The sequence below is a fragment of the Mobula birostris genome, chromosome 10 (assembly GCF_030028105.1).
Source record: "Mobula birostris isolate sMobBir1 chromosome 10, sMobBir1.hap1, whole genome shotgun sequence".
NCBI classification, from domain to species: domain Eukaryota; kingdom Metazoa; phylum Chordata; class Chondrichthyes; order Myliobatiformes; family Myliobatidae; genus Mobula; species Mobula birostris.
Window position 1 is genome coordinate 110,533,988 of NC_092379.1, and position 144,179 is coordinate 110,678,166.

Here is a 144,179-nt window from a genome sequence, read left to right on the forward strand (position 1 = left end):
ACAGTGCCGCTTGTAAATGTGCTCACTAATGGGGAGGGCTTTACCTGTGATGGACTGGTCTGTATCCACTACTATTTGTTGGCCTTTCCCTTCAAGGGCATTGGTGTTTGCACACTAGGCAATGATGCAACCAGTCAGTATACTCTCCACTGCTCATCAATAGAAGTTTGTCAAAGTTTTAGATGACTTGCCAATCCTCACAAACTTCTAAAAAAGTAGAGACTAGGCGTGCCTTCTCTGTAATGGTAGTTCAGTGCTGAATCCAGGACTGATCCTTTGAAATGATAATACCAAGGAACTTAAAGTTACTGACCCTCTCCACCTCTGATCCTCTGATGAGGACTGAGACACGGACTTCCATTTTCCCCTCTCGAAGCCAATAATCAGCTCTTTAATTGCTGTGGTACCATTCAGCTAGAACACTTATCTCCCTCCTATAAGCTAATTTATCAGCATCATTGATTCAGCCAACAACAGTGATGTCATCAGGAAACTTAAGTATGTCATCGGAGCTGTACTTAAGGCTGATTTATACTTGTGCATCAAATGTACGCCGTAGGTACGGCATAGCCGCGTACCCTACACTGTACTCTACATGAGCCCTACACTGTAGCCTAACGTGCACCTTTCCCAAAATGTAACTATGTGTTGCGGCGACGCAGACCAAATAACTGTGATTGGTCCGCTTGGTAGCATCGCCTTTCCTCCTACGCTGCAATGGCTTCCCATTGGGCGACTGAAGGGCAAGGAAGGAACTCTGGCTGCAATGCTCTCCATAAAGCTTTACAGACCTCCGAAATTATGGAGGACCCTGTGCTTGATGCCAGTTTGTAGCTAGCTGCTACAGCCTGTTGACTTCCACCTGAAGCTAAAACTCAAATGGTGATTGCCAGTCTCTGAGTATACTGTGCGTACAGTGATGCAAAATAAGTGGTTAGAGACGATGAACCAAATCGTCAAATCTACCTGCCGACATCCAAAAATATTTGAAATGCATTTCCTTGTCCATGTCTCTCAATGGCCGGACAAACACAGAAAATTCACCCTCTTTCAGTTTCAGTTGCCATTGTTTGAAGTTTGAGTTTCTTCCTGTTGAGTTTCAACACGGTGGCATAGAAACCCCACCACCAACTAGCGTTTTGGCGGTGAATTGCAGAGAGATGCAGACACACCAACGCACAAGTATAAATGCTCACAACAGCGTAGCCCACTTGTGTAGGCTACGGCGCAGGCTAGTACACACAAGTATAAATCAGCCTTTAGACTCACAGCGGTAGGTGTAAAGTGAGTAGAGTAGTGGGCTAAGCACACAACCTTGTGGTGCAGCTATGCTGATGGTGATTGTGGAGGAGATTTTGATGCCAATCCAAACTAACCGAGGTATGCAAGTGAGGAAATCGAGGGTCCAGCTGCACAAGGAGGTATTGAGGCCTAGGTCTTGGAGTGTAGTAATTAGCTTTGAGAGAACAATAGTATTGATTGCAGAGCTATAATCAATGAAGAGCATCCTGATATATGCATTTTCACTATGCAGATATACCGGGGTTGAGTGAAGAGACAATGAAATGGCATCTACTGTTGCGCTATTATGACGATAGGCAGACTGGAGAGGATCCAAGTCATTCCTTAAGCAGGCAGCAGCAGAAGATCACTTACATATACTCAGTGGCTACTTGATTCTGAGGTACCTTATAAAGGTGCCATTAAATGTGTGTTCGTGGTCTTCTGTTGCTGTAGCCTATCTCCTTGAAGGTTCAATGTGTTGTGCTTTCAGAGATGCTCTTTTCACACCACTGTTGTAATGAGTGGTTATTTAAGTTACTGTCACCTTCCAGTCAGCTTGTTTGGCCATTCTCCTCTGATCTCTCTCATTCACAAGCTATTTTCGCCCACACAACTGCTGCTTCCTAGATTGTTTTTTTTTGTTTTTGGCACCATTCTCCGTAAACTCTAGAGACTGTTGTGTGTGAAAATCTCAAGAGATCAGCAATTTCTGAGATACTCAAACCACCAACAATCATTCAAAGGTCAAAGTCACTTTAATCACAATTCTTCCCTATTCTAATGTTTGGTCTGAACAACAACTCAACCTCTTGACCATGTCTGCATGCTTTTCTGCATTGAGTTGCTGCCGTATGACTGGCTGATTAGGTACTTACATTAATGAGCAGATGTACAGGCGTACGTAATAAAGTGGCCACTGAATGTATTTCTATGATGGAAGATAAGTGAGTCGCACACTCAAGCCAATATGCCACCAGTGACAAATCACATTTGAACACATATACTGTACAGGAAAGCCAACACCCTAGACAAGGAAGATTTTAATTGATAATTTGTGGGGGTTGTCCATCATGTCCAACGATGACAGGAAACCAGTCACAACCACGGATTTGGCAGCACAGTAGATATGGCAATTGCGCTTGTGAATTTGCACGTGTCAGGTAATTATTATTTGATCGTGATAGTATTTAGCTCCATACTTGTCGTCGTAGTGTTTGTCGAGACTTGGACAGAGCACCGCGATGCTTCGCTGCTGTTTTGTGTTTGGCCTTCCCTGAGATATTGGACTTTCAAGTCAACTGACTCTGAAGACTAGCAGTATTTGTTTAATGTTTAGATGTTCTTTTCAGCTGCAGCGTAGGCTTCGTTTTCCTTTTGAGAGTTTTAGTTAACGGCCCTATTTGGCCTAGCATTTATTGTTTTATTTTCCCTTTAACATTGTTCATCTTAATTTCTGTGAACCATTGACCTGCTTCAGTGTCTCTCACTCCGCACTTGGGCCAAATCCGAACCCGGTAACAGAAACCTATACAATAGCGTTTTTAAAGTGAAAAAGTCATTGCATTGGGGCAGTTCCACTCTTGAACTCAGAAGTCCAGATCTGGTGGCATGAACACGGTCACAAAATGGGGTCTTCCTTGGTTGCAGTGGGTGACCATGATGTCTTCTGTGCCTTGTCATGTCTTTCACTCTCCACGGAGCGTTGCAGTACCACCATCCTAGCCGTTGGATCTCACTGTAGATCTCATCCATCTAGTCCACCAGAGCTGACTTCACGAGCCAGGACAAGCATGTCCCTATCTCACCAGGGTATGAGGCCGTTGGCTATTCTTGCCTAGTTTAGCCAGCGTGTCGAAGCATTGTATTGGGGTGTGGTCACTGTTGCATGCAAACAGCTACTTGGAGCCACAGGAGAGAGCTGGATGTCTGGTGGGGACCAAAGGTGAGCGAGTTGCCCCAAAATGGACATGACAAGCCCTTTCATCAGAGATGCTATCCCTCCCTGGACACCCAATACACACCTGGTAATTAGTAATTGTTTTGTCACACATACTTCTTTATATGCTAGGTCATTTCATATGTTGGTACATCAAGGTAGCACAGAAGGAAAAACAATAACAGAATGCAGAATATAGCCTTACAGAGAAAATGCAGTTCTTGTAGGCAATCAAGTTGCAAGGGCCATGCTGAGGTAGACTGAGAGATCAAGAGGTCATCTTAATTGTACAAGAGATCCATTCAAGAGACAACAGTGGGATAGAAGATGACTTTGAGCCTGGTGTTATGTGTCCTCAAGTTTTTGTATCTTCTTTCTAATGGAAGGGGGAGAAGAGAGGATGACTGGGATGGAAGGGATTTTTTATTATTGGGCTTCTTTTCTGAGGCAACAGGAAGTGTGGGGAGGCTGCTTCTCATGATAAACCAGGATGTATTTACAACTCTGCGATTTATTGCTGTCTTTATATCAAGCTATTGATGGTATTTATGCATAGGAACTTGAAACTCTCAACACCTCCACCTCAACACCATTAATACAGAAAAGAGTGTGTATCCACTCTGCTTCTTGAAGTCAATGACCAACTCTTTTGTTTTGCTGAAATTGAGGTAAAGGTTTTTGCCTTGTCACTATCTCTTTCTTCTACTCCATCTTGTCACTCTTTGAAATCCAGCCCTCTATGGCGATGTTATCTGTTAACTTGCAGATGGAGTTAGAGCAGAATCTGGCCCCACAGTCATGAGCGTAGAGGAAGTAGATCAAGGAGCATACAGCACAGTCTTTTTGGGCATCAGTGTTGAGGATAATCATGGCAGGGTGTTGCTGCCGATCCTGTAAAGATTTCTGAAAATTGCAGTTTTAAAAATCTGCAGTTGCCTTTTAAAACATGGACTGTTTAAAAGCAAAGGGAAAAAAAACAAGAGAGAAGTGTTGCTGTCTTTGTAAATCTTGCAGTTTCGCATTGTTTAAGTTGTGGTAACTGATGAGATCTTCCTGGTCAACTATGGGCACAGGACTTGGCTACCTTTCTTCCCAAGCTATCAGGAAACCACCAGTGAATCAAGTCACACACATAACTGGCTTTGGGTAAAGCTCAGTTCTGCCTTCTACACTTCTGCAAAATCCAGCATCCTCCTCCACTCAGATTCCTCTAATATTTAATCATTACATTCAACAATGTCATACTCCAAAACCACAAAACCACAGGCTAATTCCTAAATGCAAACAATGTCCAAGAAGCTCACATACTACTAAAACATGAAACATCTGCTACTGTTAATGAAGTAGCAACTTGTTTTTCAAGTATAGCTGAACCCCTCTAATAGATATGTTATTAATAATATGTCACTGTGTATTCTCAATATCTTAAGCAAAATATGTAGGGAATTAAAGCTAAGTGTGCCAATTCACAAAACAACAAGAACATATTTAAAAAAATTAGATATTGAATAACTGCAAATCAGTGGCCAAGATGTCATCTATCACAAGGCACAAAATTCCTATTGTTAGAAATAAAAAATATCCTCTTTCACTGAGATTTACTAACGTATTAAAAATATTTTACTAATACATTAGAAATCAACTTGCACTTTGTATCCACCTATTAAATAAATTGCCTTGACTGCACTTCTATTTAAACTGCCTTACATAACCATGAGATGTTGTAAGTACACTTAACGCTGGCATCCAGTGAAGGAATGTAATCATAGCAGAAATGCCACCTCAATTAACATGCAAGCTTCCCTGCATATATGTGGCTCAAGGAACTTGTACCAGATGTAAACTTTAAGGTAAAATAATGGTTCTAGTTCGTTGATAGAGGGTGACATTTAGAAGTAAACACGGAAAAAGGCGATCTTATGCTGAGCATAGTTTCCTTGCCAGTTTTATCTACCTACTCGATGCATTACAGTAAACATTTGGTTTGTCATGTACAAAACTCGAACAAGAAAACACAGGAAATATTCAGTTTTTTTAGAAGGTATTTACCAAGAGAGAAAAAGCACCTCTGTACAAATGATGACATGCTAAATATTTCCAGTGTTTTCTCTTTTTAATTCATATCAGAAAATGTTTGCTTTTTCAATCCTTGTTCACTCACCCTGAATTGTTTTCAGTTGCCAAATTTTCAGCAGAAAGTAATTGAAGTTGTTCCCTCCCTCTAGTGTTAAGTTAAGGCAGGCTTTTCATACCTAGCTGCCAATTCTTTTCCGGTACCTCAGTCAAAGGAAATATACTTAACATTTGAGCCTGATGTCGATCAACTTTTCTATACATAACATTTCTACCTGGAAAGTTGTTTTACAGTTTTTCTCAGCATTATAGAATTGAAAATGCAGTGTTTTTCTGCAGGGAAATATGATGCAGAGCTTTTATCTGCATGCCATTTCAACACCAACACCAACCTGTGTGTCCCTGGTCATGTCCACTGCCAGGGTGAGGCATAACACAAACTAGAAGAACAGCACCTCATACTCCACCTGGATAGTCAGTAACGGATGGTACGAACTTTGAATTTTCCAGTTTCAGGGAACTTTTGCTTTTGTGTTGCTTCCTGTTTCCTTTTGATCCACCAAGGTTCTTTCCACTTCTTCCAAATCCAACACCCTGTCATCTAGATTTGTTCCCCTCCCCCACCTGCTTCCACTGCCTATTCCTCCTCCATCACATTCCTCCTCCCTCCTCCCTCCTCTCACAACATGCCGGTACCACTTCCAATGCCCTTCCTATAATAGGAGGATCTTGATTCCCATCCCTAACAAGACGACCCTCATTCCAATCTTTTCCTCATCTGCAGCCTCTCCTCTTGATCTGCTACTCCACCACCCTACCAAAGATGCTGTCCTCTCTGAACAGTATGGTGGTCTTTATCCTGAGCCCCCTTTCCGTCAACACTCTATACGTATGAACGCTGGCTGACTATATCATCCTAATTCATATAGGAAGGACCAAGAATTAAAACTTAAGTCATCCAATCAGCACAGCAGAGGTCCACACCAGTTGTCCTGTTTACCACAGCAGTAATCTCGAAAAACTCTCCCATTATCATTAATTCTTTCATTTATAAAATGGCTGGTTTAGCTATAAGTAAAAGATTTAATAGTAGATAAATTCCTACTTTTCCATAGCAGGAAAAGTATATTAAAGTATTGCTGAGCATGGATGGGAAGTGAGAGAATGGTGATGGTGTAATGGAGAATGGGAGCACATTATTAGATTGTGAAATTCCTTGGCGACCATTGCAAATGTTACCATAATCTGATGTATTATAGTTTAGCCCTTTGCAAAGCCTTTTTCCCCCACCAACTCTGGAATGAGCACAGAAGTCTAATGTGATGGATGGATATTCAAGGAGTGGTGCAAGACAAAAGATAATGCAAATTGTGATAGATATCAAATCAGGCAAGGATCTAGAGATAATATTAAGAGTGAAGCAGGAGGTGTGATGGGATGTGAACACCAAGGATTGTGCTTAAAGAGATTAATGGAAGCCTGTAACTGTAGGGTAGTGGAAGAAGAAACTTCGGCCCGTCCAGTTAAAATCTGCTTTTATGCATGCATTCAACATTCAAAGGTCTTGAATGTCCAAAAGAGTTTTGTTTAAACAAGATTAAAATATGAGTTGCATGCCTTTGACACAACTGCACATACCAGGCAGCACCCATGCACATCATATACTCCAAAGATCTGAATCAGCCTTCTGGACTGAAGAGTGTTAGCGATCAGGATGTGGATACAATTCATCACGCCATCCACAAAAATGTAGCACACACAGGTTATTTCTAGCCGTGTCTTCTACAACTTCAGGGTATTGCAAAATATTCTGCAGCCGTCAAAGTATTGTTTCTTAATGTATTCAGTCTTGGAATGTAATTTAAGTTGCAACCACTTGGCATGTAATAAGCATTCAAATACGAAAAGGTAATTTTTTTTTAGGGTGATGATTTAGGGACTAAACATCAGCCAGTGCACTGTGAAGAGTTCTCCTGCTCTTCTTCTGGTAATGTGGTAAAGCTTTATATTCACCCAAAAGTCCCAATGAGCCCGCAGTTTAAAACTGTATTTTAAATATGGAATCTTTGAAGCACTTTCTGAGTACTGTACTGGAGTGCCAGTATGGTTTATGTGCTCCTGTGTCTGGTACACATTTGGCTTTGCTAACTAAGAGCATGAGTGTTGTCAACATATCCAAGTGAAAGGAAATTAAAGGAACTATAGCCATAAGGAGCTGGGAAAGTTAAACATCATGTTAAGAAAATATGGAATCTTCTAGAACATAGCTACTTAAAAGTAATATTTTCATTATTTTGCTTCCTTTTTTTTCTTCAAATATTTTCAAACAACAGTTGGTAGACTTTTGCTGAAAAGATATTCTGGTGACAGCTGGTACAGATCCGACTTGTTTTGTGAAATCCCATTGCACAACAGCCATCAAGGTGTTGAGGTGTTAGCCATATGAAACTCTTCTCTCTCTTGTGCTGAATGAGTGCTTCATCAATACACCAGCTTCATCAATGTCAGTAACTCTTGAGAACAAGTACTCCATGAAGCTGAAACATCATGTGCAGATTTTCAGTTCGTGCTACAGTGGTTAATAATGAATGTAAATGGTTAGCAGCTACAGCATGTTTAGATAGGATTATAAAATTTTAACTCAATGCACCAAATAGAAAGCATATGAACTCACATACAAATCCCTTATAAAGTAATATTTTTATGTTTGTGTGTGAGTGTGAGAGAGAAGGTATTTATTATGGGAGAGGTCTTGTCACTAATTATGTATATTCAGCATGCTTTATAATGTCACAAGTTTCTCTTTATATAAGCAATATATATGATTCTCTTCATATAGGCAATAGAGAAGTGAAAATATTACTGCAAACATTAAGCAAGCTGTCATTGGAAAAGAGGAAGTTAAAGGTATTTAACTTAAATTCGAACTGTAACTTTACTGAAACAATATTCCAGAATGTCATTGATTGCACAATGGATTTCCCAGTTAAAATAAAACTGAGATACAGCACCAGAGACACCATCTAGTGACCAGAAGAGGAACAGACAATATGTGATAAGGCAAGATGAAGAATTCTTTTTTTCTTTATTTTCTTGATTGTATTGTTCCTTTTTAGGGAAGTTAGCATTACAGTCCTGACGTAATAAGGTTCTTCAGATACCATTGTAGATGGCATCACATGTCTAATTTACAAGTTGCTTGATGTTATCACATCTCATCTTGTTGAGCCTTTGGCAGGGCAAGCTAAACCTATGGAAAGGTAAACAAAGTTAATCTTACAGGTTGAAGACATTTTGTCAGAACTGTGTCTTCAACCTGAAGAAGGTTCTCTTTCCACAATCTTCCGAGTATTTCCAATATTTTCTGCAATGCACACAGAAGTGCTGGAAGATCTCAGCAAGTCAGGCAGTTTCTATGCAGAGGAATAAACAGTCAATGTATTGGGACAAGACCCTTCATGAGGACTGGAAAGGAAGGGGGCAGAGCCAGAACAAGAAAGTGGGCGGAGTGGATGGTGTACTGTACAAGGTGGCAGGTGACTGGTGAAACCAGGTGAGGAGGAATGTGGGTGGGAGGGGGGAGAATATGAAGTAAGCAGCTGGGAAGTGATAGGTGGAAGAGGTGAAGAGTTGAAGAAGAAGGAAACTGATATGAGAGCACAGTGGGTCATGGAAAAAAGGGAAGGAGAAGGGAAAGGTAAGGAGAAGAAAAGAGTGAAAGTGTAACCAGAATGGGGAATGGAGAAAGAGAGAAGAGAGTGGGTGGAGAAAATACTAGAAGTTAGATAAATCGATATTCATGCCATCTGGTTGGAACCTACCCGGACAGAATATGAGATATTGCTCCTCTGTCCCGAGTGTAGCCTCATCATGGTAGTAGAGGAGACGATGGACTAACATGTCCATCACTTCCCTCTGGTGCTCCTCCTCCTTCCCTTTCTTCCATGGTCTATTGTCCTCTCTTATAAAATTCTTTCTTCTTCAACCCTTTACCTCACCTCCCAGCTTCTTACTTCATTACCCCTCCCCTCACCTGGTTTCATCTATCACATGCCAGCCTGTACTCCATCCTCTCTCCTCCACGTTGGTTTATTCTGGCTCCTGTTCCTTACTTTCCAGTCCCGATGAAGGTTCATGGCCCGAACTGTCAACTGTTATTCCTCTGCACTGATGCTGCGTGACTTGCTGAGTTTCTCCAGCACTTCGTGTGTGTTGCTCAAGATTTCCAGCATCAACCGAATCCCTTGTGTTTCCGATATTTTCTGCTTTCCTTTCAGATTTCCAGCAGCTGCTGTTTTTCAATTTACATGTTGCTGGGCCAAGTGAGGCAATGCAATGTGCATCTAGAAATCCTGTTTAAATAATATGCTGTAGTTAATTAAATAAAGTTCCAAGCTGAAGTTTGTATTTTTTGGCATACCTTCACCTCCATCCTGTACATACCAGTTCTCCAGGTCTGGCTAGGTTTAACACTATTCTTAAAGGCAAGTTGCTACTGTTAGAAATGGTGGTGAAACATTTTTTTTTTGTCACCAAACATTTATTTCCCTTGTTCAACCTTTTCTTTCCAATGCATTTAATGAGATTTTTAAATTTCATTAACTAATATACAGGAGTCTGAGTTGAGATAATTAATAAAAATAGAAGAATTCGTGAAGCAGTAGCCACATAAGCAGAGAATTTCCATACTTGTTATACTTAAAGTACAAGAGATCCATGATACTAATTGTTTGGATTTTGCCCCCTACACAATAATTATTTCATGGAATTTGTGGTTGTCTTTTTTTCTCAGTATAATGCAGATTGCATGGAATAATGTATCCTTCACTGTCAAAGCAAAGGGGTTTAATACATGACCTCCTGAGCCACTGATGAATGTCAAACTTTTACTGAAATGCTAGTAATTCCAAATGTAAACTACTCTAAAGCCAGAGTCTGAAAGGCAAGAAGCTTCCTGACTGTTTTGGCAGATTCCCAGATCTCACAAAGGGTTTGCATCTGTCAAGAAGACAGAAATTTCATGCAACGTTATTGACACTTAAGAGTAAGGGTACACCTATAAATAAACCAAGGACTAGTATTTACTGTGTAATCATTCCAGTGGAAATTATTTTTGGTTTTAACTTGATCAAGCATAAAACTGGAAAATGTTCTTAGGAGAGTGCCTTCTCAACTTCCCGGGATTGAAATCGTACCTTCACAACTCATTTCAAACTTCTAAACATTTACCATCAAAACTTTCTTTTTCAATATTTTTATTAAGTTTCAAAATTAAACATAACAAATAATAGTAATGATACATAGGGATTGGGATTACAATAGTAACAATTAACATGAACAAGCACAGATTCCAAGTAACAAATATAGTTTAGCCTCCCAATCTCATAGTAACTGACCATGAAAAAGATATTTTATAAAGAGAGAGAGAAAAAAAATCCCTAAACTAAAAAAAAACAAACAAAGCTTGGGCTGTCATCAGCTAAAATTATTATTTGTCATTAACTCTGCTCCTCTATACATGAACAAAAAAAATTACTACAAAGGATTCAGAAAGGGTCAGCTTACATCATATGAAAATTTTGAATAAATGGCCTCCAAGTTTCTTCAAATTTAACTGAAGGATCCATAGTACCACCCCTAATTTTTTTCAAGTTTAGGCATGCTATCGTTTGGGAAAACCATTGAAATGTAGTGGGGGGGATTAGAATCTTTCCATTTAAATAAAATGGATCTTCTGGCTATTAATGTAACAAGTGCAATTAGACGACAAGCTGACGAGGATAAACGACTAGAGTCTATCACTGGTAGTCCAAAAATTGCAGTAATAGGATGAGGTTGTAAATCAATACACAGAACTACTGAAATAATATCAAAAATATCTTTCCAATATTTTTCCAGAAGAGGACAAGACCAGAACATATGTGTCAAGGAAGCTACCTCAGAATTACATCTATCACAAACAGGATTTATATGGCAGTAAAAACGAGCTAACTTATCCTTGGACATATGAGCCCTGTGAACCACCTTAAATTGTATCAAGGTGCGTCTGGCACACATTGAGGAAGTATTGGCTAATTGAAGAATTTTTTCCCATTTCTCTGTAGATAAAGATATTCGAAGTTCTCTTTCTCACTCATAATTAATTTTATCAGATGTACCTAGACGTATTTTCGTAATCAGATCATGAATAATTGCTATTAAACTCTTCTGATAAGGGTTTAAACCTAAAAAATTTTCTGTAACTTCAATTTGATGCGATATCGGAAAGGTAGATAAAGTAGTGTTCAAAAAGTTTCTAATCTGTAAATATCTGAAAAGATGTAATCTAGGCAAATTATATTTATTAGACAACTATTTAAAAGACATAAAACAATCAGTTCAGTTCAGTTTCCGTTTATTGTCATTTAGAAATGCATGCATTAAAAAATGGTACAACATTCCTCCAGAATGATATCACAAGAAAACACAGGACAAACCAAGACTAAAACTGACAAAACCACATAATTATATCATATAGTTACAACAATGCAAACCAATACCATAATTTGATAAAGAGCAGACCATGGGCACAGTAAAAAAAAAGTCTCAAAGTCCCAATAGACTCATCATCCCACGCAGGTGGCAGAAGGGAGAAACTCTCCCTGCCATGAACCTCCAAGCGCCGCTAACTCACCGATGCAGCACCATTGGAAGCACCCAACCGCAGCAGACTCTGAGTCCATCCGAAGACTTTGAGCCTCCGACCAGCCCCGCCGACGCAGCCTCTCCGAGCACCATCCTCTGCCGAGTGCTTCGACCTTCCCCGGCTGCCGAGCAACAAGCAAAGCCTTCTCCACGGGAAATTCTGGACCACACAGTAGCAGCAGCAGCAAAGCAGACATTTCAGAAGTTTCACCAGATGTTCCTCCGTACTCTCACGTCCGTCTCCATCAAATCAGGATTGTGCACGGCACCCTACTTGACAAATAACAGACATCACCACCGGAGTGGCCGCTGCGAGCTACGTCGCGCCACCATCCAGGATCGTCCATGAATAAATCATGAAAACATGTTATTCCCTTTGTTTTCCATAGAAGAAAAGCTTGATCAATTCTAGACGGTTGAAAGAAAAAATTAGATATAATAGAACTTGACAGGATAAATTTGTTCAATCCAAAGAATTTACAAAATTGAAACCATGTTCGTATTGTATGTTTAATTATTGGATTTATCATTTGTTTATTCAATTTAGTCAGTGCAAAGGGAAGCGCAGCTCCTAGAATAGAAGCCCGCGAAAAACCCTGTACAGACTCCCACTCAAGGCTCATCCATCACGGACATTGAGTTTCATCCAATTCTTTTGTCCAAAATGTTAAATATCAAAATGTTAATTGCTCAGTAGTAAAATCTAAGGGTATGTCCTCACTTTGCCAGATAATTTTGAAAACAAATTTTTTCTCTTCGTTTTGACCCTCCGTCCACACTGAACTGGCGTTTTCATCCCCCAAAAACGGAGATTTTTGAAAACACTCTCCAAAGTGTGTAAATTTGAAAACAATTGTTTCGTGTTGTAGTGTGTACGGAGTAAACGGAGAGATTTTAAAATGTTGTCATGGCAACACCACAACAGCAATGCTTTTTTCTGCTTCAGTTTGGTGCTATGTAAGCATTGCTGGACGGCTGTTCTTGGTTCCTGGTTCTTGGTTCTTGATCCTCCAAAATATTCTGCATGGAATTTAAACTGGAGGTGGCTTTCAAGCTGGTCTCCTCGGTACCCGCTCTTCTTCTGCCCGTACCCTCTGGTCTCCCAGTCTGCGGTGGTTGTACCCTCGATCTCCTGTACCCCGGGGTCTCCAAGCCGGCACTGTCACTGACTGACCACCGCTGTTCTAACGTGTGGTTGGTGTGAACGGCGTGAGAGTTAAATTGTAAAGTGAGCTTTTTTAACTAGATCCCCTAAATTGATTTGATTGAGCCTATCTTTCAAAATATTAATGTCAGAAATACTTTGCAGGTCTGGCGGCAGAAGATTCCACTCACTTGTTGATCTTGGGTAGAGGACGGCTTCATGCGTGTGTTGTTTACTTTATTGTCTGCGTTAATAGTTTGTCTGGAATTAAACATCCCTACTGCTTTGCTGACTTTGTAGTCGTTTGTAACTCGTAGAAACAGCTCGACTTCATTGTCTGTCTAAACGGAGAAGTCCGGTCTGATTTTTCCAGCAGAGGTTTTCTTTGTATTCCTCGAAGACATTGTTGAAAACTTCCTTTCGCTGTTGTTGGTACTCTAGTTTTATTCTATGGAAATAGCACAACGCCGCCGCGGAAATGTAAATATTATACTGTTTCCTCTTCGCTTGTTTTCTGTAGATTTGTCTGCGTATGCCCAGTAGGAGTAGATTCGCCCAAATATCCGTTCTGGTGTGGACAGAGATATTTTGAAAAACGCGTAGTGTGGACGCCTGTCATTTTTACTCGAAACCGGCGTTTTCAAAATTATCCGGCGTAGTGTGGACATAGCCTAAGATTCAGCAAAGCCAAACTGCCTTCTTTTTTTGATTTCTGTAAATATTTCTTACTTACTAGCCTGGGAGTCACTGGTTCAGCCAGCTTGTGTGATTCCGAGATACACCCTGCGGATGCACTGGGACACATCATCAGTGATGTAACCTGGGGTCGTCGGGTGTTTCGGGTCTTTCAACATCATACACCCTCAGCCAGGTGACCCAGCCGGGGCTGATCAGACCCCAGCTTGTGTCCCAGCAGCATTGACACACGGGTCACCCCTCCTGATCCACAGCCATCTGGAGGCTCTCTCAGCGGCCTCTGTGATGGTCCTGATAGCTTTCCTCTTGCCAGCCCCAGTGATGCCAAGTAGGGTGTAGACTCTGCAGAGTGAGTGACTGGCAAAACCCCTGCACCCGACCTCGATGGGCTCACAGCGAGTCCTCCAGCCTTGCCTCCAGCACTGCTCCACCAGCTCCTGGTACCTGGCCCACTTCCGCTCATTCGCCTCCTCAATGCGGTCCTCCCAGGGGACTGTCAACTCGATGAGGACAACCTACTTCGAGGACACTGAAGAAAGGACCACATCTGGCCTCAGTGAAGTTGTTGCTATTTGGTCGGGAACTTCAGCTGCCTCCCCAGGTCAACTTGAAGCAGCCAGTCTGCTGCGGTGCTAAGCAGGCCCGATGATGATGCTGGTCTGGGCTGACGTAGGGGCTGTGCTCTGGCTCTGACAAAGGAGATGTTCTTCCTCTGACCACTCTGTTTGCTGGTGGTCATGGCCATCGCAACGCTCTCTGCCACTGCCTTCAGCACCTGGTTATGACGCCACCAGTAGCGACCTTCCCCCAAGGCTTCAGTGCAGCTGCTAAGGACGTGTTCCAGTGATCCTCTTCCTGGACAGAGAGGACGTGCTGGTGTATCATTCTTGCCCCAGACATGGAGGTTAGCAGGGCTTGGCAAGACATCATAGACAGCCTGGATCATAAACTTAATGCACTGGGTTCTGCCTGCCAGATGTCAGACCAGGAGATTTTCCGCTCCAGCGCACCTTCCTGTTGTAATGTGAGCATTATTAAAAGTAAGTTAATACTAATTAGGATAATGGGGGGTTTTACTTCCGTTTCTTTTACTTCCGGTGTGCTTTGTATATAGTGTCCCTGCCATGCCGTAGGGGTTGTGAAAGCCTCTGTATATACACAACGGTTTTGAAGTTCGAGATAAAGTTGTTTCTTGGGCATGAAGTTGTCGAGTGTGCCTTTTTCAAGGTAGAAGTTACCACACTTCCCACCTTGTCCATGCTCCCTGCTGCCACATGCCCACCATCCTGCTGTTCCTCTCCTCTTCAACGCCAGCCCGCACTTCCTCCAGGACTAATTGGAGTCTGTCCTTGCCTTTGGCCCTGTCATAGCGAGGTTGTGAACTGGAGCCCAGCCCCGCTCGCCCAGTTGACACTGTTCCCACCAGAGCCCTGTGTCTCAGCCGGGACTCTGCTACCACCAGACCTTCCTATGCCTTCCACTTCCTGCCCGTCCGTATCTGGATGCCTGCTGCTGCCACTTTAGGGTCCTTGGAATCCCTGTACTGCAGCACCTCTCTTGTGTGGGAAACCCTGAACTCCTCGTCCAGGCTGCTGAAGAGAAGTCGCAGCTTATTGCACCTTCCGTACAATGATGCGCCGCTCAGACTACGAGGTAGGCCCAGCCACCTTCGAAGGTAGTTACTGACCTTTCTCTCCAGCAACTCCACAGTTGTCACAGGCACCTCGTATACCAGTAGCGGCCACAGGATTTGGGGTAGGATGCCATGCTGGTAAATCCAGGCTTTGAACCTTCCAGGTAGGCCTGACTTGTCCACCGTGGTGAGCCAACTCTGAAGCTCCTTGGAAGTTGATCGGATGGCAGCTGCATCTCTTGAGGCTGCAGTCGAAGACCTTCCCCAAGCTCTTGACTGGCTCCTCAGTGATAGATGGAATTGTAGTGCCATCCAAGGTAAAACGAAACTTGTCCACCACTTTGCCCTTCCTCAACACCATAGACTTGGATTTAGCTGGTTTGAAGCTCATCCTTGCCCATGAGATGAGCTTTTCCAGGCCCTGGAGGATCCAGCTGCTGCCAGAAACTGATACTGTCGTGACAATGAGGTCATCCATAAAGGCTCTGATCGGGGGCTGCCGAACACCAGACTTGGTCAGCAGGCCTCTACACTCTGCCTCAGCTGCCTTGACTATCATATTCATGGCAAGGGCAAAGAGAGTAACGGAGATTGTGCACACAGTTATAATCCGCTTCTCCAGCCTATGCCAGCCTGATGTAATAACTCTCAGTCTGAAGTTCCCGTAGTAGTTCATGATGAGGTCCTTGACCTTTCTGGGAACATGGTGTTGGTCCAGTGTAAACTCCACCAGCTTGTGGGGTATTGACCCATACGCATTGGCGAGATCTAGCCAAAGCACGCCCAGGCCTCCCTTCCTCATGTGCACCCCCCCTGATCAGCGGGGTGACTACTCCAGTGTGTTCCAGGCACCTAGGCACTCCGGGAATTCCACCCTACTGCACTGAAGTGCCGATGTAAGCATTCTGGAGGAGAAAGTCCGTCATCCGGCGGGACAAGACACTATACTTTATACTTTATTGTTGCCAAACAATTGGTACTAGAACGTACAATCATCACAGCAGTATTTGATTCTGCGCTTCCCACTCCCAGGATTGCAAATATTAAAGATTAAAAATAGTAAAAATGAGTAAATATTAAAAAATTAAATTATAAATCAGAAATAGAAAATAGAAAAATGAGAAGTGAGGTAGTGCAAACAAAAACCGAGAGGCAGGTCCGGATATTTGGAGGGTACGGCCCAGATCCGGGTCAGGATCTGTTCAGCAGTCTTATCACAGTTGGAAAGAAATTGTTCCCAAATCTGGTCATACGGGTTCAAGCTCCTGAGCCTTCTCCCGGAGGGAAGAGGGACAAAAAGTATGTTGGCTGGGTGGGTCGTGTCCTTGATTATCCTGGCAGCACTGCTCCGACAGTGTGCGGTGTAAAGTGAGTCCACGGATAGAAGATTGGTTTGTGTGATGCACTGCACCATGTTCACGATCTTCTGCAGCTTCTTTCGGTCTTGAACAGGACAACTTCTATAAAAATTAGTGAGGATTTTAGGGGACAGGGCAAATTTCTTTAGTTTTCTCAGGAAGTAAAGGCGCTGGTGGGCCTTCTTGGCAGTGAACTCTGCTTGGTTGGACCAAGTCAGGTCATTTGTGATATTGACCCCGAGGAACTTAAAGCTTTTGACCTGTTCCACTTGCGCACCACCAATGTAAATTGGGTCGTGCGGTCTGCTACTCCTTCTGAATTCAACAACCAATTCCTTTGTCTTGCTGACGTTGAGGGATAGGTTATTGTCTTTGCACCATGCCACCAGGTTCTTAATTTCCTCTCTGTACTCAAACTCATCATTACCCGAGATACGGCTTTCAATTGTTGTGTCGAAGATTTTCCTTTCCACACTAAGCAGTGAGATGGATCTGAACTGCTCCAGGTTTGAAGAATTTTCCTCCTTGGGGATCCAGACCCCCTCTGTGCACCTCCAGTGGTCTGCCACTGCCCCCCTGCACCAGATCACTCGCAGGATCTTCCAAAGAATCTTGAGAAGCTGTGGGCAGTGCTTGTACACCTTGTAGGGTACTCCGCTGGGTCCTGGCGCAGAACTGGCTGGCTGAAGACACAACCTCCTGGACTTCCTTCCAGGTGGGCTCCCTCACATCGAACTCCACTATGGGTGGTGGCTGGCTTGTAAGGGCTCTGTGGAGGCCCAGCTCTTGCTCCCTTGCAGAGTCGCTAGGATGTTATGAAGGGAATGGTCTACCTCTTCTTTAGAGCACATGAGGCAGCCGCTGCGCTTCTGCCCTAGGAGCTGTTTTGTGAAACCAAACAGCTATGAAGCTATGAAGGCAGTTCGCTTCCTGGCTCTTTCTCTCCCTCACTTCCTGTGCCATTCTGCTCTGTGCAGGGTCATTAGCTTCTCCCTGCAGATGTTCCGGAGCTGAACCGAGGGAGGTTTCTCCTCCTCCGTTGCTACCCTGAACTGCCATGCCAGGGACCGGAGCTCTTGGCGCAGTTGGGGGATCTGGGCTGCCCTGCAGTTCATAGTGTATTGGGATCTGGTGGTCTTTCCCTCCTCCATTTCAAACCTCTCTATGGCAAAGCTGACAATGATGATGGTCGTAAACACAAAATACTCTGCAGATGCTGGGGTCAAAGCAACACTCACAACACGCTGGAGGAACTCAGCAGGTGGGGCAGCATCCGTGGAAATGATCAGTCAACGTTTCAGGCCGGAACCCTTCGTTAGGACTGTGGGGGGGGGGGGGAGGTGGGAAGGAGAAGGCTGGTAGGTTCCAGGTGAAAAACCAGTAAGAGGAAAGATAAAGGGGTGAGGGAGGGGAAGCAGGGAGGTGATAGGCAGGAAAGGTGAAGAAGGAATAGGGGAAAACACAATGGGTAGTGGAAGGAGGCGGAACCATGAGGCAGCTGGGGGAGGGGGCAGAGTGAAATAGGGATAGGGGAAGGGAGAGGGAGGGAATTACCAGGAGTTGGAGAATTCTATGTTCATACCAAGGGGCTGGAGACTACCTAGACGGTATATGAGGTGTTGCTGCTCCAACCTGAGTTTAGCCTCATCATGGCAGTAGGGGAGGCCATGTATGGACATATCCGAATGGAAATTGGAAGCAGAATTGAAGTGGTTGGCAACCGGGAGATCCTGTCTGTTGTGGCGGATGGAGCGGAGGTGCTCGACGAAGCGGTCCCCCAATCTGCATCGGGTTTCACCGATGTAGAGGAGGCCGCACCGGGAGCACTGGATGCAATAGATGACCCCAATAGACTCACAAGTGAAATGTTGCCTCACCTGGAAGGACTGTTTGGGGCCCTGAATGGTGGCAAGAGAGGAGGTGTAGGGACAGGTGTAGTACTTATGCTTACAGGGATAAATGCCAGGTGGGAGATCCGTGGGGAGGGACGTGTGGATCAGTGAGTCACGGAGGTACGGATCCCTGTGGAAAGTGGAGAGGGGTGGAGAGGGAAAGATGTGCTTAGTGGTGGGGTCCTGTTGAAGGTGGCAGAAGTTGCGGAGGATAATGTGCTGGATCCGGAGGCTGGTGGGGCTGTAGGTGCCAAAGGGAACCCTGTCCCTGTTGTGGTGGCGGGAGGATGGGGTGAGGGCCGAAATGCGGGAAATGGAGGAGATGCGGGTGAGGGCATCATTGATGGCGGCAAAAGGGAAACCACGATCCTTAAAGAAAGGACATTTGAGATGTCCTGGAACGGAAAGCCTCACCCTGGGAGCAGATGCGGCGGAGACGGAGGAACTGGGAATAGGGAATGACATTTTTGCATGTGGCGGGGTGGGAAGAGGTATAGTTGAGGTAGTTATGAGAGTCAGTGGGCTTATAGAAGATGTCAGTGGATGGTGGTCTGAAGCTGTCTGTCAACATCTCCCTTGGCTGTCAACTCTATGATCCTTGCTACATCCCCATCGAACTGGAGCCTCTCTTTCTTGTTGCTGGCTGGGGGCCACTTGATCCAGCGCTGTTGAACTATGTTGCTTGGGACAGAAGTCTCTGGCGCTTGGAGGTTCTGGGCTCTTGTGGGGTGACTCCAGGCTGGGCTCCTCCTGCGTCTCACCAGGCGTAAATCCTGTGTGCTGTGCAGCATTCTCCTGCTCCAAGCACTTCATTCTGGCCTGATGGATCTTTAGGCCGTGCTTGTTCTTACAAATCTTGCCACAAATGCATCTCTCTCTCATCGCCGGCAATCCATTTGCCTTGGTCGTTGTTATTAGGTCCTTCCTATTGGGTGTTCATTCTCCCGCCCCTCGGGCTCCCCTGGGGGTGGCTTTCATTGGGTTTATCAGTAGCTTTCTTTGGTTCTTCTTCACAGAAGATGCAGGTTGGGCTGCTTCCCCTCCCTGCCCCACTTGCCATCTTTCCAAGCTGTCAACTGTCTCTCCAGTCTTCACCAATCTGTTCTTGGTGGTCACCCAGCCTGTTCCTGGGAGTCACTGGCTCAGCCAGCTTGTGTGATTCTGAGATACACCCTGCGGACGCACTGGAACACGTGATCAGTGATGTAACCTGGGGTCCTCAGGTGCTTCCGGTCTTTCAACATCATACACCCTCACCCAGGCGACCCAGCCGGGTTTGATCAGACCCCAGCTTGTGTCTCAGCAGTACTGGCCCATGGATCACCCCTCCTGAAATAACATCATATTCTATTGAACTCACATTGGAACCATTACCGTATTTTATAGCTAAGAGGCTAGTTTTATATTTTCTAACAAGAAAAATTTAATTATAGAATGTAATGTCAAAATTTTATTAAACATCCTAAAATATAACATGTGATAGAAGTATTTATCTTATTCAGTTACCATAAACCATGACACTTGTTCATAGGCATTTCTGTGGAACGTTTTTTTTCTGTTGTATGTTTTTAAATTTTATTTAAAAGCCATTACATTTTCTGAGCAGCACACACAAAATATTGGAGGAACTCAGCAAGTCAGGCAGCCTCTATGGAGGGAAATGAACAGAGCTTTGGTCCACTACCTTACATCAGAAATGGAAAGGATGGGGCAGAGTGCAGTATGTAAAGGTAGGTGAAGGGGAAGGAGCAGAAGTTGGCAGGAGAGCGGTGAGTCCAAGTGAGAAGGGGAAGGTAGGTAGGAGAGGGAGGAGCGATAAAAGAGAATGATGAGTGAAGCTAGGAGGTGATAGGTGGAACAGTCAAAGGTCTAAAGAAGAAGGAATCTGATAGGAAAGAACAGCAGATCATGGAATAAATGGGAAGAGGTAGGGAACCAGGAGGAGTTGATGGGAAGGTCATGAGGGCGGATGAGGGGAAGAAAAGGGGTGAGAGGACTACCAGACTGAGTGAAAACAAAGGAGGAAGGAGAGGAAAACAAAGGGGAGTGGTTACCAGAAATTAGAGAAATTGAACTTAATGCCATCAGGTTGGAAACTACCAAGATGAGGTGCTGCTCTTCCAACCTGCATCTGATCTCATCATGGCAGTAGAGGAGGCCATGAACAGACTTGTCGGTGTGGGAGTATGAAGTGGATTGAACAGGGTGGCCACTGTGAGATCTAGCCTGTTCTGGCAGAAGAAGTAAAGTGCTTGACAAAGTTGTCCCCCTATCTGCACCGGTCTTCACACCAAAAGCACTAGATGTGACAAATTTCACAGACACCTCACCTCACCGCCTCACCTAGAGGGACTGTTTAGGGCCCTGGATGGAAGCGAGGAAGGATGTGTAGGTGCAGATGTGTCACTTAGCATAGTTTCAGGGATAAGTCCCAGGAGGGAGATCGGTGCAGAGGGCCCAGTGGACAGTGGAGTCGCGGAGAGAAGAACTCTTGTGGAAAGTGGAGAGAGAGATGTGCCTGTTTTAGTTTAAACTCTTTTAATTCACCTGAACCAAAGAGGCCAACAAGCCCTTGGAGGAAGAAATGGGGGAACACATATACTATTATGGTAAAAAACTAGTGGATGAGGCAAGCAAGATAAACAATGATGCTGGAATGGAGACAGAAAGCTTAGCTGAAATTAATAGCATGAAAATATTAGAGATGAGGCAAAGTATGATATTAGTGAAGTACAAACAAAGATACTTTTATTGCAAAAGAGATCAAGCAGTTGAAATATCAATGTTCCAGAAAATCTGAGTTGAGATGCATGTAAATACAGAAAACATTAAAGGCAAAACTAAAAAGCTTGAAACATTAGAAAGCAAACAAAAAATTTAGTAGCTGTTGTTGCATGAATGAAGTCACCAAAGAGAAGTACTGGTAGATATGAGAAGCTTTTCGACAAAATAAGATACGGCAGGGATTGAGACTCCTTTCGATGGAAGAAGGTCTGCTTGACCCAGCACTACACAACATTTTATGTGCTAAAGATCAAAGAAAATTCAGGATAATTCCATGTTTACAATGCATTCTGTAAACTTTCACACATTCCTCCTTCACACCCATACTACAGACACCCATATACACATCATTTAAAGTATTTAAATTAGCGCTGTCTGGTCTTCCAACTAACTGTGGTGTCTTCCAATAAACTTGGTTCATGGTTCTTAGGAACCCATTGTTCAGAGTTGCATTTTAGATTTTATCTTAAATGCACATTCAGATCTGAAGGTTGGTTGCTGAAGTCAATATTCGCTTTACGTCCTAACCCCAAAAACACCCTAACAGTAGCTATAACATTTGGAGAAGATGGGAACTTAATAGTCTTGGCTATAACATTTTCAGAAAAGATAGAGGAGAAAGAATCTGCTTGTTGTGGTAAATGATCACATAACTGCAAGGATGCCTGGGGATTGGCATTGAGACAGAATCCACAGAGATAGAGTTAAGGCAAAACTTAACAACTCAAGTGTACGTTACAGTGTAGATATTTTGGGGAAATATGCAGGAAAAGCATGAACATTGTAGAATTTGATCAAATGCAAAATAATTTGGAATAATGTATTTGGCCCAATTGATGAATGATTACATAATTCATCCAGGTCTACTTACAAATCCATTTTTCTTCAAAACTGATATATTAAAAGTTTCATTTTTTCCATCTTTAAAAAGAACAAGGAGTTAATAGACAAGCAGTAGATTAACTGAGTAATGGTAACCATTGCCTCTTAGAACACTAAACACATTAAGGAAAGTTTGTTAAAACATAAAGTATCCAGTCCAAATTGAGTGGACAATAAAGGTGGTAAATAAAAGGCACATAATAAATATCATATATCTGAAAAATTGAAAGAAATGTGGTGATGTTTCATAATTAACCATTCAGTGAACTACAATGCACAAATGAAAACCTGATTAAAACTTAAAATGGAGGCAGAGAAATTAAAAACAAAGGAATTGGTTGAAAAAGAATGTAGAAACCATACAAAAGAGCAAAAGGTTTGATTAATGCATTAAAAGTCATGTAATTAAAGCAGGGAATGGGGAAATTCAGGTGAAGAAGTGAATCTGGAATCACCAAATATGGGAAGAATATTAAACAAATATATCATAATTAATATTAGTAATAAATATTAAATAATATCATAGAGACGATGAGTATATAAAAGGAAGATATGAAACATTTGTCATAGACTCATTAAGAAAGGAATTGATTTTGAAAATATTAGTAGTACTTAGGTTACTACAGTCACCATTTGCACATGAACCATACAACCTGGAAGTTGTCCTTCCTATAACATTGTCATGGTTGCAACATGACTCAAAGTCATGCAAATGGCAGATACACTGATTCTAATGTCTCAATCCTCATTTAATCTAAATTGTAGTGAGCAATGTAACACTTACTTTCAATAAGAAAATTAAAGATACAATGGAGAGTGACAGATGACAATTCATGCTATAAGATATAATTGTTTATTATAGACAATTAACATGGATTTATTATCTTTGTCGATGTTTAGTGGGAATTATTTTGTCAATGAGAGAGAACTAGTTACATTCAACCTTGGTGCTACGGGGTGGTGGGTGTTGCATGAAGAGTTACAGGAGCCTGAAGACACACACATAACGTTTCAGGAACAGCTTCTTCCCTTCTGCCATCATATTTTGGAATGAACAATGAAAACATAACATTACCCCACTAGTTTTTTACTTGGTTTTGCACTACTTATATAATTTAATGTTTATATATAAATATATATATGTGTGTGTGTGATTTCTTATGGTAATGTATAGTTTTATTATTATTATGCATTGCAATGTACTTCTGCTGCAAAACAACAAATCTCATGACATATGCCAATGATATTAAACCCAATTCTGATTCTATTGCATTATGATACAATTGTAAGTGGAGTACCATGAATTGAAAATTGATTGCTGGATAGATAAATTTGTGTTGTGCAAATTGGAGATTGTGAAAAGCAAACAGAGTATTCCAAGGGTCAGTGCTGGGTTTATTTTTGTTTCCAGAATACAAAGAAAATTTGGATTTATTGCTTTAATATGAAAAAAGTGTGCAACTATATTTCATACAGCCATGAACAAAAGATGGATTCAAACTTTAGATAATATTATGAGGACCACACTCTTTCGAGCAGATGTAGATATATGTATTTGGCAAAGGAATCACAAATCATGGAACTGCAGCCACAAACTACCAATGGAACACTGATAGCTTAAGATTCACAGAAAATTTCAGATGGAACTATAGACGGTTACAGAGATGGAAGTCAGAAGAGCCAGTAAGAATTTAAAGATGGCAGTGACAATGTTAAATCATGGCTTTAAGAGTTTAGAAGCCAATGACAATTAAAATAAACAGGAGTTTTCTGCAAACAGGACATTCTAAAAATTGCCAGAGTTGAAATACTGGAGATAAGCCAAGGAGTTAAAAAACACATGGTCTATTGAAGACACAAAAGCAGGTGGTCCTGAAACAGTGAAGAGAATTGTAAAAGCACTCAGGAAGATATTTTAAACTTCAAAAATAAACATTATTTAAAAAATATATATGGAAGAATTTGAAAACAGTGCATGGCTTTATTTACAATCTGTACATGCAGAGTATTATCAAGTCTATACATTTATTGCGTCATTTAGTTAATACAGACTATGTACAAAGCGTGCGTCCTTTGTTTCACGGAATCCTGGTTAACCCCTTCCATACCGGATGCAGCGATTCAGATCGACGGGTTTACTATACAGTGTCAGGATGGATCTATAGAGTCTCTCAAAAGCAGAGGTGGAGGAGTATGCCTCATGATCAACTTGGTGCACAAGTATATCAGTGCTGTCCAATTCTGCTCACCAGACCTGGAATATCTAGTAGTAAAGTGTCATCCTTTCTACCTACCACAGGAGTTCTCTGAGTCATTCTGGTAGCAGTTTACATTCCACTTCAGGCCAATGTCAAGCAGGCTTTAGATGATCTGAGCAATGGGATCAACATGCACAAAACCGCGTACCCTAATGCCTTCTCCATCGTTTTTGGAGATCTTAACCAGGCCAGTCTGAAAAAATCACTAAGCAATTACCATCAACAGGTCACTTGTAATACCAGGGGAAACAACACACTGGACCATTGCTACACCACCATCAAGAATGCCTGCCGTGCTATTCCACGCCCTCACTTCGGGAAGTCTGATCACCTAGCTGTACTTCTACTCCCTGAGTATAGGGAGAGACTGAAGACTGCAGCACTAACAGTGAGGACCAAGAAGGTTTGGACAAGGGAAGCACAGGAGTGTCTACAGGACTGCTTTGAATTGGTGGACTGGACTGTATTCAGGGATTTATCCTTGGATCTGGATGGGTATGCTGCAGTTGTTACCAACTTCATTAAAACCTGTGTGGGTGAGTGTGTGCCTACAAAGACTTACTGTACATTCCCAAACCAAAAGCCGTGGATGAACCAGGAGGTACGTCGCCTGCCGAAGGTTAGATCTGTAGCATTCAAGTCTGGCAACCCAGGCCTGTACCAGAAAACCAGGTATGATTTTGCGGAGGGCTATTTCAAGGACAGAGAGACAATTTTGAACGAGGTTGGAGGCGATATCAGATGCATAGCAACTCTGGCAGGGTCTGCAAGATATTGCTTCCTACAAAGCGAAACCCAATAGTGTGAATGGCGGCGAAACCCAGTAGTATGAATGGCCAGATGAACTCATGCCTTCTATGCACGCTTCGAAAGGGAGAACACAACTACAGCTGTGAAGATCCCTGCTGCACCCGATGACCCTGTGATCTCTGTCTCAGAGGCCAATGTCAGAATATCTTTAAAGAGAGTGAACCCTCGCAAGGCAGAAGGTCCTGATGGAGTACCAGGTATGGCTCTGAAAACCTATGCCAACCAACTAGCAGGAATATTCAAGGACATTTTCAACCTCTCTCTGCTACAGGCAGAAGCTCCCACTTGCTTAAAAAAGGCAACAATTAGACCAGTGCCCAAGTAGAATAATGTGGGCTGCCTTAGCGACTATTACCTGGTAGCACTCACATCGACAGTGATGAAATGCTTTGAGAGGTTGGTTATTATTAGACTGAACTCCTGCCTCAGCAAAGACCTGCACCCGTTGCAATTTGCCTATCGCCACAATAGGTCAATGGCAGATGCAATCTCAATGACTCTCCACACGGCTTTAGACCACCTGGACAACACAAACACCTATGTCAAGATGCTGTTCATCGACTATAGCTCAGCATTTAATACCATCATTCCCACAGTCCTGATTGAGAAGTTGCAGAATCTGGGCCTCTGTACCTCCCTCTGCAATTGGATCCTCGACTTCCTAACCGGAAGACCACAGTCTGTACGGATTGGTGATAAAATATCCTCCTCGCTGACGATCAACGCTGGTGCACCTCAGGGGTGTGTGCTTAGCCCACTGCTCTACTCTCTACATACACATGACTGTGTTGCTAGGCATAGCTCGAACACCATCTACAAATTTGCTGACGATACAACCATTGTTGGTAGAATCTCAGGTGGTGACGAGAGGGTGTACAGGAGTGAGATATACCAACTAGTGGAATGGTGCCGCAGCAACAACCTGGCACTCAACATCAGTCAGACGAAAGAGCTGATTGTGGACTTCAGGAAGGGTAAGACGAAGGAACACATACCAATTCTCATAGAGGGAGCAGAAGTGGAGAGAGTGAGCAGCTTCAAGTTCCTGGGTGTCAAGATCTCTGAGGATCTAACCTGGTCCCAACACATCGATGTAGTCATAAAGAAGGCAAGACAGTGGCTATACTTTACTAGGAGTTTGAAGAGATTTGACATGTCAACAAATACACTCAAAAACTTCTATAGTTGTACCGTGGAGAGCATTCTGACAGGCTGCATCACTGTCTGGTATGGAGGGGCTACTGCACAGGACCGAAAGAACCTGCAGAAGGTTGTAAACCTAGTCAGTTCCATCTTGGGAACTAGCCTACAAAGTACCCAGGACATCTTTAGGAAGCGGTGTCTCAGAAAGGCAGCGTCCATTATTAAGGACCTCTGGCACCCACGCATGCCCTTTTCTCACTGTTACCATCAGGTAGGAGGTGCAGAAGCCTGAAGGCACACACTCAGTGATTCAGGAACAGCTTCTTCCCCTCTGCCATCCAATTCCTAAATGGATGTTGAAGCTTTGGACACTACCTCACTTTTTTAATATACAATATTTCTGTTTTTGCATATTTAAAAAAATCTATTCAATATACATAATTGATTTACTTGTTTATTTATTATTATGTTTTATTTTTTTTTTCTCTCTCTGCTAGAATATGTATTGCATTGAACTGGTGCTGCTAACTAAGTTAACAAATTTCACGTCACATGCCGGTGATACTAAACCTGATTCTGATTCTGAAGCACAGTGCCATACATATGGACTCTTTGAGCAATATATCTGCATGTGTTCATGGGACTGTTGCAGAAGATCTAGAGCTTCAATCCACAGAGGTGGCAGGGCCTTCCTCAAAATCCTTTGCAATAGTTTCACCAAGCTTTAGTACTCCCCCTATCAAGTGTTCCTGCTACCTGGAATGTGCCAGGCATCAGCATTTACTTATCACCAAGATATGTTTTTCACAAAATGATAAGCTCCCGGAAGAACTTGAAGATTGTTTCAGTGTGCATCCTTGGGAAGAACCTGTAGACGAGAGTCCTCTGTCATGCAGCTGCTCTGGATGAATTTTAACAAGAAGCTAAGCATTATTTACCCGTCTTCCTTTGTGTAAATATCATCAACAATTTGTCCCTAATGATTCTAACCAATATAGAGAGGTACTATAGAATCTTGATATATCTTCATTTGGTTTAGCAAATGCTCTGCCAACACTGGAAAAAAAATTGCAGAGTTGTGACCAGTAGTGTTCTGCAGCGGTCAGTATAGGGACCACTTCTTTTCACATTACATGTCAATAATCTAGATGATGGAATTGATGACCTTATCGCCAAGTTTCTGATGATACAAAGGTAGGTGGAGGGGCAGGTAGTATTGAGAAATCTCAGAGTCTGTAGAAGAACTTGGATTGATTAAGAGAGTTGGTAAAGAAGTAGCAGATGGAAAACTGTGTAGGGAAGTGTATGTTCATGTACTTTGATAGGAGGAATAAGGTGTAGACTATTTTCCAAACTAGTAGTGAATTCAATGACAGAAAGTGTAAACACAAGGAAATCTGCAGATGCTGGAATTTCAAGCAACACACATAAAAGTTGCTGGTGAACGCAGCAGGCCAGGCAGCATCTCTAGGAAGAGGTACAGTCAACGTTTCGGGCTGAGATCCTTCGTTTGTCCTGACGAAGGGTCTCGGCCCGAAATGTCGACTGTACCTCTTCCTAGAGATGCTGCCTGGCCTGCTGCATTCACCAGCAACTTTTATGTGTGTTAACAGAAAGTGTAAATTGGTTTGGTGGTGCTCGTGCACGATTCCCTAAGGTTAGCTTGCAGATTGAGTCGGTGGTAAGGAAGGCAAATGCAATGTAAGCATTCATTTCCAGAGGAATAGAATAGAAAAGCAAGAGTGTAATCTGAGGCATTGGTCAGTCCACACTTGGGGTATTGGAGTATTGGGCCCCTTATCTAAAAAAGGCATTGAGAGGGTCCAGAGGAGGCTCACGAGAATAACTCCAGAAATGAAAGGGTTAATAATGTATGAGGAGTGGCTGATGGCCCTGGGCCTGTGTTTGGTGAAGTTTAAAAGAATGAGGGGGGAATCTCATTGAAACGCACTGAATATTGAAAGGCCTAGAGTGGACATGGTGAAGGTGTTTCCAATAGTGGGGAGTCTAGGATCCATGGACACAGCCTCAGAATACAAACCCTTAAAGCAGAGATGAGAAGGAATTTCTATAGCTAAACCGTGGGGAATTTGTGGAACTAATCACCACAGATGGCAATGGGGACCAAGTCATTGGGTATATTTTAAGCAGAGGTTGATAGTTTCTTGATTAGTAAAGGCATTATCGGGGGAATAGGGTTGAGATGGATAACACATCAGCCACGATTGGATGGTGGAGCTGACTCGATGGCCTAATTCTGCTCCAGTGTCTTATGGTCTTAAGAAGGCAATTACAAGGCTTTAATTTCCCTCTTGCCAAAAGTGTGTTGGGCATTCTTAATTTTTTACCATCAGGGGAGTACTATTCTGAGGTCAGGATGCATTGGGAGTTTGACTTCAACCATGCAGGAACGATCACTGCCAGCCAAGAAATGCCTTTTCCTTTCAATTTCAACAATAAACTTTAATGATAAAAATACATATACACACAAAAGGTACTCTCTCTACAGTTGTAGTGTCATTCAGTTTGTACCTGACACTGTTTTCCAATCTCAACATAGGCAGTGTTCACACATTGTGCACAGAGCACCATTGCCACTTACATGAACTGGGATAATACAAACTTCAAATTTATTCTTTATACAAAAAGACAAAAAAAAGATTTTAAATCTCAAACAAGAGAAAATTTGCAGATGCTGGAAATCCAAGCAAGACACACAAAATGTTGGAGGAACTCAGCAGGGCAGGCAGCAACTACAGTCCACACTTTGGGCCAAGACCCTTCAGCAGGACTGGAGAAAAAAAAGATGAGGAGTCAGAGTAGGAAGGTTGGGGGAGGGGAGGGAGAAACACAAGGTGATTGGTGAAACTGGGAGGAGGAGGGGTGAAGTAAAGAGCTGTGAAGTTGATTGGTGAAAGAGATACAGGTCTGGAGAAGGGGGAATCTAATAGGAAAGGACACAAAGCCATGGAAGAAAAAAGAGTGGGAGGAATACCAGAGGAGGCAATGGCCAGGAAAGGAGATAAGGTGAGAGAGGGAAATGGGGATGGGGAATGGAGAAGGGGGAGAAGACCATGACCAGAAGTTTGAGAAATCGCTGTTCATGCCATCAGGTTGGAGGCTACCCAGATGGAATATCAGTTGTTGCTCCTCCAACTTGAATGTGGCTTCATTACAACAGGAGAGAAATGAAGCACCTTCAATTACTCCAAAAGACTGAGGTTTGGTAAAATACTGAAAGGCTTTTATTCGCTGTACAATACGACCTCCACAGTGAGTGTCTGCCCCTGGACTGAGGGGGAGGGGCAAGGCGAACACCTTTATACAGGACTCTGTGGGAGGAGCCACAGGGGCAGTCAGAGTCAGCAGAGGTGTGTGTCCAGACAGGTAACCGAGTTACAACATATATACATGGTTTACCACAAGAAAGTCATGGATGGACTTGTCAGAATGGGAATGGGAAGTGGAATTAAAATGGGTGGCCACTGAAAGATCCCGCTTTTTCTGACTTACAGAGCATAAGTGCTCTGCAAAGCAGTCTCCTAATCTGTGTTGGGTCTCCCTGATACAGGAGGCCACACCGGGAACACTGGATGCAATAGATGACCTCCAATAGACTCACAGGTGAAGTGTCGCCTCACCTGGAAGAACTGTTTGGGGCCCTGAGTGGTAGTGAGGGACACACTGCTAGCAAGGATGTACCAGGAGGGAGGGATGAATGGATCAGGGAGTCGCGTAGGAAATGACCCCTATGCAACGCGGAAAAGTGTGGGGGGGGGGAGAGAAAGATGTGCTTAATGTTGGGATACAATTGTAAAACTCTACATTTCTCGTGTCATTTGGTCAATATGTTCAATGTATTAAAACATGGCAACATTGCCCCCCTCCACCCTCTCAATGTTTCAGAGATTTCTCTTGCACACTCGGCTCAGTAGCAGAAGGACGCCCCCACCTACAAACATGCCAAACTCGGGAACTTTCCCAACAATAACGGTAAGGAACAGCTCCTTCCGAGCTCTCAACCCCTGCCCCGTCCTCCCTCAAGTCTCGCGGGATCACAGTCCACCGGGGGCGGGGCGGGGCGGGGCGGAGAAAGCGGCAGCGATCACGTGGTGCTGCCGGAAATGGCGGGCCTTTACGGTGATGATGGGTACAGGGACCGAGTTTGAGAAAATGAAAACACGCAGTACGTCGCTCTTCCGGTCGGACGCCTGATTGCGGCTCCCACCAGCCGAGGGGACAGTACGCTGCTGACCATGGAGCACATCATAACACCAAAGGTAAGGCTGGCGGCAACGAAATCAAAGCCGCCCATTTCCTCGATCCCTCCCCCTCTGCCCCCCTCTCCCTGATCCCGTCCTATCCCCAATCCCCTCTCCGAGTCCCATCTCATTCCTGATCTCCAGGATCTCACGTCCTATTCCCTCCCCCGTCCTATTCATTCTCCCACCCCATTCCCGCTACCGATCTCACGTCCTATTCTCCATCCCCGTAGCAATCCGGCTGATCCCGTCCTATTCCTCCCCTTCCTTCTCTCCGATCTCCCGTCCCATTCCTTCTACCGATCTCCTGTCCCGTTCCCTGTACAGATCTCCCGCCCCGTTCCGATCTTCCGTCCCGTTCCCCGTACCGTTCTCCCGCCCCGTTCCCCGTACCGATCTTTCGTCCCGTTCCCTTACCGATCTCCCGCCCCGTACCCCGTACCGTTCTCCCGCCCCGTTCCCCGTACCGATCTCCCGCCCCGTTCCCCGTACCGATCTCCCGCCCCGTTCCCCGTACCGATCTCCCGCCCCGTTCCCCGTACCGTTCTCCCGCCCCGTTCCCCGTACCGTTCTCCCGCCCCGTTCCCCGTACCGTTCTCCCGCCCCGTTCCCCGTACCGATCTCCCGCCCCGTTCCCCGTGCCCCGATCTCCCGCCCCGTTCCCCGTGCCCCGATCTCCCGCCCCGTTCCCCGTGCCCCGATCTCCCGCCCCGTTCCCCGTGCTCCGATCTCCCGCCCCGTTCCCCGTGCTCCGATCTCCCGCCCCGTTCCCCGTGCCCCGTTTTCCCGCCCCGTTCCCCGTGCCCCGTTTTCCCGCCCCGTTCCCCGTGCCCCGTTCTCCCGCCCCGTTCCCCGTGCTCCGATCTCCCGCCCCGTTCCCCGTGCCCCGTTTTCCCGCCCCGTTCCCCGTGCCCCGTTCTCCCGCCCCGTGCCCCGTTCCCTCTACCGATCTACCACCCCATACTCACTCCCCGATCTTCCGCCCATTCCTCTCTCTGATCCCTCCCCATTTCATCTTTTGAGTCCGGTCCAAGAAGAGCTGGGTGAGCTGCCTCAACACCTATCGCGTAGTGGCACTCACATCGACTACAATGAAGTGCTTTGAGAGGTTGGTCATGGTTAGTATCAACTCCTGCTTAAGCAAGAACCTGGACTCGCTGCAATTTGCCCAAGGCCTCAGTGGGTCTCCAGCGAATGCAATCTCACTTGCTGTCCACTGGTATCACCTGGTCAATAGCAATACTGTACCTGCTGTTTATTGATTACAGCTCAACGTTCAGCACCATCATACCCTCAGTTCTAATCAACAGACACCAAATCCTGGGCCTCTGCAACTATTTCCTCACCAGGAGATCGCAGGCAATGCCAATGTGAAATAAGATCTCCTGGCTGAAAATCAACACTGGCACACCACAGTGGATGGTTGTTTTGCCCACTGCTGCACTCCTTCTACCCTTACGATTGTGTGGCTAGGCATAGTTCTAACTGCATCTATGCATCTGCCAACAACATGTTTTGTTGGATGGGGTCCAAAGGGGGAGGGTGATCAGCCAGAACTTAGTACATATTGGCCCCAATGATATAGGTAGGAAAAAGGAGGTGGTCCTGAAGAGAGAATTTAGAGATTTAGGTAGAAAGCTGAAGAGGACCTGGAGGGTAGTAATCTCTGGATTGCTGCTTGTGCCAAGTGCCAGTTAGAGTAAGAATAGGATGATTTAGTACATAAATGCATGGTTGAGGAACTGGTGCAGGGGGCATGGTTTCAGATTTCTGAATCATTGGGGTCTCTCTGGGGAAGGTATAATCTGTACAAAAGGGATGGGGTACACCTACACGAGAGAGAGTGCAGTTGCTGGAAATCCAGGCAACACGTACAGAATGCTGGAGGAACTCTGCAGGCCAGGCAGCATCTATGGAAAAGAGTAAACAGTCGATGTTTTGGGCCAAGATCCTTCATCAGGATGGAACACCTGAACTCGAGGGGAACCAATATCCTTGCGGGCAGGTTTGCTAGACTGGTTGGGGAGGGTTTAAAATGATTTAGTGGGGGAATGGGAACCCGAGTGATGGGGCTGACGATGGGGCAGTTGGTATACAACTGGAGGCAGTGTGCAGTGAGACTCAGGAAGGATAGGCAGATTATAGGGCAAAATTGCAGTCAGTGGCATGAATTACGGTGTAACATGGGGACAAGATCGAAAAAAGTGACAATACAAGACTTAAGATAGGTGATCTTGTCGTGCAGTTTAGAGATTGGTAGGTATAATGTGGACATTATTGAATCGTGGCTGAAAGAATATCATAGTTGGGATCTTAGCATCTAAGGATACACAGTGTATCAAAAGTATAGGCAGAGGGGATGAGATGGCTCTGTTGGTAAAAAGTGAAATCAAATCCTTAGAAAGAAGTGACATGAGATCGGAAGGTGTGGAATCCTTTTGGGTAAACAGTCCCTAATGGGAGTTATAGACAGGCATCTGATCAGTGGGTGAGATGTGGGCTACAAATTCCAATGGGAGATAGAAGGACAATGTTACAATAGTCGTGGTGGATTTCAATATTCAGATGGATTGGAAAAATCAGGTTGGTGCTGGATTCCAAAAGAGAGAATTTGTAGAATGACTACAAGATGTCTTTTTAGATCAGCTTGTGGTGGTTGAGCCCACTAGGGGAAAGGCAATTCTGGAATGGGTGTTGGGTAATAAAGTGGATTTGATTAGGAATGTAAGGAACCCTTAGGAGGCAGTGATCAAAATATGACAGACCCCACCCTGCAATTTGAGAGGGAGAAGCTAAAGTCAGATGTATCAGTATTGCAGTGGAGTATAGGGTATAGTGGTCAGGTGGCTGTGTGACCTTGGCTTCACAAGGAGAGAGATCAAGTCAACCAGCAGGGTTGCAGCTGAGGCAGCAGAGAAAGGATCAGCATGGGTGTGGACCAAGTACATCCAGAGGGGCAGATAGCCTGACAGCGTATACATATCTTGCAAAACCTTCAGTAGTTGCATAGGCACCTGAAGAACAGACTATCTGTTGGATGGAAGTGACCAACAACTCTGATAGAGGCAGATGCCAAGTTTTTAAGCTCACCAGTGGGAGATGGTGCTTTAGCACTGCTGGCCCACCACCTCGAGGGAGTCTTGATCATAAGCGGGCTGAAACTCCTGAAGACAGGTGGCAGATCAACTGATGATCCCACTGGTGATAGCACAGGACAGTTAACATCTTAGTCCATGTGTTTTTTTTTTAACTTTCAACTAGAGGCATGAAAGAGGAGCTGGTCAAAGTTGAGTGGAAGTGAACATCAGCAGGGGTGATGGCAGAACAGCAATGGCCAGAGTTTCTGTGAGAAATTCAGAAGGTGCAAGAAATATTCTCAAGGCAAGGGGATGCAACTGTGGTTGACAAGGGAAGTCAAAGACACCACAAGTGCAAGAGAGGGTATATAATAGAACAAAAATTAGTGGGAAGGCAGAGGATTGGGAAACTTTAAGAAATTAATGGAAGGGACCTAAAAAACCAAAATGAGAGAAAAGATGAAATATGAAGGTAAGCTAACCGATAATAGCAAAGAGGTTACCAAAAAAAGCCTTTTCAGATATATGAAGAGTAGATACCAGACCACTGAAAAATGATGCTGGAGAGGTAGTAATGAGAGACAAAGAAATGGCGGATGAATTAATTAAGTATTTTGTATCTGTCTTCACGTGGAATACATTAGCAGTATGCCAGAAGTTTGAGAGTGTTGTGGGGCAGAAGTGAGTGCAATTGTTATTACTGGGGAGGAGGTGCTTGGGAAACTGAAAGGTCAGATGACAGATAACTCACCTGGACCAAATGGACTGCAGCCCAGGGTTCTGAAGTCATTGTGGAGCATTGGTAATGATTTTTCAACCATTCTAGCATGGGTTTGGAGGACTGGAAAATTGCAAATGTCACTCCACTTGGTAATCAACGGATAGCGCTGAAGGGGATGCTTGATGTTGAAAGAACAAGTAGTAAGCATTTGGAAAGTTATGGGGTAAGATTTTCTCGAGCCCGATAGGAAACGTATAAAATCCTGAAGGGATTGGACGGGCTAGATGCAAGAAGATTGTTCCCAGTGTTGGGGAAGTCCAGAAGGAGGGGTCACAGTTTGAGGATAAAGGGGAAGCCTTTTAGGACCGAGATTAGGAAAAACTTCTTCACACAGAGAGTGGTGAATCTGTGGAATTCTCTGCCACAGGAAACAGTTGAGGCCAGTTCATTGGTTATATTTAAGAGGGAGTTAGATATGGCCCTTGTGACTAAAGGGATCAGGGGGTATGGAGAGAAGGCAGGTACAGTGTTCTGAGTTGGATGGTCAGCCATGATCATACTGAATGGCGGTGCAGGCTCGAAGGGCCGAATGGCCTACTCCTGCACCTATTTTCTATGTTTCTATGTAAAAAGAAGTAGCACTGCAGGAGAAGAGTCAGTTTTCTCTCCTTTTCTTGAATAGTGGGGATAGATTAGCTTTTTTTATGAACTACGGGATTTTGAAAGATGTCAACCACTGTTTCTATTGCTCTCACCTTTAAACCTGAAGATGCAGCTTTTCTCTTCCTGCGGATTTATTACTTCTCAGTCTCATTAATTTTTCTTATTTAATCCTAGACTAATGCTACTTTCTTTGAACTCTTCATTCATCCTTTGTACCTCACCACTATTTCCAGAAAGATTTTTATATCTTCTGTGATGGTGGATACAGAACTTTGTTTAAATTCTCTTCATTTCCTTATCTCTGGTATAATTTATCTTTTATCAATCTGTAAAGAACCACATTAACTTCAGCTAATCTTTTTCCTTTTCACAGTTCTGCAACAACTCTTACTGTATTTTTCAATGTTTCTCAGAGTCAGCTTCCTGTATTTAGTTCTCCCTTGTAAAGGTCTTTCTATGCTGAATCTGAGATTCTCTTTTTTTTGGCAAACTTTTAAGGGCTATTTTTTTTCCTGTAATCTTTTATTTCTCTTGACAGCCATAACTGAGCCACTTTTCCTGTTTTGATCTTAGCTTACTCTGATACTGCAAATTGCTGACTCTTTAAGGGACTAGTGACTGCAAACTGCACATCAGAAGAGGTGTTTTTCAGAAAGACCGTCATCAGTGAATTATTTAACTCATACCCCAGAAATGTGGAACATGAGAAGAAGATTGTGACTCTGCACAAAGTGCATTTAGTTATTTTAGAGCTAGGAACTAAAGTCCTGAAGTCATAGTTTACTTCTGAAAGCTCAAATTTCTGCTGGCAGCGGAGGAAACATGCTAACTTATATCATTAGCTGTGTGACTAGATTCAGGCAAATGATAGCTGCTGTGAATTGACTTGGGGTGATTTTCCATTGGTCACTAATTGCCCTGGAAATGATCACTGGTGAGATCTAACATGGGCTAATATGAGGTGGTATAAATTTAAGGTGTTTGGTGGAAAGCATAGAGGGGATGTTAGGTAGATTTTCTACTCAGAGCGTGGTAGGTGCATGCAATATTTTGCTAGTGGTTGTGGTAGAGGCAGATGCATTAGGGACATTTAAGAGACTTTTAGATAGACACATGGATGAAGGAAAAATGGCTCGGGCTGAAGGACCTGTTCTGTTCTATGTTCTAGATAGCTTTTAGTGGGTGAGATAAAAATGATGCAAGTGGCTTGATTTGAAGACACTTGATTTTAAAATGTTTCCTTTTAAAACATTTTTATAATATCTGTCTGTATAGCCTCTGATTAGGCTGCACTGAAAAGGCTGAGTTGGATAAACTATGCTGTAAGAAGAACAAGGAGGCAGTATTTAAATGGTTGGAGTCAGAACTGAAAGATTACAGCTGCAGGAACGATTGAAGGGGTAGGGGACTTGTTTTTTTATCAAGTAATAAAGGAACTAGAAGTGAACTGTGGTAGATTTTTAGAATTCAGGATCCATTGGTCAGGGTGGCAGAAGCAAGGATTGTACTGGGCCAGAAATTTTTGGTTTAGTCCACTTGTGTAAACATGGCACCCGAGACCTTCCCAATTCGTAACTAGCTGACCCATAAGCAGACGGCTGTTTTTACTGGCCCTTAACATACAGGACCTCAGAATCAGTGGGGCTTCCAGTAATCTCTGCTTCAAAGATTCTCTGAATGTTTTGACAGCTGGCAAAACCTGACTGTTAACTTGATCAGCTCTGTTGCCTGGAAAAATTGACGTTTTTTAAAAATCTATCAATCTCCCTTTTTCAGTAAGTTTCAAAAAATATTAAAGTTTTAAGTAAATAAAAAATACAAGGGATTTATTAAACTTTAGATTCACAGTATCTTACTTTTGGAACTGGAAATACATTGCTTTGTTTGGTAATTTAATATGCTAATAATGAAAAAAAAATGCAAATATCACTTTCTTTTTGGTTGTTAATGCTTGCAAGAGTCCCTTAAACAATAAAGTTAGAATCTCTAACATAGTTATCTTTTTTTTAAACCCCAATACATTTTACTTTATTGAAATAACCTTTGTTGCTACGCAACAATTTGTAACTTAAGTATAATACATTTACCGTGGTTAAGTACATACCATACACTTTCACTTTCATATATGTTGTTATAAATACACCAACAAGGGCACCATGGTAGCATAACAGTTAATGTGAGCTATTACAGTTTGGGACATTGGAGTTCATTTCCACTGTCACCTGAAAGGAGTCTGTGTTCTCCTTGTGGAACATTTTGGGTGTTCTCCGGTCTGGGTGCTCTGGTTTGCTCCCACGGTCCAAGGACGTACTGGTTGGTACGTAAATTGTTTCATGATTAGGCGAGGGTTAAATCGGAGGTTGCTGGGTGGCGTGGCTGGAAGGGTTTATTCCATGCTGCATCTCTCACAATCAACCAATAAATAAATAAATAAATAGTGTCCTACAAATGCATCTTCTTATTTCTCAGTGGTTGTTGATTAAGAACAATTGTTCAATGCAGTGAAGTTTGTTTTAAAGTGAGAGGCTATCCATACCTGTTGCACTTATTCAAATGTTTTAGAATTTAAAATGATTGTCTGCTTGTGCTTAGTTTCTTATTGATTCTATCAAATTTCTTTGTTCTACTGTGAATGCCTGCAAGGAAATGAATCTCAGGGTAGTATATGGTAAAAATTATAAATTTACTTTGAACTCTGAACCTTGAAAACGAGTGTATCCTGAAAGTTCTTATGTAGGTAGTGTGATTTTTAAAAGTGTCAATGAACTTAAAGCATTTTTCTAATCTGTTGTTATTGTGGCATGGTATCATTGGGAGTGGGATATTAACTTGTTTCGTATTCTGATGAATTAGGAGCATACCTAATCATTGGATGAAGAGCGATTAAAAGGAAGACAATTGCGTACATTATTTAGTTGAAAATAATTTGTTCTGATTACATGTTTGTGAAATGTTTCCTGTGACACATTTATAATATGTGACATGTTTAAAAATGTTTGTGCCTATCTACCACTATTAACACCACAATGCCTCCAGTAGTAAGTAATGTATTGCAGCATGAGAAATTTGCATCAGTTGTTTTGGATATAAATGTGAACATAGGAATTTTGAAAGCAGTGTCATGTTAAGGCCCAGTATGGCTGTTTCATTCTACGTAAGTAACATTGTGTTTTTTTCCCAGCCCGGTGGCTTTTATTTGCCCTGAGTTAATCACCGTTTGTATCTGCTGTGTCTTCATCTGGTTTTCTAATGTCCCAGTGAAAGGCAAATAATTCATCTACTGTGAATATAAATATTGAGGAACTTTAATCTTCACTTGCCTTTGTATTTCCTGCAGGTGGAATATGTGAAGTTGCTTGACCGGTTTACTTCCAAGAAACCAACACTGGGAACACTTTACTTGACTGCAACACATTTGATATTTGTAGAGTCTTCGTCAGAGGTCCGAAAAGAGACATGGGTGTGTAATTGCATATTATTGTACACTGCGAGAGTAAAAGATGCTTATTTTGATGTTTGGGTTTTATATACCTGTTGTAACGTGGATGAAATCACCGGAGGGATGGAGTCACTGGTAGATAAAAGCAGCTTCTTTATTCGACACAACAAGGTACAGCAGGCATCATACGGATGGAGACTCTTTCGATAGAAAGGTCTGCTAGCCCAATGTGGGCTCGATATTTATATGCTAAACACAAAGGGCAATCGCTATTTACAAAGTTATAGACAATGCTTCCTTTTGAAGCTACATACAAAATATCACACCTTCTGACCTCATCCTTTCCTCCCGACGCCAACATGTCTGGGTTGGTACTCACAGCCTTTAGGAGTGCAAGTCAAATCCACAATACATTTATTTGGTATTTTACGTGCTAACATAGAGGACAATTAATATAAAGTATAGATAAGGCTGTCTTCGAAACTACCTGTAAACTTCCCACTTCCATCCGTAGCATCTGGCTAGTATTCCGATATTCACAGCTTTTAGGAAATGCATTGTTGTGAACTTAGTCCACAGTACTTTGTCAAACAGAAGACTGGTGGCCAGAGTCACTTAAGTGTAAATGAATCGTCTACCCAAAAACTCACTCTAACAATACCTTTGACTTCAATGAATTGCTATATTTGAAGCAGTGTAAAACTGGCCTCTGATAGAAACAAAATTAGTGAAAAATTTTAAGCAAGTGATTAGAAAATGACAAGGTTAATACCTAAGATTTTAGTTTCTGTTTATGCCTAATTTTTCCTGGTTTTCTAGAATCTGCTGTAAGTTTGTGTGCCTGCTCGGTATCCTTAACCCAGTGAGTGATTTAAAGTGGAAGTTAGTTACTAGTGGGTATCAGCAATATGAATTGTCTTTTGTTTCTCATTTTCACAATCTATTTGGATTCCTAGTGGGTAACATTGGTATTTTGTTTCAGTTTTCATTTGATTAGTCATAGTCATAGTCATACTTTATTGATCCTGGGGGAAATTGGTTTTCGTTACAGTTGCACCATAAATAATTAAATAGTAATAAAACCATAAATAATTAAATAGTAATATGTAAATTATGCCAGGAAATAAGTCCAGGACCAGCCTATTGGCTCAGGGTGTCTGACCCTCCAAGGGAGCAGTTGTAAAGTTTGATGGCCACAGGCAAGAATGACTTCCTATGACGCTCTGTGTTGCATCTTGGTGGAATGAGTCCCTGGCTGAACGTACTCCTGTGCCCAACCAGTACATTATGTAATGGATGGGAGACATTGTCCAAGATGGCATGCAACTTGGACAGCATCCTCTTTTCAGACACCACCGCCAGAGAGTCCAGTTCTATCCCCACAACATCACTGGCCTTACGAATGAGTTTGTTGATTCTGTTGGTGTCTGCTACCCTCAGCCTGCTGCCCCAGCACACAACAGCAAACATGATCGCACTGGCCACCACAGACCACTACTTTATTTACAAGAGGTTTGAGAACACTGCAATTGAAACTTGTTGCCAAGTGAAAAAATACAGAGTTCATGGCCAGAAATTGAAACTAATTTATTTTATTTCTTCTTATAGATCTTGCACCATCATATTTCAACAATAGAGAAGCTTCCCCTTACTTCTGCAGGGTGTCCATTGTTAATCCATTGCAAGAACTTCAGAGTTGCACACTTTGTTATTTGCCGGGAGCGTGATTGCCATGATGTTTACAGTTCACTTCTCAGACTGTCACAACCAGGTACAATACACCCTTTGTAAACCGCCATGTGTATTTCTTAAGTTTATTGGCATTTTCTCTTGCCTTAATTCTGTTCAATAGTTGATGCATTGTTAAGGTATCTGATCACATATTTTCAAAGTTTGCATATTATTTGTTACTTCAAAGTGATTGTTGTGAATGCCGAGCTGCTTTATGCCCAGCATAATTACAAACAGGAAATCTATGATGATGAAGCAAAATTTTCCTACTAGTTAAGTTGATTAGAAGTCATTAGGGCTCTTTGATAAAACCTAAATTTAAATGGGGCAAAAGTGTTTTTGCTGGCTTTGATGATCCAGAGTGAGGTTCCTAATTGACTCGACTCCACTGTTCGTATTGTTTTTAATTCTACAATACAATGACAATTTCCCCCAGATCAAATGAATTTGCTAAAAACAGACCATTATGTTGTTGCTTTAGAGGTTGACAGACATTGTTGTCACACCATATTGTGTCAGTGTTGGATGATAAACAGGAAATATTAGAGAAAATCACAAATTAATAAATAACTTGCATTTATTTGTCCCTCAAGCATCATAATATTTCTGGCTGCTTCATAGATACATAGTCAGGGCAAAGTTATCGGTGAATCAAAGAAAAAGATATTAAGCGTGATTAAAATCTTGGCTACAAGGAATTTCGGAGCTTGAAACAAACAAAAACATTCTAAATGCTCAACAAGTAGACATCGGAGGATGTTTCTCCTGGCTGAGAGTCTAGAATGACGGTCACAATCTGAAAGTAAGGACTGCACCATTTAAGATCAAAATGAGGAGAAAAGTAGCGAATCTTCGAAATTCTCTGCCCCCAAAGACTGATGGCTCAGTCATGACTACATTCAACATCAAAATTGATTGATTTTTGCTATTAGGACAATTATCAGTATGGAGATGGGTTAGGAAAATCGTGTTGAGCTTGAGGTCAACACGATTTTCCTAACCCACCTCCATACTGATAATTGTTCAGTGAGTTTCTATTGATGCAGTTTCTTCTGACCAAAGTTAACAATGACATAGCTGCCAGTTTTGCAGTGAAAAGAATCAGGATGTGAAAGAGTTTGGAGTTCAAGGGACATAGTTTTTTTTTGGAGGTTGACAGTATAGGATGTGAAAAGTTATGGTAAAAGGATAGATGATGAACATTAAGGGATTTCAGTTTTAGAAAGGGAACTTAGAATTCAAGGTCTTGAGGACCTGGGAACAGAAGTATATAAGAAAGGAGAAGACTACATGTGATTGGAACAAAGTAGCAAAGTTCTGGATAAGTTAACGTTTATGATGATAGGAGGCTCGCCATAGAAGCATTAAAATGGACCTTGTAATTGCCAAGAATATGCACAAGTATTTCAACAATATTGGCAAGAACAGGGATAAATTACTGAACTGGAATGATGGATATTTTTTAGATTGTAGAGGATGTGGGATGAGAATGTCAAGAAATCTGTTGGGATTTTGATGCTAGAATGTTGGTTCTGGAAAAAAATGGACAAGAATCTGTTTTAATTATAAAGTGAAGCAACAGGTACTTGTAAACGAGTGTGTTCTTCTAGGGGCTGAATCACACACTCATTCTTTGCACGGATTTTCAAGTCTGTTTTTAGTGAATATCCAGTTGTACTTTAATGTGTCAAAAACTGAGGCAACAATTGTACTTTTATGTAGCAATTCTATGTTTGGAAATTATATACAGTGCAAGAAAAATAAGAGAACTCTATAAAGAATTGCTTTGATTCTCTCCTAATTTGCAGTGCCTTCTCACAAACTATCTTTGTTAGCTCATTTCATTATGGAGAACTTATGTCAGCATTTTAGTTACTTTTTTAATATTTTAGAGGTTTGAAACTGCAATATTTCCAAAGGGTGCTTACCTAAAAGGATAGCATTGTGTAGTACAGTAACATTTCGTTTGATGCAATAGAAACGATTTTGAGAAAAAACATTTGGTTAAACACACTGCAGGCCAATTCTAGATTATGAACGGGTTCCATTTTTATAGACATCCATAAATTGGTTTTGTCTGTAAGTCAGAAAATACACAAGAACACTCGATTAGTTAACCATTTCTCCACAGTATTTTAATGAATGATGTTGATTAGGGAAAATTAACATTTATTTGTTTAATACCTTCTCATGCCTTCTTTCAGTGGTACAAAATCAGTGTCCCACAAAATGGCTGGTTTCACTGGGCTTGAAGTATCAGTGGCTATTGAATTGTTTAATAAAGTATCATTGTGGAAGTACCAGTAGAAGCGATTGCTTCTCATTTGCCTTGGGGAAGTTGCAAGTAAGCAGGTATTTTTTCATGATTGGTCTTTTTGAATTTAAGAATATTTATGGGAGTTCTGATGAAGAGTCTCAGCTTGAAATGTCGACTGTATATTCCCCTCCGTAGATGCTGCCCGACCAGTATCTCCAGCATTTTGTATGTGTTGCTCAAAATTTCCAGCATCTGCAGAATCTCTTGTGTTTAATGTCATCGCTGGAATATCTTGAATGCAATATTATGGAATTACATATTTCAGGGAATCTGAGACATTGATTTCAAGGTGCTTAGTTTATGAGTCTTGTTAAACTCAGGGGTTCTGGTGCATGTGAACTGTAATCTGTATTTTCGTGGTAGTATTGAGAAGACTACTTTGATCTATTTTTTTTGGTAGTAAAGTTTGACTGCAGATTCAACTATGCTTAGAAGATTTGCCTTAAGAATTACTTTCATGGTATTGATGTCTTGGACACATCTAGATGGCATTTTATTCATCTCACAAATGAGTTAGGCAAAAAAGTGTTGCTACAAGGGACAGATCTATCTGCTAAATTGTGTGTAAAACTTAATTGTCCTGAACTTGGTCTGGATTCAAATGAGTATGTGTTCCTACACAATATACAGAATACTGTTAACCAGAGACTGTCTCCTTCTTTTCTGTTAGCTGCATGGATTTAGCAAGACTTCAGTGCATCTCTGCACACTTAGGCACTGCCCCATTTGGCCTGGATCTTACAATCTGCCCTAGGATGCTGTTTATTTTGTTTGTGGGATGTGTTCACTTAGAGGAACAGCATAATTTAAAAACCTCGTGGATAGTTAGGGATATCTCGCTTATAAACCTATCATGAATTTGATAATGTTCCATTCAGTAACAAACTCATTTAACAAACTCATTCGTAAGGCCAGTGATGTCGTGGGGATGGAACTGGACTTTCTCACTGTGGTGTCTGAAAAGAGGATGCTGTCTAAGTTGCATGCCATCTTGGTCGATGTCTCCCATCCACTACATAATGTACTGGGTGGGCACAGGAGTACATTCAGCCAGAGACTCATTCCTCCGAGATGTAGCACAGAGCGTCATAGGAAGTCATTCCTGCCTGTGGCCACCAAACTTTATAACTCCTCCCTTGGAGGGTCAGACACCCTGAGCCGATAGGCTGGTCCTGGACTTATTTCATAATTTACTGGCATAATTTACATATTACTATTTAACTATTTATGGTTCTATTACTATCTATTATTTATGGTACAACTGTAACGAAAACCAATTTCCCCTGGGATCAATAAAGTATGACTATGACTATAGTAACATATTGGCAGATCAGGACAAATATGAAACAGAATTCAGTATTTATTATTATGGTTTATATATAGATTTTTTATTGCTGATTGTTAAGGGTGTTCCTTTTATACATGAGCAGTTTTATATTTATTAACTTTGCAACATATTTGATTACATTTCAGTGGAGTATGAGGAACTCTATGCTTTCTCATACAACCCTAAACAGAAGGAAATGGAGAGAGACATTGGCTGGAAAATGATAGATTTAAGGGAAGAATTTCAGCGAATGGGAGTACCTAATGGACACTGGGAGCAGACTGATGTCAATGAAAATTACCAGGTGAGCAGTTCTTTTGTACTTTTTTATAAGCCAGGTATGCCCATTTTTTGGTGGGATCACAGTTCCCAGGTAGTTATCACAACAACTAATGGTCTTAGTTTAATTGAATATAGTTTGTGAATATGAACCAGCAGATCCTTGAATTTGTGCTTAGATAAGGGTCTCTGTTAATTTAGCTGATTTTGGCCATAGCAAAGGTTTGGTTGTTATGTATGAATCTTTAAAGGAGGAAAAGGGTAAACAGTGGTTACAGTTTCACTCTCTATTTCTTGTTTATTCATGCTGGAAAGTGTGCATATGGGAATCTGAAATTCTCTCTCCAGTCACTTTTTAACACTGTCCAGATTGATATCTGAAAAAACTCCATTTCATTCAAGGTTCCAAAGTCAGTCTACCTAAACCCATAACAGAACAAGAATTTGCATCTCTGGAGGGACAATTGGATCATACAGATCCAAATTTCACTTGAAATATTTTTCCAGCACAGGTACAAAATAAACCCAATTCTAAATGTTACAGTATTTTCATCTCATACTTTTTATGTTGTTTTTGCCAATGTTCTGTATTCCCAGAACCTTGAATTTGAACCTGCCTTCCTTATTTATAAGGGCTGAATCAATATCCTATTTAGTTTCTTTTTTTGGTGGATTTCCAGCATCACCAGCAAAGATCACTGCTGGAATTTCACTTTCCTGCAGGCAGCAACAAGTTCATTTTAAGAAAACTTACACTGAGTTTGACTACCTTGTTTAAATTTACCTTGTTATTTCTGCTAATATTGACATTGAATAGGTTTCAAAAGGATAGGAATTAATTTAAATTGTCTTATAAAGTGATGGAATCTGATCTGGAGTGGGAAAAATACAGAATTAATTGCTTAGATTTTTAACAGTTTTTGCATGGAAACACTGAGGTGAATGGTTGGTTTCTATGACTAATGGCTGGATTATGTTAAAATAGACCTATCGTAAAATCTGTTTGTTATGCTTGTCAGTATACTTTGCTGGTTCACTTTCCTGAACCAGCCAAACTACTCGTTGACTGTGGTGAAAAATGTCTTTGAATTTTCCAGTAGGTGACATCCCCGATGTGAGAATAAAACTTTCAGAGTTCATTAGGTTGATGTATTTAGTCTTAAATACGATTATTCATGATTTCATCAAAATCTGGCCTGCTTCTAAAGTCTGAACTTCAGTTTAGTTTTCCAGGGAATATCTAGACTAAAGTTCAAAACATATCTGCAGCTTGTTAAATTTTAAGGCTTTGTAAAACATTTCTTCTATTTCTAGCATTAGTGACCAATCTTTAAGTATTGCTTCATTCCTTTTGAAAAGATTTTGTAAATATGAAAAATTGCATTGCAGTGTAATCCAAAGATGAACAGAAAAATAGCTATTACTGTAGTTGGAATAATTAATTGATGTAATTATTCATGTCTGTGTAATTTTTTAGATGTCGGGAAAATAAATGTTCAAAACTTTGCCTAACAGTTCTAGTCATAGAGTGAGAACCTGGAAGCAATTCCTCTGGCCCAACGCATCTGTGCCGACCATCAGGCACTCGTTTTTACACAACATATGCTGTTGTATAAATCCCATTTAGTAAAAGATACATTTTTAGTTGATGAAAAAGATGTTAGAAATAAAATTAATGAACTGCTTTGTTAACTCAATATTATTAAAATTGATCCAGCAGCATTTTTCATGGATTTATTAAATCATTAGACCTTCCAGTGTTGTGAAGTGCATTGTTAAATATGAAACTCAAATGTCCATATTAGATGAAAGGCAATCATGCTTCTGACTTCATTGGAGTTCACTCCTACAATATTACATCAGTATGGCAGTGACAATGAAAACAGAAGGGAGCAAAGATTGTCACGTGGACAGAAATGGTTGCTGGATGTTCTGGATTTACACATTTCAAAAGTGATAGGGAGAGAGTGGCATTACTTATCAGAGATAGCATCACAGCTGCAGAAAAGATGTCTTCTGAATCAGTGTGGATGGAAGTCAAAAACAGGAAGGGAGCAATCACTTGAGAGTAATCTATGTAACCCCCTCCCCCCGAATAACAACAGAATAAGAAAGTGAGGGGGATTGGAAGGAGGACAAGGTAAAGTGTGATAGGTGAAGCCACATGAGTGGGGGAGGGGGGAATGGAGTAAGAAGCTGGGAGATGATAGGTGGAAAAGGCAAAAGACTGGAAAAGAATGAATCTGACAGGAGAAGAGAGTGGGACAATGGGAGAAAGGGAAGGAGGAGGGGAACCAGGTGATAGGCTGGTGAGGAGAAGAGGTAAGAGGCCAGAGTGGGGAATGGGGGAAGGGGGAGAAATTATCAGAAGTTGGAGAAATCAATGTTCATGCCATCGGGTTGGAGGCTATCAAGATGGAATATGAGATGTTGCTTCTCCAACCTGAGAGTGGCCTCATCATGGCAGAAGAGGATGTCATGCACCGACATGTTGGAATGGAAATGGAGATAGAAATTAAAATGGTTGGCCACTGGGAAATCCTGCTTTTTGTAGATGAACTGGAGGTGCTCGATAAAGTGGTCTCCTAACCTACGTAGTTCGTCTCTATCTACGTGGACCTGCTAACTTTTTGTGATTCATACATAAGAACCTAGATACAAATGAACTTAACACATTTACAGTCTGACCCTCCTCCATATCATTAATCTAAATAGTACACAGTTGAAGGCCAGCAGCTGATTGCTGGTTTCTCCACTAGTTACACACTTCCGAACTAAAAACTGTACTTAATAAAAATCTGCTTTCTTGTAATAAAATTTCAACTCTTGTTAATTTACTACTTTCTATATAATAATATTTGTATACCAGCCTTTTATGTGACATCTTATCAAATGCCTTTTGGAAATCTTAATACACCCAGTCGCCACTGTTTAGTACACTCTGTGCTTAATCAAGTAGCCACTGAATGTGTGTTTGTGGTTTTCTGCTGCTGTAGCCTATGTACTTCAAGATTTGATGAGCTGTGCATTGTATTCAGAGATGCTTTTCTTCACACCACTGTTGTAACACATGGTTATTTGAGTTACTGTCACTTTCTCCTGTCAGCTTGAAATACTCTGGCCATACTATAACCTCTGTCATCAACGAGATTTTTGTCCACAGAACTGCCACTCACTGCAGGTTTTTTTTGTTTTTCACACCATTCCCAGTAAACTCTAGAGACTGTTGTGCATGAAAATCCCAGGAGATCAGTCGTTTCTAAAGTACTTAAACCTTCCCATCTGGCACCATCATTCCATGGTCAAAGTCACTTAGATCACATTTCTTCCCCATTCTGTTGTTTGGTCTGGACAACAACTGAACCGTGACCATATCTGCATGTCACATGATCGGCTAATTAGCTATTTAGCTATTTGCATTAATGGACAGCTGTACCTACTAAAGTGGCCACTGAGTGTACCCAACAACAATGGTTCCCACCTACCGATTCTGCTTGTTAAATCCTCAGAGATTTAAATTATCAAACATAATTTACCTTTCATGAAACTGTGTTGATACAGTTTGTCCTAATTAAGCTTTCTTTAATGATGAGTTATTTCTCCTTTAATTATTGACCCTGGTATCTTGCCAACAATAAATATCAAGCTAACTGGCGATAATTTTCAGCCACTTGTCTCTCTCATGTTAAAGTAGTTCAATAACCTAGTCAAAATAGTGAGGTCATCAGCAGATTTGGAAATGGCATAGCTAATAAAGTTGGTACCTCACAGAGCCAGTGATCTGGGTTTAGTTTTGACCCTTGCTGCTATCTGTCTGCCTGGAGTGCACATTTTCCCTGTGAACTACATGGGTTTCCTTCTGGTATTCCATTTTTCTCCCACGCCTCAGTGCATGCGAGTTGGTGGAATAATTTGTCATTGTAAATTGCTGCCGATGTGTAAATGAGTGGTAGAAAACGGGGGTTTAAGTGAGATGATTAAAATGGAATTAGTGCAGAATTAGTTTAAGTAGGTGCTTGATTGTCATGTTGACTCATTGTGTCAATGGATCTGTTTCTTTCCTCTTTAACTTCAGGTTTCTATTCACTTTTAATATTGTACACCTCAAAAACTGACTTCAGTCCAGAAACATATGTGATTTCTAAATGATGCTATATCCAAAATTAACACACTTAAGTACTAATTCAAGTTTACCCAAGACTATTTCAGTAAGTTCTTTTTAATTCTAGTTTGAAATTTAAATTAGAACATAGAAAACCTACAGCACAATACAGCACTTCAGCCCTTAAAGCTGTGCCGAACATGTGCTGACCTGAGAAATTACCTAGGGTTACCCAGAGCCCTCTATTTTTCTGAGCTCCATATACCTGTCCAGGAGTCTCTTAAAAGACTCTATCGTATCCGCCTCCACCTCCGCCGCCAGCAGCCCATTCCACACACTCACCACTCTCTGCGTAAAAAACTTACCACTGACGTCTCCTCTGTACCTACTTCCAAGCACCTTATAACTATGCTCTCTTGTGCTAGCCATTTTAGCCCTGGGCAAAAGCCTCTGATTATCCACACGATCAATGCTTCTCATTATCTTGAACACCTCTATCAGGTCACCCCTCATCCTCCGTCTCTCCAAGGAGAAAAGGCCGAGTTCACTCGACCTATTCTCATAAGGAACGCTCCCCAATCCAGGCAACATCCTTGTAAATCTCCTCTACACTCTTTCTATGGTTTCCGCATCCTTCTTATAGTGAGGAGATCAGAACTGAGCACAGTACTCCAAGTGGGGTCTGGCCAAGGTCCTATATAGCTGCAACATTTCCTCTCGGCTCCTAAACTCAATCCCACGATTGATGAAGGCCAACGCACTATATGCTTTCTTAACCAGAGTCAATGTGCACAGCTGCTTTGAGTGTCCTATGGACTCGGACCCTCTGATCCATATACACTACATCTGCCGCTCTACCTTCATCAATGTGTTTAGTCACATCAAAAAATTCAATCAGGCTCGTAAGGCATGACATGCCTTCCACAAAGCCATGCTGACTATTCCTAATCATATTATGCCTCTCCAAATGTTCATAAATCCTGCTTCTCAGGATCTTCTCCATCAACTTACCAACCACTGAAGTAAGACTCACTGGTCTATAATTTCCTGGGCTATCCCTACTCCCTTTCTTGAATAATGGAACAACATCCGCAAGCCTCCAATCCTCCGGAACCTCTCCCGTCCCCATTGATGATGCAAAGATCATCACCAGAGACAAGGCAATCTCCTCCCTCGCCTCCCACAGTAGCCTGGGATACATCTCGTCTGGTCCCAGTGACTTATCCAACTTGATGCTTTCCAAAAGCTCCTGCACATCCTGTTTCTTAATATCTACATGTTCAAGCTTTTCAGTCCGCTGCAGATCATCCCTACAATTGCTGAGATCCTTTTCCGTAGTAAGTACTGAAGCAAGGTACTCACTAAGTACCTCTGACATCTCCTCCGGTTCCATACACACTTTCCCACTGTCACACTTGATTGGTCCTATTTTCTTAGGTCTTAGCCTCTTGCTCTTAACGTACTTGTAGAATGCCGTGGGGTTTTCCTTAATCCTATCCGCCAAGGCCTTCTCATGGCCCGTTCTGGCTCTCCTAATTTCTTGAGCTCCTTGCTGCTAGCCTTATAATCTTCTAGCTCTCTATCATTACCTAGCTTTTTGAACCTTTCGTAAGCTCTTCTTCCTGACTAGATTTACAACAGCTTTTGTACACCACGGTTCCTGTACCGTACTATTCTTTTCCTGTCTCATTGGAATGCGCCTATGCAGAACCCCATGCAAGTATCCCCTGAACATTTGCCACATTTCTGCAGTACATTTCCCTGAGAACATCTATTTATGCTTCCAGGTTCCTGCCTGATAGCCTCGTAGTTCCCCTTACCTCCCATTAAATGTTTTCCTAACTCGTCTGTTCCTATCCCTCGCCAATGCTATGGTAAAGGAAGTAGAGTTGTGATCACTATCTCCAAAATGCTCTCCCACTGAGAAATCTGACATCTGACCAGGTTCATTTCTGAATACCAGGTCAAGTACAGCCTCTCCTCTTGTAGGCTTATCTACATATTTTGTCAAGAAGCCTTCTTGAACACACCTAACAAACTCTACCCCATCCAAACCCCTTGCTCTAGGGACATGCCAATCGATATTTGGGAAAGTAAAATCTCTCACCATGACAACCCTGTTATTATTGCACCTTCCAGAATCTGTATCCCTATCTGCTCCTCGATGTCATTGTTACTATTGGGTGGTCTATAAAAAACACCCAGTAGAGTTATTGACCCCTTCCCATTCCTAACTTCCACCCACAGAGACTCCATAGACAATCCCTCCATGTCTTCCTCCTTTTCTGCAGCCGTCTCACTATCCCTGATCAACAGTGCCACGCTCCCACCTCTTTTGCCTCCATCCCTGTCCTTTCTGAAACATCTAAAGCCTGGCAGTCGAAGTGATCCATGCTCTAAACTCATCTGCTTTGTTCATGATACTTATTGCATTAAAATAGACACATCTCAAACCATCGGTCTGAGCGCGTCCCTTCTCGATCACCTGCCTATCCTCCCTCTTGCACTGTCTTCAAGCTTTCTCTATTTGTGAGACAATCGCCTGTTCTTCTGTCTCTTCAGTTCGGTTCCCACCCCCCAGCAATTCTAGTTTAAATTCTCCCCAATAGTCTTAGTAAACCTCCCCGCCGGGATATTGGTCCCCCTCGGATTCAAGTGCAACCCGTCCTTTTTGTACAGGTCACTTCTGCCCCAAAAGAGGTCCCAATGATCCTGAAATCTGAATCCTTGACCCCTGCTCCAATCTCTCAGCCATGCATTTATCCTCCAGCTCACTCTATTTCCGTATTCACTGTTGCGAGGCACAGGCAGTAATCCGGAGATGACTACCTTTGTGGTCCTGCTTCTCAACTTCCTTCCTGAATCCCTGTAGTCTGCTCTCAGGACCTCCTCCCTTTTCCTGCCTATATCGTTGGTACCAATATGTACCACGACCTCTGGCTGTTCACCTTCCCACTTCAGGATATCTTGGACATGATCAGAAACATCTCTGACCCTGGCACCTGGGAGGCAAACTACCATCCGTGCTTCTTTCCTGTGTCCACAGGATCACCTGTCTGACCCCCTAACTATAGAGTCCCCTGTCACTGCTGCCATCCCCTTCCTTTCCCTACCCTTCTCAGCCACAAGGCCAGACTCTGTGCCAGAGGCGCAGCCACTGTTGCTTCCCCAGGTAGTCCCCCTCCCCCCCCCAACAGTACTCAAGCAGGAGTACTTATTGTCAAGGGGTACAGCCTCAGGGGGGCTCTCTAGCCTCTGACTCCTGCCCTTCCCTCTCCTGACTGTTACCCACTTATCTGTCTCCCCAAGGCCCCGGTGTGACTACTTGCCTATAGTTCCTCTCTATCACCTCCTCACTCTCCCTGACCAGATGAAGGACATCGAGCTTTATCTCCAGTTCCCTAACACCGTCCCTCAGGAGCTGCAACTCGACGGATCTGGTGCAGAAGTGGCGATCTGGGAGGCTGGGAGTCTCTGGAGTCTCCTGGACCCCCCACATCTGACACCGAGCACAGAAGACCGGCCTCACACACATACTTCCTGTCTGTATTCTACTCAGGCAACCTACCTTGCCTCGATCCGTTAACACTGAAGCCCCGTTGAGCCAAAGCCTTCCTACTCTGTATCCCTGTCCTCTGTCGTCTGCTCCTCTGACCCCCGCTCTATAAGGTGTCTCCTTTTAAACTCTTCTCGTTGTTTTCACTGGCTGACATCCACGCGCTTGGGCAGTCATGCCCCAATCAAACCGCTGAAGAAATAACCGTCTCCCTTTAAACTCTTCTTGCTGTTCTCACTGGCTGACGTCCACGCGTTTGCGCAGTCGTGCCCCGATCAAACCGCTGAAGAAATAACCGTCTCCCTTTAAACTCTTCTCACTGTTCTCACTGGCTGACGTTCATGCACTTGCGCAGTCGTGCCCCGATCAAACTGCTGAAGAAAAGAAATTGTCCAAAAGATTGCAGATGCTGGAATCTGAATCAACAATCCTAAGTCCTGATGCAGTGTTTTGACTCAAATCATCAATAATTCCTTTCCCCACAGATGCTGTTCTTTCAGCAGATTGTTGCTTTAAATTGTCTAAGTGAAGTGTTGTTCAGTTTTCTTTAGTTTCATGTTTTGATAGTAAAGCACTCATTTTGTTGAATTGCTGATCAGTTTTATTAAACTAATTGGGTATAGCTCTATTTGTATTTGTCATATTTTATTATGGAATTTTGTTTTGATTTCTTCTAGACCTGTAATACTTATTCATCTATTCTCTATGTACCAAGAGAAGTCACCAAGCCAACAATAGTAGGCAGCTCAAAGTTCAGAAGTAGAGGACGATTTCCTGTTCTTTCTTACTTTTACAAGAAAAACAATGTAGGTATTTTTACCGATGAGTGTCCTTTGCTGACTTTTCTTCTTAATTCCGACCCTCTCCCTTGATAATTAAGTGTTTTATTTTTAAACAGGCTGCCATTTGCAGGTGTAGTCAGCCATTGTCAGGATTCAGTGCCAGGTGTGTGGAAGACGAACAAATGCTACAAGCCATCAGCAGGTCCAATCCTGGAAGTTCTTTTGTATATGTGGTAGATACTAGACCAAAGGTAATTTAGTTTCCCAAATGCTGAATCAAGATTACTTACAAGAGTCAGCGGGTTGAAATGCATTCTGATTTTCTGATTTTTACAATTATTTCTGAATTAAAGATCATCTAAAATATCATTTCAGAGAGTGAGGGCAGGATGAAATAGATTTCATTGTTATCATAAAAGAACATATTAATTGTATCATTTAACTGTGATGTATAGATTTATGCATCAGTTGTTTTTATTGATGAGTGGCCTGACCTATGCATCTCAGGACTGCTCATTACACCACATGAATGCTGAGTCAGTGAGAAAACTCCTTTTAAGTGATATAGAGGCAAATAAAACAAGTTTCTAGAAAATAGTTGACATGTAGAGCAGCATCTGTGGGAAATGAGTTAATGCTCCACCAGGGCTCCCAGTTAGTCACCAGTCTGAAGCATTTAACTATTTATACAATCTGCCCATTTTACTGAGTACTTCTGAGATTTTATCCATATATGAAAATTATTAAGCTGTATGTTCTTAATATTATTTTTTGATAGCTGAATGCCATGGCAAATAGAGCTGCTGGGAAGGGGTATGAAAATGAAGATAATTACTCCAATATTAGGTTCCAGTTTGTTGGTATTGAGAACATACATGTGATGAGGAACAGTTTGCAAAAACTTTTAGAAGGTAATATACCTTTACTAGTTCTGCCTGTGTTTATTAAAAACTAGTAACATTTGAAACTTGGTTTAAAAATTATTAAGAAAAATTAAAAATAAAATTATTGTTGGTTGATAGGCGTTGGTGTTTTAACTGCTGACATGCTATTGATGAAAGTTCTTGCCTCAGCATTTTCTGGTTTAGCTTAACTTTTGTGAACCCTGCCCATACCTTGGGCCTTTTTGTCTGATTTTGCAATTTACTGGATGATAACTCCAGGTTGTCTGGATGATGGCAAATTTTGTCACGTTCATTTGAAAAGAACTTTAATGTGGCTATGTAATTAATTTTGCTCTCTGTCTATTAGAGCAAAGTGAAAAATGATCTGATAGATCATTTTTCACAGTGTAGGTGAAATGAGCCTTTAAGGGAACAGCTTCTCCTACAATGTTATAAATTCTGTACGTTGGATAGAAATAGAATAACCTTGTCTTTTAACCAGCTGCATCATTCTTCCAAAGAAATTAAATGGAAGAGGGATGGGGAAATGGCAATTTTAGCTTAAAAAATCAATGTAATGATTTGGTGCATGGATTAGAGGAGCCAAATTAATAAATTAAGGTTATCAAACATTGTACTTTCAGAAAATGGTTGATATTTTATGATATTTTCTCCCCATTATTAAATGTATGCAAATTACCCTGATAACAGTAATGTTTAGTGAAAAATATTCTCATTATTTAACTTTTATGTACAAATATTATCCTTGGATATTAATTTTGAAGGATTGGATTAGTTTTCATTAGAAAAGACAGGGTAAAATTGGAGGAAATATTATAAAGGAGATGAAATAGTATAGCTCTGTCAATAACACTGATGACGTGCCTTTAAGTGTGATGTCTTCAAACTTGTGTTTTCACTTGTATCAGTAGGCAAGGGAAAATAAAACAATGTTGAAATATAAATAAAGAATATTATTTTACTTTTTAGTATGTGAGTTGAAAACGCCATCAATGAGTGATTTTCTTACGGGCTTGGAAAATTCTGGCTGGCTGCGACATATCAAAGCTGTCATGGATGCTGGTTTCTTCCTATCAAAGGTAGTGGCGTGAGCATTTTTGTTTGAGAGTATTCGTCATTTTTTTGAATCTCTATTTAATGATTCAGTAACTGAGCCACATAATTCTGATAAATCTTTTTATAAAGGCTTTCATTATTGTAAAATTTCATTGTTGTAAAATTTCGGACTTTACCTCTGATTTTACAGACTGTTCTAATCACTTCACATGCAAATAGAGTTTGGTGTCCAACCTCTTTTGAATCACTTCATCATTTTGTCTAAATAGTTACATTTTTCACTTAATTAATGCCTGGAGAAACTTCAACTGAATTCTAACAATTGTGAAATAACTCTCAAAGTAGTACTTCCCATACGTAGTCTCCCTCCCACCATAACTAGTATAACAAACTAATAACATTTATGATTAGTTTTCAAATTGGTCTAAAACAAAGCATTACTTTTGAAGTTATTGTTATGTAGGAAATTTTTCTATGAATGTTTATACAAAATACATATAAAGAACTTTCTGTTTAAAGTAATTTTATTGTTCACAACTGCCTCTAGGCTGTGGCTGAAGAAAATGCCAGTGTATTGGTCCACTGTTCTGATGGCTGGGATCGTACTGTTCAAGTTTGCTCATTAGCTGGCGTTCTCTTGGATTCCTACTATCGAACAATAAAGGGATTTATGGTAAGAGTTTATGTGGCACATTACAGTTTCGGGATTTTGATAACTTTGTTTACAGACTCAACCAGCTGAACTTAGTTTTTATATTCTGTTGAATAAAATATATTGTAATATTAATTAAAATTAGTTTGCAGGCTGAGCAGGTAAAGGCATTGGTTTAAATGGCAACACACTCAAAATGCTGAAGGAACTCAGCAGGTCATTCTTTGGAAATGAATAAACAGTCGATGTTTTGGGCCAGGACCCTTCAACAGGACTAAGGTGGCCTGTATATTTGAGTATGTGGCAGTACGTCGTGCAGGCTAAAACTGTATAGTCAGTTCAGTCAAATTATTAGTCCACATTGTGTGGCTAGTTGCTGCTGAGATGATAAAGAAGTAATGAGACAGCAGGAGCCTACAATAAAGCCATTCCTGAAGAAGTGAAGAAGAAACATGGACTATGTATGTGCTAATATTATTTTGCATGAATTCTTCTTATACCATTGAAATAATGAGTGTGATGATAAACAAGGCATAAATTTATTTTGGTTTTATTGCTATATACCTATAATTCAAAACCTGAGCATCACATGTTCTGAATGTTTCAGTGGCTGTGTCTCATTTTTATACTACCTGGAAGAGTAGGGCAAGTTGGTCAGCAACTTCTTAATTTCCACATCTAATTGTGCATACGTGGTTGCTAGAATTTGGTTTTCTAACTCTAGTAATGGCCACTGAATCTTGCCCCCACCCCCACCCCGGTAAAATCCTGGCTAACATTTTATACATTGAGAAGATTTCTAAAATACCTAAGTGTTTCAGGTGGTCTCTGTCAAAGAACCACGAAAAGCCTCCCAACTCAAGCATTGTTGATGAAATAGAATGATGAATAAAAACAGGAAATTTCTACCTGCTCTGTATTCTGACAACCACATCCTTTTTAAAATAAAGCTTCAAATAAAATGTCAATATGCCCTGAATCAAGCAACAATTGAAATATTGTAAGAATAGAAGGATGCAGTTGGAATTATTTGTGTGAGGTAGAATTCAGATTTTGGAATGAAGAGAAGGATCTCAGAGCAGAGGCAAAATCCAGCCTTGATGCTGTTATATAATTATAGACTTCAACAATGTCTCCAGAGCAGTTCTCTAGAGAGTGAAAGGATATTCCTGACAATTGAATTATTGTGAAAGTGACTTGACTTACAATTGAACAGATTTCACAATTCTGAATAAGATCAATGGGATGATAGAAGTTGGGACCTGTATAAATAGAACAAATTTTTTCCCGTAAAGAAAAGGAAAAGTGTTCAGTACTTCAGAAGAGTATTAGATCATGGAAATACAAAATAATGATAAAGGTTTTATTTAGATCCAAAAGGAATTGCACATGTTTCATTGCTGATGTATTAGAAATTTTTGTTTGCAAATGATGTCATGAAGTATTATTTCTAATAACTTATCCTCATGATCAAAATGTGCTGTTTTTTTAAGGTTCTTATAGAAAAAGAATGGATCTCTATGGGACACAAATTTTCCCAAAGGTAATTGTGTGCACTTCTAGGTAATTGGGGGATGCATCAAGTAAACTTTATCATTGTTGCTTTCATATCCTTTTTCCCCTCTTGAATACCGCAAATGAATATATGAGCAATGAGTCACTGGGTCCCTGAAATTTGCTCTGTCATTCAATAAGAGAATATCTGCTTAATCTCAAATCTGCATTCCCAGCTTCCTGTGGTAATTTTTCAGCTATTGCTTATTAAGTATCTGCTTTAAGATGCTCCAAAACCACAACATTTTGAGGAAGTAATTTCTGAAGGCTCAGTATGCATTGAGAGAATACATTTCATGACATAATTTTAAATAGGGACTACTTGTTCTGATTTCTTACCATTCCATCTTCTCAAGACGCCTCAAGATCTTATATATTTCAATCATATCTAAATTCCAAATAATATAATAGCCTGTCCCTTTCCCTGATAAAGCAATCTGCTCACTCTTATGTTTTTGTTTATAAAATCTCTGTTGAACAGTTTCCAACTCTTTAACATCATTTGGGAAAGAGTGGTACTCTAGATGTTGCAGTATCACCCTGTGTAACTGATTCATAACCTCCCTTCTTCTGTCTTCAGTTCCCCTATCGATAAAATATATACTTACATTCTGCTACCCTTTCTGAATTAATTGCTTTAGCTACTTGAAGCTATTTGTGAATCTTACGTGAGGACAGAAAACCAGAACAGAATGCTACAAATACTCAGTATGTCAGTTAGCCTCCTGTAAAGAACAAAAGTTAACTCTTCAAATCAGACTCGTCATCATAGCTGGAGAAATGAGAAAACAAATCAGCTTTACATTATTGAGAGAGTGAGGCGAAATAGATAAGATAAAAGGAATAATTCTGAAAGCGTGAGGACAAATTAGCTTTCATATTATACTTGATGAAGCTATTGGGTTGATAGAGCAGTTAGAGAGGAAACATACAAAGGAACCTGTAAAAGCTGTGGCATGCAGATGAATACCCTACATCAAAATTGGTCATTTCTGATACAACAGGAAAGTGAGTTACCCAGACTAGATCTGAGTACAGCAGGCTGCGATGTTACCAATTAATAGATAACTAAAAGTGACTTCCAAAAAGCAGTCAGTCAATCAAAATGTGGTTTTCTCATGGTGACTTGGGTTTCTTCCAATCTAATGTATTGCATTTTCTACTCACAAAACAGCCTTCCAAACTCTATATCAACTTCAGCAGTTTTGGGAATTTGCTGTCTCTCTCTATCAGTTTGGCCAGGTCTATGGCAACCATCTGTTCACATTTCACAACTCTTACAAGTTCCCTTGTTTGCTTTTACTCTTTTCGGGCAACAGAAAGTGACCGAATGCAAGCACTATGCATGATATTCATTTAATATACACTTATTTTCCCCAACATGATGTACACTTCTTCCATTCTAGTATACCACACCTGGAGGAAACTCAAATGGTCGTACAGGGAATATACACCAGCACCTTAGGACTGCATTGAACCCAGGTGTATGGTAGTGTAATGGGACCACTGGCAACAGCACCATTCTACCATTTATATCCTAGGGCAAGAGAAATAAAAGCAAAAACACTGCAGATACCGGCAATCTGAAATAAAAACAAAACATGCTGGGAATGATCAGTAGATAAAAAGTGAAAATAATTTAATATTGCTGATGAAAAACCCATTTTCCCATTTGGGAAATGTGTTTTTCGTGTGCAGATGGTGGTAGAATAGAGGAGGAATTGATGTCAGTGTGAGGAGAATAAACGTTAGGATTAATGTCGGATTTGTGTCAGTAAGTGTTTAACAAGGACACAGTGGGCAGAAAGGCCTGCTTACATACCGTTTGCCTCTATAGATATGGATCTCTGCATCTCAGATTAGTACAATCTTCTCATCATTTAAATAATATGCTTTTTAAATTTTCCTGCCAAAATGGACAGTTTCAGAATTCCCCACCTTCTGCCTAATAACTAAGAAGTCTCTGTTCTTTTATTCAGTTCAATGTATGCCTTTTCGTTATTTCTGCATTGATAGTTATATTTTCAGCGGCCAAGTCCTGTGATTGATTTCCTATGATTCATTCCTAAAAGCTCTTTCCCTTGCTTCAGAGCTCCTTGATGCTTAATCCTCTGAACAGATTTTTAATTACCTCTCCTTGTAACATCCTATCTGGATCTGTCCACCATAGGATGATTTATGTTAAAGTTATTATAAAAGTTGTTGGGAATAGCAAGGAAAGTAATGAAGCAGCTAGAGTCACTACTCCTGGATACATCAACATCTCTGTAAGGAAAAGTATATGGACAGTGACAAAACATAGCTGAGCAAAATATGCAGGCCTGCATGGAAAAAAGAGCATCTGGGGCAAAATGCCTACTGGTGCCTTCAGGTCAGAAATAAAGTAGATGAAGGAGATAATATTTTAAAGAAATATCATTTCAATTTAAAGTTTAATTTTTAAGAACATTTTTATTCGTTTTCTGCTTTAATTTTCACAGATGTGGCCATCTAGAAGGTGACCCCAAAGAAGTTTCACCTGTGTTTACTCAGTTTATTGAATGTATCTGGCATCTGATGGAACAGTTTCCATGTGCTTTTGAGTTTAATGAGAATTATCTGCTGGAGATCCACGACCACATATATTCTTGCCAATTTGGTAATTTCATTGGAAACTCCCAAAAAGAACGTCAAGAGTTGAAGTAAGTTTCATTTAAACATTAATGCCATGAAGGAAATAGACCAGGACCATTTGATGCTCTTTGGTTATTATGTTGTATTGAATCATCTTTGAATCCTGGCATTGTATCTTTAAATATCTTGCCAGTGAAGTGTAGCTTAAGCCAAATATAACAAATGTCCTGACTAATATTAATTGTTTTGCAGTGGAAGCATAGAGACAATAATAAAAAAGGCTTTTCTGTAAACGCTGTTGTATGGAGAAGTGCTGTTGAGTTATAGGAATCAGAACTCATAGTTTGTGTAACATTAACTGTCATCAGTCATAGCAACAAAGCAGCTGCAGATCTCCTCAGTATTGACAAAATGAAAACCATTCCTAAATTCTCTGAAGTTCATCACTTGTGGATTGGATCTGTGTACTACCAGGCGAGGTTGGAATTCATCATGTCTGATGCGCTCTGTAATTAAATTAGAGCATTTACTGAACGGCTAGTTGAATGAAATAAACAGGAAGTAATGAAAGTGCACATAACACATGTTCTTCATTGAAACTTGATCTCTTGAGAAGAGTAAAATTTGATGTAAAAGCAGTGACAATTACTAATTCCTCATTGTTACTGGGTGTGATTTAAAAACAATTTAACCATCCCCTTGAATATTATGATTGCTTATATAATTTGGAATACTTTTCTTAAAAATATAGAATACAAGAAAGGACTCATTCCTTGTGGCCGTTTCTATTGGGAAAGCAATATCTGTACCGGAATCCTCTGTACAAACCCAGTGCAATAAATACAGTGTTAAAGCCCAATACTGCCCCTTTTAATTTCAGGTAAGTGTGACTCTGGAACTTAAATTCATTTTTTTTGGTTTTGGCTTGGTTATAGCTCTTTTAAAAAAGTTCCGTAAAATATTTTTATGACAAGATTTCTTGACGTATGAAGTCATCAGAAATGACAGGCATCAACGCAGAGAGGGAACAGTTAATCCTCAAGATCTCTCAATAGGACTGGGAAAAGTAAAGTAAACAGGATTTTAGATGCAGGGAAGCGTGAGAGGGGAAGGGAGAACAAAGATGGAAATTAGGATAATTTACTGACTAAGGGACAGTGGTGAAAAAGGGTAGTATTGGGGTAAGCAAGTGAACAAGAGGTCTGTCTGGAGGAGGTGTAAATGGGGAAGGTGATTATTTGAAATGATCAAAACAAATTCTGATTCTGGAAATCTCAAAGTGCTGACTACTTTCCTATTTTGCTGTCTGGAAAGTTGTAATGGGCTGGTGGCGTACTTGCTATTGTGACAACAGGAAATGTTGGAAATGCCTAACAGATCAGCCAACATTGTAGAGAGAGCATCAGAATTAACACTTCATGTTGATGAGTGGAAGGTCTTCTCAGCAATCCAGCTTTGCTAGTATTTGTATTTCAACCATCTGTAATTTTATGCTTTTTGATTAATGGCCCATGAGCTTAAATTGGCCTTTGTTAATAAAATGTTAGAAGACAAAAGCTTGAAGGGGTGGGATAGAGGATTACTCTCCAGTATCTACAAGCTTGGATCATGCTTGTTGTCTGTGTAAAGGAGACTCTGACTCTGCATTTGGTCTTCTAAGTCAGGGGTCCCCAACATTTTTTGCACTGCAGACCGGTTTAATACTGACAATATTCTTGCGGACCGGTCAACCCGGGGGGGCAGGGGGGGTGAGGTTGCAATCGGACAAGAGTAGCAGTCGAATACGTTGTGGTTACCAGGAAAAGACTACAATGACCATGAAGCCTTGCGTGGGCACCAGTGCGCATGCGTGTACCTGCCGATTTTTTTTTCCTGCAAATCGTTTTTGGCGATTCTGTGCGGGGGGCGTGGGCAGGTGTTAATCACGACCGGAATATAGGTGATAAGTGGCTAATACACTCAATTTCGTTTCTAAAAAGGTTTATCTAACAAATTTAATATTAAACACACAGCGCATATTTTCCTCGTGTGAATATAGTGATAAGTCAATTATCAGGGGAGCTTGAAGTAAATGTTGAACGAACTTCCAGTGGAAATGGTAGAGGCAGGTTCGATATTTTCATTTAAAGAAAAATTGGATAGGTATATGGACAAGAAAGGAATGGAGGGTTATGGGCTGAGTGCAGGTCGGTGGGACTAGGTGAGAGTAGCATTTGGCACAGACTAGAAGGGCCGAGATGGCCTGTTTCCGTACTGTAATTGTTATATGGTTATATAAGTAAGTCAATAGCATCATAACATTTGAAGTAACATTTGGATAATAAACACACAGCACATATTTTCCCCGTATGAGCATATAAAATCATTGCAACACACCAATATTGCTGAATCAGTGGGAGCCCTGGGCTTGTTTCCCTGCAATGAGACGGTCCTATGGAGGGGTGATGGGAGACAGCGATACTCGAAGGGGGTTCCTTATGTCCAGTCTATTCCGCAATTTAGTTTTCGTTGCATTCATTGCAGAAAAGCCCGCTTCGCAGCGATATGATGTTGAAAATGGAAGCAACGTTTTCAGTGCTTTCGTGGCTATCTCAGGATATTTAGCCTTGACTTTGATCCAGAATGCCGGCAGAGATGTTATGTCAAACACTTTTCAGCCCGCCGTCATTTGCAAGCTCGAGGAGTTAATCTCCTTCCCGCACTGACATGGATGACGCACGGATAATGACCTCGCGTGCGTAATGACTCAACAGTGGGCGTGACAGGGAATGAGGAAAGGTGCCGCTGACCCCTATCGCCAAATCTTATCGTTTCCACGCGGACCGGTAGCACATGCTTTGCGGCCCGGCACCGGTCTGCGGCCCGATGGTTGGGGACCACTGTTCTAAGTGAACAGGAGCCCAGATTTTAGGTAGTTAATATCATATATTGAAAGAAGTATAAACAAATCTCAAATAATTAATCTGCGTTTGCATGACTGCATCTCTCGCAACTTCTGCCTCCGAATTCTACCCGCCACCTTCTCTGCTATGCAAAGATGTCTGTAAGCCCAGATTCAGTCTCTGCCACAGGTCCTGGCCTCACTCTCCTCTGTCTGCCATGGACCTCTCTGACATTTCATCCTCCACTGGATCCACACCTTCAACTGCTAGTTCTTCAGCTTCATTATGTCCAGGAAGGATCAGCAGATTGCCCATCTTCAGACGGCGGCCCCTGCCGATCCCCACTCGGATATTGACTTGATCGGATATCTCCAGACTGCAGATCCCGCTGTCTCCAACTCCAGTTCTGACAGCCCTGGACGCTTCCAGATTGCAGGCACCAGCATCGGCAATTCGAGCTCCAACAAATCTGGATGCCTTTAGCAACAAATTACACAGCCTGTAGCTTTGGCTGCAGCCCCGACCTCAGCCGCCTCCACCTCCAGTCTGAGAATTCCCTCACTCCTGTTGGGCCCCCTGGCTCCCCGTTCCCCCACCACCACTCTCCAACCCCTTCAGGCTCCTCTGTCACCACCCTGCCTTCCCTGAACACCCCAGCCCTCCCATCTCCTCTGATGTCACTGTCTCTCCTCTCCCCTCCTCTTCAATCCCTGTGTATCTCTGACCTTTTCTTGGAGGCAGAACGTTTTGTCCTCAGCAAGGGCCTTGTCTTTTCCCCCTCCATCAGCACCTCAGTGAATTCCTCACCCCTCCCCCCCCCACCATGACACCAAGCTCTTCTGTTGCCTCCGTCTCTGAGCCCACTTCTTTGGCAAGGATTCCCCACCCCACACCAATGATCCCTTCTGGCTTCAACCCTCCTCCTCTTCTTGAACACATTGCTCTGGTTCTCTGCCTGCTCTGGAACCGTTCATCTCCAATTGCCAATGGGACATCAATGGGCACAACTTCATTTCCACAGAAACGCCAACCTCACCATCAAACCTGCAGATAAAGAGGGTGCTGTTGTAGTGTGGCAGACTGACCTCTACCTTGCTGAGGCCAGATGGCAACTCTCAGGCACCTCCTCTTACTTAACCCTTGAGAAGGACCCCACTCCAGACCATCAGGCCACTGTCTGCTGCACCATCATTAACCTTATCAACTCTGGAAATCTCCAGTCCGCTGCCACCAACCCCATAGTTCCCTTACCCTGCACTGTTCATTTCTACTTCCTACTCAAGATCCACAAATCGAACTGTCCAGCTGGGTCCATTGTTCCTGCCTGCTCCTGCCCCACTGAACTCATGTCTGCATACCCCACTGAACTCATGTCTGCATACCCCATGTCCTTTCCATCCCCGTGGTTCAGTCCCCTCCCACCTATATTGGCAAAACTTCACATGCTCTTGATCTCTTTAACAAATTTACTGGTCCTGACCACGTCATTTTCACCATGGATGTCCAGTCCTATTACACTTATATTCCCTATCAAGAAAGCCTTAAATCTCTCCAATTCTTTCTCGACTAACCAGTGCTCTTCCACCACCCTCCTTTGTATGACAGATCTGATCCTCACCCTCAACAATTTCTCCTTTGGCTCCTCTCACTTTCCCAAAATTCAAGAGGTAGCCATGGGTACCTGCATGGCCTCAAGCGATGCCTGCTTTTTTGTAGGCTACGTGGAACAGTTCATGTTCCAAGCCTTCTCTGGTAATGTTCCCCAACTATTTCTGCGCTACATTGATAACTGAGTAGTGCTGTTTCATGCACCCATGCTGAGCTCATCAGTTTCATCAACTTTGCTTCCAACTTCCACCCTGCCCTAAATTCACTTCCAGTTCTGACACCTGTCTTTTCTCAATCTCTCTGTCACCATCTCTAGAGACAAGCTGTCAACCAAAAGGTTTTATAACGTACTATTTCCCATGCATCTTGACTATACATCTTTCCAGTCTGTCTCCTGTAAAATTGCTATTCCCGTTTTTTAAGTTCCTTCGTTTCTGCTGCATTTCTTCCCAGGATGAGGCTTTCCAGGACTTCAGAAATTTTGACTTCTTCCACTCTAAGAAGGGAGGGAAACAAAAGAGAGGAAATTATAGGCCAGTTAGCCTGACCTCAGTAGTTGGGAAAGCACTGGAGTCTGTTATTAAAGATGTGGTTTTGAGGTACTTGGAGACTAATGATAAAATAAATTAAAGTGAGCATGGTTTCTGTAACGGAAAATCCAGCCTAACAAACCTGTTAGAATTCTTCGAGGAAGTAACAAGCAGTATGGACAAAGGAGAGGCAATGGGTGTCAATTACTTAGATTTTCAGGAGACATTTGATAAGGTATCTCACAGGAGGCTTCTTAACAAGATAAAATCCTGTGGTGTTACAGGAAAGATACTGGCATGGATAGAGGAATGGCTGACAGGCAGGAGGTAGCGAGTGGGAATAAAGGGGCCCTTTTCTGGTTGGATGCCAGTAACTAGTGCTGTTCCTCAGAGGTCAATATTGGGACTGCTACTTTTCACATTGTTTGTCAATGATTTAGATAATGGAATTGATGGCTTTGTGGCAAAGTTTGTAGATACAAAGATGGGTGGAGGAGTAGGCAGTGTTGAGGAAGTGATTGAGCAGGACTTAAACAAGTTGGAAAAATAGACAAAAAAGTGGCAGACGGAATGCACAATAATACATTTTGGTAAAAGGAACAATAGTATGGACTATTATCTAAATGGGGAGAAGATTCAAACATCAGAGGTGCAGAGGAACCAAGTAGTCTTCGTGCAAGACTTCCAGAAGGTTAATTTACATGTTGAGTCTGTGGTAAAGAAGGCAAATGCACTGTTGGCATTTATTTCAAGGGAATAGAATATAAAAACAAGGAGATAATGCTGAAGCTTTATAAAACATTAGTCAGGCTGCACTTAGAGTATTGTCATCAGTTTTGGGTCCCATATCTCAGAAAGGATGTATTGTCATTGGAGAGAGTCCAAAGGAGATTCTCGAGGATTATTCTGGGAATGAAGGGGGTTAACATATGAGGAGCGTTTGGCAGCTTTGGGCCTGTACTCACTGGAATTTAGAAGAATGTGTGGGGATCACATTGAAACTTAACTGAATGTTGGAAGGACTAGATAAGCTGGATATGGAGAGGATGTTCCCTCTGGTGGGGGTATCCAGATCTAGAGGGCACAGCCTCAATACTGAGGGACGACCTTTTAGAACAGAAGTAAGGAGGAATTTTATTCAACAAAGAGTGGTGAATCTGTGGAATACTCTGCCACAGACTGCAGAGGAGGCGGAGTTCGTGAGTATATTCAAAGCGGAAGAACGTCCTGCAGAAGGTTCTTGGCCTGGAATGTCAACTGTACTTTTTTCCATAGATGCTGCCTGGCTTGCTGAGTTACTCCAGCATTCTGTGTGTGTTGCTTGGATTTCCAGCATCTGCAAGTTTTCTTTTGTTGATAGATTCAGGATTGGTTGGGGCATCAAGGGAGATGGTGAGAGGGCAGGTGTATGGGGTTGAATGGGATCCGGGAATAGCCATGATTAAATAGCAGAGCGGACTTGATGAGCTGAATGGCATAATCCTGCTCCTGTGTCTTATGGTCTTGTATCCTCCTTCAAAGAACAGGTATTCCCCCTTCTCACCATTGACGCTGCCCTCACTCACATCTCCTCCATTTCCTGGTCATCCGTGCTCACCTCATCTCCCCACTGCCTTAATAGGGGTAGAGTTCCTCTTGTCCTTACCTACCACCCCATGATCCTCCACATCCAACGCATTGTTCTCTGCAATTTTCGCCATCTTCAACAGAATTCCACCACCAAACACATCTTTACTTCTCCCCCACAGTCTGCTTTCTGCAAGGATTGCTCCCTGCATGATTCCCTTGGCCAATCATCCCTCCCCATTTATCTCCCTTCTGGCACCTGCCCATTCACCTCCACTCAAGGCCCTAAACAGTCCTTCCAGGTGAGGCAACACTTCACCTGTGAATCTGTTGGCATTGTCTGCTGTATCCGGTGCCCACAATGCGGCCCCTTCTACACAGGGAACTGCTCTGTTGAGTACCTCCATTCCATCTGCAAAAATTTCCCGGTGGTCAATCATATCTCCCTTCCTGCTCCAACATGTTGGTCCATGGCCTCTTCTTCTGCCATGATAATGGCTACTCTCAGGTTACAGGAGCAACACCTCATATTCCGTTGTAGTAGCCTCCAACCTGATGACATGAACATCATAGAACATAGAACATAGAATAGTACAGCACAGTACAGGCCTTTCGGTCCACAATGTTGTGCCGACCCTCAAACCCTGCCTCCCATATAAGCCCCCACCTTAAATTCCTCCATATACCTGTCTAGTAGTCTCTTAAATTTCACTAGTGTATCTGCCTCCACCACTGACTCAGGCAGTGCATTCCACACACCAACCACTCTCTGAGTAAAAAACCTTCTTCTAATATCTCCCTTGAACTTCCCACCCCTTACCTTAAAGCCATGTCCTCTTGTATTGAGCAGTGGTGCCCTGGTGAAGAGGCGCTGGCTATCCACTCTATCTATTCCTCTTATTATCTTGTACACCTCTATCATGTCTCCTCTCACCCTCCTTCTCTCCAAAGAGTAAGGCCCTAGCTCCCTTAATCTCTGATCATAATGCATACTTTCTAAACCAGACAGCATCCTGGTAAATCTCCTCTGTACCCTTTTCAATGCTTCCACATCCTTCCTGTAGTGAGGTGACCAGAACTGGACACAATACTCCAAGTGTGGCCTAACCAGAGTTTTATAGAGCTGCATCATTAAATCGTGACTTTTAAACTCTATCCCTTGACTTATGAAAGCTAACACCCCATAAGCTTTCTTAACTACCCTATCCACCTGTGAGGCAACTTTCAGGGATCTGTGGACGTGTACCCCGAGATCCCTCTGCTCCTCCACACTACCAAGTATCCTGCCATTTACTTTGTACTTTGCCTTGGAGTTTGTCCTTCCAAAGTGTACCACCTCACACTTCTCCGGGTTAAACTCCATCTGCCACTTCTCAGCCCACTCCTGCATCCTATCAATGTCCCTCTGCAATCTTTGACAATCCTCTATACTATCTACAACACCACCAACCTTTGTGTGGGCTGCAAACTTGCCAACCCACCCTTCTACCCCAACATCCAGATCGTTAATAAAAATCACGAAAAGTAGAGGTCCCAGAACAGATCCTGTGGGACACCACTAGTCACAATCCTCCAATCTGAATGTACTCCCTCCACCACCATCCTCTGCCTTCTGCAGGCAAGCCAATTCTGAATCCACCTGGCCAAACTTCCCTGGATCCCATGCCTTCTAACTTTCTGAATAAGCCTACCGTGTGGAACCTTGTCCAATGCTTTACTAAACTCCATATAGATCACATCCACTGCACTACCCTCATCTATATGCCTGGTCACCTCCTCAAAGAACTCTATCAGGCTTGTTAGACATGATCTGCCCTTCACAAAGCCATGCTGACTGTCCCTGATCAGACCATGATTCTCTAAGAATCTTTTCCAGCAGCTTTCCCACCACAGACGTAAGGCTCCCTGGTCTATAATTACCCGGACTATCCCTACTACCTTTTTCGAACAAAGGGATAACATTCGCCTCCCTCCAATCCTCTGGTACCATTCCCGTGGACAACGAGGACATAAAGATCCTAGCCAGAGGCTCAATAATCTCTTCTCTTGCCTCATGGAGCAGCCTGGGGAATATTTCGTCAGGCCCCGGGGACTTATCTGTCCTAATGTATTTTAACAACTCCAACACCTCCTCTCCCTTAATATCAACATGCTCCAGAACATCAACCTCACTCATATTGTCCTCACCATCATCAAGTTCCCTGTCATTGGTGAATACTGAAGAGAAGTATTCATTGAGGACCTCGCTGACTTCCATAGCCTCCAGGCACATCTTCCCACCTTCATCCCTAATCGGTCCTACCTTCACTCCTGCATTGTTTTTTTCTTCATATAGTTGAAGAATGCCTTGGGGTTTTCCTTTACCCTACTCGCCAAGGCCTTCCCATGCCCCCTTCTTGCTCTTCTCAGCCCCTTCTTAAGCTCCTTTCTTGCTTCCCTATATTCCTCAATAGACCCATCTGATCCTTGCTTCCTAAACCTCATGTACGCTGCCTTCTTTCACCTGACTAGATTTTCCACCTCACTTGTCACCCATGGTTCCTTCACCCTACCATTCTTTATCTTCCTCACCGGGACAAATTTATCCCTAACATCCCGCAAGAGATCTCTAAACATCGACCACCTGTCCATAGTACATTTCCCTGCAAAAGCATCATCCCAATTCATACCTGCAAGTTCTAGCCTCATAATTTGCCTTTCCCCAATTAAAAATTTTCCTGTCCTCTCTGATTCTATCCTTTTCCATGATAATGCTAAAGGCCAGGGAGCAGTGGTCACTGTCCCCCAGATGCTCACCCACTGAGAGATCTGTGACCTGACCCGGTTCATTACCTAGTACTAGATCTAGTATGGCATTCCCCCTGGTTGGCCTGTCCACATACTGTGACAGGAATCCGTCCTGGACACACTTAAAGAACTCTGCCCCATCTAAACCCTTGGAACTAATCAGGTGCCAATCAATATTAGGGAAGTTAAAGTCACCCATGATAACATCCGTGTTATTTTTGCACCTTTCCAAAATCTGCCTCCCAATCTGCTCCTCTGTATCTCTGCTGCTACCAGGGGGCCTATAGAATACCCCCAATAGAGTAACTGCTCCCTTCCTGTTCCTGACTTCCACCCATATTGACTCAAAAGAGGATCCTGCTACATTACGCACCCTTTCTGTAGCTGTAATAGTATCCCTGACCAGTAATGCCACCCCTCCTCCCCTTTTTCTGCCCTCTCTATCCCCTTGAAATCCAGGAATATTGAGAATCCATTCCCGCCCCGGTGCCAGCCAAGTCTCTGTAATGGCCACTACATCATAATTCCATGTGTGTATCCAAGCTCTCAGTTCATCACCTTTGTTCCTGATGCTTCTTGCATTGAGGTACACACATTTCAGCCCTTTTACCTTACTGTCTTTACACTGGTTATTCTGCTTCTCTTTCCTCAAAGCCTCTCTGTTATGTTAGATCTGGCTTTACTCCATGCACTTCTTTCACTGCTCTATTGCTCTGGGTCCCATCCCCCTCGCAAATTAGTTTAAACCCTCCCGAACCATGCTACATGCAAGGATATTGCTCCCCCTCAAGTTCAGGTGCAACCCATCCAATCTGTACAGGTCCCACCTTCCCCAGAAGAGATTCCAATGATCTAAAAATCTAAAACCCTTCTCCCTACACCAACTCCTCAGCCACGCATTCAACTGCCATGTCCTCCAATTCTTACCATCACTGTCACGTAGCACTGGCAGCAATCCTGAGAACGCCACCCTTGAGGTCCTGTTCTTCAGCCTTCTGCCTAGCTCCCGAAACTTACACTTCAGGACCTCATCCCTCTTCCTGCCTATGTCGTTGGTCCAAACATGTATCACGACTTCTGGTTGCTTTCCCTCTCGTACCAGGATGTCGTGCACCCGGTCAGAGACATCCCGGACCCTGGCACCCGGGAGGCAACAAACCATCATTTTCTCCTTCCTATTTTGATACTTCTCCCTTCTTCTATTCCCCACTCTGGCCTCTTACTACTTCTATGGCTATCACCTCCCCCTGGTGCCCCTCCTCCTTCCCTTTCGCCCATGGTCTACACTCCTCTCCTGCCGGATACCTTCTTCAGCCTTTTTCCTTTTCCACTAATCATCTCCCAACTTTTTTATTCTGGCATCTTTCCCCTTCCTTTCCAGTCCCATTGAAGGGCATTGGCCCGAAACATCGGCTGTTTATTCATTTCCTCAGATGTCGCCTGGCCTGCTGAGTTCCTCCAGCACCTGCAGAATCTCTTGTGTTTATAAATAAATCTCTGTTTCCTCTGGGAAGTGTGTTTGGTCACAGATGGTCGGAAGGAGAACAGATGTTGTATTAACTGCATGCAAAGGCTCTGTGAAAAGTGGAATGAATATGATGGGGTTATAAGAGTGAACCAGAGTGTCTCTTGCCTCTGAAGCAACCTCTGATAGGATAGTAGAGAAGAAGATGTGTTAGTGGCAAAATGTAGATGAAGATGATGCCTTGTGTAAAGATAGAAATTTGGGCTGCGCTTTTTTGTTGAGTTTGTTGATTATGACCTGGTCTGTACGAGGAGCGTTAAAAGTAATCTTGTGTAGAAGTAATTGGTGTACAGTTAGCATGGGGACACCAACCAGCCAGTCTTGTGGCTCCCAGAGTTCCCACTGCAAGTAATTCAGGGACCTTTACCTGCAAATGGTTGTAAGAAAACAAAACATTTTAAAACTTAAACTTTTCTCCAAGCCCTTTAGTTCTTGTGAGATTTGTGGGATGAGTGATAGGCCCACACTCAGATACAGGTAGGGCTCAGAGGACTTGGGTGTGGATGTGATCATGTCCTTAAGAGGTGGGCAATGGAGGAGATGTTGATTGGTTGTGGGAGGTAAGAAGGATAAGTAGTGCGTGTGATCATAACCAGCTCTTGGGAAGCAATTTCTTAATATTTAAGAATGCCATTTAAAGGAATATTTCCACCTTGCTTTAGATTAAAAGAATTGATAAATATCTCCCTTTCTTTGTAATGCTTTTAAGCAAACACTGTGAGAATATTCCTCACTAGTTATGTGTTTTTAAATTTTCTCCTCTATGGGATAACTAAGACTGGTTGTGGTAAAAAAAAAGTCTTGCATTTTTTCATTTTCTGAATCAGAGCATCAATAAAGTGACTTAACAGCAATTGTCAGTTCCATGTAAAATAATTAGTATTCTTGCTGTCATGCATTTGGAGGGGAAAAGTAATAATTTTGAGATTCCTTTTGTAAGTTTCTGTTTGTTCCATTCTCAGACACTTTGAATTCACGTGGCATAGTTCTTTTCATTTTTAAAGATGTACATGCAAATTTTTAAAAAATAAACATTCCTCCTGTTCTCCTGTCTAGGTTCTGGTGTGGAATGTATAATCGTTTTGATCGAGGAATGCAACCAAAACAATCAGTTCTAGATTCTCTGCAAACTGCAGCAAAACAAAAAGCCAAGCTAGAAGAAACTGTAGAAGATCTGAATGAGGTAAAAATATTTAAAGTTGCCATGCAGGAGTTCCATAATAAAAAAAAGTACCATGTAGTCTGTGAGACCATAAATTTCATATTGCAATCTACTACCTTCAAGAGAAGAAATTAATGGTTGATGTTTGCACTCGTGATGCAGACAATTACCTCTGTTGCTTGTGCACAGGTTTCCTTCGTGAATCTCATCTATAGTACTTCTTTCTGCATACAGCAGGATTATAACATCTCCAAGCTCACTCACTGTTGGCAGACTATACAATTGTCTTTATATGGTATATTCCATTGTATTTTTAGTAGGGCATTGTGGCATACCAATCCAACTAATCTTTCTGAGGCGTGGAAACCCTAGGATTAAAGTAATATTCTTACCATTGTGTATGGGGCAGTGTTCACTGAATAGAGTTCATGGAATATTAATAGTAGCAGTCACAATAACCTTTTCATTTTACATTTCAATCTCATTGAGAATCATTGGGTCATGTCTATGAACAACTTCCAAATATCAAGAAAGCTAGTTTCTCTTGAATTTTGTTTTGGTCTCGTGTAGGACTGTTGTCATTGAGAATGCTTATTAATGAATGAGCATTTAAATTTTTGTCAGTCCGTAACTCAGGTCTCCATGATTACACCAGAAGTACAATAGAGTAGCTGGATCCATTTATGTAGCCAATTAAGTTGCTGAGTGTCAAACTCCATGATCTTAGATCTATTATTGCAGCTCTATCCCCTTTGTCCAACGGTTTGAATATAAAATTGACAAACTGGCATTAGTGCTACACACAGAGAACTGGAGGAACTCAGCTGGACAGGCAGCATATATGGAGGGAAATAGATATTCAGCATTTCAGGTCAAGACCTTTCATCTGGAGTCCAACATCCGCTGTTTTTACCTCCAAATATGCTCGCGGTGCTTTGGAGAAATGTGAAAATATATTTTATTATATAAATTATTTAATGTCCTTTTATAATTGATTTAATGTATAGCTGGAGCTGATGTATATACCTTTGTTTTTTAATTTATTTTCACACAGGAACTTCTTCATGTAAATGAATCACACTCTGGTGCTTCTTTTACCTTATCAATGAAGCTTTCAACTGAGGAACACGCTCCCCAGATTCAAGTATTTAATGCTTCTCAGGACGATACAGTAGAAAGTAAAGTTCCACTAGCAAATGGCATGGAGGATTTAGTAGAAACTATTTCTGATGGGAGTGAAGAAAGGGAAAATGTACTGGATTCTTCATTTACGCACGAGTCCACTTCAAATTACACGGACTCCCTTTCATTAGTCAAAATGAGCATACAAGGAGATGAAGAACATCACGAAATCTTTCAAGATAAGGTTGAAAAATAGTTACTCATTTTGAAACAAATTGTTTTTGTGTTTGTTCCCAAGCATATTTTGTCTTAATATTTTCATATTATTCTGCAAAAGTGTCAAAAAAGGAAAATGCCAAGAGATAGCTGTGCAATAGAAATATATTCCAGGTTTAGAAAAGGAATCTCGCTGCTTAAATCACGATTTACTTCAGAGAGACAATTTTATCAAAAGCACACTCTTGGTGTTAATACTTATCCATTAGGAGGCTCTGGTGGATATTTGGTGAATGTCCATAATGGATGGGAAATCGTCGTTACTTTGGCCCTGAATTCTTCTGACAAGGCTTCTGAGTTCCTGATATGCCCCTAGTGATGAGGCTCAGATGTTATAATCTGTCCAGTTATTGCAGATGTATTTTATTGTATTTGTCAACTTTTAAAGTTCCAATCTTCGTAAGTAGCTTCATTGTAGTATTTCTGAGTTTTACTACTGAAGAAACCAGCTTTGGATATGGTAAAGCATTTTAGAAACCCAAACTGGCTGCTTTGTATATATTGAGTTTAACCAATATGTTTTCTAAAATGGAAATTATTAAGTTTTAGATGTAATACTTAATAAACTGATGATGATTGTTTTCCTCTTTAATTATCTTCAGTTTTTCCCCTCAGCTATCTTTCTATTCCAGGTCTTTTGATATGGCTTTTCTGCTGTCACCAGCTTTGTGATATATTAGCTAACTAGCTGTTTTTATGTAAACTTGTAAGACAAATTATTCTCCAGTTATATTCAAATCTAATTGTGTTCTTAACATGTCTACAACTTGCATTTCCCATCTAAAGTATAAGAAATAAGAACTTGAGCAGCTGAAGTGTTATCATTAACTAACTGTGAATATCTAGCTTTAGAGATAGTCCCTTGGCTCAGGCCAGCTACAATCCTATCAATGATCAAGTAACTCAGAACAAGAAAGGGAATTTATTCAGGCTTTGGTGCGGAAAGACCCTTATGGGGTGTGTCCTCGGGAGTAGCTGCAATTCAATTATTTTCACTGAATGCCTTGTGAACAGGTTATACTATCATTCTGCTTATTATGAAAGTTTTCACAATTCTTTCAATGTGATTTGAGATGTTGTCACCTGATACTGCCTGTTGAAAAGTAATTCTGTTGCTATATTTGTTGCACTATTAGTGCTGATGTCTTATTTCATTTGAGCTTTAGAAATATGAAATCTTTTTCATGAGATTTAACAAAAAATTTATTTTCTAATCATTAAAGAGTTATCATTTGTATTTTTAATGTTGGCTTATTGTTTTCCAGTTTATTCAAATTCTGAACTTTTGTTATTATTTGCTGTGTCTCCAGATTCAGTTATCTAATCTAGTCTAGACTACCCAGTACCACTTCCTAATACCAAACCCAATGCAGTGCCCCAGAAGGTCATTCGGAGTCTATTTTCTTCAATTCTTTTGGGGATTTGTGATCTGCAGAATACTTTGCCAAATTTGCAGTGTTCTTGTCCACTGGTTTTGCTTGCTGTTAGTAGCAGATTTTCTCTTAGGATCCCATCAGAAGCAAATGAGTAAATATTAACTGCAAGTGTCATTAAACTTCAACTTCTCTAAAGCCTTTACTTCATTACCATTTGTCACCCACTTTATTTTTGCAGCAATTTGGTTACTTTCAATATGGATCACACAGTATGTATTTGTGTAAGACGAGATATTTGTTTCACGCTAATAGAAACTAGGACACACAAATGAATAATTACTGTGGTTCATATTTAGGAATGCATTTATTTGTTAAACCAGGTTCTGCTCTCCTTGCCTTCTCTGTCAGCTCCCTTGCACCCGATCACATTTCTGAAAGTGAGATAAAGTTTGCGCTATTGTAACTTTTGTTACAGTGGAGAAGATTTTTTTTAAGTGAGTTTTGATTTGTTCTTTTTGGATCCATACCACAACCATAGGTGGAAAATGGTAGCATTATAGTTAAGTCAATAGAAGATTGGTAAATTGAGCACTTCAGATGAGCTTGAAGCCCACAATGGCAGTGTGAATTGAAATTAAGTTATTAAATAAGATCTATTATTAAAAGTTATTATCAAATTTTCACATGAAGTCCCTTTATGTCCTTAAGAAAATCTTGACAACTGTCCTCAGCGTTGGCTAAATGTGGTTGAAAACACATTGTAATATGGTTAACTGTCCTTTGAAGTGATTTATTAAACTACTCTGTCCAGGGCAATTAGTGCTGGTTGTGAATGCTGGCCTAACCAGTGACACCAATAAATAAAATAAGGAGAAAGGAATTTATTTATTTTGCTAGATTATTTCAATACTTTGGAAACAGTTATAATGTAAGTTAAGAATATAGTAAATATGCAAAAGTAGTCTGAATACAAGAATGTATGGGATGTGTGATTTAGATATGGTTTTACATACCACTTTTACAGACAAACATTGTGTCAGTTGCACCTTAAAAATCGAAGGAAAACCTGTGAAATACCTGAAAATCTTGTTATAAAATAGCTCCGATTTTCTTTGCTCATTTATTCATGAAATACCTGAAAATCTTGTTATAAAATAGCTCCGATTTTCTTTGCTCATTTATTCAAACTACAAACCAGTATTCTGTTTCATATGAATGCAAATATCTGCTTTGGCAATACCTTCAACCAGGGTTTAGGATTCCAGATGAAGTTCATGATCTGTTCGACTGCTGGTGGGGATGAGCCAGATTCTGTACTCATCTGACATACAGACACATTCACTTCCTCAGAGTGCCAAAGGATTTTACAGCATATTACAACCAATCTAGATTAAATAATACAATACAGAAAAGACTTGGAATTAGCCCAAGATCTTGTGCTATTAATGGTTCATTTAGCTATCTATCTTGTCATAGGTACTTCTTTCTTAAGCATTTAATGACTGTGCCACACTTGAATTTTAGTTAGTTTTGAACAGTATTTTTAAAATAAATTAAGGTACCTTGTAAGCAAAATGAAAGTAACCAGAAGAGATTTTATAGAAAATGATTCTTGAAAATTTTTTCTTATTTGTGAATACAATGTGGATGTAGGACCGTCAGCTCACCCAGTTCATGCCTATCATGGTGCCTACCCAGCCAGTCCCAATTTCTTGCATTCAGTCCCTCCACATGCTTCCTATCCAAGTGCTTCTTGAATTATACCATTGTACCTGCCTCAACAACTACTTCTGGCAGCTAGTTGCATATTCTCACCACCCTCTGTGTGGAAAAGTTGACCCTCAGGTTCCTTTTAAAGCATTTGCCTCTCACCCTAAATCTATGCCCCATGGTTAGGGCCACACTTACCCTTGGGGAAAGATTGTTACCATCCACCTTAACTATCCTTCTCATAATCTTAAACATTTCGATTTGGTCATGTCTCATTCTGCATTCCAAGGAATAAAGACTTAGACCAACTGCTGCCTATAACTTGGGCCCTCTAATCCTGGCGACATCCTTGAAAACCTTTTAGAGATCATCTTTAGATCAAAATTGATCAGTAAGCTCGTCTATTTCTGCCTAGGAATCAATTTAAAACTATTAGCTTTCATTTGTAATTAAATTGCAGACCACCATTTCATTTGTGCTGCCTTCGTTGTATGTCATGTGCCATTGGAGAATTGATGAAGGCTATGACTTGAACTAAAACATTGATGTACAGCGTTTTATCTCAGATCTTCAAGATTGATGTTTCTTCCTCTGTTTTATTGTAGAGGTTGATGTTGGATATTATTTAAAAAATGAAACCTTGCTGGTTGCTGTTCAAATGTACCCATTTATTAAGTAAGTAAACAAGTGCCCTCTAGGTTTGTACAGCACTTTTCAGATTGTCACATTGAATAATTTAATAACTGGTTCAGAAATGTATGTTTCTATTAGTGCAGTTGGATAATTGTGTTATTTATCTCTAACACAACACTGAAATACCTATCTCACCTGGCACGAATGCTTTGGAATTCATTATTCTGCTATTTTACATTCTTTGTCTGTACCTTCTTAACTTGAACCTTCTACAAAAGGAGTACGTAATTCTTTTAATTATTAAACTTAATATTTAATTTTGAATACTTTTCAAAAATATTGCCAAATAACATTCAGAAAATAAAATACAAATATTAGGTTGAATTTTGCTATATAGAAATCAAGGTTAGTCGTTTCCTAAGTATCCTAATATCTCTCCAATTTTACCCCATCCTTTCCTTTCCTGTTGATTTCTTGACAGCTTAGATCCGGGAGCACCGGATATCTTCTGCTATCATGAATAAGAATTTGATTTGATATCGGCACAACATCGTGGGTCGAAGGGCCTGTATCATGCTGTAATCTATGATCATATTTGAACAATGTATTCTTAGTAGTTGTTGTGATCAGCTATATTTCAGAACTTATTCTTGTGTTTTTTTCCAGTAGGAACTAAGATATTGATCATAGAAGAAACTGATTTTTGCCATTTGAAATTAGACTGTACAAGGTATAATGTCATTTATACAAATCAATAACGACAACTTAAATGAAAAAGGGCTGAGATTTGTTTTTGAATTGCATGGGGATTTACAACAAAATGGAGTTGAGGCCAAAATCCGATTATCTATCATCTAATTGAAAGACAAAGTGGGCTTGAGAGGCTATATGGACTCTTTATTCTGTTTCTTGTGTTCTGTACACATTTTATGGGTATTAAACACTAAGTTCAAGCAAGAATTTTTTTCCCATTATAAATACCACTATGGAGGAAAGTCTGTTTGCTTTAAACGGTTCTCTTTTTCATTTTCCTTTGACAACTCCTCCTCCCCTAACCTGATAATAGACTTTTTGGGGTATTTTTTCCAGATTCCTTCTGGTGCTCTTTATTTGCCTTGTGTTATCAATGTGTTTTAAGCTAGCTGAATTTCTGATATGCCTTCATGCCCAATTCTTTGGCCGCAACCTTTGTTTTCCCCTGGAGGCGAACCTTTCCCCTTCAGATCTTCATACTTTTTGTTCAAATTGAATTCTTTCTTCAGGTGTTTTTTTTTACCCTCTCTGGATAGTGTCTTTAAGAGCTAATGGGGTAGCAATGGGGGTATCAATTTTTCTGCTTCCTATTCTGATTTAATATCTTCCTGACCTTGCAGCAATCTGTTCTTTCCTTTGTATTGTTAATAAACATGCTAATTGGGGCTATATTATTTCTGCTTACCCAGCATTTGTCATTACCCACCTCCTATTAACTCACACGAGATCATTGCCTTACCAGCAAACACCAAACATTACTCTCCATTCCATCTAGCAATCTCCATCCACCCCTTCCACACCCAAAAAAGACTCTCCTATGGTCTTCCTGACTACTACCAACTACACAATCTCACGTGATTCATATGCAGGATGTCCTAGCAGACCCTTATTACAATCATTTCTTCATATGACTGTAAAAGCTTTTATAGATATGTAAAAAGGAAAAGACTGGTAAAGACAAATGTAGGTCCCCTGCAGACAGAAACAGGTGAATTGATTATGGGGAGCAGGGACATGGCAGACCAATTGAATAATTACTTTGGTTCTGTCGTCACTAAGGAGGACATAAATAATCTTCCAGAAATAGTAGGGGACAGAGGGTCCAGTGAGATGGAGGAACTGAGCGAAATACATGTTAGTAGGGAAGTGGTGTTAGGTAAATTGAAGGGATTAAAGGCAGATAAATCCCCAGGGCCAGATGGTCTGCATCCCAGGGTGCTTAAGGAAGTAGCCCAAGAAATAGTGGATGCATTAGTGATAATTTTTCAAAACTCGTTAGATTCTGGACTAGTTCCTGAGGATTGGAGGGTGGCTAATGTAACTCCACTTTTTAAAAAAGGAGGGAGAGAGAAACCGGGGAATTATAGACCGGTTAGCCTAACGTCGGTGGTGGGGAAACTGCTGGAGTCAGTTATCAAGGATGTGATAACAGCACATTTGGAAAGCGGTGAAATGATCGGACAAAGTCAGCATGGATTTGTGAAAGGAAAATCATGTCTGACGAATCTCATAGAATTTTTTGAGGATGTAACTAGTAGAGTGGATAGGGGAGAACCAGTGGATGTGGTATATTTGGATTTTCAGAAGGCTTTTGACAAGGTCCCATACAGGAGATTAGTGTGCAAACTTAAAGCACACGGTATTGGGGGTAAGGTATTGGTGTGGGTGGAGAGTTGGTTAGCAGACAGGAAGCAAAGAGTGGGAATAAACGGGACCTTTTCAGAATGGCAGGCGGTGACTAGTAGGGTACCGCAAGGCTCAGTGCTGGGACCCCAGTTGTTTACAATATATATTAATGACTTGGATGAGGGAATTAAATGCAGCATCTCCAAGTTTGCGGATGACACGAAGCTGGGTGGCAGTGTTAGCTGTGAAGAGGATGCAGGGTGACTTGGATAGGTTGGGTGAGTGGGCAAATTCATGGCAGATGCAATTTAATGTGGATAAATGTGAAGTTATCCACTTTGGTGGCAAAAATAGGAAAACAGATTATTATCTGAATGGTGGCGGATTAGGAAAAGGGGAGGTGCAACGAGACCTGGGTGTCATTATACACCAGTCATTGAAAGTGGGCATGCAGGTACAGCAGGCGGTGAAAAAGGCGAATGGTATGCTGGCATTTATAGCAAGAGGATTTGAGTACAGGAGCAGGGAGGTACTACTGCAGTTGTACAAGGCCTTGGTGAGACCACACCCGGAGTATTGTGTGCAGTTTTGGTCCCCTAATCTGAGGAAAGACATCCTTGCCATAAAGGGAGTACAGAGGAGGTTCACCAGATTGATTCCTGGGATGGCAGGACTTTCATATGAAGAAAGACTGGATGAACTGGGCTTGTACTCGTTGGAATTTAGAAGATTGAGGGGGGATCTGATTGAAACGTATAAGATCCTAAAGGGATTGGACAGGCTAGATGCAGGAAGATTGTTCCCGATGTTGGGGAAGTCCAGAACGAGGGGTCACAGTTTGAGGATAGAGGGGAAGCCTTTTAGGACCGAGATTAGGAAAAACTTCTTCACACAGAGAGTGGTGAATCTGTGAAATTCTCTGCCACAGGAAACAGTTGAGGCCAGTTCATTGGCTATATTTAAGAGGGAGTTAGATATGGCCCTTGTGGCTACGGGGGTCAGGGGGTATGGAGGGAAGGCTGGGGCGGTGTTCTGAGTTGGATGATCAGCCATGATCATAATAAATGGCGGTGCAGGCTCGAAGGGCCGAATGGCCTACTCCTGCACCTATTTTCTATGTTTCTATGATCTATATATACCAATCAAGTGACACCCATTACTATTAAAAAACTTGTTCCTGTACTTAACACTCATTTATTTCACTACAGATAATCCATACCATACCTCAACAGCTTCATCTGCCACAGCATGACATTATATTCTATCCGTTGTCATTGCCAGGCTGAAATTATTTTAAAATTGGGCATCTTGTCTCTACTTGCCTTTTCCAAATAAATGTAATCATGGGTCTTTGGTATGCTTGCCTTTTTGTGGGATTAGTGGAACATTCTATCTGGAACCTTCCCTTGAATCATAATGATATCATCTTGTGTTACATTGTGTATTTTGAACTGGAAAATTTCTTCAATAGTTTTAAATTTCTGTCTGGGCCTTGGGATTAAGATCAATCTCTTAATTCTTTTCCCTACTTGTTGCATTCCATTTCCAGGGGATGGATACTCAGCCAATGAATACAATAATCCTGTCAATAGCTTGATTAAAATTAGCCCACCTTACTTACTTTAAGGATTCCTCCCTTTTATTTTACTTCTCCTGCATCATATCAGTTCCAATAGCTCCTACACCAGTACTTCTGATGCCATTCAGGTCTTTCTAAGTCTGTTTCATCATGCAGCTGGATTCTGGCAGATATGCATCTTAACTTTGCCTACCCATGTTAGTCTCAAACCCAGAAGGCACTTGTCTTACAACAAACCAGCATTGTCAGTCAACTTAGATACCATTGCTTTTCAGGAAATAGTATATCACCTTGTCACGGATCTTCAAGGAAGTAGTTCTTATGTAACCCCTGAATATCTTTCTGGATTCTTCCATTATGAGTCACACACACAAGTTTATGAAACTGTGGGAACTCAATTTTAGACCCTAGATTTGACTATGCAATAACCTTAATTTTATGGATGTGGACTTAACCCCTTACTTACGCTTACCCCTTATCTGTTGTAAATATACAGTGAACCGTTGGTCCACCAACTTCCTTAACTGTGGTGTTTAACTAGAAGTAATATTTTTAGCGAGGAGGGAAGGCAAGGCAATCCTATTTGATTTTGTATTGGAAACTAATTTCAGAATAAGATTTATAACAAAAATTTTCACAAAGACTAAAGTATTCTATCATAGATATTGTTGGCAGTCCAAGTTTCCTTATGCAGAAATATAGGAGAAAGAGGACTGCAAACTAGTTAATCATTTCTGACCACTCCCTCCCACCACCAACCATGTGCATGCACAGGTGCTCACACACATTTGAGAATTTGGGAAAGCAATACTGCCTGTTAAAGTTTTTATTTCTTCTTAGGGTTTTGGTATCACATATAATCTGCTGAGATCATCTTATTCAGTGCAAAACAGAATTAGATCCCAGCATCTGATAGTTCAATTACATTCTGCCGTTACCAACTAACCCTGAGAGAAGATCTGTACAATGTTGAGAAATTTACTATAATGTCATTTCAAGCCAATATTTTTTTCATACCTGTGCCTTGAAAAGGAATGTTATAAAGTTGCTCAATATATTTCAGGAATGTTTTGTAAATCAAGTCAGTGAATATATTGTATAAGACTTAATTTATCTCTGACTCATCTTTGTAAGCAGTGAAATATTCTTTTTGTAATTGTATTTAAAAGTATATAGTGTGTATCAAACCTGTGTGTCATTTTCTTGTGCTTTGGTCAGACATCCTTAATCATAACTTATTTTGGGTCTGTATTAGTTAGCAGTTCCTCAAACATTTTTAAAAAGGATTCTAGTGTTCTGAAGCTACATACATATCCATCGTGTTGGTTTGAATAATATTTATTTTATTTAACAGTAGTGAACATAAATGTTCTTTGTTTTTAACCATTATTGAAAGTGTCAGGGTGTAAATGAAACAGCTTTTAAAATTTCACAGATCTTCAGCTTTGATAATGAGAAGTAAAAGTTAAAAGGAGGGATGCAATATTAAATATTTTTAATATTAAAAGATGTCACAATTTAGGAAGAACATTAAGGGCCTTGAGAAGTTGCAGTAGGAATATGCAGGAATGGTACCAGCAATATAAGGTTTAGTTTATTCTGAAGGTCTGGAGCAGCTGGGAGTCTGAGAGCAAAAAGAAATAAAATGAGATGGAAATAGTCTTCAAAATCATTAAGTTTAGAGAAAATCGTAAGAAACAGTATTCTGTTTTTGGAGGATTGGTAACCAAAGGGCAACAACTTCTAGACAGTTGACTAAAGAACCAGAAGTGACTTAAAATAATCTTCAGTAAGTTACTGTGATGTGGACCGCATTTCATGAAATAGCACCTGAACGGGATTGTTGAAATGGCATTTGGAAAATAATCATATACATTTTAAAGATATAAAATATAAGGCTGAGGAATGATCAGAGTTTTGGAACTAACTGGGTAGTTCCTACAAAGTGCTGGCAATGGGTTGATAATATTCCTTGACCCTGTACGTCACAATTATGAATGATGACAGGAACCTGTAACTAAGTGCAAATTAAAGTCTGAAATAGTTGCAACAATGCTCAGTTAGAAGGGCTTCACTTTATCCCCACTATCACGGAAGCCAATTTTCAACCAATTTAAATAATCCACGTGATAAGGCTGAGAACAGTGGGCACGGCAAAGACTGAGACATCCCATCTATAACTGAAGATCAGAGGTCAAAACTAGGTAACTTATTTCATACATTTAGCCAACCAGTGGAAAACTCCCCAGATGTTACTGGTCCAAAAAACGCAGGGTAAATCCAGCCTGTTACCTCCCACTTATCCTATTCCCGATCAGTAAGGTTAATGTAGAATATGCTAGCTAGCAGCATGAATAATGTCTAGTTTGGATTTTGCTGAGATTGCTGGGTTCTTCACAGCATGGTCCATACCAAAGAGCTGTCTGGAGATAAGATGACAATGATAGTCCTTGATCTCAAAAAGTCCTTGTTAAGCTGAAATATATGGACGTCAAGAGGAAAACAACTCCAAACAGTTAGTATCATACCTTGTAAAAAAATAGTTATAGTTGATGGACGCCCATCATTATAAGCCCAGGGCAATGATACAGGAATGCCCTAGGCTCAACCATCTTCAGCTCTTCATAAATAATCTTGTTTCCATGGTAAATCCAAAAGTGGTAACTGCTGATGATTTCACAATGTCAGTTCCATTATCAATTCCTCAAGAAATAAAGCAGTTCATCTATTCATGCAATAAAATCTAGGCAACATTCAGACATGACTGATTAGTGCTAAGTAAGTCATGCTACAGAAATCCCATCGATGATCATCTTAAACCAAAGAGTACGGGCAGTCCCTGCGATATGGGAAACTCACAGAATTTTGTGACAAAAGTAAATAAACACGAAATTGAGCAGACACTGAAATACAAAATGCTGGAAGAACTCAGGTCAGGCAGCTTCCAAAGAAAGGGATAAGCAGTAAATGTTTCAGCCTAAGACCCTTCATCAGGACAACAAAGGAAGGGGGAAGAAGCCAGAATAAGAAGGTGGGGAGGGGAAGGAGTACAAACTAGAAGGAGGTAGATGAAGGTAGGTGGGTGAAATGAGAAGCTGGGCAGTAGTACATGTGAAAGGTAAAGGGCTGAAGAAGGAACCTGATAGGAGAGGAGAGTAGACACAGGTGGAGGGGAGATGTAATAGGCAGGCGAGAAGAGAGAAGAGGGGAGCTAGAGTGGGGAATGGAAGAAGAGGGAGATAAAATTACCAGAAGGTGAAATTGATGTTCATGCCATCAAGTTGGAGGCTACCCAGACAGAATATGAGGTGTTGCTCCTCCACCCTGAAGGTGGCCTCATCATGGACATGTCAGGGTGGGAATGGGGATTGAAATAAAAATAACTGGCCCCTGGGAAATCTGATTTGTTCCAGGTGGAGCGAAAATGCTGGACAAAGTGGTCCCCCAATCTATGTCATGTCTCACTGATATAGAGGAGGCTGCATCAGGAGCACCAGATACAGCAGACTTGTAGGTGAAGTTTTGCCTCACCTGCAAAAACTGGGGTTCTGAATGGAGATGAGGGAAGAGATGTAGCATTTCTGTCACTTGATAAGTGCCAGGAGGGAGATTACTGGGGAGTGATGAATCAACAAGAGCATTGGGGTAAAGATGTACTTGGTGATACGACCCTGTAGAAGATGGCGGAAGTTGCAGAGAATGAGGTGGTAGGTAAGGACAAGAGGAATGATTTCTCCGTTAAAGTAGCAGCAAGGTGGGTGAGAGCAGAGGTGGAGGGAATGGAGAAGATTAATGGCGAAGGAAGGGAAAGCCAATTCTTTGAAAAGTGAGGACATCACAGATGTTCTGGAAAGGGAAGCCTCACCCAGGGAACAGATGCGGAGGAGACAAAATAACTTATAAAAGGGAATAACATTTTGACAGCTGACAGGTTGGGAAGAAGTATAGTCAAGAAAGCTGTGAGAATCAGTAGATTTACAAAAGATATTGTTAGACAGTTTGTCTCCAGAGATGGAGACAGAAAGATTGACACATCAGTCCCTGCAAAAAATGCAAGTTGCAAACACATCAGTGATTAACTCAAGTGCAGATGACACAGCCTTATGTTACAGGAAATCATGGTACAGGCCATTTTCTAGCAACGTAACTACACTCCCTTAGTGTTAGTAATGTCGTGCTGCATTGGTATATCCTCTGCCATCATCCTAGGTATCACCATTGGCCAGATATATACAGCTACATAAATACTGTAGTTACAATAACAAATCAGAGGTTGAGTATTCTACAACAAATAGCTCTTCCCCTGACACCCCAAAGTCTCTTTACCATCCAAGAATGCAGCTTGAAGAATACACAAGAAACTCCGCACAATCCCAATACCAAGACACTTGTTGGTCATCATTGCACTGTTAGGGCACCATGGCAATTCCTACATCATCACTGAGTCTAAAGCCTGTAATTTTCTACCCAACAACACCATGGTAGTATCTTCACCAGGATTTCATGAAGGTGGCTTAACCGTCAGCTTCACAAGAGCAATTAGGCATGGATTATTGTAGCTATCCTTTCCAGTACTACCCATTCCTGAAAATAATGGCATATATTAAAAAATGTTGCAACAGAATAACTTGTCAGTTCAAAGCAAAGTTTGAATCTTAACATCTGACTGGGAAGTTTTCATCCAAACGAAAAGATCTTGACAGAAGGCTTGAACTAGAAATGCTTAAGTCCTACTGTTGGTGAAGGGAAAAGCTTTTAAAGCAGTATTGTTATTAGGTTATACTCACAACAGAAAAAGAATATCCATAAGAAGACCTTAATTGTAGACAGCTGTAAATGGCTTTAATGCATCAGTTTTAACAAAATACTTACATAAATTAATCTGGACTTGATTAACATGAATATTATCAGTATAAAAAGTAGACCAGGACCTCCATATAAACATCTGAGATTACTTTTTCCTTTCCCAGAATATATTACTGTCCTTACTCACCAAAAGAATCAGAAATTGCAGAAGTTGCTATTTTGTTTACTGTGTTTATGCCTTCATTTCACCTATAAAGGATCCAGTTAATGATACTATATAGTACTAAGGCCATAAGATGTCTGAGCAGAATTAGGCCATTCAGCCCATTGAGTCTGCTCCACCATTCCATCATGCTGATTTCTTATCCCTCTCAACCCCATTCTCTTGACTTCTCCCTATAACCTTTGATGTTCTTATTAATCGAGAACTTATCACGCTCCACTTTAAATATATCAAATAACTTGGCCTTAACAGTTGTCTGTGGCAACGAATTCCACAAATTCACCACCACTGGTTAAAGAAATTCCATTCCATTCTCATTTCACAGGTCATGATTCGAATCTTTACCCTTCCTCAGAAGTGTCTGACTAAAGGAATATTTGGCTGTTGAAACAAAGGAAAAAGATAACTGGCTTAATGCTGGAATTTTGTGAGAGTTCATAAGAACACATGCAGATTTCTGGAGGTAAGAAAATAAATCTCAGCTCAATTGGGACTTTGATCTCGGAACCTGTAATACACACTGCCATATTATCTCAAATATGTGTAAAATAGCAGTGGGCTAAGCCTGGAAAGATATAATTGACAAATGGCTCATTGGATTGGGGCTCTGAAACTAGTAACACTGGTCATTGTCTGAGCCTCAGCAACTTGTACAAACATACTCACGTCACTCATCTGGGCCATTGCTGGCAGTCTACAGCAGCTGTTTCGGCGAGCTTTCAGAGTTGAAATAAAATGACAGGCAGGATGTCTATGTCACATTACCTTTTTTTAGCGCAAAGTACCTGAATTCTCTTGCACTCACCATGTAAGATTTCATTGATTAATTAGGCACTGGCCCTGAAAAACAGGAAAATACTGTCTATGAACTGAACAAGCTGTATCAAAATTAAACTATGTAATAACAATATCTTGCATAATAATCTTGGTTAAAGGCTGATAATGGAGTCTAGGTTTATTGCTGCTAGAATGGCTGCTCCTAAGTAAGATGTGAGGGATAAGTTTTTCATGCAGAAGGTGGTCAATGTCTAAAATGAGCTGACAGAGGAGAGAGTAGAGGCAGGTACAATGTTTAATAGTTGTATGGACAGGTACATAGGAATGGCATCAAAGAATACACGTATAATATGGGTATCACGGACAAGGTGGGTCAAAAGGACATCTGTTTCTGTGCTCTATCATCTGTGAATTCTCCTTCACTGTTTTTTCCATGGCTGGAGTGTAGTTTTCACATGAAGCCATCAAACAAAACTGTCCTAAGGATTTCGGAATGCTGAACACAGTCCAAATCAGCCTTATCTGCAGTTTATCCCAAGTTCAGCTTTAGATCCTTAGTAAGCTATTGCTGGTGGTCAAAGTACAAAGTACATATATGTCACCATATACTAACTTGAGATTCATTTTCTTGTGAGCATTGACAGTAAGTACTAAGAAACAGAATAGAATCAAGGAAAAACTGCCCACAAAAATGGCCAAGCAAGCAATGAGCAAAAGACAACAAATTGTGCAAATACCAAAAAAAAACAAAATAATTCTAAATAAACAAGCAATAAATATTAAGACCACAAGTTGTAGAGTCCTTAGGAGTGAGTCCATAGTTGTGGAGTCAGTGATGGGGTGAGTAAAATTATCCATTCTGGTTCAGAAGCCTGATGGTTGAGGGGTAAAATATGTTCCTAAACCTGATGGTGTGGCACCTCTATCCCCTTCCTGATGGCAGCAGTGATTTGAGAACACAGCCAGGATGGTGGGGGTCCTTGATAATGGATGCAGCTTTTCTGCAACAGCACTCCTTGCAGATATGCTCGATGATGGGGAGGGCTTTACCTGTGATGGGCTGGGCTGTACACACTACTTTTTGTAGGCTAATCCATTCAAGGATGCTCTCGGGACAGGGCTGATAGATTCAAGACAGACCTGATGCTCTCAAGACAGGACAGGAAAATTTGAGAACATGGCAGAAAACTCAGAAACATAGTACATAACTTGGAAACATCGAATCAAACTTGGGAACAAGGAATCAACATCAGAACCTGGAATAGTCCTCAGAAACCTGGAATAATGTCATGTTGTGCGCTGACTGACGACTGAACCCAGGTGCAGAGAAACTACAGACTTCCATATTGAGAGAAAGCCAAGAGTTCATTCACAGGAATTCCAGCTGAACATCGGTGACTTGACTGGGCGACACCAGAAACTGAATCATTCCCGAAGCACACAAGGACCCTGCGAAAAGTACTAATTTGGAGTCTGCTTTAAATAATCACAGTATGTTGAAAACCTCTGCCAGTCAAAATAAACTTGATAAGATTAAATCGAAAGTATGAGGGCTTAACGACTCTAGATAAGAACAACTCATGACAGAGAGGTGTTGCACAGGTTCTTATGTGATTGGCCGAAGTGTTTACCTAAACAACATGCCGAAACCTCTGCTCTCTGTGACTGTGAACTGGTCTTAAAAAGTCAACACATTTTGACAGTCAGGGACTTTAAATGATCTAATTTTATTATACAGAATATGGATCAAAATTTTTAGCAGCATCAGCTTTTCAAGGCTTTATCTTGCTCTTAAAGTTTTACAATCAATTGAACAAAAGTAGTGTAGCAATCAATGCCTGAAGACACTACTCAGGTAGTTCACTAGCAAAGAATGCCCTCAAAGTGTTTTTTTTGTATTTTCTAACTTTGAATGGATAGATATGTACAGAATTTATTACAAGATTTTCTAAATAGTTCAAACCAGGAAGTGCAAATCCCATTGATTTATGTTTATGATGTATATTGTTATTTACATATAGTAATATTTTATGTATTGCACTGTACTGTTGCCACAAAACAACAAATTTTGTGAAATATGTCACCAATAATAAACCTGAATCTATTTCCTTACAGTAAAATGAAAAATGTCCCAATTATGGAGCTGGTCTCAAATCCATGAAATTAAATGACATAGATGTACCATCATGTTAGTAATACTTTGTCGGACATTTTTAATGTTTCATCTCAACATGATACATCTCAATAGCATAGAGCTTTGGCATCGACTGATCATTGTAAACATATGACTCAATGGGCTGAATGGCCTAGTTCTGCTGCTATGTCTTATGGCCTTTTGGTCTTATGTTCATTTTCTTCTATTTTGTTGCAATATATCAAATGGTCAACAGGGATTATCATGATTCAAAGTTCAAAGTAAATTTATTATCATAGTACATACTGTATATGTCACCATATACAACCCTGAAATTCATTTTCTTGTGGGCATACTCAATAAATCCACAGAAGAATAACCATAACAGAATCAATGAAAGACCACACCATAAAAGTTGCTGGTGAACGCAGCAGGCCAGGCAGCATCTCTAGGAAGAGGTACAGTCGACGTTTCGGGCCGAGACCCTTCGTCAGGACTAACTGAAAGAAGAGCTACTAAGAGATTATGTGCAGAAGGCAACAAACTGTGCAAACACAAAAAGAAGGAAATAATAATATTCAATAAATAACGAGAACCTGAGATGAAGAGTCTTTGATAGTGAGTCCGTAAATTGTGAGAACATTTCAATGATGGGGCAAGTAAAATTGAGTGAAGATATCTCCTTCATAGAAATGGGAAAAATGTGGGGAAATGAGAGTTGACAAGGAAATGTGGATTAACCTGCATGGCTATTCCGATGTTTTCTGTGTTCCTGTTCAGACTAATGAGGTAATACTTTGTACTTTCCTTGTGTGAATAGGTTATCTAGTCATAATCATGGTGTTTGTGGGAATTTTCTTTGAATAAATTGTCTGCTGCATTTTTTTTTGCATTACAATAATCATTATAGTTCTGTTGCCATGTCCTGAGAGAGATGTGAATGGTGCTTTTTAAATACAAGTTTTCTTGACTTCAGAGAGCTATACACCGAACCTAGGCTGACACGTCAGTATTCTACATCAGGGGTCGGCAACCTTTTTGCCTCTGTGGGCCGGATCGCGTATTAATGAGCAGGTGGTGGGTCAGATAAGTGCCATAAAAAAAACTTGAAATATGGGAATTATCCATTTAAATACATCTAGTTATGTTTTGCCTCAAATTAATGAAAAACGCATGCTAGAAAATTATTTGCGCTTAACCAAGAATGCCAATTAGTAATCAAAGAACTCAGTTTAGTTGCAACTTATTTCAATCAAGGCATCGGTTGAATCTATTAAAAGGACACAAAGAATCTTTAAACATAAAATGTATGAACATGATGCGTTGAATGGTGGTAAATTAAGTATAATAAAAAAGAAAATTTTAATGCAAACAGTCGATAAATCAATGTGAATTTTTTTCTTCGATTTTATTTCGGAACATGAGTTACTCAACAAGTATCATAGCACATGTAAATATCTGGATATTTAGCGTGGATTTCTTGTTAAAACACAGTGACACTGTTTCTGTTTACAAATTTGAATGATCCCATCTGAAAACCTGTGCGTGCACAGAGAGTATCTAATACACACTAATCCAGTGTTTGGTTTGGAACAAAATGGAACCTGGGGCCAGTGTAACAAGACACCATGCATGTCCATCAGCGTGGTCGCCTGAAACACTCAGAATAAGGAAAAATAGTCCGCGGGCCGTAGGTTGCCTACTCCTGTTCTACATGAACACAAGATATTCTGCAGATTCGGGGAATCCAGAGCAACACACAAATAAAGGCTGATTTATACTTCTGCATCAACTCAACACCATAAGTACTGAGTCGCCGCAAACCCTACGCAGAACTAACGCGGATCCCTACGCCGTAGCCTGACGCGCACCTCTCCCAAAATGTAACTACGCGTTGCGGCAATGCAGAACGCAACAACTGTAATTGGTCCACTTGGTAGCATCGCATTTCCTCCTACGCTGCAATAGCTTCCCATTGGGCGAATGAAGGGCAGGGAAGGAACTCTGGCTGCAGTGCTTTCCATAAAGATTTACAGACCTCCGAAATTATGGAGGACACATATCGCTTTTATGAAAAAAGATGCTCGCTTCTTGTTCACCCCGAGAAAAACTACCATGACCATGAAGCCTTGCACGGGCAGGTGTGTGCGCATGCGTGACGTGCGCGAATTGCAGAGCGACGCAGACACACCAACGCACAAGTATAAATGCTCACAACGCGCGTAGGCCACTTGCGTAGGCTACGGCGTCAAGTTGACGCAGAAGTATAAATCAGGCTTAATGCTGGAGGAGCGCAGCAGCGAGGACAGAATCTATGGAAGAAAGCAAGCAGCCGACGTTTCAGGCTGAGACCATCAGTGTTCTGCATATTCTTGAAGAGCAAATATAATTAAAAAGCTATCTTTTGATGGGATATTGAACCAAAGCACAGTTTGATCCCTTAGCTGATGTGAAATAGTTCTTATATCCTGATGAACTGCAGAGTTAATCCAATGCCTCAGTCAATATTTAACCTTCAGCAAACAACCAAGTAACACACGTTATGTAGTCATTAGCACATTGCTGCTTCTGAGTCCTTGCTGTGTCCAAATTAGCTGCCAAGTTTCACACAACCACTTAGAACGTACTCGATTGGCTGCAAGCATTTTGGAATGCTCTGTGGCCATGATAGGTGTTATGTGTTCACCAGTTCTACTTTCCCCCCACAATCTAAAAATAAAGAGATATAGACTTGGGAATATTGTGTCTATTGATGGCATCAATAGAGGGAAGTGAACTGTTGTGTTTCAGGCCGAGAATCTTCAACAGGTCCTGATATGAAGGACTCAAATGCCCTCCATAGTTGCTGCCCAATCTGCTGAGTTCCTCCAGCATTATTTTGTGGGTATTGCTCCAGATTTCCAGCATCTGCAGAATCTCTGTGGCTTCTCCTTTAAGTTGTACTGTACAAGGCTGGATGCAGTGCACACTTAAATAACTATCAATATCAGATGTAAAAATAATCAGGCATTGCAGTGGCAAGTTTACCTTTAACAACAGGAAAATAAGTTGAAAGAAGCAGACTTCTCAATCACCACTCAGTCTATTGAGTCCTTGATTTAGTTCCGGTTTTGAGTTAAAAATAACATTGTGTACTATCAATATTAATCTTGGCTGCAAAACTGAACTCAGGCATTTTTGGTGAACAATACTACCACTGCACAATTAGCTCATGGATTTAAGACAAGTTTTGAAATTCTGATATTTTACTATAATTGTCTGTTGTTAAGTGGGCAGTTGTCAAGTTTAAATTAAGACACTACTCTTGCACTTATTAGTTGAAACTTATGCTATAGTTGTAGTGTGGAATTCATCTGAAACAGGTCACTAAAATCCAACAGAGATTTCGATATATGTGATATGTCTAATTACTAGAATTACTTACTATTACAAATTATCCTGGAACCACAACTGAACTCATTTTAACGCAGCTTGCTACTGCACTAATGTAAGGTGCAATGTAATATTTTATCAAGCTGAAAGAGTGTAACAAGATATTTCCAAAGAATCTTTGTCCTTCTTTAAAGGGCACCACTGTAGCGTAGTGGTTAGCACATTGCTATTACAGTTCAGGGTGTCAGCATTCAATTTCAGCGCCGTCTGTGAGCAGCTTCTACACCCTCCCTGAGGCTGTGTGGGTTTCCTCCTGGTTTCGGTTTCCTGCCACAGTCCAAAGATGTACCGGTGAGCAGGTTGATTGGTCACTGTAAATTGTCCTGCGATTAGGCTAGTGTTAGATAGGTGGGATGCTGAGCAGCATGGCTTCTGGGCTGAAAGGGCCTGCTCCACGCGGTATCTCAAAATAATTAAATAAATCTTGCTTTGCGCAAGTTGGGCCCTAGCAATCAAATTACACCATTACATTTGCATCACTGTCTAAGAAGTGGACAATTTATTTTAAATCAGAAAGTAATGCCAACTTTCCGCTGGTATTTAACTGAACATATTTTAGTGGGATTATTGCATGTTCCATTTCTAGTTATCTTTGAATATTCCTTGTCATTTCAATTAACCCTCTCATACATTCTTCTCCTGCCTTCAATCAAGTAGACAGGCACAGACACATTGCCACCTATCTATATTTACTCACACTGGTAGGGCTGACCAAGTAAGGAAGGACAAGGAGGCTAAATTTAGCCTCCTCTGGAGATCTATGCTCTGAAGCATTTGTTGTAGTATTTGCGTAGGTTACTAGCCACAGCAAGCAGCTTGGATCAATTTAAAAACTTTGGTCGCAGAAGCACATTTTGGAATCCTTTCTTTTACATTACTTGATCACTTTAGAATTGATGGTGCACTGTGGTGTCAAACTCCATTTGGTTGCTCCTTTACATCAGCAGCTATCTTAATGCAGAGGAAAATTTAAGGGGTGACAGGAACGAACTATGACTGGATGTGTCTGAAACTGAGTAGAAGAGATTTTATTGACATGGAACTGGAGATTACGTGGCCTGTGAAAATGAGCCTGGTGGACATCACCAAGATATTTTCCATGCTCCAGCCAAAAGATGAAGAAATTGACAATGGGGAAATAACTCAGCTGAATCAAGCAGTTTCTAATGATGATGACAAACTGTTAGCTGAACTTTTATCCCAGGAGAGGTATGCAAGATTTATTAATAGCCGGAGTGGCTGGGGTGTCCCGGGAACCCCTCTTCGTCTAGCGGCCATGAGAGGACATCTAAAATGTCTGGAGATTCTGCTAGATCATGGTGCTGAGGTGGATAGTCTGGATGTGAAGGCGCAAACCCCTTTATTCACTGCTGTTAGTGGTAGGCATTTGGACTGTGTCCAGGCCTTGCTTAGGGCTGGAGCTAATCCCAACGGTAGTATATATAACAACAGCTCACCCATTCTGGTTGCAGCCAGAGAAGGGGAAGTGGAGATTTTGAAGGAACTGTTGGAACATGGAGCAGAAGTCAATGTCCGTTCCAAAGCACCAGAATGGGCCTCCAATCCTTGTGCATGTAGTGGTCCCCTCTACCTCTCTTTGGTGTATGGGCACTTTGACTGCTTTCGCCTTCTTCTTTTGTATGGAGCCAACCCAGATTTTAACTGCACTGAGGAGAGACTGCTGTCACGAATTAAGCCACGAAAGACTGCATTGGAGATGTGTTTCAGATATGGCTGTGGGATTGAATATGTCCAACTGCTGATAGACTTTGGAGCAAATGTTTATTTACCAGATTTCACTGCAAATAAAAATATAAACCAAAATGAAGTATTTGAACTTTTAAACCGAGCCAGAGGTAAGCATAAGATTTATTATTTCCATTATATCTAGTTGATTACTTAAAACTAAAGCTGGCCTTTAAACAGTTTTCAGTTGGGGATAGATTTTTGTTTGATTTATGGAGAAGATTTCTGTTCTTTTATTCTCCTAATTGAAATAACTTACAGAATTCAATTATTCATTGACTCAGTTATATTTGTTTGTCATAAAATACAAGAATTGACTTATAAAAAAGTAATTTTATGGTTGAAGTGAAGCCGCTAAACAGGTTTAACGCCTTTAGTAAAGCAGGACAATAAAATACTGGAAGTATATATTCATATCTCACAATTACATCCTGAAAATTTAATTTTGTTCATAATTTGAGAATTAAAAAAGCAATGCATCTCTTGATACGGATTATTGGAGAGGTCACTGTGAGGTCAGAAAAAAACAAAATAAAATTATTTTTGCTGATATAGGAGACATAATAATTATTAGAGATTGGAACAGTAAGTTGCAGGAGAACTTAAATTAGAAATGTGTGTGGCAAATTGAGGCAAATGAAGGTTAATGTGAGGAACTGTGAAGTTGTCCAATTTGGAAGTCAGAAGAAAAAAAAAACTATCCTAAATTGAAAATTTTTGGATGAGGTGAGGTCGTATAAGGTTATAAGGTTAGGGAGCAGTTATAAAGTTATGCTGTCAGGTTACAGTCATAAGGTTAGGGGGCAGTTACTTAATTTGTCAATGCAAAGGCACTTCTTCACAGAGACTGTGGTGCTCTAGAATACGCTCCCATGGAGGGCTATGGAAACTCGATCAGTTGGGGATAGATAAATATATGAAAAATGAAATCAAGCACTATGGTGAGCAAGCACTGAAGAAGAGGAGGTCTGGTTCAGACTAGCTTGAAGATATTGAAAGATGGGTGAGGCTTGAGAAGTCACAGCAAAGGGCTTGAAGGGCTTTTATTCTCTAGAACCATAGAACACTACAGCACAGAAAACAGGCCATTCGTCCCCTCTAGTCTGTGCCGAAACTTTATTCCGCTATTCTCATTGACCTGCACCCAGTCCATAACCCTCCAGACCTCTCCCAGCCATGTACATATCAAATCTATTCTTAAAACTTAAGAGTGAGCCTACATTTACCACATCAGATGGCAGCTCATTCCACACTCCCACCACTCTCTGAGTGAAGAAGTTCCCCCTAATGTTCCCCTTAAACCTTTCCCCTTTCACCCTAAAGCCATGTCCTCTCGTATTTATCTATCCTAATCTAAGTGGAAAGAGCCTATTCACATTTACTATGTCTATACCCCTCATAATTTTGTAAACCTCTATCAAATCCCCCCTCATTCTTCCATGCTCCAAGGAATAAAGTCCTAACCTGTTCAATCTTTCCCTGTAACTCAACTCCTGAAGACCCGGCAACATCCTAGTAAATCTTCTCTGCACTCTTTCATTCTTACTGATATCCTTCCTATAGTTAGGTGACCAGAACTGCACACAATGCTCCAAATTTGGCCTCATCAATGCTTATACAACCTCACTATAACATCCCAACTCCTATACTCAATATTTTGATTTATGAATGCCAGGATGCCAAAAGCCTTCTTTACAACCCTGTCTACCTGTGACGCCACTCTCAGGGAATTATGTATCTGAACTCCCAGATCCCTTTGTTCCTCCGCACTCCTCAGTGCCCTACCATTTACTATGTATGTCCTACCCTGATTTGTCCTTCCAAAATGCAATACCTCACACTTGTCTGCATTAAGTTCCATCTGCCATTTTCTGGCCCATTTTTCCAGTTGGTCCAGATCCCTCTGCAGGCTTTGAAAGCCTTTTTCGCTGTCCACAATGCCTCCAATCTTAGTGTCATCAGCAAACTTGCTGATCCAATTTACCACATTATCATCTAGTTCATTGATATAGACAACAAACAACAATGATCCCAGCACAGATCCCTGAGGCACACCACTAGCCACAGGCCTCCAGTCTGAGAAGCAATCATCCACTTCCACTCTCTGTCTTTCCCCACACAGCCAATTTCGAATCCAGTTTACAACCTCTCCATGGATGCCTAGTGTCTGAACCTTCTGAACTAACGTCCCATGTGGGACCTTGTCAAAGGCCTTACTAATGTCCATGTAGATAACATCCACAGCCTTTCCTTCATCTACTTTCTTGGTAACCTCCTCAAAAAACTCTACAAGTCTTGTTAAACATGATCTACCACGCACAAAGCCATGCTGACTATCCTTAATCAGCCCTTAGCTGTCCAAATACTTGTATATCCGATCTCTCAGAACACCTTCCAATAATTTACCTACTACTGAGGTCAGGCTCACCGGCCTATAATTACCTGGTTTACTTTTGGAGCCTTTTTTAAACAACGGAACAACATGACCTATCCTCCAGTCCTCCGGCACTGCACCCGTGGCTAAGGACATTTTAAATATTTTTGCCAGGGCCCCTGCAATTTCTACACTAGTCTCTGTCAAGGTCCGAGAAAATATCATGTCAGGCCTGGGGGACTTATCTACTTTTATTCTCTGTAAGGCAGCAAACACCTCCTCCTCTTTAATCTCTAAATGTTCCATGACACTACTGCTTGTTTCCCTTCCTTCCATATACACTATGCCAGTTTCCTGAGTATTCCTGTGCCTATTTGCTTATGTTCTAAATATGATATGAAAACAAATACAGTATATATTTTTGGGTTAATTTCTATTCCTCATAGAAAATAAAAGGAAGGGAAGGTTTCATCTCCTGTGTCCCTGTAGATACAGGTGGCATGCATAAGGGAGTGAGAAAGGGTTCCCTATCAATGTAGACGGGGGTTTTCTGGGATACCCTGAAGATGGGAAGAAATGCTTATGTCTATGATTGTGTATATTAACTCTAGGAGACCAGGCATCAAGGGAGGACAAAAATTGTAGTTAGAGCCTTCTAAAATATCCCTGTGAGTCTTCAAGGCAGCAAAGATACCACTGCTGTGGATTCGTATCCTAATTTTACGGCAAAACTCAACACTAATAATCTGATGTGCTCCAACTCGTATAAGAGTTGCAACAGGTACAGAAAAGAGTAAAATGTGAACCTTATGTTCAACAACTATGGTTTGAATTGTAAACAATTATAGTAAAATTGCAAATTTTATTTAGCTAAAACACTGACATAAGCTATTTTTAATTTTAGCTCAACCAAGATGTTTGATGTCACTAGCCAGGATAACCATCCGCAAATATCTGAAAGAGCAGAGCAGACTACATTCCATTGACCAGCTGGACATACCACCAGTCCTAAAAAACTATGTAAAACATCATGTCTGAGCTGACACTCAAGGCACTGCTGGTTTACGTGACATGTGTTCTGTAGCTTTGAGATATATTGGGCCAAAGGTTATCTTGATCATGCCCATTTTTATAACCTTAAAATAGTCAGATCTCATCTGTAAGAGAGTGAGACACTCTCAGTCTCAAATAGTTATGAAATAGTAATGGTTTTGTGTTATATTGTAAAGTTCATTTTCTGCCTCTCAGAAAGCAGAAGAAAGTTCAGGGTTTATTCATCTTTTAGCACCAACATGCATGTATGTAATGTACTAAATTATTGTATAAAACTATTTCTTGAACTGCTTAAAAGTAAGCCTTTATTAAACAGTGGACTTTTACAATGGAATGATTCATAAAACAATTTGTTATAAAAGAAATGACATAAATTTCAACAGGCTCCTACAAATTCAATCACGCATCACTGTTAATTTCAGCACAATGCAATTCAAATGCACTATCAGCAGAGAGAAATGTAGTAACAATAATTTCCAGGACATATCATGTTACATGGAAATTCATGCAGGCACTTCATAGTGTGATTAGCATATGCGCGTTTGATGTGCGCAGAGTTGTCAGGGAAATCATTTCATATTGATCCAGGACCAGCAAACCTTGGCTACTTTCAGAACAACTGTGTTTTCACTGTGCAGCTCCGAGTAGTCAGTAAGGTAAATACTACACCATCCATCAACCTTCTGCATGCTACTCCATGTTCCTCATCCCAAATAGTACTGCTGACCTCCCACAACACAAGAAAATCCGAGCAGGTGTAGGCCACCAGGCCCCTTAAACCTATCACACCATTCAATACGCTGGCCTCAACTCTTCTTCTGTGCAGTACCTGAAATTCTGCAATTCCTCAATCTTTCAAATATCGATCTATTTCCAATTTAACAACATCGAATGATCGGGCCTCCATTACCCTGGGGTGGGGGGGGGGCGTGCAGAAAAGAATTTCGGTCATTCATTACCTACTGAATTAAAAAAAATCCTACAGGTCATTATTTGTAGCTCTGTCCTCTTGTTCGTGATTCTCCCACTAAAGAAAACCTCACAATGTTTATCATGTCAAACCCCTTTAGAATTCTATATACTTGAATAAAGTGACCCTACATTCTTCTAAACTCCAAGATAGACAGAGTCAAAAGGACCAGCCCCCTTGATAGGATAACCCCCTCATCCCAAGAATTAGCTTGCCTTCAATACTACCATATCCCTTATTTAGGTGAAGGGGAGCAAAACTGTGCACAGTATTTCTGGTATGGTCTCATCCTGTACAAAGTTAACAACCTGTCTATCCTTAAAGTCCAATGTTTTTGCAATAAAAGCCAACTACTGTTTGCTTTCTTCACTGCCTGTTGGGTCCGTCTGCCAATATTTTATGCTTCATGCCCTAGAACACCTAGATCCCTCCGAACTTCAATTATTTGCAGTCTGTCACCACTTAGATGATAATTTGCCTTTTGTTTTCTCTTCCTGAAGCACACTTCCTTCCAACACTTTGATCCTGAATGCTGCTCCCTATTCTTAATTGGCCATGGACACAACTGTCTATTCCTCCAATTGGTAACAGACTTTGATTCACTGAACTTGCCCCGACATATCGCCCAAGCCTTTGAAACCCTGAGGCCTCAATGAAAATCTCGATCTCCATTTTTCCTGATTCAATTTCATGACTGGTGATCCAAATCAGCACCTCAAGACACTCTTGATTGAATTAATCTGACATTCCAGACTCCAGTTAGCACTCCATTTGTAGTATCCAAAGGATTAGCTGCATTGCTGCCTCTGTAGTATTCAACACTCTACAAATCCTAAACCACAGTATATTTAAGTAGTCAGCTAGTTCATGAATGATTTATTTGATAAAATTAAGTATATCAAGTAAACAAAAAGGTTCAAACTCCATTTTCTATGTCATATTCATTGATTTGTTACACATACGTGTGAACCGAGTTGTGATGGTTTGTCTAGGTTTCCATGTGAAGACCCTTGCTCAGAACTAAGATTTCTTTGGTGGCCCACAGATCAATTCACAATCCAAAGGCAGAAAACAAAAAAGGGCGTCCATTGAAATAAACACAGTCCCTTTTACATTAAAATATTTACAGTTTGTGCCATAGAATATGAAGAATTTAATAAAGTAATTAAAACAAGAATTTTGGAATTGAGGTGTTTTTAATTATGGTGAAAAATATTGTGCAGTACCAATGCATTGGGTGGTTTATTATTATTGTAACGTGTACCAAGACACAGTAAGATCTTGTTCTGCATGCTGCTCATACAGAGCAAATCATTACATAGTAAGTTGAGGTAGAAGAAGATAAAAATTATTGTCATCGTCACCATTATGACCCATGTCACATGACGTAGGCCAGCGGTCCCCAACCACCGGGCTGCAGATCATGTGCTACCGGGCCGCGAGGAAACCATGTGAGTCAGCTGCACCTTTCCTCATTCCCTGTCATGCACTGTTGAACTTGAACATAGGGTTGCCAACGGTCCCGTATCTGCTGGGACATCCCTTATATTGGGCTAAATTGGTTTGTCCCATACGGGACTGCCCTTGTCCCGTATTTCCCTGCTAAGGTAGAGCATTATGAAACCTTTTGTGTCGAAATGGCGTGAGGCGAAGGAGCAATTACCATTCATTTATATGGGCAAAAATTTTGAGCATTCCCAGACCCAAAAAATAACCTACCAAATCATACCAAATAACACATAAAACCGAAAATAACACTAACATATAGTAAAAGCAGGAATGATATGATAAATACACAGCCTATATAAAGTAGAAATAATGCATGTACAGTGTAGTCGGGAAGATGAAGGCAAAACCGATTTGTGGAAATAATCGGCACGTACGTGCATGCGCACGTCACATCTGTGCACGTCACGCATGTGCAAATAGGTGCCCGCGCAGGGCTTCATGGTCATGGTAGTCTTTCTGTGGTAAAGTGTCCCAGGATTTGACTGCTACTTTTGTCCCTTATTTGGGAGTGAGATAGTTGGCAACCCTAACTGTAAAAGACATGTTGAGGTGAGTTTAACCCTACTTGAACACCTACCCCCCCCCCCACCGGTCAGCCGGTCCGCAAGAATATTGCCAATATTAAACCGGTCCACGGTGCAAAAAAGGTTGCGGGCCCCTGACGTAGGCAATCGTGGTCTCTTGATCATGATTGTTCTTGGCAAAGTTTTCTACAGAAGTGGTTTGCCATTGCCTCCTTCTGGGCAGCATCTTTACAAGACGGGTGACACCAGCCATTATCAATACTCTTCAGAGACTGTCTGACCGGCACGTCATACCAATGGTCGCATATCCAGGACTTGTGATAGGCACCATTTGCTAGTATGACCATCATCACCTGCCTCCACGGCTTCACATGAACTTGATCGGGAGGCTAAGCAGGTGCTACAACTTGCCAAAAGGAGACCTGCAGGCTACAGAGGGAAGGGGCGCCTTACACCTCTTTTGGTGGTCAAACCACCCAGGTTGAACAATTACAATGCAAAATAAAATGTTATAGCTACAGAGAAAATGCAGTGCAGGTAAACAATATGTATTGCCCTGGTTCACATGATTCCTATTTTTTCTCTGTTATGCTTTTCTGTTCTCAGTGCAAGCTGCTTGTTTGGGTTACTGTTGAAAAGAAGAGATAGGAGAAATGTGTGCCATCCAATCGGGATGAATGGATTCAGGGGAGGTTTCTCTGGTGAGGGACACTAAGGTTGGGCTTGGGGCTTTTGAGAGGGGAGAGAGAGAAGACGCCGGAGAGAAGAGATCGGTGGAGTTGACCCAGAGCGGGGCTGTGGCTCAATAAAGCCCGGGGAGATCGAAGGAGGATCGGTGAAGGGGAAACCGTGAGCCTCTACTTGTGCACATTGGACTGTTTCATCTAAAATAGGCCGTTTTCTTTTTTTTTTGCTTTTTCTTTACTAATCCTTTAGTCAAACTAAGAATTATAAAGCTAAATCTTTTAATTGTATGCAGTGTCCTGTCTATTATTCCATGGTACTTATTTGTAACAGGGTAACAAATCACGCAGCATCTACACAAACAGGCAGATTTGGGGGGCTTGCACTTCAATCTCCCACATTTGGAGGGGCCGGAGGGTGCCTTCCCTCGACTTATGCAGCCAACGGAACCAGAGTGTTACAAATAAAGTGCAAGGTCATAACAAAGTAGATTGTGAGGGCAAAAGGCCATCTTATTGTACTCTACAAAATGGAGGATACACTACAGAGATTGAATAACTATGTGCTAAGGTAATAAACTAGTCAATGCTGTTGTTGTAGGTACTTTTGACATTCATTAGTCTGTGAAACCAACTCAATCTCAGTCTACTTTTAAATATCAAAGTTCAAAGTTTAAATTCAATTTGTTATCAAGCTATATATATGTTACCATATATTACCTTGAGATTTATTTTTTGCAGGTATTTACAGGGAAAAAGAAATACAATATAATTTATGGAATATACATAAACAAAGTCTGACAAACAATCAATGTGCAAAGGAAGGCAAATTGTAAAAAAATACTGAGAACATGAATTGTAAAGAACCCTTGAAAGTGAAAGTGAGTCCATCCATCTTACAATCAGTTCAGACTAGTGGTATTTGAAGTTATTCACATCAGTTCAGGAGCCTAATGGTTAAAGGGCAATAACTTTCCTGAATCCAGTGGTGTGGGACCTAAGGTTTCTGTACCTCCTGCCTGATGGTAGAGGCAAGAAGAGGGCAAGGCACGGATAGTGGAGGAAGGAGCTGGAAGTCCACGAGCCTGTCCTCATTAGGGAAATGAAAGTGGAGTGGGTCAATAGCTTTAAATTCCTTGTCGTTAACATATCAGAGGATCTGTTCTGGGACCAGCAAATAAATGTCATCTCAAAGAAGGCACGACAGCATCTCTACTTACTTAGAAGTTAGCATAGATCATAATGCTTTACAAGAACAAATTATACCATTCCACTATGCACTATGTTACATACTTCATGGAGGTCTTGTGACTGTCTTAGGAGGATGATGTAATACTCTTCCGGAGGCCACATGATGTAATTTTCCCACCAGTGAGGTCACATGATGACCTGTTCTCAACAGGTAAATAAAAGAGACCCCTGATGTGACGCAGTTGGGTTTTCAGTTTTGTGTTAGATACTCCATTTTTGCTGCGTATTCGGCTGATGACGCAGTTTCGTTTTAAAGTGGAGTTCTACTTTTTATTATAAGTAGTATTGGAGAGTGAAGACCTTACCAAAATTCAGGAATTCGCCAAGTCGAGTAAAGTTGGTGTCGTTCGGCAGTTTTGTAAAGGATTGACCTTGTTGATTCTTCGGTCAAGAGATAGTGACCTGCATCTGAGATAACTCCTGCCAAAAGAGCAAGGAAGTTTGTGCAAGGTTTGCTCGCCAGAAAAAAAGGTCAGTTCCGTTTAAGCCGTTTTATTTCCATCGCCGTGAATCCTGCGGACAAGGCAAGTTCCGGCTGGGATCAGCAGTAACAACACGTCTTCGAGGAATTCTTTACTTCAGGAAAGTCTCTCCTAATTGACTGCATACATCTCTTGGACTTTCAAATTTACCATTCTAAGAACTGTGTTTGAATTTACCACGTTAAGAACAGTTTTCGCATTTACCCTTTTAAGAACTGTTCCAGAGTTGCCATATAGCAGTTAACTTCTGGTTAAGTTAGTCGATTAAATACATTTCGCTATTTTTGAGCAAAGTTTAATAAATGTTTGTTTGTTTTTATAAAACCTGACTCAATTCTATATTCATTGTTGCCGGTCACGTGACAACTAGGAGCAAGTTACAGTGGCAAATCAACCTTCCAAGCAGCACATCTTTGGGAAACTGATGTGGCCAGAGTTAGTTGCAGCCACACGGTCACAGCAAAAAAGTGCAAACACCACAATCTAGTGATTCAAGAAAATGAATCTCAGGATTGTATCTGGTGACCTATATGGACTTCCACAATAAATTTACTTTGAGCTTTGACAGAAGCAAACCCAGGTCTCTAGCCTTGTGAGGCAGCTGTGCTACTAGCTGCGTTGTTGTGCTGCTCTGTGGTAGAAAAGGCAAGTCTAAGTTATAAACCAAGTTAATAGAACATATAAAACTTGGAACAATACTGACCCTTTGGCTCACAATATTGAGCCAACCTTTTAACCTACTCTAAGCTTAATCTAATCCTTCCCTCCATTTTTCTTTCATCCATGTACCTATTTAAGAGTCTCTTAAATGTCCCTAATGTATCTGCCCCTACAGCAGTGCATTCTATGTATTTACCACTCTTTGTGTGTAAAAAACTATCCCTGACATTGACATCTCCCCTATTTTTCCCTAGTCACCTTAAAATTATGTCCTCTTGTATTATTCAATAGTTACTGTCTCACTGGGAAAAGGACACTGGCTGTCCACTCTCCCAATGTCTCTTATAATCTTATACACATCTATCAAACCTCCTTTCATCCTCCTTCATCCCAAAGAGAAAAGCCCTAGCTTGCTCAATCTTTCCTCATAAGACCTGCTTTCTAATACAGGCAGTATCCTACTAAATCTTCTCTGCACTCTCTAAAGCTTCCATATCCTTCTTATAATGAGGCAACTGGAACTGAAAGCAGAGCTCAGTATATTCAAAGAACTAAGCATTTTGTGACTGAAAGAAAGGAAAAGCAAATGATGTAATAATTTCTTTACTTGTGAGTTTTCACTTTCATATACCCTAATTAATTTCTTTAACATGAAATGGAGTCAATTCACTCAGTTCCAGTATGTTGTTGAAAAGAGCCTTGATGTACCTGAGAATAAAACACCTCAGGTCCCCAGAGGAAAACTTTTCATCTTTGCTTACTCTAGATCTAGAAAATGAATTTCAGGGTTATAAGTGATGATATAGATGTACTTTGATAATAAATTTACTTTGAGCTTTATTTTTCCAGTTGAAGAATAATTCTGTCTCACTTTAAGCGGAAACTTTAATCTCTAGTATTTTTGCCAACTATTCATTATTTCCCAATTTAAAAGAGAAATGATGCTGGTAATAGCTTTCTCTTATAAAGTATTTTTTTAATAAATGAGCACTTTCAAGTACAAACCTCTTCCTGTTTCTCAAATTCTCTTCAAGCATCTTGCATCAAGCCTGCATGATAGTAATTCTCCTACGGCAACAAACAAGATGCTGCAGAAACTCAGCACGTCAGGGTAGAGTGAAAGGTAGAGTGAAATGGCCAGTTGATGTTTTGATTCAAGTCCCTTCATCTGAAAGATAGTGGGAAGATAATTGGTACCAAAAGATGAAGGGAAGGGGTGGAGCAAGACCTCGTCAACAGTAGGCCAATCCAGGAGAAATGGGATGATAGAGAGGAAATAACGACAAAAGCTGAGAGCTGATTGGTGGAGGCGACAAGGACTTCAGATGACGGAATCTGCCAGGAGAGGCAGTGGAGTAGGGAACCAAATAAGGGGGGAGGGGGCGGGGGTGGGCAGATGGGGGAAGGAGGAGGTCTGGTCAAAGGAGTGTCTGGGTGACAGGCAGATGGAGAGGATTGGGGGGGGGTAAGAATCAGAGTCAGAGTCACATTTATTTTCACAAACTTAGGTAAAGGCAAGATTTACTCAATGAAGTTAAAAGTGACAAGCTACCCTGTAGACAACGTTCTAGTAAAAGGGTACTATACTGTGACATTCAAGCCTAAAGATAGCACCTAAAGTCTCAGCTACTGGTTGTAGAAAAAAAAGTACAGCCAAGATTACGTCTGAGTGCATGTGAAAAGCTCAACCTGGTGGAAAGAGTTTTCATAGTGGCTTCACAGACCAAAGATGACCACACAACACTCATAGTCTTCTAGATGTGTATGTAGATGTTTTTGAGGGGCTCGGATGCTAACCTATTGTACACAAAATTCATATAGATGAGACAGTAGTTCCTGTAGTCCATGCATGCAGGAAAGTTCTGTTTCCACTTAGAGACAAACTAGAATGTATGGAACAGATGATTGTCATACAGAACACTGCAGAAGCAACATACTGGGTGAGCTTCACTGGTTATTGTGCAAAAGAAAAATGGAATATTGTGGATAAGTCTACACTCAAGAGATCTCAATAAAGCCATCAAGAGAGAGCATTTTAAATTGCCAATATGGGAGGCGATCATGTCCTGGTTTTCAGGCGCCAAGTGGTTTAGCAAGCTTGATGCCTCATCTGGATTTTGGCAGATGAAGCTTGATGAGGCATGTTTGAGACTGTGTACTTTTAACAAGCCTCAGGGAAGATATTGCTTTCTTTGGCTATCATTTGGGATTCTGTCTGCACCACAAGTCCGCCATAAAGCCATCTACATGATCTTTGAGGACATACCGGGTGTCGAGAATACGATGGATGACATCATCATCTGTGGGTGCACCGAGGATGAACATGATATACCACTTAGAAAAGTGCTTGACGTGACACGGGATGTTAATTTGAAATGAAATAAAGAGAAATGTGAGTTTGGTGTTAAGACACTGAACTTTGTAGGGGATGCCATATCTGAAGGGGGAGTGAAGCCTGACCTGAGAAAGGTGTCAGTGACTGAAAACATGGAGAGGACCCAAAACAAAGAGGAAGTGAGATGTTTCTTGGGGATGGCAATTTACCTGGCTAAGTTCATCCCTGGACTGTCTACTGTGTCAGCACCACTTAAGTCACTCCTTGAGCAGTACAATGAGTGGATTTGGTCTCACGAGCAAGAAGAGTGTTTCCAGACACTAAAAAGAGTCATAACTGAAGAGATGCGCTGAAGTTTTATGATTTGGAAAGGTGTATTGAGATCTTGGTAGATGCGTCCTGGTACGACTTCGGAGCAGTACTACTGCAGCAGCATGATGACACATGGCAACCTGTGGCCTATGCATCAAGGGGTTTGACAAGTGCAGAAGCCAACTATGCACAAATAGAGAAAGAGCTCCTTGCCAGCATATATGCACGCGAAAGGTTCCATCAGTACATCGATGGACAAGATTTTGAAGTGGAGACAAACAATAAACCATTGGTCTCTATTATGTCCAAGCCACTGAATATCTGTCCCATGAGGATACAGTGCAAGCTGACAAGGCTGTAGAAATATACTGTGAAGATGATAAAAACACTGTGATAATATATGTTTGGTGCAGGTGCACTGTCTCGAGCAGTTGACAAGGAAGAGAAGTGTAACCAAGGGGTTAATGCTGATATACAGGCCTCTGTTGACATGATTATCACCTCCCTCCCAGTATCTACAAAAAGAACAGAGCAGATTAGGAAAATAGCATGGCCAGTTAAAACAATGTCAAGAGACGTGAGGGTGGGCCTTACTCAGTTTAAGATCCTACACCGTTTTTGTTGGACTCCAGCAAGGTTACATAGATTAGGGTTGAAAAATACCCCTGAATGCTGGCACTGAGAGGCAGATAAAGGGGACTTAGTACATTCTCTCTGGTCCTGTCCCAGAACTCAAGAATTTTGGATTATGATACATAAGTATATTGGTGAAGTTTCAGGTATTCAACTCCCTTTCTGCCCCAGACTTTTTGTCTTGGGAGACACACTTGGGTTACTTGGGGATAGACACTCTCAAAATTGGATCCAGACAAGTGTAATGGTAGGAAATCAAATCATAATTAGAGGTTGGAGGAGCTTGGGGGGACCATCATTTCAGGAGTGGGTCACAGAAATGGCCAAAGTGGCAGCTTTTGAACGTGTGTCTTACAAACAATTTGATAGATTGGACATCTATACATAAAAATAGGGCAAATATTTAGGTTTCCTGGGGGGGTGGGAATAGTGGTGAATGTCGTGGTGAAGCATATTGCTGAATGGTAGTCTTTTCTGTTATTAGAGGTCTAATAGACACACTTGGTTATTACATGGATATTTATTTCTGCCATGTTTGTTTTTATTTTATGGATAATTTTATGTTTTGTAAGCTATGGTTTACATAATTTTAACACTGACTCAAGGGTTTGGGGAAAAAATTTTCTAGAAATAAAATTTTAAAAAAAAAGATGCTACACGAAAAGGATGGCCAGCAGCTAAGAAGGACTGTCCAAAGTGTGTCTGAGATCATTGGGCATGCAGAGCTGAACTGTCAGTAGTGAAACATATGGTCTTCAAAGGGAACAGGTCTGTGATTCCAGAGTCACTACACAAGGAAATGCTTCAAAGGGCATCTTGGTGAGGAAAAATGTAAACATAGAGCCTGTGAAGTGATGTACTGCCCAAGAATGAACCAAGACATCAGCCATACCATTACCTACGGACTAAAGCAGCAGACAAAGCTGCTTACTCCTCAGCGTGTACCAGACAGGCTCTACTTCAAAGCTGGAGTGGATATGTTTGATTGCAATGGGAAACGTCATATTGTTGTAACAGACTACTTTTTAAATTACCTAGAAGTTGCAACAATGCAATTAACATCCAGCAAAGAAGTCATTGCCTTCTTGAAAACTGTTTGTGAGGAATGGAGTTCCATGTGAAGTAGTATCAGACAATGGTCCACAATTTTCAGCTATGAATTTGAGTCCTTTACCAAAGTTTGGGGGTTTCCGCATATAACTTAAAGCCCACATCACTCAAAATCTAAAAGCCTAATGGAGAGTTCAGTTGAGGTAGTGAAGGGCCTCATGAAAAAGGCACAAGGTGGATGAGAGGATTTCCACAAAAGTCGAATGATTTACCGAAGTGCGCTACTGCTGAATGGCCTTTCACCAGCCCAAATGCTGAGGGGTCAATGCATATGCGCTAAGCTTCCAGTGAATGAAAATCTGTTGACACCTAAAGGATTGCACAAGGTCAAATTGGCTAAAGTGAAAGGGAAAGTAAAACAGAAACACTATCACGACAAGACTGCATAAAGCCTTCCAGTCCTGAAGCCTGGATTTCAAGTGTGAGTTCAAGATCGCAATTCCGGCACATGGACCATGCAAGGATACGTACAAGAGGAGGTAGCTCCACATTCCTACAAGATCTGGACGGAGCGAGGGGCACCCTGGGAAAGAATTGTGTGGATCTACGACCATAAGCTCCAACCCGCAGCTGTAACGCATCACTTGTCAGTACACAAAGGGGCCAGAAATGTAAAGAATAAATATTTTGATCAGAGTTCTCAGAAAGACATAAATATTAACACAGCAAATGAAAACAATACACCCATGAAACAAGTAGGAAACCAAAGACCATTAAACCACCTCAGAGACTGACTGAATGTTGCTGAATGGATAAGGGAATGTAGTTGCTCAATACAATTGAAGTTGAAATGTTAAACAGGTGAAAATGTGAGAAAAAAAAGACTGGCTACACAATGTAGATAACTTTGTTGGAAAGGATTATAGTTCCTTCCAGGTTTATGAGGATATAGTATTGTGTTTGCTTTCTTTCAAGGGAGAAGATGTGTTATTATGTGTGCAAAATAAAGAGTTTCAGTTCCCAATGGGCAATGCAAGGGGTTCACCTGAACTGGAAGCTACGGTGTTCACTGGGACAGTGGTGAGCAGCAGTTCAGTAATAAAATGTTCTAACATAAACCCATGCCAAGTGTGGCTTTATTAAAAATAAGCTTAACAGGTAGTAAGTTGTGGGCATGCAATGTTGGCACTGGAAGTACGGAGACACCTGTAGGGCGCCCCGGTACATCCTCAGGCTCTGTTTGTCAATTATGCAATGATGCATTTCACTGCATGTTTTGATCTACATGTGACAAATAAAGTTAATCTTGAAAAATTTTCATACATTCAAAGGTGCTAATGGAACTCAATGGTTCAGCGTCTATGGAGGAAAATAGACATTCAATGTTTCAGGTCATGACCTTCCGTATGGGCTAGATAGAATGAGTAGGTGTAGCTAGAATTAAAAAGCTGAGGGAAGGGGTCGATGCATATTACATACACAACCCATAAACCTTTCCAAAAGTACACAATATTCCTCATTCACCTTATCCTAGTTCAACTCTGAACTATTCCCATGTAGCTAATTTCACTTCATCCTCCCACAAATAGGTTAAATTTAAATCAAGGTATTACTCCTCTATTGGAACACACACAACGTGCTGGAGCAACTCAGCAGGTCAGGCAACTTCTATGGAAATGAACATACAGTCAACATTTCGGGCTGAGACCCTTCTTCAGGACTGGAAAGGAACGGGGAAGATGCCAGAATAAAAAGGTGGAGGAAGGGGAAGGAGGACAAGCTAGAAGGTGATTGGTGTAGTGATCCCCTTTCGTTCGAGACCCTGATAGTTGAGGGGTAGTAACTGTTCTTGAACCTGGTGGTGTGAGTCCTGAGGCTCTTGATCACAGCAGCGAGAAACTTTGATGATGGATGCTGCTTTTCTGCGGCATCATTTCATGTCAATGTGCTTTTGGAGGATTTTCCGCACAAAGGCATTGATGTTCCCATGCCAGGCCAGAATGCAGCCAGTCAGCCCACTTTCCACACATCTATAGGAGTTTGCCAAGGTTTTCGATGGCATGCCAAAGCTCTGTATATTCCTGAGGAAGCAGAGATGCTGTCATTCTTTCTTCTGAATAACATTTATAGGATGGGTCCAGGACAGGTCCTCTGCGGTTGTGATGCCCAGTAATTTAAAGTTACTGACCCTCTCTACCTCTGATCTTCTGATGAGGACTGGCTCATGGATCTCTGGTTTCCATCTCCTGAAGTCTACAATCAGTTCCTTGGACTTACTGACATTGAGTGAGAGGTTGTTGGTATTACACTACTCAGCTAAATTTTCAATCTCCCTCCTGTATGCTGATTCATCAGCCCCTTTGGTATAGCCCACAACAGTGGTGTCATCAGCAAACTTGTACAGTACATGGTGTTGGAACTACACAGTCATAGATGTAAAGCGAATAGATCAGGAGACGAAGTACACATCGCTTACTCCCATGCTGATGGAGATTGTGGAAGAGACGCGTTTGCCAATCCAAACTGACTGGGGCCTACAAGTGAGGAAATCCAGGATCCAACTGCACAAGGGGGTATTGAGGCCCAGGTCTTGAAGTTTACTGATTAGATTTGAGGGGAATATGGTGTTAAATGCTGAGGTGTAATTGATACGTAGCATCCTGATGCATGTATCTTTGCTGTCCGGATGTTTCAGGGGTGTGTGAAGAGCCAGTGAGATAGCGTCTGCTGTAGACCTGTTGCTTCAGTAGGCAAAGTGGAGTGGATCCAAGTCACCACTCAGACAGGTACTGACATACTTCAACACCAGCCTCTTACACGTCATCACTGTGGATCTAAGTGCCGCTGAGCGATAGTCATTTAGGCAGGTTACCACACTCTTCTTGGGCACTGGTAAGATTGAAGACTGCTCGAAGTAGGTGGGCACCGCACGCTGATATTCATGAACACACCAGCCAGTTGGTCGGCACAGGTCTTCAGTACTCGGCCAGGTACTCCATCTGGACCGGATGTTTTCCTTGGATTCACTCTCTTGAAGGCTCTTCAAAAAGTTTTAATTTTGATTCAACATTCCTTTTGATTATTTTTCTAAAAGGGAAAAGGCCATACATCCATCATACAAATTCGTGTTCTAAGAAGTCTGCATCTCAACAATTCTCTCAAGTAATTGTACGTAAACAAAGCAGAATCCTTCCTCAGGTTATATTAATCCCAAACGAACAAGCTAAACACAGTTGAGAGTCTTTTTATAAGGCAAGGCAAATATTTTCAATCTGATTTTTACCCTTTGGAGAGAGTCTGAATACCTTATTGAAAAGACAAAGACATCCGAGAAAGGCAAGAAGTGAATTGAAGGAACTTGAGAAGCAAAGAGTTTCACTGAGGGAGGAATATGAAAGAGCTATATTAAGAGACAGAAAAAGAGGGAGAGAGATTAAGGAAAGGATGAAGCAGAGAGACAAACTGATAATCAAATGGTGAGAGTGTGACAAAACAATGAAGCATACACTGGGCGATATACAGAAAATTACATTCTGGGTCACTCTGACATCAATCTACCTATGCTGACGCTGTCCACAATTTATGATACTTCTCCTTTGTCGATAACAATCTTTATTGTTTATCTTTCCCTTAAGACCTTCAATGAAAAATTCTTATTCTTTCATTTCGCTCTTAGACTTAGTAGTTCATCTAACAGTATCAGACCCCTCTGCGTAGACCCTTCTTCCACTCCACTTTCAGTGACAAGACCTCCAGTACTGTTAAGGTCTATCTGAAATCCCTTCCCTGAAACTCATCATTCCTTTGCCCTTTTAAAATATAACTCAAATTTACTCTCAGACCGTTTCTGATTTTTTTTCAAATTCTCTAACACAATGTGTTCTTCAGATCTATAATGTTATTTGTCTTTTTAAGACAATAATGCTGTAATGTGAGTGTAATTAATTGGTTTACCAAACACAATCATGCCTGGGTTTAGACAACCTACCCTAAGGCTGATAAACACAATGAACATGTACTGTCTTTTGAGGTGAACCTGTTAAAGTAAGGTTAATTTGAAATGTACTGTCTCAAGTATCTCTCCCAAACATTCAGGATAAGATTAGGAAATTACTGTCCTCCCTCTGGGGCCTGTGTTCCAAAACTCCCCAACCAGGGGAAGTATTGTTCTGGCATCTAGCCTGTGAGATTCATTAACTCCTCACATTCTTCTAAATTTTAGAGAATTCAATGCAGATCAACTTTAAATTTACTCACATGAGTAAAGATAACCGGTCTAGTGAATCCTCAGTGTTCTTCCTCCATGGCAAGTACATCTTTTCTTAGAGACTCAAAAGACTGGAGTTCTTTTCTTAGAAGCATGAGAGACTGCAGATGCTGGAGCCTGAAGCAACAAGTAATGTGCTGGAGGAACTCAGCAGGTCGAACAGCATCTGTGGGAAGAAAGAAATTATGAATGTTTTGGGTTGAACTTGTCTGTCAGGATTGAGAATGGAGAGGCAAGATGGCCAGCACAAAGAGGATAACGGATGGTGTGGCAATTGGTGGACTGAGTTGTGGTGTGAGATGATTAGCAAGCATTGTCAGATATGGGAGGCGAGCAATGGTGGAGTTGGAGGACTGTGGCAGATGATTGATAGATGAAGGCAGACGAAAAAGGAAAGGAAAATGTCATGGTCCAGTCCATGAAATCCACATTCCTGTTCATGGTCCAGTTCATCGATCCTTATTCCGGGTTTTCCTGTTTTCCCTTGTTCCATTGGGTGCCATAATTGAGGCACCTGATTCTTATTTTGGGCTGGCACATAAATACCTCCGCAAACCAAGGATTCCCTGCTGGACTGTTTCCTCCTACTCCCCATCTGAATTCCCAACAGTTACCTCGGCAAGTATCCTAGGCAGTCATTCCAGCACTGCGAAAGCATCCCGGCCCTGCGCTCCAGGGATGGTCCCGGCTCCGTACCCAAGAGCCTAATCAAGCCAAGTCCAAGATCTGGGCCAAACCTAGTCCAAGAGCCAAGTCCTGTGCTGGAGTTCTTTGTCCTTGCTGGAGTTCCCTTGTCCAGTCCAGGAGTTCCCTCGTCCAGTCCGAGAACCTCGTCTAGTCCAAGCCACGTCCAGGAACCTTGTCTAGTCCAAGTCAAGGCTTTATGTTCTCGTCCTGTCCATGTGCCTCTTCCTGTGCAGGGGTTTCATGTCTAGTCCTGTAGCCACGTCTTGTCCTTGTCTAGATCCGGGGTCAGGGCCCAAGTCAAGACCCAGGTTCCGGGTCCCTGTCCAGTCTCTGGCTCGGAATCCTGGCCCAAGCTCTTAGTTCCAAGTTCCTTGTCCTGGTCCCACTTTCCTAGCCTTAGTCTTAGTCCTAGCCCAGGCCTGGTGTCCTTGTCCAGCGTCGTTTCTTCCTGACTCACCTTGCTATCTCAATAAACCTAGTCCTGTTCCTAGTACTTCAGTGTCTGTGTCTTGCATTTGGATCTGCTCCCAACGCCCCCTTATGACAGAAAAAGATTTTTAAAAAGCAGATGGAGCATGATGGGAAGAGGGGAGTGTGAAAATGGGGTCAGCTGTTGGAAGGAAATGAACAGGAACACAAAGTGTTACATCTTTTCTCAGGTATGGTGACCAAAATGACTTTTCACTTCCTCTTTTCACCCTCAGGGCATTGAGATCGTTCCATTCCATACAGTCCATTACATTGGTACACATTGTAATTACATTTAGAATTAAGTCTCTGTGTAGGACATTTTCCTGCTTGGTTTCCTTATTTAATACCCTAGAAAGTGGGACTGATGAATGTTTGAGACATTGGAAGAAATGAACAAAAGTATGATTGAATGGATATATTTCATCAAGGTTCATGAGAAAAGTACAGGGAAAGATGGAATGAAGAGATGAGGAATAAAAGGCACACTAACCAGAAAATAGAAGAGGTAGATTGGAGAATGTCTATGAAGGGATTTGAAGGTGAAAATACATTTGGAAGATTTCTTTTTAATAAATTTCCCCCTGTATTCCATATATATTTTCAAACATCAGTTTAACAATAAATGTCATTTGAAAAATTGAATAATTACTAATACTTTTTTAAAATTATGTTTTAAGACTTCAGTATACCTTGACACTCTATAACAGGGTTTCCCAACCTGGGGTCCATGGACCCCTCAATTAATGGGAGGGGTCCATGCCACAAAAAAGATTGGGAACCCCTGCTCTATAATAAGCCTCCGGCAAGTTCGCAATTTGTGTATTCTTTGATGTTCTAATATTTTGGTTACTTTTTTCTTTCCTAAGGGATATTGAATTATCATTGAATCAGATTCAGGTTTAATATCACCGGCATGTGTCATGATGTTGCTTTCCAGAATATCCACACTCACAGTCTAAGCTTATAAATGAAGAATGGACAATTCACATGAACATTATAGTCTGGATTCTTCATTGGACCATTTCCAGAATCACTGTCGTCAGGAGAGGATGACAGCACAAATATTTACATTGTTTTCCAAGTAACACACATAAGATGCTGGAGGAACTCAGCAGGCCAGACAACACCCTATGGGGAAAAGTACAGCCAATGTTTTGGGCTGAGACCCTTCATCAGAACTGGAGAAAAAAGATGAGGAGCCAGGATAAGAAGGTGGGAGGGGGCGAGGAAGAAGCAAGGTGATAAGTGAAATGGGGGGGGGAGGGGAGGAGTGAAGTAAAGAGCTGGGAAGTTGACTGATGAAAGAGATAAAGGGCTGCAGAAGGGAGAAACTGATAGGAGAGGACAGAAGGCCATGGAAGAAAGAAAAGGGGGAGGAGCACCACAGGGAGGTGATGGGCAGGTAAGTTGAGAGAGGGAAATGGGAATGGGGAATGGTGAAGAGGGGCATTACTGGAAGTTTGAGAAATTGATGTTCATGCCATCAGGTTGGAGACTACCCTGTCGTAATATAAAGAGCTGCTCTCCAACCTGTGTGTGGCCTCATCGTGACAGTAGAGGAGGCCATGGACTGACATGTTGGAATGGGAATGGGAAGTGGAATTAAAATGGGTGACCACAGGGAGATCCCACTTTTTCTGGCAGACAGAGTGTAAGTGCTTGGCAAAGCGGTCTCCCAATCTACTTCAAGCCTCACTGATATACAGTAGGCCTCACCAGGAGCACCAGATACAGTAGATGACCCCAACAGAATCACAGGCAAAATGATGCCTCACCTGGAAAGACTGTTTGGGGCCCTGAATTTTAGTGAGGGAGAAGTTATAGCACTTATTCTGTTGCAAGGATAAGTGTCAGGAGGGAGATCAGTGGGGAGGGATGAATGAACAAGGAAATGGGATAGGGAGCAATGCCTGTAGAAAGCAGAAAGTGTGGGGGGGTGGTGGTGGAGGGAAAGATAGGTACATTTAATGTCAGAGAAGTGTGTATAATGTACATCCTGAAATTCTTCTTCATCCACAAAAACAGAGGAGTGCTCCAAAGAATGAATGACAGTTAAATGTTAGAACCCCAAAACCCCCCAGCTCCCCCCACCCACACATAAGCAACAGCAGAGCAACGACCCCTCTCCCCGACCAGCAAAAACGTATTGGCACCTCCCAATGAACACTGAAGCGTGCGGGAAGGCATCAATAAAAACACAGACTTGCAGTAATCAAATACTACTGATTCACCCGGTATTCGACATATCACAGGCTGTCACTCTGCCTAATGAGGAAGATATACTTGGTGGTGGAATCCCATTGGAGATGGCAGAAGTTACGGAGAATCATGACCTAGATACGGAGGCTAGTGGGGTAGTAGATGAGGACAAGAGGAACCCTATTGCTGGTGGGGTGGCAGGTAGATAGGGTAAGGGCAGATGTGTACAAAATGGAAGAGATGGAGTGTTCTCGCTGGAGTTTAGAAGAATGAGGGGGGGATCTCACTGAAAGTATTAAATATCGAAAGGCCTACATAGAGTGGATATTGAGATCTTCCCTATGGTGGGAGAGTCAAGGACCAGTGGGCACAGCCTCAGGATTGAGAGACGTGCATTTAGAACAGAGATGAGGAAAAATATCTTTAGCCAGAAGATGGTGCATCTGTGAAATTCATTGCCACAGATGGCTGTGCAGGCCAAGCCATTGGGTATATTTAAAGCTGAGGTTGATAGATTCTTGATTATTCAGGGTGTCAAAGGTTACAGGGAAAAGGTAGGAGAATGGGGCTGAGAGGGACAATAAATCAGCCATGGCCTAATTCTGCTCCTATGTCTTATGTTCTTATGGTTTAAGCTGACCATTCCTTTTTTCCAGTTGCATTTCATTGTATAAGCTCCCATAATCCACAAGACAAAAAGAGCTGTCTGATATGAGTGATTAGTTCCTGTTAGTGTGGGCATAGAATTCTTAGAATCAGTGGTGCAATTATACTTAAAACCTACAAATAGGGCTTAATGTAATCAGCACTTAGATGATAAATTTAAAAAGTCTGTGGTAGTTGTTCTTCATCTGCCAGACTATAATTGTGCAGAATTGTATCAGATTTCCAGAGTCTGCCTTGATCCTCAGTTTTTGTACAAGCTAATCACCTACAAGAAATATTATTGAAAATCAAAATGCTGAAAATCCAAAACAAAAACTGAAAATTCCAAAGGCACTCAGCAGATCAGACAGCATTCATAGAAAGGTAAAGCGTTCAAATTGCACTTTGAAGACCCTTCATCAAGGCAGGGAAAATGAACAACGCAGGTTACGTTGTAGAGAGGGTGATGGAGGGATGGATCGGGCAAAGTAATCATCTCCAAAAGGGTCAGACTGAGGTTGCCCAATATTTACAGAGCTATCTGATTAATTGATTAATGAGGGTGATTAGAAAGAAAGAAAACGAGCAATGAACACTGTTAAAGCAGTGACATATACATTAGAACTATGCCTGCAAGGAGAATGCAGGATGTGCTCAGCATATCTAGCCGTGCTTGTAGAAACAGTCAATATTACTGATGAATAACATTACAGAACAGCAAATGAAATTATCTAAATCCCATATTAAATTCCAAAGGCTGCAACATAATGAAAGATGAGCTAATCTTCTCTAAGCTCATATTTGGTTTCACTGGGATATTAAAGAAAATCACAGATAGCTCAGCGGGGAGTGGGATGGATGGAGAATTAAAGTAATGGCAACTGGAAGTTCAGCTTGTGGACTGAGTGAAGTTGTTTGGTAAAGACTTCACCCAATTGAAATTTGTTTTCTCTGATGTAGAGGATACATTTACTTTTTAACTTGTATCATACGCGCACCTTATTATTTGCTAAATTATTTATGGTAATATTACTTTATGTGTTATGCATGTGAATTAAATGTATTGTGTCCCGAGGAATGTTGTCTCATTTGGTGGTATATGTGTGCATGGCTGAACGACACTAAATTTGAACTGAACTTGAACAGGTGAGTACTAAATTTAATACTCCAGACTGAAGTGAGTACTGGTGAATTACTGCTTCACGTAGAAGGACTGTTGTGTCTCTGGATGATGGGATCAGTTAAGTTAAAATAGCAAGTGCTGAGTCTCCTGAAAAGGAACAGCAGTGGTTCTTGAAAATAGAAGAATGGATTAGAGAGTCTCTAGTAATGCTGAAGGGGGCAGGAAAGGGAGGATGTGTCTGGTTGTGGAATCTTGTTGTAGGTAGCAGAAATTGCAAAGAATGATCTTTTGAAAAAAGAGGTTGGTGGAATTCAGTGGGAGACCAGGAAACTCCTATCCTTTCTCTCACTAGGAGGAGAGAAAAGAGGTAGAGGAAATAGATGAGGTGTACAGGTAGTCAAGGACTCTATGAGCTACGATAGAGATGTTGGAGATGAAGCATTGGTTAAGACAAAAGGAAAAGATCTCAGAGGCGTAGAAACTCGTCATCAGAAAGCAATAACTGAGACAGAGGAAAGGATGACATATAAGGTAGGTTCATTCATTCATTTCATTTTACATTTGGTTTTGTTTTATAGCCTAGAAAGAATAACGCTGAATGCTCTCTTTTTACATTTTATTGTTTAAGTATAAAGGAAGTATAACTCAGTGAAAACTTTCTATCCCAAATCCTCTTGAAAGTAAAATTCCTAAATATCAATTTATTATTTGAACACACTAAAGGTAAGAAGCTGCTGAGGATCCTTGACACTCAGAACGTAAAACAAGCAGCTTTGAAAGGGTGAGCTACTTCAGGTTCTGGGCGTCACCATCTCTGAGGATCTATCCTAGGCCCAACACATTGATGCAATCATGAAGAAGGTACACCATTGCCTATATTACATTACGAGCTTGAGGAGATACGGTATCTCACCAAAGAACCTCAGATATTCAGTGGAGAGCATTCTAACTGGTTGCCTTTTACAATGCACAGGAATGAAAAAAAGCTTTACAGGGTTGTAGACTCAGGCAGCTCCATCTTTGTCATTAGCCTCCACATCAACATGAACACCTCCAAGACCCAGTGCCTCAAGAAAGCAGCATCCTTCATTAAGGACTCAAATCATCCAGCATATGCCCTGTTCTCATTACTACCATCATGAAGGAGATACAGGAGTCTAAAGATGTACATTCAATGTTTTAGAAACTGCTCCTTCACCCCCCTACCCAGCCCCGGCCATCAGATTTCTGAACAGTCCATGAGGCTATGAACACGACCTCAATATTTTGCTCTCCTTTTGCATTACTAATATTTCATATTGTAACTTACAGTAAATTTTTTAATGTCTGGTATTGTATGGCTGCCACAAAACAACACATTTCAGGGCATAACTCAGTGACAATAAATCTGATTCTGCTGGAGAGAATCAACAGTTCAGGCAGCATCTATAGAGGCAAAGGAATAGCTGATACTTTGGGTTAGGATCCTGCATCAGGATCCAGTGAGTTTTGCTGTTCTGATGCCCCAATAATCTGAGGTTCCCACCTACTGCAAAAGGGCAACATAGTCATACTCGTGCCCAAGTAGCGCTAGGGCAAACTGAGTTATCTCAATGACTATTGCCCAGTAGTACTCACAGCTACCACAATGAAGTGCTTCAAGAGATTGGTCATGTCTAGAATGAACTCCTGCCAAGGACTTAGACCCACTGCAGTTTGCACACTTCCACAACTGTTCTACAGTGGATGCAGTCTTGCCGAATCTCCAATCCGCTTTGGAGAACGTAGACATTGCAAAACATATGTCAGGCAGTTTTTATTGATTATATGTACCCAGTATTTAATACCATCAGTGCCTTAGTATTAATCACCAAGCTTCTAAGTTTGGGCCTCTGTACCTGCCTCTGCAAGTACATACTCAACTTCTTTATCAGGAGACCAGAGTCAGCATGGATTGGCAATTACATTTCCTCCTGGTTGACAATCAGCATCGGTGCAGCTCGAAGGTGCTCTACTCTCTCTACACTCATGACTGTGTGAATGCGCCTGCTATAAATTTGCAGATAATGCCACTGTTATTGATAAAATCTCTGATAGTGACATGGAGTGTACTGGAGTAGGGTAGATCTGTGGTTGACTGGTGAGGCAGCAATAATCTCGCACTTAATGTCAGCAAGACCAAGAAATTGTTTCTGGTCTTCAGGAGTGAGTAGCTTCGAGTTCCTGGGTATCAGTATACTGGAAGATCTATCCTGGTGACAACATGCTGACATAATCATGAAGAAGGCATGTCAGTGGCTCTACTTTGTTAGGAGCTTGGCGAATCTGTTATGACAACAATGACTCTTGTAGGTTTATATAGAGGTACAGTGGAGAGCATTCTGACTGGTGGCATCACTGGCCAATGTGGAGGCTCCAATGCACAGGATTGTAAAAGCTTCCACGAGGCAGCAGACACAGCCTGTTCCAGCACAGGCACATCCCACCATCGAGGACATTTTCAAGAAGGAATGCCTCAAGAAGGTGGAATCCCATAACTGAGGACCCTCGCTACCAGGTGCTCTTCTTGTTAATACAAGCAGGGAGGAGGTACAAGAGCCTGAAGGCCTACACTTAATGATTCAGAAACATTTCTTCCCCTCTGCTGTTAGATTTCTGAATGGTCAATGTGGTCCATGAATCCACAAACACTACCTCATTATTCTTTATTTTTTCATGATTTATTTCTTCTGTAATCTATAATAATTTTTTATCTTTGTACTGTACTGCTGCCACAAAACAACAAATTTCACATCATAAAGACAGTGATATTAAACCTGGATTCTGATTCTGAATGCAAATACTGGTTATTGTCACTTAATATGGCACATATTGCTATATATACACACACACACACTCTGTGTGTGTTTGTGTGTGTGTGTGTGTGTGTGTGTTTGTCTGTGCATACATATTAATATATTATTGCTGCAGAGTGAACATATGCCATGAACAGTAGCCCCAAATCAATAAATCTGATACGTTTTGGTAATCTGCTGTGTTCACCTAATAAAAAATATGAACATATTTTCTCTCCTTGCTTCTAAATATTCACTCCAGATTGTTGCAAAATAGGCTTAATAAAATGTCAAAAACCATTTTAAAACAATTCCTATTGATAAATTTTAATTTCAGTTGTCTAAATTTTAGTAATGGTTTATTGTCAGTATTTGGTTTTATAAATTACTGTTGTCAACATTTCACCATCAATTTTAGTTGCAAGGTCTGACCATTAGATGGCTCCAGCGACTGAGATGCTGAAATTACCAAATTAATTGCCATCTAACATATCAAATATTTAGGGATCTGATTATAGACAACAAAACTGAAATCTTGAAAGTTGATTTAAAATTAATTTATATCTGTAATAAAGTATTGAAAATTTCCGTGAGTTCAGGATGCTTAAAATGCTATATGGTGAAAGAATTAAAATCAAGCAAGTTTATAGCACAGAGGGGCTATGCAAACCATCATGTTGAACTGGACAAGATGCAATTATTCAGATTAGTTCCACTTTCTAGTCTTGCATTTTATGGCATTTTAAGTGCTCATGCCAGTTGTGGCCTAACTAGAGTTTTATACACGGACAGCATAACCTGTCCAAAATTAAACCCAGTAATTGTTGGAAATATTTGGCAGGTCAGGCCGCGTTGGTGGAAGGAGAATAATGTTAATTTTCTCTCTCCACAGATGCCGCTTGACTTGCTGATTGTTTCAAGTAGTTTATATTTTTATGTTAGAGTTCAGCACTGGCAGTTTCTTCCATTTTCACCTCTCTGAACTTGTATGTCTTGCTAATAAAGAAAATTACCCTGCATAACTTCCTAACAACCTTATTTACCCTGTTATCTTCTTTCTAAGTGTTGTGGCGTTTCTATTTCCATCATCTCTTCAGTTAGTGAAATTATGACCTACGCATTCTTAGGGGTGAAAATTGTTACCTCTCCTCTAATCATTCTGCCTGTCATAAATTACATTTGTTCCTCAAGTTATAGAGCCTTTCTGTTAAGGAAGGTAATAACACACAATTACCCTGGATTAAATTTCTCCGCAACTCGCTCTATTCCAAAACCCAGCCTAACCAATTTTTCTCATAATCCAAGGGTAAATTTCCCTTGCACCTTCTCTATTGCCACCTCATCCTTGTAATAAATTGGGGATAATTTATTTGAATCCAGCTATATACAAACAAGGCAACAAAGAGGGTCTGTAATGAAGGGGTGATGAAAATTGAACTTATTTTTCTGATAGTGACCCAACTAAAGTTTATACAATGTTAGCAAAACCTCTTTGAATTTATCTTGGGTGCCTTGCCAACAAAAAAAGACAATTTATTATGTCTTCCTCTGGAATCAATTTATTTAATCTACTACCTCCATGAAATATTTGGACATGTCTTCCAATGTTCTTCCGTTTCTCCAATTTTCTCAATATCCTGCCATTTATTATGTAATGCTTTGCCTTGTCTTTCCTCCTGAAAGATCTATCTTACCAGATTGCATCCCATTATAAACAAGAGAAAATCTGCAGATGCTGGAAATTAAAGTAATGCACACAAAATGTTGGACAAACTCAGCAGGCCAAGCAGCATCTACGGAAAAGAGTAAACTGTTGATGTTCTGGGCCGAGACCCTTTATCACCGCAAGGCAAGAGAGCGGTTATATTTCATTCGGAGTTTGAGGAGATTTGGTAAAACCAAACACACTCATAAATTACTACAGATGTACCATGGAGACCGTTCCAACTGGCTGCATCACTGTCTAGTATGGGGATGTCTGGGCTACTGCACAGGTTTGAAATAAACTGCAGAGACTTGTAAACTTAATCAGTTCCATCATGGTAAGTAGCCTCCATAGTATCTAGGACATCTTCAAGGAGAGCTTCCTCGAAAGGGTGGCATCCATCATTAAGCGTCACCAGGTTCGGATCTGGCCCAAGAGCAGAGTGAGAGACACTGAAACAGGTCGATAGCTCACAGACTTTAATGTAAACAGTGGTAAAGGGAAAAGAAAACAATAAAAACTATGCCGAACAGGGCCATTAACCAAAACTCTCAAATGGAAAATGAAGCCTACACTGTGGCTGAAAAAAACAACTAAGAATAAAACAAATATTGCTAGTCTTCAAAGTCATTTGACCCGACAGTCTAATTTTTCAGGCAAGGTGGAAAGCAAGCAGGCAGCAAAGTGTTACTGTGTCCAAGTCTCGACAAATACTACGACGGAATGAATGGAGTTAAATGCTATCACAGTGAAATAATAATTAGCTGACACATGCATATTCACGAGCGCAATTGCCATATTTGCTGAGCTGTGGAATCCGTGGTTGTGACATTAAGGACTCCCATCACTCACTACATGCCCTGTTCTCATTGCTACCATCAGGAAGGAGGTACAGGAGCCTGAAGGTACACACTCAATGCTTCAGGAACAGCTTCTTTCCCCCTGCCACCTGATTTTTGAATGGACATTGAACCCATGAACACTACCTCATTACATTTTTAATTTTTATTTTTGCATTACTTATTTAACTATTTGATATATACTTATAGTAATTCATGTCCTTTTCCCTCTATTGTTAAGACCATAAGACACAGGAGCAGAATTAGGCCATCTGGCCCATTGAGTCTGCTCCGCCATTCGATCATGGCTGATTCTTTTTTCTATCTCCTTCGCAACCCCAGTTCCCGGCCTTCTCCCCGTAACCTTAGATACATATTGTATCGTACTGCTGCAGCAAAGACAACAAATTTCACAACATATGCCGGTGATTTTACACCCTGATTCTGATTCTGATTCACATTCACATTTTACCAAGAACATCACTGAATGACAATTGAAAGTAATTGGGTGTAATCTAATTGAATCTAACACATACTGATGAGACAATAGAGAAGGATTGAAATGAGAGGGTGACATTGGCATAAAACCTGAAACAAATGAAAATGATTCCATGGTAATATTCAAAGAAGGGTACTGTGAGGGATACTTTCCCAATCCCCATTCCCATTTCCCTCAATCTGCAACACACACAAATGTATACATATGTCAGTCTGACAACATTCTCCATTTACGTAGGACCCAAAGGCTTTTATTTTTAATACATGACTGCCATTTGGACTTTGTTAAATCCATTGTTTTAATCCAAGCGGACAGCTTCAAATATGCCATCTTCATAAATGCTTTTACAGTAATTTCAATCTATTTAATCAGACATATACTACACTGAATAAACCCATGTTGATTGTCTTGATTAATATCCTTGATTCTCTTAAAACTTTCTAAAATATGATTTAAACTTATGCCTCAGATTTTTTTCAACAACTTTCCCTCCTGAACATTGAGTTGATTGACTTGTAATAACTCAGCTTGTCCTTTCCTCCTTTTTCAGACAATGTACCACATTGACGATCTTTCATCCCCTGGTAACAAATCTATGAGGATTGAAAAGTGATAATTTCCTGCTACCTCCTTTACATGGAATGGCTCTGAAATGTCGATATTGTTGTAATATAAGAAATGCAACAAACAATTTACATAAAGCACACTCCCACTAACATCAAATGTTGGATTTGGATGTCCTCTGGATCATCCGGGATGCTGATGGTATCATAGATGAAACATTTATCGATGTGGTCACACCCAAGGCACAGGCTTCAAGTGGATAGGTGACCACCAGGAAAAGGGAATAGACCTACAACACTGGGTTCCCCTAAGGCCATTCTCCTCACTAACAGGTATACCCCATTGGTCACACACAAAATGCTGGAGGAACTCAGCAGATCAGGCAGCATCTGTGGAAAAGAATAAACAGCCAAAGTTGTAGGCTGAGAGGTCCTGAAGAAGGGTTTCAGCCCAAAACATCAACCGTTTACTTTTTTCCAAAGATACTGCCTGACCTGCTGAGTTCCTCCAGCATTTTGTGGGTATTGCTTTGGATTTCCAGCATTTGCAGATTTTCTTGTGTTTGTGATATCTCGTTGGTTACAGTTGAGAGGGAGGGGTAGCAGCAGAAATCGGGTCTGGCACTGTGACTTGCTATTAAGAGAGAACCAGGAGAGCAAAAACAGGCTATGAGTTGGATCTGGCAGATAAGGGTAAGGTAAAAGAGTGGCTAGGGAGAGAGTTGGGACTCTTAGAGATAAGCAGGGTTGCCTATAGCTTGAGCTGCAGATAGCTGGATTTTAAATTAATATTTCTCCTCTGTTTACTGAGCAAAAAGTCATGGTTGTTCAAGAGAAATAAGTGGACATGCTTTGGAGGACATCCATATTACCAGGGAGGAGGTCTTTGCAGCCTTTCAGCACATTAAGGTGGATAAACTCCCAGGTGCAAATGGGTCGCATCCTCAGACTTTGTAGGAGGCTGGAGAAGAAATTGTGGAGGTGCTGTGAAGATACTTCCTTCGTTATTAGCCACTGGTGGAGTCCCTGAAGACTAGAAAGTGGCTAATATCATTCCATTGTTATTAAGAGGTGGCAAGGGCAAGCCAAGGAACCACAGTTAGCCTGATACCAGTGGTGGAGAAATTGCTGGAGGGAATTCTGAGGGATAAGATTGACCAGCATTTGGTTAGACAGAGTCTGATTAGGAAGAATCAGCGTGTCTTTGTATGTGTAAAGTCTTGTTTGATGAATCTTTAGAAGTTTTGAAGAAGTAATCAAAGGCATCAAAGGATGAGAGTAGGATAATGAATATTAACTATTTGGACTTTAGCAAGGCCCTTGACAAGATTAAGCATGATAGATTGGTCTGGATAATTAGGTCCCAGAGAATCCAAGGAGAGCTAATTAGGGGGATTCACAATTGGCTCAAACGTAGAAAGCAGAGGGTTATGTTTGAAGATTGTTTCTCAGAATAGAGGCTGATGACTAATGGTTTGCAGGGGTCACTGCTGGGGCCATTGTTATCTGTTATTTATATAAATGAGTTGGATGTAAATGCATCTGTAAGTGTGGATGTCACGAAATTAGGAGGTATTGTTGATAGTGCAGAAGATTATTGTAAATTATAAGGGTGATCTTGACCAGATAGTGAAGTGGATCAAGAAACAGCAAATGGATTTCAATACAGATAAGTGTGAGATGATGCATTTTGGTAAGTCAAACTAGGGTAGGACTTGTACTGTGAATGATAGTGCACTATGGAGTGTAATCACTATGTAGCGCTCTCCTCTACAATCACTCTGAGCACCGGTGCCCCACAAGACTGTGTACTCAGCCCCCTGCTGTACTCACTGTACACCTATGATTGCGTAGCCAAGTTTCCATCAAACTCAATAAATAATTTTGCTGATGACACAACAATTGTAGGCCGTATCTCGGGTAATGATGAGTTTGAGTACAGAGAGGAAATTAAGAACCTGGTGGCATGGTGCGAAGACAATAACCTATCCCTCAACGTCAGCAAGACGAGGGAATTGGTTGTTGACTTCAGAAGGAGTAGCGGACCACATGACCCAATTTACATCAGTGGTGCGCGAGTGGAACAGGTCAAAGGCTTTAAGTTCCTCAGGGTCAATATCACAAATGACCTGACTTTGTCCAACCAAGCAGAGTTCACTGCCAAGAAGGCCCACCAGCACCTTTACTTCCTGAGAAAACTAAAGAAATTTGGCCTGTCCCCTAAAACCTTCACTAATTTTTTTTTATAGATGCACCGTAGAAAGCATTCTTCTAGGGTGCATCACAACCTGGTATGGACGTTGTCCTGTCCAAGACCGAAAGAAGCTGCAGAAGATCGTGAACATGGCACAGCACATCACACAAACCAATCTTCCATCCTTGGACTCACTTTACACCGCACGCTGTCGGAGCTGTGCTGCTAGGATAATCAAGGACACGACCCACCCAGCCAACACACCTTTTGTCCCTCTTCCCTCCGGGAGAAGGCTCAGGAGCTTGAAGACTCAAACAGCCAGATTTGGGAACAGCTTCTTTCCAACTGTGATAAGACTGCTGAATGGATCCTAACCCGGATCTGGGCCATACCCTCCAAATATTTGGGTCTGCCTCGGTTTTTTTTTTTTTTTGCACTACCTTACTTCCCATTTTTCTATTTTCTATTTATGATTTATCATTTAAATTGTTAATATTTACTAATTTTTACCATTTTAAATATTTTTAATATTTAATATTTGTAATCCAGGGTGTGGGAAGTGCAGAATCAAATATCGCTGTGATGACTGTACGTTTTAGTATCAATTGTTTGGCGACAATAAACTATAAAGTATAAAGTATAGAATAGAGGGACCAAGGAGTACCAGTGCATAGTTCAATGAAAATAGAATCACAGTTTGACAAGATGGTGAAAAAGGCATTTAGCACACAGCCTTCATCATTTAGGGCACTGAGTATAGTAGTTGGGACATAATGTTGCAGATTGACAAACACTGGATAAGTATTGAATATATTTAGTTACCCCCTTGTAGGAAAGTAGTGATTTAACTGGAAAGAATTGTACAAAAAGAGAGGGTATAAACCACTGAAGTAGTGTTCATGGGTTCGTTGTCCATTCCAAAATCTGATGGCAGTGGGGAAAATCTGTTCCTGAAACATTCAGTGTGTATCTTCAGGTTCCTGTACCCTCTCCTTGATGGAGGGCATGTCATGGGGGATGGGGTCGTTAATGATACTGCCTTTATATATCTATCTATCTATCTATTTATTTATTGAGATACAGTGTAGAATAGGCCCTTCTGGCCCTTCAAGCCACTCTGTCTATCCCCCATTTTAAACTGAGCCTAATTATGGGACAATTTACAATGACCAATTAACCTACCAACTGGTACATCCTTGGACTGTGGGAGCAAACCAGAGCACCCAGAGGAAACTCATGCGGTCACAGAGAGAATGTACAAACTCTTTACAGGCAGCAGCGGGAATTGAACCCAGGTCACATGTACTGTAAAGTGTTATGCTAACCACTACACTACCATGGTGTCCCAAAGTTGCATGGCATCACATTTTGAAGTTATCCTGGCTGTTAGGGAGGCTAGGGCCCATGATGGAGCTGGCTGAGTTTATAACTTTCTGCAACTTTTTCCGATCCTGTACAGTGGCCCCTCTCTGCCAGATGGCGATGCAACCAGTTAGAATGTTCTCCATGGTACATCTTCAGAAATTTGTGAGTGTCTTTGGTGACATAACTATTCTCCTCAAGCTCCTAATGAAACATAGCCACTGCTGAGCATTCTTTCTAATCGCATCAATATTCTGGGCCCAGGATAGATCCTCAGAGATATTGACACAAAGGAATTTGAATGCATTTGCACATATCTTGCAGATTGAGGGAGATGGGAATGTGTGTTGGGTAAATGCATTCTTTGAATATTACCATTATTTTTTACATTTCATACTTTGGTGTTGCTTATCCACAACACCAATTTCACCCTCTGATTTCAAACCCTCTTGATTGCCCTGTTCTTACTCTAAGGATTCAGTTACATCACTCCCAATTACTTTTCACTTAACCTTCAGTAATGTTCTTGATTTGACTGAAGTCAAACCATTAATTTACTCTGCTTCAAGCTTATACTTTATTCAGTAAAAATAGAGATTCTGTATGACTGGGATGCAAATTACTTGCATAGTCATAGAATCAAAGTCGTAGAGTCAATGACTTATTTCAGAACATTTTGTTGATTGAGTCCATGCCAGGTCTCTTTTAAAGCAAACAAGGCAGCCCCATTCCTAAGTCCTGTCTCTGTTTATTTCTTTCCAAGTGCCTGGCCAATTTCCTTTTGAAACCATCAGTCTTCTCTTGTCATGGTCCCAACTGAACGGTACAGGCATCCGGGTTTTGGTCTTCCAACTCCCCGGAGTATGGTTAGCAACTGCTATCCCTTTAAGAGTCAGACTGCTACGTAATATCTGCCACATTCCTTCATGGAAAGGCTGTACTTAAAGGCCTTGGGCTGAGCACTCAGTGCTCAATTTTAGGAGTTCCATTTCTAGTGCTATATATATATATTTTTTGTGATTGTGCCTTTGCATTTTGTTTGTGTTGTCTTGTATACTTTGAGCCTCAGTTAATTCTACACTTTACTCTGCACCTGGCTTCACCACGATCCATAGCTCTCACATTACATCTCTGCTTCGAGCAAACTCATAAGTAGCATGTTCAGAATCAGGGTTTATATCGCTGGCACATGTTGTGAAATTTGTTGCTATGTGGCAGCAGTATTTTGCAATACATAAAAAAAACTGCAAATTACAGCAAGTCATACATAGAAAACACTGGAGGAACTCAGCAGATCAGGTAGCATTTATGGAAAGGAATAAACAATAGACTGAGACCCTTCATCAGGTCTGAAAAGGAAAAGGGAAGAAACCAGAATAATAATGTCGGGGTAGAGGAAAAAGTACAAGCTAGAAGGTGATAGGTGAAGTCAGGTGGATGGGGGTGGTGGGATGAATTGAAAACCTGGGAGGTGATATATAGAAAAGGTAAAGGGCTGAAGAAAGAGGAACCTGATAGGAGAGTAAGAAGGGCTATTGGAAAAAGGGCAGGAGAAAGGGCTGGGGGGTAGTGATAGGCAGGTGAGGAGAAGAGGTATGAGGGGAGGCCAGAGTTGGGAATGGAAGAAGGAAGAGGGAAGGGGAAAATTACTGGATATTCGAAAAATCGATGTTCATGCCATTAGGTTGGAGGCTACCCAGATGGACTGTGAGGTTATGCTCCTCCCACCAGAGAATGGTCTCATTGTGGCAATACAGGAGGTCAAGAACTGACATGTTGGAATGGGAGTGGGGACTGGAATTAAAATGGTTGACAAAATTTGCAACCAACAAAATCCTGTTTGTTGCAGGTGGAGTGAAGGTGCTCGACAAAGCATTTCCCCAATTTATGTTGGATGTCACCAGTGTCAAGGAGGCCGGATTGGGAGCACCAGATGCAGCAGGTAACCCCAAAAGATTTGCAGGTGAATTGGCGTCTTACCCGGACGGACAGTTTGGAGCCCTGAATGGAGGTGAGGGAGGAGGTGCATGGGCTGGTGTAGCACTTCTGCTTGCAAGGACATCTGCCATGAGGAAGACTAGTGGGAAGGGATGAATAAAGAAGGAAATCACGGAAGGGGTAATCCCAGCAGAAAACAGAGAGTTGGTGGTGGAGGTAAGCGTGATAGCATCCTGTTGAAGATAGTGGAAGTTACGGAGAATGATGTGCTCGATGTGGAAGTTCATGGGGTGGTAGGTGAAGACAAGACAAACTCCATCCCTGTAAAGGTGGCGGAAAGGTGGGGTCAGTGTGGATGTCTAGGAAATGGAGGATTGCAGGTGAAGGCAGCATCAATGGTGGAGGAAGGAAAAACCTATTCCTTGAAGAGGGAGAACCTCTCTGATATTCTGGCAAGGAAAGCTGTATCGCTGTACCCTGGGAACAGATGCAGCAGAGAGGAAGAAACTGAGAAAAAGGAATGGCATTTATACAGGTGATAGGGTGAGAAGAATTACAGTCAAGATAATTGTGATTTCCAGTTAGTAATTCTATATAACAAAGTTCTTTCTCACCACCCTGCTATATCTCTTATCCAGAACTTTATATCTATGCTTTCTATTCCTGTTCCATCCACTACAGGGAACACCTTCTCACTTTTGATCTTATCTAAACTCATCATAATCTTGGACATGGATCATATCTCTCTTCAGCCTTTTTTCTCCAAGAACATCCCCTTCTTATCCAGAACCCTCTAACAAGTCTCCTCTGTATCCTTTCAGAGACCTTCCCATTGTTCCTAAAGTTTTGGTTCCAGAATTGAACACACTACACTCGTTTTAACCTTACAAGAGTCATTCAAGGCTTCAGCATTTGCTTTTGTACCCACACATGGTTTGTTAACTACTCTCTGAAAACATAAAACCACTTGCAATGAACTATGCATATGAGCCCAATCCTGTCTCCCTTTTCCTGAAAACTCTCAGAATTGTGCCTTTGAGTTTATGTTCTCTCCTATCCACTCTAGCAAAGCTGATCGCCTCAGATTTCTTTTTAATTAAATCCCATCTGCCACTTCTTTGCCTATTCTGCTGGCCTATTTTGTTGAAGTCAGCCTCACTATCTACCATAACTCTAGATTTGGCATCATCAGTAAAATTTGGAACTTTTCAGTGTATTCTAACTTTCAAGTTATTTGTACAGATCAAAAAAAGCAATGATTTCTGCACTGACCCTTGGGGAAACCCACTGTGTATCATCCTCCATTCTGAGTAACACCCATTAAACATAAATTGCTGTTTTCTGCCTTAAGGCAATTATTTTTATCTAAGCCAACACAAACCTCCTATTCCTTGAACCACAATTTTATCAATCATCCTTTTATGTGGTTCTCTTTCAAATTCTTCTGCAACTTCTACAACCACAAATACACTGAATTTAGTTCATCAAACCTCTCTGTTACAGCATCAAAAAGTTGCATGACTTGAACTTTTACCAAGTCGTACTGGCCCTTGATAATTAACTTAAACATCTCCAAATGGATTTTACTTTTTTTTTCTCTCAGGTTGTTGTTTCTTGAATCTAACCTCTCAGCGATGTTACATGATCTGCCTGCAATTTCTTGGATAATGCTCGCAGCCTTTCTAGTAGCTAGTGGTAATTTCAAACCAGTTTATGTCTCATAGGGACATTTATGCTAATCCTGTTATGGTATATACTTTCCCTTCTGAATAGGTGCTTTTTGTCACAGAACCAGCCCTATATCCCAAGAATCTGAATCGCTACTTTCGGCACCAAGCCTCAAACCACCCATGTTTTCCTATTTTCTACTCTCCTTCCACATTCTTCTCTGAAGTCTTCTCTGTTTCATTATTTTCCCATTTCTACTCTCACTGTAATTGGCACAAGGTGTAATTTAGTGATTACTAACTCCTTGATCCTATTTTTAACTTCTTCCCTACCTCTTGAATGCCTGACATAAGACTTCAACAATACGCTTTCCATGTCACTGAAATAAGCAACCACTACAACTTTCTCACTCCATTTCCCGTGCATAATGTTCTCTGCACCATTTGCCTGATGTCCTTTGCACCTAGAGTGGTAATAGATCATGCAGGCACACTGTGATATTTAAAGAAGCACCTGTCCCTCCTACTTACCATAGAATCTTCTACAATAGCTACATTCCCATGCTTTGGAATTATATTTTGGGTAGTTCTTTTCTCATTGGTGCCATGGGTTAGACTGCACTCCTTCAGGTTTTATTACTGCTAATTGTCTCCAGTTCTAAGTACCTTTTTGACTGGCACACCTCCAGAAGGTTCTTGCACTCTCTGCCTCTTCCCAGTTGTCTTTACTATGCTAAATTTTCTCTGCCTGCGGCTGGACAAGAAACTCTCAGTATGCATGAGGCTTTGCAGTGAATCCAGCAGCTCCTCAAATTCAGAAGCCATGAGTTTGAATTGAACAACTCGAGACAGTTTCTGCACTAATAATTTTCCTCAGGATACATGAAGTATCCTGGTGGCATAGAAATTTCATGCAATAGATCTGAACTGTCTATTCCCTGTACAAAAAAAAATCTTTATTTCCTCTTAGAAAGCCCAGAATGTCTTCGTTAAAGAAAAGGCTGAAACATTCACAAAATGTTGAAATGCATAATGGATAATTCAACTTGGCTTCATCCCAAGATGGCCACCATCTCATAAGCCAATATCCAGCCAATTTGATTCACTCCGCATGATATCAAGAAATGGTTTAGAGCAGTCAATACAGCAAAGTTTATAGTACCAGATAATATCCTGGCAGTAGTTATAGCAGTGTCATCTACATGTGGAAAATTTTCCAAGTTATATCCTATTCACAAAAAGCACAAGAAATCCAATCTGTCCAATTAACGACCCATCAGTCTACCATTAGTCTTTATGAAGTAATAGACCATTACATTGATAGCCTCCAATACGCATTTTGCAAAGACCACAAGTTTCCAGATTTCACACAGCCTTGGACCAAACATAAGCAAAAGAGCTGAATTCCAGAGGCGAAGTAACAGTGACTGCCCTTGACTTCAAGGCAACACTTGAATGTGGCATTAAAGTGCATAGGAAGGGCTGAAGCCAATGGGCAACAAAGGCAAAATATTCCACTGGTTGGAGTTATACCTCGTTGTTGGAGTCATTGTTGGAAGTCATTTATTCTAGAACTTCACTTCAGGAGATCCTCAGGACACTGCCTTTGGCACAAACATCTTCATCTGCCTCATCGATAAACTTTCTTGCATCATAAGTTAGGATGTTCACCAGTGAGTACACAATGTTCAATACAATTCATAACCAACATGGATAACTTCACTCACCACTACTCTGAACTGATTCTATAATCTACAGACTCACATTCAATGACTCTTTACAGCTCACGTTCTGAATATTATTTTTATTTGCACAATTTGACTTCCTTTGCACATTGTTTGTTTGTCAGTCTTAGTCTGTTTGTAGAACATAGAACATAGAAATCTACAGCACATGACAGGTCCACAATGTTGTGCCGACCATGTTACCTGCTCTAGAAACTGCCTAGAATTTCCCTCCTGCATAGCCCTCTATTTTTCTAAACTCCATGTGCCTATCTGAGAGTTGCTTAAAAGTCCCTATTGTATCCGCCTCTAATACCGTCACCGGCAGTGCATTCCATGCACCAACCACTCTCCGTGTGGAAAAAACTTACCTCAACATCCCCCAGTATCTACTTCCAAGCACCTTAAAACTGTGCCCCCTCACATTAGCCATTTCAGCCCTGGGAAAAAGCCTCTGGCTATCCACACGATCCATGCCTCTCATCATCTTATACACCTCTCATCCTCCGTCACTCCAAGGAGAAAAGGCCAAGTTCACTCAACCTATTCCCATAAGGCACGTTCTCCAATCCAGGCAACATCCCTGTAAATCTCCTCTGCACTCTCTCTAGAGTATCCATATCCTTCCTGTAATGAGATGACCAGAACTGAACACAGTACTCCAAGTGGGGTCTAACTAACGTTTTATGTAGCTGTAACATTACCTCACAGCTCTTGAAATCAATTCCATGGTTGATGAAAGCCAACACCATACGCCTTCTTAACAACACTGTTAACCTGCGCGGCATCTTTGAGTGTCCTATGGACATAGACCCCAAGATCTTGCTGATCCTCCACACTGCCAAGAGTCTTACCATTAATATTATATTCTGTCTTCAAATTTGACCTACCAAAGTGAACCACTTCACACTTATCTGGGTTGAACTCCATCTGCCACTTCTCAGCCCATTTTTGCATCCTATTGATGTCCTGCTGTAACCTCTGACAACCCTCCAGACTATCCACAACTTGTGTATCATCAGCAAAGTTACTAACCCACCCTTCCACTTCCTCATCCAGGTCATTTATAAAAAGCACAAACAGGAGGGATCCCAAAACAGATTCCTGCAGAACACTACTGGTCACCGACCTTCATGAAGAATACAAACCATCCACAACCACCCTTTACCTTCTGTGGGCAAACCAATTCTGGATCCACAATACAAGGTCCCTTTGGATCCCATGCCTCCTTACTTTCTGCAGGAAACTTGCATGAGGAACCTTGTCAAATGCTTTACTGAAATCCATGTACATGACATTCTTACCTTCATCAATGTGTTTTGTTACATCCTCAGATAATTCAATCAGGCTCCTAAGGCATGACCTGCCCTTGACAAAGCCATGCTGACCTATCCTGAATTAGGTTATGTCTCTCCAAATGCTCATAAATCCTGGCTTTCATGATCTTCTCCAATAACTTGTCCACCACTGAAGTAAGACTCATTGGTCTATAATTTCCCAGGTTATCTCTACTCCCTTTCTTGAACAAGGGAAAAACATTTGCAACCCTCTAATCCCCTGGTACTATTAATGATGGAAAGATCATCGCCCGAGGCTCAGCTGTGACCCCCCGCGCTTCCCACAGTAGCCTGGGATATATTTTGTTCTGTCCCGGCAACTTACCTAATTAATGCTTTTCAAAAGCTCCAACACATCCTCTTTCTTACTATCTATATGCTCAAGCATTTCGGTCTGTCATAAGTCATCCCCTCATTTGCCAAGGTCTTTTTCCCTGGTGAATACTGAAGCAAAGTATTCATTAAGTACTTCTGCTACCTCCTCTGACTCCAAGTACATGTTTCCACTATCATACCTGATTGGTCTTATTCTCACAATGCTCATCCTCTTGCTCTTCACATACTTGTAGAATGCCTTGGGGTTTTCCTTAAACCTGCTTGCCAAGGCCTTCTGATGATCCCTTCTAGCTCCCCTAATTTCATTCTTAAGCTTCTTCCTGGCAAACCTTCTAGCACTCTAACAGTACCTAGTTTCTTGAACCCTTTGTAAGCTTTTCTTTTCTTCTTAATTAGATTCTACATCCTTTGTACACCATGGTTCTTTTATCCTGCCATTCTTCCCCTTCCTCAGTGGAACATACCTGTGCAAAATGCTGTGCAAATGTTCCCTGAACATTTGCCACATTTCATCCGTGTATTTCCTCGAGAACATCTGCTCCCAATTTATGCTCCGAAGTTTCTGCATAACAGCATCATATTTCGCCCTATCCCAGTTAAATGTTTTCCCAAATTGTCTGCTCCTATATCTCTCTAGTGCTATGGTAAAGGAGAAAGAGTATTGATTACTACCTCCAAAATGCTCTCCCACCAAGAGATCTGACACCTGACCAGGTTCATTTCCAGTGCCAGATCAAGTAGAGCCCTTCCTCTAGTTGGCTTATCTACATACCTTCCTGAACACACCGCACCAACTCCACTCCATCCAAACCCCTTGCTCTAAGGAAAGTTAAAATCACCCATCTTAACAACCCTATCATTATTGCACCATTCCAGAATCTGTCTCCCTATCTGCTCCTCAATATCTCTGTTATTATTGGGAGGTCTATAAAAACACTCAGTAGAGTTATTGCCCCCTTCCTGTTTCTGACTTTCATCTACACTGACTCAGTAGACAATCACTGCATGATTCTTCCTTTTCTGCAGCTGTGATACTAACCCTGATTAGCAATGCCATGCCCCTACCTCTTTTGCTTCCCTCACTGTCCTTTTTGAAACATCTAAAGCTTGCCACACTCAGCAGCCATTCCTGCCCCTGAGACATCCAAGTGTCTGTAATGGCCACAACATCATAGTTCCACATATTGATCCACGCTCTAAGTTCATCCACCTTGTTTATGATACTTCTTATATTAAAATAACCAGGTCTCAAACCGTCTGGCTGAGTGCATCTTTGCTCTAACATTTGTCTATCCTTCCTCACAAACTCCCTCCAAGCTGTCTCTACTTGTGTGCCAACCGCCCCATCCTCCGCCTCTTCACTTTGGCTCCCCCCCCCCGTGAATCTAGTGTAAACCCTCCCCAATAACATTAACAAACCTCCCTCCCAGGAAACTGGTTCCCCTCAAGTTCAGGTGCAACCCATCCCACTTGTATAGGTCACCCCTTCCCCAGAAAAGGTTCCAATGATCCAAGAACTTGAAACTCCTGGAAAGCCTGCACCATCTCCTCTGCCACTCATTCGTCTGGACTATCTTCCTGTTCTGACCTTCCCCAGCTTGTTGCCCAGGGAATAATCCAGAGATTACCAGCTTGGAGGTCCTGCTCTTCAACCTCCTTCCTAACTTCCTAAACTTACTGCGCAGGACCTCTACCCCTCCCCTGCCTATGTCATCGCTACCAATTTTTACCACAACCTCTGGCTGCTCACCCGCCCCTTCAAGAATATTTTGCAACCACTCAGAGACATCCTGGATCCTAGCACCTGGGAGGCAACACACTATCCTGGTGTCTCTTTTGCTGCCACAGAATCTCCTATCTGTCCCCCTAACTGTCAAGACTCTTATGATTATTGCTCTGCCTGACATTACCCTACCCGTCTGAGGCTCAGAGCCAACCACAGTGCTATTGGTCTGGCTGCAGCTGCTTTGCCCAACTGTTTATGTACAGCTTTTCATAAAATTCTACGGTATTTCTTATTTTCCTGTAAATGCCTGCAAAACACATAATATCAAGGTTGCACATGGTAATATATACATACAAACTTCGCCAATAAATTTACTTTGAACTTTGGACTAACTCCTCAGTCAATGAAAAAGCACATGCAGCAAGATCTAGAAAGCATCCAGCGATAGGCCAATGAGTGTCCAAGTAACATTTGCACCACAGAAATTCCAGGCAATAATCATCAACAACCTAACTTTCATATCAATACCACCACTGAGCAACAACCCCTCACCCGATCATCAATATTATACTACATTACTGTGTCTTATCATCTGATATTCTTTTCATCATCAACAAGGCACAAGTCAAAAGTGAGATGGAATTATTTCCACATGCAGTGCCAAAAACCTCAATATCTTAAGCAAACCAGCCTGTTTCAATGTCACCCTATCATCCACCCTAAATATTCATCTCATCTACTATCAGTGCACAGTGACTGCATTATGTATCATCTACATTTACATTGAAGTTACTCATCCAGGCACTACTCAAACCTGATGAATAATAACTGGCAGTATTTTAGTGAAACTCCCAATACTCTGAAGAAAAGTAAAGTCTGCAATGTTCATCATTCAATCATCTTACAACATGCCTGTGCTTATTTTCATTTTACAACATTCCTGTGATTACTTTCATTTTATACTCCCTTTTTTTGGACCAGCCATCATCAGAGTGGTCAGAGCTAGATGGGAGATTTCAAAGCTTCAATGAGGAGAGGGTTCAGCGAGAGAAGGCAAAAAAGATGTAGGTAGAGTTTTTTTTCTCACCAGTTTATTGTTCTTCCTTCTTTGTAGTTGCTCAGTTAGGAACAGTGGAGATGCCAGACAGGATAGTGGAATGCTCTTCTTGGGGGATGTGGGAAGGCAGGGAGACCTCCAGTGTCCTTGATGATTATACATGTGAAAAGAGCATCCAGCTGCAGCTTCTAACAACCCACATTTAGGAGTTGGAGCTGTAACTGGATTAACTCCGGATCATTCAGGAGGCTGAAGGGGTGATAGATAGGACATACAGAGAGGTAGTTACACCCAAGGTGTAGGTCACAGGAAACTGGGCGGCAGTCAGGAAAGGAAAAGGAGTTAAAGAGCCAGTGCAGAGTACCCCTATGGCCATCCCCCTAAACAACAGGTATACCACTTTGTATACCTTTGCGGGGATGACCTAGAGAGGAAAATCACAGTGGCTAAGTCTCTGGCACTGAGTTTGGCTCTATGACTCAGAAGAGAAGAGGGGAGAAGCTGTGGTGATAGGGGATTTGTTAGTTAGGGGAACAAAAGGAGGTTCTGTGGACAAGAACAAGATTCCTGGATGGTACATTGCCCCTTCAGTACCAGGGTAGGGACATCTTGGTTCGAGTCCTCTGTATTCCTAAGTGGGAGGGTGAACATATAGAGGTCATGGTCCATGTAGATACCAATGACATAGGCAGGAAGAGAGATGAGGTTCTGCGAAGTGAGTTCAAGGACTTAGGTCCTAATTTAAGGGGCAGGACCTCCATGATTGTGATCTCAGTATTGCTATCCATGCCACATGATGGTGAGGCCATAAATAGGAAGATCATACAGTTTAACACGTGGCTTAGGGGTTGGTGTAGGTGGAAGGGCATAATATTTTTGGATCACTGGGCTCTCTTTCAGGGAAGGTGTGACCTGTACAGAAGAGATGGGCTGCAACTGAACTGGAACAGGACTAATATCCTGGTGGGAAGGTTTACTGGTGCTGCACTGGGGAGGCGGTGGATTTTAAACTAGAGTTGCAGGGGGATGGGAACCAGAGTGCAAGAACAGATCATGCAGAGGTTGTGGAGGCAAATGTTGTGAAGACCTCAGACAAAGTCAGGAATAAAAAGGTTGAGCATGGTATGACTAGTGTCCTGAGCTGTGTATAAGTATTTCACTGCAACAAGTATTGTAGGAAAGGTAGACGAGCTCTGCATTTGGATCAAAACCTGGAATTATGATATTGTAGCCATTAGTGAGACTTGCTTGCAGGAGGGGCAGGACTGGCAGCCAATATTCCGGGGTTCTGTTGTTTTTGATGTGACAGAGCAGGAGGGATTAAAGGAGGAGGGGTGGCATTACTCGTCAGGGAAAATGTCACGGCAGTGCTCAGTCAGGACAGACCAGAGAACTCATCTAGTGAGCCGTTTTTGGTGGAACCTGAAAAATAAGAAAGTTATGACCACCTTAATGGGGCTATATTACAGACCACCCAACAGTCCAAGGGCTTTAGAAGAACAAATTTGTAGAGAGATTGCAGACTGTTGCAAGAAACATAACGTTGCTATAGAAGGTGATTTTAACTTTTCACATATTGAATGGGGCTCCCATATTGTAAAATGACTAGATGGGATAGAGTTTGTCAAATGTGTTCAGAGAAGTTCTTAAAACAGTACGTACAAGTCCCAATGAGAGATTGTGCGATACTTGATCTGCTATTAGGGTATGAGACTGGCAGGTGACAGAAGTTTGTGTAGGTGAACACTTTTCACATAGTGATCAAAATGACATTAGTTTCAAAGTAAATATGCAAAAAGATAGGTCTGGTCCGTGGGTTGAGATTCTAAATTCGAGGAAGGCCAATTTTGCTGAAATCAGGACGAATCTAACAAGTGTCGATTGGGAAAGGCTGTTTTCTGGTAAAGGTGTACTTGATAAGTGGGAGGTCTTCAAAAGTGAAATTTTGAGAGCACAAAGCTTGTATGTGCGGAGAACCTTGGTTTTCATGGGATATAAAGACCTAGGTTAAGAAAAAAAGGAGGTACATATCAACATATCAGGGATGGGCAGGTAGGAATAAATAAGATACTTGAGGAAGAAATGTAGAAGAACACTTAAGAAAGAAATCAGGAGGGTAAAAGTAGGCTTGAGTTTGCCTTAGCAGACAAGGTGAAGGAGAATCCTAAGGGATTCTACAGATATATTAAGAGCAAATGAATTGCAAAGGACAAAATTGGTCCTCTGGAAAATCAGAATGTTAATCCATGCATGGAACCAAAAGAGATGGGGGACATCTTAAATGCTTTTTTTTTTGCATCTGTATTTACTCAGGAGACAGACACAGAGTCTGTAGAAGTAAGGCAAAATGGCATCAGTTTCATGGACTCTATACAGATTACAGAGGAGGAGGTGTTTGCTGTCTTGAGGCGAATTAGGGTGGATAAATCTCCAGGGCCTGACAAAATATTGCCTCAGACCCTGTGGAAGGCAAGTGCAGAAATTGCTCGGGCCCTAGTATAGATACTTAAATTGTCCTTAGCAACAAGTAAAGTGCCGGAGGACTGGAGGACAGCCAATGTTGTTCTGCTGTTTAAGAAAGGCTATACAAATAAACCAGGAAATTATAGGCCAGTGAGCCTGACACCAGTAGTGGGAAAGCTATTGGAAGGTATTCTAAGGGACCGTATATGTGAGTATTTAGATCGACAAGGACTGATTAAGGATAATCTTCATGGCTTCATGCATGGTAGATTGTGTCTGAACAATCTTATAGAGTTTTTTGAGGAAGTTACCAGGAAAGTTGATGAAGACAAGGCAATGGATGTTGTCTACATGGATTGTAGCAAGGCATTTGATGAGGTCCCACATGGGAAGTTGGTCAAGAGGTTCAGTCGCTTAGCACTCAAGATGAGGTAGTAAATTGGATTAGACATTGGCTTTGTGGGAGAAGCCACAGAGTGGTAGTATAAGGTTGCCTCTCGGACTGGGGGACTGTGACTAGTGAGTGCTGCCAGGATTGTCATCTATATGAACAATCTAGCTGATAATGTGGTTAACTGGATCAGCAAATTTGCAGATGACACCAAGATTGGGGTTGTAGTGGACAGCGAGGAAGACTCTCATGGCCAGCAGTGGGATCTGGACCAACTGGAAAAAATGGGCTGAAAAATGGCAAATGAAGTTTAACGCAGACACGTGCGAGGTATTGCACCTTGTTGGGACCAACCAGGGTAGGTCTTACATACAATGGCAGGGCACTGAGGAGTATGGTAAAACAAAGGGACCTGGGAATACAGGTCCATAATTCATTGAAAGTGGTATCACAAAAGTAAAATTCATTTCTTTTAATGTCAATGGGCTGTTGAATGCAGTCACGCGCAGTAAAATTCTATCAAAAATGAAAAAAGAAAAAGCCCATGTAATATATTTACAGGAAACTCACTTAAGTGATAATGGGCATGGAAAATTAAAGAGAAAGGGCTTCACTAATTTGTTTCTCTCCTCATATAAATCAGGACATAGAAGAGGAGTTGCTATTCTCATCTCAAGCAAGCTAAATTTTGAAAAAGTATTCGAAATGGGAGATAAGGAAGGCAAATATATTCTGGTAAGGGGGAATACAGACGGAAATCCAGTTACTTTATTGAATATATATGCCCCCCAGGAAGTGATATTAGTTTCTTCCAGAAAATTACTAATATTATGGTAACGAAAACAGAAGGTCTCTTGATATGTGGGGGAGACTTAAATTTAAAATTACAACCAACGTTAGACTCTTCCAATAGAAAAACTTATGAAACAAAGTCCTTACATAAGAAAGTTAACACTCTTTTTGGTCTAATTGATATATGGAGGGACCTTTTCCCCGACAGAAGGGATCATACTCATTATTCTGCCCCCCATTCCGTATATACAAGAATAGAGTACTTCATAACATTTGGAAAAGATAGAGACAAAATAATCACCTGTGGACTTGGGACAATAGATGTAAGTGACCATGCACCTATATATTTATTTGTTGATTTTGACCTACAACTAAAGAATACTATTTGGGAACTAAATTCAAGTCTACTCAATGATCTCTATTTTAAGGAACAAATCAAAAAAAGAAATTGGTCTTTACTTAGAATTCAATGATAATGGAGAGGTTTCACCCCCCATTCTATGGGATACTCTGAAGGCTGTCTTAATAGGGAAAATTATAGCGATATCTTCATATAAGAAAAAAATAAGGAATAAAACATTAGAGGAATTACAAAATAAGCTGAAAGAACTAGAGAAAAACACAAATTGAGTTTGGCACAGGATACACTAGAGGAAATTTAAAAAATTAGGAATGAAATTAATAGTTTGGCTACACAAGAAATTAGAAAAAAATTAATGTTTCTGAAACAGAGACACTATGAAAGTGGATCTAAATCTATGAAAATACTGGCGTGGAAACTGGAAAAAAAAATAGCAGAAAATACAATTCATAGAATTAGGGATCCACGAACAAAAGTGATAAAAAAATAAGCTAAGTGAAATTCAGGAAGCTTTTGAAATGTTTTACAAAACTCTATATTCCAAAGTTCCGGGGGAAGCATAACCCAAATTGACACCTTCCTGAATTCTTTAGAATTACCCACTTTAAGCAAAGAACAAAATAGAACGATGACTGCTGACATAACTGAAGCCGAACTAAAAACTGCAATTAGTAGGCTTAAATTAAGCAAGTCACCAGGATCAGGTGGATATACTGCAGAGTGTTATAAAGAGTTTAGAAGTGAGTTAATTCCTGTTTTACTCCCCACACTGAACTGGACTGTAAGAAAGGCGCAAATGCCACCCAGCTGGAAGGAGGCATTAATCTCGGCTATACCGAAAGAAGGCAAGGATAAAATGGAATGTGGGTCATTTAGACCAATATCTGTTCTTAATGTGGATTATAGAATATTTACCTCCATCATGGCCAAACAATTAGAAGAGTTTCTACCCACACTGATACATAATGATACATAAAGGTTTTATACAACAATGCCAAACACAGGACAATATACGAAGGACACTTCACATTATGGATCATATAAAAAATGAAATTGAAGCAATAGTGATAAGTGCAAACGCTGGAAAGGCACTTGATTCGGTTAATTGGAATTTTCTATACAGAGTTTTACATAGATTTGGTCTACATGACACAATTATTAAAACTATACAGGCACTATATGGCAATCCTACTGCCAGGATTAAAATCAATGGATATTTATTTAATAGTTTTACCCTAGAAAGGGGCACGAGACAGGGTTGTGCATGGTCACCGCTACTCTTCGCATTATATCTGGAACCATTAGCTCAATATGTCAGACAAAATGAAGATATCAGGGGAAACATTGAGGAGAGGATACTTTCCATCCCCATACAGGCAATTTTGGCTGATAACAACCTACAAAGTTACATAAATAATATTGATAACCCGTGGGTGAAATGGACTCTTAAAATATGGAAAACTATTATAAAAGAATATAAACTAGAGAGAGACATTGCAATTCTTAAATGGTGTGCAAATGACTTGGATTTTACGCCGAATAAACTGGATGCTAGGTTTAAGGACTGGACAGCTAAAGGAGTAACAGCTATTTGCAATATAATGAAAGAAGGAACACTGTTCAGTTTTGAAATACTCAAAGAGAAACACTTATTAGAAAAACAAGACTTTTACCAGTATCTATAGATGCAACAGTATGTTAATAGGACGGTTAGAAATGTAACCAAGGCAAGTACATGTTTGATAGAGCTACTTAGAAAAGCATATAATTCAGACAACGGTAGCAGAATAATATCAAGCGTGTATAAGGGTTTGTTAAATCTTAAAACACATTCGACTTCATACATTAAAACAAAATGGGAGAAAGAAGGAGGGATAATAATATCTGAGGAAGACTGGGCAATAATATGAAGGTATCAATGGAAGTGTACCAGTTCACAGAAATGGAGGGAGTTCGGGTGGAAAAACTTGATAAGATATTTTATTACACCCTCTCAGAAATCCCATTATGATAGTAACCTCCCTGTTTGCTGGAGAAATTGTGGAAATCATAATGCAAACCATTATCATATTTTCTGGGAATGCCCTGTTATCAAAGACTATTGGAGTGGGATACACAATGCCCTACAAGACGTCTTTAAATGTGAAATAGCCTTAGAAAGTAAGACCATATATTTTGGGTATATACCTCAAGAATGGTTGAAAAGAGATAAATATTTAATGAATATACTGCTGGTGGCTGGTAAAAAGACTCTTACCAGGAAATGGTTATCACAGGAGAGCCCAACTTTAAATGTATGGATGGAAATTACAATGGACATTTACAAAATGGAGAAGATAACAGCATCTGTTAATCATAAGTTGGAACAATTTGATTCATGCTGGAAAAAAATGGTTTAACTACATAACACCTCATAGGCCTGATTTTATTCTCGCATCAATGAATATGTTGTAAAAAAAAATCACTCCCTACTCTGTACATAGTTTTCTTCTTCCGATTGTTCTTTCTTTCCTCTCCTTTCTATAAATGTATACCTCAGATAAATATTATGTAGAGATTTGTGACAAATATGATTATATTATATGCATGTACAGTATCTGAAATACATCTTATGGAAATGTTTGTTTGATGATGAAATTCAATAAAAAATAAATTACAAAAAAAAAGAAAGTGGTGTCACGGGTTGATAGGGTCACAAAGAAATCTTTCATCACATTGGCCTTCACAGATCAAAGTCTTGAGTACAGAAGATGGGATGCTATGTTGAAATTCTGTAAGACATTAATGAGGCCTAATTTGAGATATTGCGCGTAGTTTTGGTCACCTACCTACAGGAAAGAAGTAAATAAGTTTGAAAGAGTACAGAGAAAATTTACAAGGCTGTTGCTGGGTCTGAAGGGCCTGAGTTAAAGATTGAATAGGTTAGGACTTTATTCCTTGGAATATATGTAAGGAGTTTCTTCTTTTACGTTACTACGTATGCTAATCAAAATGGCTTCTTTGTTAGGTTATAATTAAAATGGTTTCTTTGTGATGTTAACTGCTGAGACAGTGATTCTTTTTCTAGCAGCTAGCAGCTTGTTTGGGTTATCACTAATGATAAGGAGGAAATTAACAAATGGGTGTCCATGCAGTGGCGGCGCCAGAGATTTTTTCTTGCTGGTGCTACGGAGGGGCTGAATTATTCAGTGATGGTGCTGAGGGATGCACTGTATGGTAATATGTATTCTCAAGGCCAGACGTGAAGCGTTAAAAAGTCAGTTTCAAGCATTATGTGCCTACTACAAATGCCTCTGTTGATTCACAAGCAACAGCAAT

The 144,179-nt window shown here is 41.2% G+C and overlaps 2 protein-coding genes and 1 pseudogene across 2 annotated transcripts; 2 read left to right on the top strand and 1 right to left on the bottom strand.

Moving 5' to 3' along the window:
• Positions 1-14,011: 14,011 nt before the first annotated feature.
• Positions 14,012-19,582, bottom strand: LOC140203732 (uncharacterized; annotated as a pseudogene).
• An 11,105-nt stretch (positions 19,583-30,687) lies between these two features.
• Positions 30,688-74,315, top strand: mtmr8 (myotubularin related protein 8). Its single transcript, XM_072270820.1, has 14 exons — positions 30,688-30,857; positions 38,638-38,760; positions 40,348-40,510; positions 44,261-44,418; positions 52,729-52,857; positions 52,950-53,084; positions 53,612-53,744; positions 54,708-54,817; positions 55,342-55,467; positions 56,940-56,989; positions 59,481-59,681; positions 60,365-60,493; positions 71,568-71,694; positions 72,728-74,315. The coding sequence occupies exons 1-14, from the start codon at positions 30,834-30,836 to the stop codon at positions 73,049-73,051; spliced, it is 1,932 nt and encodes a 643-aa protein (XP_072126921.1). The 5' UTR covers positions 30,688-30,833; the 3' UTR covers positions 73,052-74,315.
• An 18,618-nt stretch (positions 74,316-92,933) lies between these two features.
• asb12a (ankyrin repeat and SOCS box-containing 12a) lies at positions 92,934-99,429 on the top strand. Its single transcript, XM_072271291.1, has 2 exons — positions 92,934-93,976; positions 97,145-99,429. The coding sequence occupies exons 1-2, from the start codon at positions 93,121-93,123 to the stop codon at positions 97,276-97,278; spliced, it is 990 nt and encodes a 329-aa protein (XP_072127392.1). The 5' UTR covers positions 92,934-93,120; the 3' UTR covers positions 97,279-99,429.
• Positions 99,430-144,179: the final 44,750 nt, after the last annotated feature.

Coding starts and splice junctions, on each gene's coding strand:
- mtmr8 (XM_072270820.1), top strand. CDS start 30,834: ATGGAGCACATCATAACACCAAAG. Junction 40,511..44,260: donor TCTCAGACTGTCACAACCAG/GTACAATACACC, acceptor ATTACATTTCAG/TGGAGTATGAGGAACTCTAT. Junction 52,858..52,949: donor ACTTTTACAAGAAAAACAAT/GTAGGTATTTTT, acceptor ATTTTTAAACAG/GCTGCCATTTGCAGGTGTAG.
- asb12a (XM_072271291.1), top strand. CDS start 93,121: ATGTGTCTGAAACTGAGTAGAAGAGATTTTATTGACATGGAACTGGAG. Junction 93,977..97,144: donor ACTTTTAAACCGAGCCAGAG/GTAAGCATAAGA, acceptor TTTTAATTTTAG/CTCAACCAAGATGTTTGATG.